At 42.5% G+C, this 133715-nt stretch overlaps 1 protein-coding gene across 1 annotated transcript; it reads right to left on the reverse strand.

Moving 5' to 3' along the window:
• Positions 1-712: 712 nt before the first annotated feature.
• sdc2 (syndecan 2) lies at positions 713-64105 on the reverse strand. The gene is given in 5 exon segments (NM_001017163.2): positions 713-1051; positions 3401-3512; positions 4719-4858; positions 7277-7373; positions 63851-64105. Coding segments are annotated over 5 exon segments (573 nt in total). The 5' UTR covers positions 63911-64105; the 3' UTR covers positions 713-887.
• Positions 64106-133715: the final 69610 nt, after the last annotated feature.

Genomic DNA, 133715 nt, shown 5'->3' on the forward strand with positions numbered 1-133715 from the left:
TCTTCCGAATACAAATACTCCCATTGGATAGAATCGTATCTTTACAGCAGGCAGCCAATGTCTGCCTCTTGGGATAATGGTCGTTAACAATTTGTATATAGCTGAATCCAAACAATGCCATTGGTTGCAGCAAATACGAGCAGCCAACAATCGTTCTTACCCACGTGGCTTTCACCTAACAGCTTTGTGGTTGGGGAAGAGAGGGGGGATATTCCAATTTTACACACTCATCGTGTTAAATTTGCCCAAAGAACACTGAGAAACAAAGAAAACAGAACAATGGTGTAAAATGAATATCGTTACAGTTTTATACAAATCCTCGCAGGTTAATGTTTACATAGGAAAGAAAAAAAAAAACATTTACACTTATATACTGTATATCTGAATTACCCTAAGACAATTGCACCATGACAACTACAAAAGGCATTGTGTTTGGAAACAGATAAATTAATGAAATAAAACTAAAATTTGAATGATCTGAGACATGCTAAAAATATTAAACAACCGTTCATTGACCCGAAGCTTGGCGCCACCATTTCCCATTGTCGTTTGTGTGTTTATGCATAAAGGTTGGCGACATTTTTTTTGTTTTTGGTGAATACCAATGGTCTTAGAAAATAATACTCTGCTGCGGTTATTCACTCAACAATGATAATGTGAAGAATTGACTTTTACATTTATTTTTCTCTTTAAAGGAATAAATGAAAAGTTGTTTTTTTTTTTTGTTTTGTTTTTAAATATAATGGGATTTTTTATCATAAAGTTACCGTGAAGGTATTTTTTATTTTTTTTTAATGAAAAAAAATCTTCATTATTCTATGCAAAAGCTTTTTACTTAAAAGAAAAGTTCAGTGATCTCGTAAAAAGAGACACTAAAGTAGCAAGTTTTATGCATAAAACTCTTTAGTTGGTGCCTTTTGGTAGACGGCGCTGGATGGTTTGCGTTCGCCGAGGTCGTAGCTGCCCTCGTCCTTCTTTCTCATGCGGTACACCAACAGGAGGATTAAGAATACGGCAAACAGGAAGCCGATGCCGCCCCCAGCAATGACAGCTGAAAAACAAGACAGGACGTGTTACACGAAGAACAGGACACGGAGCATCTCATTGTTTCTTTCACTCACGTGACTGCTCCTGGGCACAAAGCACTTTCCTTTCCCCAAACCTGTTAGCGCTTGTATAATGGGAATATTGCGGGACGGCTCAGCAGTGATATTGCTGTTGCAGGGTCTTCCTGGCCTTCTATAAAAACTGACAGTTTCCTTAATTCCCCCTACTTCACACGAATCCCTTACTGCCAGGTTGTAAGGGCATGACCTAATGGCAGTGACATCTGGAATTACCTCCTAATTATTTATATCTACAGTTTTTTAATTACTTGCCTTCCGCTTCTAAATCTTTTCAACTTTCAAATGGGGGTCACTGACCCCAGCAGCTGCAAACTATTGTTTGTGATCTTACAGTTTTATTATTACAGGTATGGGATCCCTTATCCGGAAACCCATTATCCAGAAAGCTCCGAATTACGGAAAGCCCATCTCCCATAGACTCCATTTTAATCAAATAATTCAGAATTTTAAAACTGATTCCCTTTTTCTCTGTAATAATAAAACAGTACCTGTACTTGATCCCAACTAAGATATAATTACCCCTTATTGGGGGCAGAACAGTCCTATTGGGTTTATTTAATGGTTAAATGATTCCCTTTTCTCTGTAATAATAAAACAGTACCTGTACTTGATCCCAACTAAGATATAATTACCCCTTATTGGGGGCAGAACAGCCCTATTGGGTTTAATGGTTAAATGATTCCCTTTTCTCTGTAATAATAAAACAGTACCTGTACTTGATCCCAACTAAGATATAATTACCCCTTATTGGGGGCAGAACAGCCCTATTGGGTTTATTTCATGGTTAAATGATTCCCTTTTCTCTGTAATAATAAAACAGTACCTGTACTTGATCCCAACTAAGATATAATTACCCCTTATTGGGGGCAGAACAGCCCTATTGGGTTTATTTAATGGTTAAATGATTCCCTTTTCTCTGTAATAATAAAACAGTACCTGTACTTGATCCCAACTAAGATATAATTACCCCTTATTGGGGCAGAACAGCCCTATTGGGTTTAATTAATGTTTTATTGATTTTTTAGTAGACTTAAGGTATGGAGATCCAAATTACAGAAAGACCCCTTATCCAGAATACCCTTGGTCCCGAGCATTCTGGATAACGGGTCCTATACCTGAATTTCTACTTTGTATTCCTTACCTTTCTATTCAGTCCCTCTCCTATGTATATTCCAGTTTCCCATTTAAACCACTGCCTGGTTGCTAAGCTACACAATACCCTAGCAACCAGATAGCTGCTGAAATTCCAAACTGGAGAGCTGATAAACAAAAAGTTAAATAACTGAAGAACCACAACAAACAACTGCAAATTGCCTCAAAATATTAGTGTCTACATTATACTAAAAGTTAATGTAAAGGTGAACAACCCCTTTAAGCACATTTACAACATTTTAGGACACGTCAGTTTATTTAAAAATTAGTTTTTATTGTAGATTTTTTTTTGGGCAGGGCTCTCTTCACCTCTTGTATCTGTTATTGATTGCTTTATATGTTACTCTGTATGTCCAATGTATGTAACCCACTTATTGTACAGCGCTGCGGGATATGTTGGCGCTTTATAAATAAATGTTAATAATAAACTACATTAAACAAGGCATTTCCCATTTTTCCTTCTCAGCCACCACACTAAGCAGGGGAAATCAAATAACATCAATTCAGAGAGACCAAATGCTATTTGTTGTGCCAAAGCCCGACCACCTAAAGCAGCTTTGCCGTGCATTCTCCCAAAGCCCCATCCGCTTTTCTCCATGAAGAGTGAATAGACATGGGGTGAGGGCAATATGTTGCAGTGCCAAGGAGAGGCCACAGGCCTTTATATACTTAAAATCAGATGTTCAGCCCTTAGGCTTATGGGACACTGGTCATATTCTCCCCCAGAATTCTCAGCCAGCAGATAAGCACCCAAACCTGCCTGAGGAGGCGGTCTTTAGTTTTAATGAAAATGGCCTGTCGGCATCAATGATAGGGATTTGAGCTGCAAAATGTGCAATTTCATGTTGCTTTTCATCAAAACAAATGGCAGGCTCCTGAGTGGGTGCTTTCCCACTAAGGTAAGGAGCACCAGGATGACGTTCCATGCATGTTCTGCTGGTAATGTTCTAGCAGAACCAAATCATTAGTTTATCACAATTTTAATATTCTAATTAATGGAAATATTAAGTGTGTAAATTCCCTAAATTGGCTGCCACAGAAAATGTGTAGTAGGCAAAGCAATGTAAAGGACAGAATAGAATCTGCCCAATATAGTCATTTAGTCATTGTTGTGCCCTTACCTGCAAGTACTTCTGTTCTGTGGAACAGGTTCTCTGTGTGTGTTGCAGTCTGGACGATATCCTTGTTTCCATAGACAAGAACTGTGTTGGTTGACTCTACTTCGCCAGGCTCCTGGACAGGAGGGGAAATATTTATACAATGGAAGTTCTCCTACATTCAGTATTATACAGACAAGTGCAAAAATACTTTTTTTTTTTAAACTTGCTCGTGTAATTTTTACTGCAGTTTGGTTACCCTATCGTTGCTTGAATGTCAGAATGATGTATTACAAAGTGAGCCTGAACAGAATGATAGGAATAAATCAAATGAGGCAAAAATAAAAAGTCTAATTTATTCTTTGGGAACTAGAGAACTTCATTGTATGCAGGTGGAGGGCTGAACAGTAACATTAAACATGAGAAAGGGTGACAGATAAATGGCTGAATAGGAAGAAGGTGACCAACCAACTGTACAGCATTAGCCAATTAACCCTATGAATAGTTGTACAAGCTTGGGGGAGGGTGATAGATCTAAAAAGTCAAATAATGCACCCAAAAACCACCAAATGTCCCACTATACAGTGGAAACCAACTAAATAAAACATTGCTGGATTAAATTTGCTAAACTGTGAAGCATATGTTACAGGTAATGAAAATGGCAACACCAAAATGGCGACAGACAATCAGAATATGGCCGCTACCCTGAATTATTAGCAGCCAAAATGAATCCTATCAATCAGAGCCCCAAAGCTGGTGGTAAGCTCTGCCTGCACATAGAGGGAAAGGGGAGCAGATGGAGGTCACTATAGCACAAAAGGGCTCCCCTAGTCTGTGAGACTATGGGGTGTGTTTACTAAGAATGGAGATAAATATCACCAGGGATGTTGCCTGTAGCAACCAATTAGGTCTTTGCTTTGATTTCTAACTTGTAGGTAACTGTTCAAATCTTATTGCTGATTGGTTGCTATGGGCAACATCACTGAAGATATTTATCTCCAATCTTAGTATACATGCCCCTAAGTACCGGTTCTATACGGATAAAGGAAAGTTTACATGTGCAGAGTTACAGCAATTAAAGTGCAATCCTATTCTACTGGAATGGTACCTGTTTGAACCTCCAAACCAACTAAATAAATACCTTGATCTACAGCAGCAAAAGTCAAGAACACAAAGCAGCGGTAGATGCCCACTAGCAAGTTCTACATAATGTGCTTCGTCTATACTGGGCACAACAATAAAGTACATTGGTGTGTGGGACCTGAGCCAGCTTGAGCTGTAAGGCAATAAAAGTCTATATTTGGTCCGTAACTTTATACATATGCAATGGCATCACTCCTACCTTGCTTTCAGGCGCAATTTTTGTTTGTGTTTTCAATGTTGTGGTGTCAACATATGGCATTTCACTTGATGGGCTGCTTATTAGCGTCTCGACAGTTGTTAACACCACATTGTCTTCATCATCATCGCGTGCTGGAATGCCTGTGGAATAAAGGGGACCTATAAGAAAGCTGTTTGTACATGATCCACTCACTCATACGCAGGAAGTTCATTAGGAAGGAATGAGAGGTTAATAATAAACTGATTTTGCTCTTTTATAATCTTTAATTCTTCCTGTCTATCTCTCTCTCCAAGAGTCATGTTAAACCTGGGGCCCTCACATCCCAATGGCTGGAAGACAGTACAGCACAAACAGCATAAAACCTAGCATTACAGTTATGGGCAAGTTTCCTTACTTTATAAAGTGTCTAAAAACCACAATTTTTTTTTCATTGTTCCTTACACTGAATGTAGACATTCTTTTCCACTGTAAATCTCCAATCTGTTCTGAATTTTACTTTTAATAATGGCGTCAAGTAATGCATGTAAAAGACTTGGGTTTAAATATCCAGCAATGTGAACATATAATAAAATCGATATATTGGGTGCGACAGGGGTGATAAATCCTTTTAAGAAACAACTGTATGCTAAATGGGTACAGCTGAATGGTATTGTGCTTCTGTAGGGATTACTGGCCCTTTATAAATTGGGAAATTCAAGCCAAGAAGCAATGAGTAAAAACCCTTCTCTAGTTTTTAAACTTAAGAAAAGATTTACTAAAAGATAAAAAAAAAAACACTGAATTTTATAGATCTTAAATTTCATGAAGTACAAACAGCTGTCAACTATAATGCAGGTTCTGTAAGAAAGCGTGCATCTTCCTCAGATATTTTTTTAGATACCTTAAGGCTTAGATAATAGTCACAAACGTTTTGCACAGTGAAATCCATTGTAAAAGGATTTTAATGGTAATTGTACTGCATTATGATGGACAGTTCTAAACTACAGGCCTCCACACCCTGGTTGTCAGTCAAAGCTAAATTGATTTTGGTGGGGGAACCACCGGTTCTCAGTGTCTGCCTTCTGGGAAGGAATTAATATAAAGTGAAGCTGCAGTTCCTCTGTAGGCTGTATAACCCTAGCAGGTAGAACTGCAGCTTACTCTGGAACATGCTATATGAAAGTAAAAGACAAGATACTATAACTTGGGCAGGTTTATGGCTTTGGGGTATAGTATAAAACATGTTGGGAGGTGCGTTAACATACTGGGGATAGTTATTAATTCTTGCAGGACCCCTTGAGTCTTAAAGGAACACTGCCATGGGAAAACATGTTTTTTTTTGTTTGGTTTTTTTTTTAAACCCATCAGTTAATAGAGCTTCTCCAGCAGAATCCTGCATTGTAATCTGTTTTTTAAAAATGCAAACAAATTTTTTTATATTTGATTTTGAAATTTCACATGGGGCTAGGCATAGTCTTCAGTTCCCAGGGTGCCACAGCCATGTGACCTGTGCTCTGATAAACTTCAGTCACACTTTACTGCTGCGCTGCAAGTTGGAGTGATATCCCCCCCCCTCCCAGCAGCCAATCAGCAGAACAATGGGAAGGGAGCAAGATAGCAGCTCCCAGTAGGTATCAGAATAGCACTCAATAGTAAGAAATCCAAGTCCGGCTTGGGACTCCTCCAGTTACATGGGAGTTGGAGAAACAATAGGTTAGCTGAAAGCAGTTCTAATGTGTAGCGCTGGCTCCTTCTAAAAGCTCAGACTCAGGCACAATGCACTGAGATGGCGCCTACACACCAATATTACAACTAAAAAAATACATTTGATGGTTCAAGAATAACATTTTAAATAGTACAGTGAATTATTTGCTATGTAAACAGTGTAATTTAGAAAAAAAAGTACACCATAAAATCATGACAGTATCCCTTTAAAAGCCAAGCGTTAAAGAACTGTAACTTCATTTGATCCCATTTTTATTTTGTAACCCTTGTTCCTTAAATTTTTGGAAAAGCCCTGCTTTCTAGAAATGAAAGTAAAGCACTGGGTTACTTGCTGGCGATATAGAATTATATAAAGATGATAAAGGGTGTGACCATATCTGCAAAGACCTCATCCAGTCACCCCCATCTCCAGTTATTACACAGGATTTGGACTTACTGACCAACTGAAAGCGAAATGTTTTTCTGGTCTGAATCTCTCATTGAGGACTGAATTTAACTGAATCCAAAAAGGATGTATTCTGCACATTCCTAAAGGCACTCTGGTTGGTTAGCTAGGTTTCTGATGGAATACATGGTAGAGTGTGTGCCCATGGGATAGCAGATTGATTGTGAGCTCCAATAATACAAGAACTGATGTGAAGCACTTTCTCTGTAACAGTGAGCACTAGTGAAACAGACTTCCCATTGTGTTTATTCGGAATTCTCCACAATATCCCTCAGGCTACATCAGTACAAATTACTATTTTGCTTTAGACAAAGGCTGTCTGACAGACTATACACATGGATGGAAAGATGCCAAATTAGATTTTAATTCTAAAACTGTAGAAGGAAAGTTCATGAAAAGAAAAGTTTACCTGAGCCAGATCCAGAAGAGTAATCATCGTCATCAACTGGGTAGTTTCCCGACGACTCTGTGCTGTCGATATAGAGGTCTCTGTCAGCCTGCGCCCACTGCAAACAAAGTTTAGGACATTTTAGTTACCATGCCAAGGGATTCCGTCATAGAATATTAGCGAAACAGAACCAACACAAGAACAACTCTTAAAGGGCACTGTTTAGTGCAATCCCATCAGGTCAAACGTAACTTGGCTTGAAAGTTACAAGATAAATAGCACAACAAACAGTATATTAATGGAACGGGTGCTTCCAATACAGGTGTGGATGCTGATTTCATTTTATATCCCCCATAATAAATTAAGTCTGGGATGCCCGACATTCTGAGTGATACTGGAAGCCCCCAGAGTCTTCGACACCTACTGACAGTGTATGTTTGGCAAGAACTTCAGATACCCCAGATATAAATGCTCAGGTCTGACTGTGGCCCAATGCATAATATGCTGGAAAAGTGTAACCTCTTGTGGAAGATCAGCCATGAGAAATGCCACATTGCAGTTACTCTGCCAGCTTGTGGCTACATTTCCCCCTGGTATTTCCTGTTCAGGTAGTGCTTCCTGCCTACGTATTGGGCAACAAACCCAGAAATTAGCCATAAACGCAAAAGGTGGACAATACAGAAACCAGAATGCAAAGGGTGCAACCTTTAGATGAGTAGATTGGATAGGACTGCCTATCCAACATTTCCTCATGCCGTGAGCAAAACGTATAAAGACACATCCTAAGAGAAACAACTAAAACCAACATGTTGCACAAAATCACTGCCAAGATGACACTTGCATGAAAAGGTGTTCTGCCAGCCAAGTAAATACAATATATATTCAGATATAAAACAAAGGATGCTTTCTCCGGTCGGAATGTAAGAGAATCACACCTGCGTAAGTGAATACAAATAGACAGCAAAGAAGAAAAAGACCGACTTTAAGCACAAAACAAGTTGAAACTATAACCATAAGCCTAATATAGAACAATGCAACTGTTTTGCAATCAGGAGACAAACAAAAAACCCACACAGGCTCAATGGACTGTTTTGGAGGGTCTACCTGACTGTCAGAACTCTACCAATAGCAAGAGAGAGACTCACCGTCGCTGGGACTTATTAATTTACTGATTTTATCTAAGATCTATCATCCATCTATGGGATTTGATCTCAGCTGATCTTTTGGGGGTACTGAGAAACTCCATTCCATGGAAGGCTCGGTAAATTCCTCTGCACCTCACCCACACTTTAAATTATTGTAGGTAAGGCTAAATGTACCAACAAAATATACACTTAAACATAATACTGATGGAATTTTTATTAGATTTTTATTAGCTGTAGGAGTACGTTTCCCCACATACAGCTATAGTTTAATTAGGACTGGGGAAAACAAACTGACCTGTAGGTGTCACTGTACCTGTGTGCAGCACAAGTAGCAATAAGGTTTAATGCTATTAATTTTCATGCTATTACACTGAATGGGTATGGGATCCCTTATCCGAAAACCCGTTATCCAGAAAGCTCAAAATAACGGCCATTTTAATCAATAACCAAATTTTTTAAACGGATTTCCTTTTTTCTCTGTAATAATAACACTAATTGTATCCCAACTAACATATAATTAATCATTATTTAAGGAAAAAGAGTTCTATTTCACTAATGGTTAAATTATTATTATTTTTTTTTTTTATTAGACAGGGTTTGGAGATCCAAATTACAGAAAGACTTGGAAACCCCAAGGTCCTGAGCATTCCAGATAACGGATCTATTATCTGTTTACGTCACGACTTCTATGTTTTAATAAAAATACATTTTTCAAGAATAGTCAACAATAAGCGTTTGACTCTGCTGTGCCAACTCCTGAAATCTTGTGAGAATTTGGAAACCCAAAAGCTGCCCACACGCCCGGTCTCACATCCACTGCCCCTGTAGTTTATTTTTTCCATAGTGAAAGCCGATATGGGAAGGGGGGACAAGGAGGGGGAGGACGGAGACTGCTATATCCCCTCATGCTGGGTTTTATGGCAAAGGAGTCATTGGGCTCTGGGTAATTATCCAAAATATCTCTTTCTGTGCTCTTCTGGCTCCATAGTACCAGCTGCTAGTATTCCGATCCTTACCCGGAATACTAAAAAGGGCACTATTAGGTAAATTAAATTGCTTTTCTAAAATAGACCCATATATAATGTGTACCACTGCAGGATGCATGGAAAAGTTTCTTCACCATGATCATATTTTATTCCATATTAGTAGGGGTGCATCTAATCCACTATTTTGGAATTTGGTTGAATCCTTTGCGAAAGAATCGGCCCAATACCGATCCAAATCCTAATTTGCAGATTCCGTTTGGCAAAGCACTTGGATTTGGCCGAATCTGTATCCTGCTGAAAAAGGCTGAAACTTGGCCAAATCCTGAACCAAATCCACAATTCGGTGCATCCCTCCATATAACATATTTCCTTAGAGAGATAAACACAAGACTACAACAGCACCCCAGGGGCTCTGCTCATCAAGAAGCACTTAGATACAGATATACAAGTGATCCGTGATATATAGACCAGTAAAGTATACACACTGCACAATGTACACGTGCTGCAAGAGAAGGCCGTGCATATGCCGCAGTCATTAACCAAGATGTACCGAGAGATTAATCAATCAATTATGGTCGGATTTATCTTGCAGCATGGGAACAGAATAAACTCTCAACATGCTCATTTGTGAGACAGACATTGTATGGACGGAACTAACACGTATTGGCAAAAGGCAATCAGACAGAATCAATGGCACAAGTCGCGTCAACTGGTGTGAAGCACGCACAGAGGGGGGACGCCGTTCATCACACTGACTATCAGTCTGTTGAGATTAAATAGACTGTTTTCTGCATTTCCAGAACAATCCACGGAATGATATGTTTATTCCACCAGTACATCATCACCCCCAAAAAAATCTGCATCATAACTAATGGTTATTGTATCATTTCCAGAAAAAGCCTTTGACTCAGAGCCCTACGGGGTGTGTAAGTAGTCTCTAGTCATAGTATTTCCTACATATCCATTTAAAATAATAGCTGTTATTGAATACAAAGGAAACTGTTTTATTCATAAAAAAAAAAAGACCAAGGTTCATTGTCATGAATTTTAAATATAACATAAATCTGAAAATGCTGAAACGAATCAGTCTTTTAGATAAAATTCAGGCGCTGATAGTCCCACTGGAACCCAAATGAGCAGTTAATCTCAACCCATTTGGTGCCCCTTTGTGATGTGGTTCTGTTTGTCATGGAAGTTGTTTGGCTTATAACTGGCACATATTCTGCACCTAAACACTGTGCATTTATTGGGCTAACAACATAATGGCTTAGCCTGGTTCCTCACAATGCCCTGAGCTTATAAAAGTCAAAAATGGTTCTTTAATAGGGAGGTGGCGACAGCAGTTGTTCAGATGGTTTCACGGAAAGTTAAGCCTGGCTGCCTAGTCTGTGATTTCTTACACTCTTAAATCAGTTTTTCAATCTCACTCCCTCACATTTCCAGAGATGTTTTGGACGCTTTGCAGTTTGCCTTCCTAAACCAGAAAATATGGTTTCAACGCTGATCATGTTTTTGTTCATACTCTTTTCATGCTTTTTTGTGTGAAATTGTACGACTCAAATGGACAAACAGAACACCCCACCAGAACTTGACACTAGGCTCTCATGGCTCAGGTTATTGGCATCTCTCTGCTCCCATGAGATGGTGGCTCTGTGCTTAAACCACCACAACTCAAGTGCTGCCAGAACTTTCTCTATAGGGTCAGGTGAAACCCCTAGTTTGAGAATGACCGACAGGCCATGGAGCATAGAAATGAGGACCATGAATAACCGTGCAGACTGGTGTGAGGTCAAATATGGCTGCATCAAGGGTCATGGATGGCAGAAGGGCTGGCACCAATCACGAGATAAGGTCTGAGAAGGAATTACACAAGGGAGGTCAGAAATTTCACAGGATGGCAATGAACCAACTAGTTGCCCCAAATGATTTGCCTGAAATCCATCCAATCACAGTTGTGTGCTTAATAATCAAGCTTTTTGTTAGTGTAACCCTCTAGCCTGCCAGTTTATTTCTTCACATTAGTTTTATTAAAGACAAATACAAGGAGCAAAGACCTATTCAAATGGTTTAAGTTACTGCTTTCTACAATACAAGTTTTTGGTAAAAACAAACCAGTATGGTTTAGAATTAAATTATCTGCACAGACCCATACTCCCTGGTCCTGATGACTCCATGTGGACTTGGCATGTCACTATCCATTACCCACATACACCACAGATTGACTCAAATCTTGACCTTCTACCAAACATGGACATATTCATCAATTTATTTGAATTCCTTTAGTGGCCTCTAGTCGCCATATAAGCGATCGCTATCCACAGATTTATTATCCATTATTTGGCACCAGCCCCTACACCAGACGATCAAAGGGCAAGCTAACCCAAAGGAAATCACCGTTGTCACCATAAACTTAAATAAAAACACCTCCAGATATCCAGCCTTAAAAATCCTAGCCTGCAGATTTAAGCCTTTTGGGTGTTTGTGCTACTCTGTGTTGACTGCATAAAATGATGAGGCTGAATGGCAAACAAGGTGAATTAGAACACTTCCATTTGTTGTAGCCATTCCTGCTCGGTGCAGATATAAATTATCCCTTTGCCTCCCTCAGGAGCCTCTGAATAGGGCAGTGATTTATTGCTAGCGGGATGGCTTCAGCACTGAACCGCCATTATGATTAACACCCAACTTATTCAATTACAACGCAGAAATGTTCCTTTCTTGTACCATTTTTCAGACACATTCACAATCGATCAGGCCTGAGAGTTTGGAGCAGTTAAACACAAGGAGAAGGCGCATTTACAGGTTTCATGGTCATCAGAGAGCCATGCTAGCCAACAGCAATTCTCTCACTTGAAAGATGGAGCAGAATCTAATGCCAACAAATTAACCTGTAATAAACAGGTATATCCTGGGTAAGTTTTGACTTTTATCAGACATGGTTACACTTATAAGAAGGGTCTCATTTACCATAAGAATATTTTAAACTTTAATGGTGCCTGATCAATTACCAGTTAACACAAAGGGTGTTGTATGTAGCAGATGGCTTTTGCTAAGGAAGTTCAATCTCTCAGTACAAAAGAGAGTGCAACAAGTTGGCTCAGCCAGGCCAATAAACTGATTGTAATAATGCAACACCAAGTGGAACTTTTCAAGTGGGGGGCATGTCTGCCCTTTTTCAATAGATGTTACTTCTAAATCTGTCTGTATTCTCCTTCCTACACTCTAGGCAGGGGGCATGTTAGCAAAGCTGCTGGGGTAACCTCTGAAGCATGCATGATAATAAATGCCTCACCTAGCAGCCTTTCCGTAGGCACACCACCCAGCCCTGGCTGATTATCCCAAATCCCTCCAGTGGTCAAATTTCAGGGCAATCCCATGGAAACCTATTAGAAAGTCCTGAAGCCTGCACAGAAGAATGATGTGTTTAATACGATTGTTCCTTTTAAAACCTTACAAAAGCTGCTGTAATCAATCGTACTGTGTTCTCTACAAGAGTCTTCGACTCTCAAAGCCTCATACAGATTCATTTCCACTCTGAGTTTCAAGAAAAATAACCTCAGTGGTAAAAGGGCGAAATCAATTTGGCGGATTTTGTTAAGACAGGTGAGGGATCTGAACAGCACCCGATTTCTAATCTGCTCAGAAAAATAGACAACTTGTCTGCTTCTTACGTCTGGAAAATGAAGCCCATTGAATGATTACAAAAGGGGAGAAAAAAATGGAATTCGTCTGGAGATTTGGAGAGTGAACCAACTATGGTTTCTAAACTTCAGGCACTATATCTGTGAAAAAATCCAGTCCCATCTGCAATAAATAATGTGCTTTAAGTGCTCACTGCTGGAGAGGAATCAATCTGCTGAGCACAATCACCAAATGTGCTTCCCTTGTTAACATTATAGGTAGACCCGGCTACAATGGATTAGACGCCACTGTTTCTCTTCTGTAGTTGTGAATAGATCTTGAATTACGATGTTCTAGCTACATAACATATGTTCTATCTAGAATAGCTCAGCCCTAGGAGCTAAAGCAACATATAAGCCCTGTACTATGGACAGGCAATGCAGGGAGGGTTAGAGGTCTTTCTCTGGTTATGGAAATAAAATGTCAAAAATACTAAGGGGCTGATTTACTAAGACACGAATTCGAATCCGAATTGGAAAAATTCCGATTGGAAAACGAACATTTTGCAACTTTTTCGTATTTTTTGCGATTTTTTCGGCGCCTTTACGACTTTTCGGAAATTGTCGCGACTTTTTCGTTACCAATACGATTTTCGCGAAAAAACGCTAGTTTTTCGTAGCCATTATAATTCGCTCGTATCTTGGCGCGACTTTTTCGTATTGAGCGCTCATAAGGGGCGGGCGAAACTTTCAGACTTAGCATGATTTTGGAAGCCTCCCATAGGGCTCAATGGCACCCTGCAGCTCCAACCTGGCCCAAGAAAAATCTCCCATAGGGCTCAATGGCACTCTGCAGCTCCAACCCGGCCCAAGGAAAGTCTCCCATAGGGCTCAATGGCACTCTGCAGCTCCAACCCGGCCCAAGGAAAGTCTCCCATAGGGCTCAATGGCACTCTGCAGCTCCAACCCGGCCCAAGGAAAGTCTCCCATAGGGCTCAATGGCACTCTGCAGCTCCAACCCGGCCCAAGGAAAGTCTCCCATAGGGCTCAATGGCACTCTGCAGCTCCAACCCGGCCCAAGGAAAGTCTCCCATAGGGCTCAATGGCACTCTGCAGCTCCAACCTGGCCCAAGGAAAGTCTCCCATAGGGCTCAATGGCACTCTGCAGCTCCAACCCGGTCCAAGGAAAGTCTCCTATAGGGCTCAATGGCACTCTGCAGCTCCAACCTGGCCCAAGAAAAGTCTCCCATAGGGCTCAATGGCACTCTGCAGCTCCAACCTGGCCCAAGAAAAGTCACCATACTGAAGCTTGAATGAATCCGAACGCTACGAAAAAATCGCAACATTTTGCGCAACTTTCGGAATGGCTACGAAAAAGGCACGACTTTTCGCGCAAGTTTTAACGCTACGAAAAAATCGCCAGATTTTGCGCAACATTTGGAATGGCAACGAAAAAGTCGCGATAATTTTCCGAAAAAATCGCCAAATACCGATCATTACGAAAAAACCGCAATTGGACGCATTCGGCCGGTTCGTGAGTAAGTAAATGGGCCCCTTAGTGTGCCATAAGCTTAAAAGTCAATGACAAGGGACAGAATTTGGCGGCAAAATGCAGCATGATGATACCATCATTGTGAGACAACAGAATTCTATAAAACTGTTAATGGATTTGGCCACATATGTCCATAAATCTCCTCTATGACACTACTTCCTAGTCTTGGGTCCCCAGACGTGGTTGGACTGCAGCTCCCAGCATGCTTTAAACCTTGTATGTATGTTTAAGGATGATGGATTTTGTAAAACAGCAACATCTGGGAACGCAAGCTTAAGAATTGGGGGACCTCAGAGCTCCATCTAGACGTTGGCATAACTGTAAGCTTTGCCTGAATAACATCGTATGGCAGCTCTCATTTATAAAAGTCAACAAATTATGCAGAGATAAGGCTCCCAGGGTTGAATAAGGTATGCGGTTACATTTCTTACAATTTATAGAAAGCTGATGCTATAAAGTTGTATATTTTCCCTTTTTGTCCTGTCATTAAAGGGGCAGTCATTGACCCAATCCTCCTTTCCATATACCTAACAAGTTCCAAACCCAATGTAATTATATGAAAGATTATTATTAATCCATATTACTTATATGAAGGAGTGGTTTTAAGGTCGAAGACTTTTCCTGGTGGCAAGCATGGTTGGCTCTATGAGGGAGGACTTCATACAAATATTGCCAGGGCAATGCAACAGGAAGTAAAAAAAGATCTTCTTCCTCCTGACGCATTTCAAGTACACAGCACAATTGTAGGCACCAAACATGCCAGACTTTGGCACTAACAAATTAGAGAAGGCATTTTCAACCAACCGTGTTACAACCTCTCAGAGCTAGAACATTCTTCTTGAACTTTTTTTTTTTTTTATCTTTAATTTTGAAAGACTAGAAATGAGAAAAACGTACAGAGACAAAAAAAAACAAAAAACAGAGACTACAAAAAATAACAGTTCACTTTCAGTGACCAAAGACCTAAGAGGCAGCAGGTTTCCCAAATATGATAACACACGGACATATTATGTAAGTTTCATTAGCCCATGCAATCCATGTTAATATTTATTTTGGATGTTTGTTTTGGATGTCATCAATGTACATATAAGATGTACTCATGTACTTTTAATTCAAAGTCTTTTTATTGAGGAGAAACTTAGCCAAGTGATGAAGCCTTGAACTTGCAACCTTCGCTTTAAGAGCACCAAGGCTCATATGGCGCAACAGAGCCCAGCAATGACGCTCACTGTCCAGGAGACAAGAGATCATATCTCCCAGCCTGTACAGAGAGCCTATACCAGCATTAAGTAATCTCCCTGTATCAAATATGTCACCCTGCTTGCTATTTCTGGGAGGTTTTTGATCACACCAAGGCCATGCCCTGAATATATCCGGGTGGGTTAACAGCTTTGTTATACAATCCTTCTGGAAACTTGGAGGGCATAGTGTCCTTTTCAGGTCAAATTAATTCCACGGTCTATGACTTTTGTGTTAGTATATCAGAAAAAAAAAAATAAATGTCCCCTGTTCCTTTCTCATCTGAAGTATAGTTTAGCACTAAGATCTTGCGAGCTTTCAAGCCTATGGCAAAGAAATGGTATACAAAGCTACTGCTATTATATAACGCTAATGGCTGCTTCCCTCCCTATCCATAAACACAAATATTTAGATACCATCTGCAGAAAAGAGTCCATGTAAAGCATACTATCAAATATGGTATATATTCAGCGTTGTGCGTGGCGTTTATGTCTCCAGAGTCAGAAAGTATTTTTATTTAATGGCCTTTCCCCACAGGACACAATGATTTAATGTCACCATTAACCACCATTATCAAGAAAAAACAGAAGAATCCGTCTTTGCTCTATACGCTCAACCAACCCAGCACACTCATTCTATCTGGAATAAACAGCATGTGTCTGCTAGAGTTCTGTGTGTGGTCTTTGCAATCGCCTGGGAATGAACGCCTTTGTAAACCTCCATTGCATTCGTTTTGCTTATGTGATCTAATGTGCAATTTAAAAAAAATGACTGTAGAACTACCTTTTTTATTCCTCCCACCCGCTGAGGTACGTTCCATGGAGAGTTGTGCGACCTTGACATCAGTTTATTTATGAAATGCCAAGATATTCCACAGCACAAAGCCATGAGTAAACATCTAACATGTCTACTTGGGAGATGGCAACACGAGACAAAATCATTCATTAACTTAAAGGCAATTATTCACACATTTTTCATCAACCTCTTAAAAAAGGTTTGAATTATTTTTCTTCTTTAATTGCTGTGCCCTTTCTAGCAAGGCATTCAATTATTTTTCATCTCTCCTACAGCGTCATTTAACTCTTATGAGACCCTTATGCCTAGGACATGGGTCTAATGGAATGCTTCACTTCTCCAGATCGGAATCAGTTTCACTGGATTGATGGGCAAAGCACACACCACACCATTTGTGGGCAGAGCAATCAGACTGCCTAAAAGACAGGGGGGAAACTCTTTTAGATCCAGTCTAGTGATGAACATCCATGCCACTGTGATGTATCTATGAAGATGTTCATTTTGGAGGGCTTGTTGTAATGACACAACATGGTAGGACAGGCACAATAGGACCACCATGTGTGAGGATTGAGAAATGAACAACAGATATTGTGCAGTGTAGCCAAATTCTATTGTTCTATTCAGTCAGACAAATCTGGGCATGTATAGCTAGATTAAGATTTTACTAATCATTAATTGGGTCTCCACCGACACTAGCCTTATCACCACCTAAGAACCACTTTAGTAGAACCTTAACTCTGAAATCTATCAGCAAGACTTAAGCTGGCCATACATGCACCGATAAAATCGTACGAAACCTTGTTTCGTACAATATTCGGTGTGTGTATGGCAAGTCGGCGAGTCGACCGGTATCGCAGAAGGCTGCTGCTATCGGTCGACTCGCCGATTGGCCAGGTCAAAAGATTTTGATCGGGCGTCATCGAAGGCGCCTGAGCAAAATCTGCCGTCAGGGCTGAATCGGCAGAAGGAGGTAGAAATCCTATTGTTTCTACCTTCTTATCTGCCGTTTCAGCCCTGAAGGTTAGTGGCGGGACTGATGGTCGCACGAAAGATCGCAGATTGCCACGTGTGTGGCCACCTTTAAATGGTCTATGCCTTGGTAAATGCGATACAGGGTAGAACTGAATATATATCCACTGTAAAGTTGGCCAAACATGTTTCAATTACGATCTTTCCTGCAACCACTGGCCGCAGGAAAGATCGTTCATACCCCCATTTATGTTTAGGGCTAAAACGTCAGATATGGAGGTAGAAACAATAGGAATTCTACCCCTATCTGACGGTTCAGCCCTAAAAGGAATGCCTTTTCCGGGGCCTTCAACGCCCCCGATCAAAATCTTTTGTCCCGTCCGATTGACGAGACGACCGATATCCAAGGCTTTTGTGATATTGGTCACCTTGTCAATCAACCATACACGCAACGAATATTGTACGAAACCTCATTTCATACGATAATATCAGTGAGTGTATGGCCAGCTTAAGAATACCATATTCAGGCATATATGGCTTTTTCTATAGGCTTATGTCTTAAACAGTCAAAATAAAGCCAAGGGATCATACCAATGCAGTATCATGGAGAGCTGGGCACGTGTACTAAAGTATCCATGTATGTACAGATTATTTACTAAAAGGATGGATTATATTGGTAGCATGAAGGAAAGCAGATGTTAGCCTTAAAGCATAATTGATGAAAAGAAGTATAAGAAGTATTTAAGGTAGGGATAGTATGCTGTATGCATCCATCTAACAGATGTGTAAAGAAAATCTCAATTCCACAGGTTGAGTGTAGCGAGTTCGAAATAACAAAAATAATCTATAAAATAACATCACTATCATAGATAACCATTGTGGAAAAAAATCATATAAAGACAACTTTTTCTCCCCTGGAGGTGACTTTACTGACTAAGGAAATAGCTAGAGGCAGAGAAGGGAACGTTGTGGTAGCGGTGGCACAGAGGTACAATGTAAGGTTCCCAGAATCACAAAGTAGACATTTTTGCAGAGACTCTGTCTCCCTCACAATCCACAAGGTCATCTTCATCAACATTATCTAAATATATTATATGCTCTGCAGCCGAGCAAGAATATTCCCTTGTGCTTCTCTGTTTGGGCAGAATCATAGATTGCTCAGAAGAGCACTCCAAGGGGAAGTGGTTTACCCATTTGAAAAATAAATATTACAGGAATGTTTAGATCACATGGACAGTTGTAAATTTCCCTTCGGCAGATTGAGAAAAGAAACATATCCTCCACAGTCTAACTAAAATGATTTTATTTTATCTCCTGTAGTTACCCAATTGTGAAACAGCCTATTTATAGGAATATGAATAGATCTTTCGCTTGAGTGTTCATGAGTCGCAATGCATATGAGATCCATTTTTGAACAGTGTCCACTACATGCAGCACAAATATGGCACGTAGGTAAAGTTAAGGCCCGAAAAGAGACTAATTCACATTTTCCTGTATGATATAACTGTGGCAAGTCTAGCTGGATACATTGGGAATTAATTATCTACAATTGTAAATAGTAAGGAAAGAAATATGCTGGAAAATAATGAAGCTGCTTCAAGCTGGAATAGATAGCTTCGTAATGTAAACTATAAAACCTAGATTATGTATTTTTTAAAGAGAGCTCAGCAGAACGAGCTGCTATATTGAGCCATCAAAGCTCATTTAGATGCTCAGCTTAAATAGATTGCATCAGATAGATTTTAGCTTTGCTAAATACATCTATCATAACAGATCTGCGCTCTGTAATTGATGGTTGCCCACAGATTAATCCTTGGCATCCACAGGAATAATTGTAATGTAGCTGCAGAAGCGCCAGTGACTCATGCCACAAACCATTGCTTCTGTCTGATATCTGGGAGAGCTGGGAATCATTAAGACTTTAATTGCTCGGTCCAGCTTTCCTTTTGCCTTGTTTCACAGGATGACAAATTTGCATTCACAAGATTACCGTCAGCTGACCCAAAGTGAGGCATGAAGAATTTTGACTTGAGAAAGGACACAGTTTGTCTCCGATATCCCTGATCATCTTTACTAATTTTGTAAAGGTCCATTAGGTAATTCTTCATGCCCAAGTCAAATTAAGGGCCAAATCAGGGTGATCTGAAAATGAAATCACTTGGGCCAATGAAAACATTACTAGGGCCACACTGACCCTTACACCATAGACTATATCTATGGACCTCAAGCATGACTGTGTCCATCCAGTTTGATGATTCCGTTTGATCCACTATGCTCAGACACCAGGAGATAAAGTAACTTGTCCAGAGTCACAAGGAAATCGAACCAGGGTCTCTAGCAAGTCTGATCACTTAGCCAACTTCTCCTCATGTTCTGGTCCAATAGTTGGGCCAATAATTACCCAGTTCTTACAAAGAGTAGTCATGTTGGCTGTTTGGGCACCTAAAGACTTTCCAGCCTATGGTCCTTGAGTTTTGGACAAACTGTAAACATTTTCAACAAAAACTTTGCCACAGGTTACACATCAACTACTGGATTTCTGTTCATTACATGTTTGGCTTCTCTCTGACTAAATGTTATGCACATGTTATCTATAAACTGCATCTTGATCTCAGGGACAAAGAGTGACTTATTTTTTCTGTAGACATTTTTTTTGCAAACTTGTTTACCAAGGCCACAAAAGACATTTATGGTACATTGAAAACAGCCGTCTAAAGACTTTGGCTAGGAAATGTTTTCTTGTCATTTACTGACTGACATAATAATCTAGAATAAAGCTTCTCAGTCAAATGATTATTTGTTGGCTGGTAGAGAAAAACTAGTACACAGAAAAGTGTAAAAAAGCTCAAATAAATCATGCCTCCATGTGCATTATATCAGTTTACATTCTTAAATAAGGTCAAAACTTTTCAATATCTCTCAACACAATATATGAAACCAGAGCAACTTCCTGGGCAATAACCCATACACATTTACATTGGCTTACAATTTTCTCAGAGACAGTTTCAATAACTGTACAGACAATGTTTTAGTGGGAAAAGTCTTGGACATAACTCCCAGTGTCCCACTGCATTGACAGTAATGGGTTGTGGCGGACAGGAGAAAGTCATTTTGTCATTTTTTTCCTGTTGACATATATAGGTGAAGAAGCATGGGAACATTTTTGCTTGAAACAGTAACACAAAGCATTTTCTAGATTATTATCACGATTTATGGCCTTTGTCCTAAAGCAGATGCAACACTGGTTATAGCTAAGCACCCGGCACTTAATCTAGCCCTACAATTTGCCCGTTGTTCTATCCAGGCTAAAAAGTCTCCCAAACTCCTCATTTCGACATAGAGGCATTGGAAGATCCACAGAAGGGAACCTCACCTCCATTTCATCCACATTTTAATGAACACATGGTTCTTTGCCTATATTTGTGTATAACCATATTGGACAATACTGGTCAAAAAACAGCTAAGTCAGCCTGTGAAGTTCAGCCTGAAGGCAATGACCCTAGCAAGTGTCAAGCGTGTTACTTGCTACCCCTTTGATGTTGTTCCCAACAGCCTTGAGGCCTTTGCTTATCTTTGAAGTCCTGGCTATTATGGCTGGATTCATGGGCTGAAAGAATGGAGAAAAAAATTAAATTTTCAAAGTACCCCACCTAGTATACCATATATCTGTATCTATTTGTCTCCCTGTCTTTTCTTGAGGCTCCTTAGACAAACTCCCACCCACTTGACTTCAGGATCACAATGGGAGGAGAAGGGAGGGATGATTAAGTCTGAAGTCTAGCTGTTATAGAATGAATTAAGGATGACAAGTCTGTCTATTCACAAGCACATTATTTCTATAGTCAGCCCCGGGATGCTGAGATTATAATAAGGCATAAATATTAATAAATGTGATCATTCCATGGCTGCCAGATTTTAAGTCCGCACAGCAGACAAAAGGATTGGATACGATCCCCAAAGCTTTGAGTTCAGCATTCAACAAGTGGAATTACTTCCCGAAAGGAAAAGCTGTTGAGATAAAGCCTGCTATAGAGCACGCAGCCCAGGCAGAGTTTCTTTTCCTGAATTCCCTTAATAACCTGCACAAATCCTCTAGCAATAAAACAGAGAATACTCAGCTAATTCTACTCCATATGGTGATATAAAAACAGTGCAAAGCCATAGAAAGTTCACCTCAGGGTGAAAACATCTAGAACTGAAGGAAACAATATTCATTTGGCTATAAAAGGAGGACATGAATCTGAACAAAAGGGGTGGAAATGTGTATTTCAGGCTGACCTGAGAGGTGCTGAGCAACTGCGCACCCTTAGGCTAATCACTGGAAAAGGAACAATTCTGAATATTTTTATCCTGTTGCTGCCAGAGGGGGCTGCAATTCACTGGCCTCTTAGGATGAAAATAAAGCTTGCCTTGGTATTAGGATATCAGAAATGACCAGAATTAGACCGACAAACATAGAAATGTTATATAATGAGAGATATTTACACAGTTAAGTTTCCATACAAGGTCGCCCACAAATGAAACTTAGTTATAATGTAGGTCAGGGATCCCCAACCTTTTCTTATCAGTGAGCTACATTAGAATATAAAAAAGTTGGGGAGCAAAATAAGCATGAAAAAATGTTCCTAGGGGGTGACTGGTTATTTGGAAGTCCAGTGTGGTCTGGCAGACTACAGGAGGCGCTGTTTGCCAGTACACGTGGTCTGTATGCCTTCAGGCCACTCGGAGCAACATTAAAGGGGTTAGTGAGCAACATGTTGCCCCCGAGCCACAATCACTGATGAAGATCATGGCTGGCCCTACAAAGTGAGTAGATGGAAACTTTCTTTCAAAAATATGTACTGAAGGAATAGAAAGCTGCTGCCCCACAGAACCATCCAATTGCTTTAGCATCAGTTGGCTAATGCTTCCACAAACTTCCAAAATGTGCCACAACTCCCCCTCATACCTGGGCCCAAAAGTTGGTGGCCACAGCACATCCTATCAGTTTCCCTTGCTGCCATTGTCAACTTCCAGAATGCACATGTAAAGCTGCCGCCCTGGTTCCGGGCTTTCTGTGTATTGCCCTTGGTTGGTGCTTGCATTACTGGAAGGCCGGATAGGATGTGAGGCATCCAAACATGGTGACCACCAACCTCACTGTGCTACTGAAAATTGATTTCATTAACGGATATTGGAAGGTTGCTTCGAATTACATTCTGTCTCACTATGCAAAAACATTTTTGGGTAGAGTTCCCCTTTAAATAAAAAGTGTTGGAAATCTCCAAATAGCAATATGCCCCTTACCGGCTGCACAGGTCTTGCAGAAAACCGGTTCGGTGCCAGCAAAGCAGCAGCGAGAGTACAGGCAGGCTGGCAAGGGCAGATGTTCTGGAATCCTAAGACACAGGCTCGCAGCTGTTCCTTCCTTTATAGATTTATCAATTTCATTAAAGGCATCTGCTAACAGACTAGGAGGTACTAGGGCCAAATATGAAAAGCTAGCACATCTCATTGTACGAAAGAGCCCAGCCATAAGGAAACATTCACAAGGCCAGCGAGAAGAACTATGAATATGGGGCACAAGCAGTCAAATATTAACCATTTATTGCCTTTCTATCATCGATTTCACCAAAAGTAAAATGTATGGACATGGCACCAAACAGGTTGCCCAAAACAGCACTTAATCTTCTCATACAGCATGGCTTCCTAGTCTGTCAGCGCCCATTACAGGCACATGGAGGTTTCAGCAGGACACTGACCCCTTTACACAGTGGTCTCCAAACCTTAGGAGGCAATCAAGGGCGGCCTGCACCAAAGGCCAATTAGGGTCAAAGCTAAATGATCTAATGTTGTGGTTATTTCTGGAATGATAGTATAATGGCAGGCCACGGGGCTTGAACTAAGTCTGACTCTAACTGAGCTTTGGGCTGGGCTTTCAGGTGTTTCTAGGAGAGGAAATTGCCATTCTCCCTTATTCTCGCCTTCAGCTGACCACTCCTGTCACTCCTGCCCCCTAGCGTTCAACCCCAAAGCTTGGGAACCGCTGGTATATGGTAACATATGGGACAAGTCAACACAACTTAATAACATGAAGGTATCTGTACAGCATGACATTGTCAGGTCATAAAATACAATCCACAGTATTCTCTTCTTATTTATTTCATGGACTTATCAAACTTTAAAATTAAACACATTTATTTGCATAAAACCAACAGCTGGGGACTAAAATGGTCTTTTTATCCCTCTACTTTGTTATTCCAGTGCAATTTTCTGTTCCTTCTTCTTAATATAAAAATGATGGAAATGTCAGCCGTAATTAGGTACAGTTATGTTTCCTTGCACACGCCGACTCCCTCTCAGCATTGTTTTCGTACAAGTAATATCTATTCAAGTACAGGTAACAGATGGCGATGGAAAGGACACTTTGCAATTTATAATTATTCAGTTCTGTGGGAAAAGATTTTCAAACAAACTAACGCTATTTAGGCAAACTTTATATTTTGTGTGTAAATCCGAGGACATTAACGGCCTATAAATTTACTTTAGAACCATTGATTTGGGCCAATGTATAAGCACCACAAAGCAATCGTTTCCTTCCACTTCTTCATTCTTCAACTGCCCCAGACGTGCAATAGAGTATAAAAAGCTGGATTTTGCTTTAAGTGCCACCTTTCACTCTAATACACATGGGCAACCAGTGAGAAGATCACTCTGTGGTGCTCTACAGGGCTGGGGGCTGCTAATAGGAGCACTAGCCTGGTATTTCAGCCTGGGGTATCAGGTAAGCGATTACAAATAACTGGGGGTGCCTAGGAGTCTATTGCGTAAAAATAATAATTTTGAAACTGGTATGTGCGTGTTTTTTAACTTGTTGTCCTGTCTGGTAAACATCTAGTTGTTAGTGACACCGAATGTAAGAAGATCTGTGTATAGAGTCGCTGCTTGCATTCTAGTTAACGTTAGCCCTGGGACAGGTAGCGCCTGCATATTTTTGTCTCCCCTGAACCAGCTGTCTCTGATTTCTGTCATCTGCTGAGGGGTGATAAGATCTGTGCCGGTTCACATATGGGGGAAATTTTTGGACCCGTCTCAGTTCCCTGTGCGGCTATCAGAGTACTGAAGCAAAGGTTTAGGCTTTCCGCAGTCTGCAGTGTGCATTCCTGAACGCGCTACACCCAAGGGAAAGGTAGGTGGGAATACAGAGCCCCTTCTGTTCTCTTGGGTCAGATTCTGATGTTTAGGAAAAAAAACTATTCAATATCAGGAATGTTCAGCCTAAGCCCATTCTGCCACAGCTGAACAACACCATCCAACATACTCCAAACGGCAACAAAGAAGTACTTATGGAAGAACGCCGGCTCTATAAACATGATAATTCTAATAATTACAGATGCGCTCAGCATTATGTTGACATTTTATTTGGATTTACCTCTGAATTAGGGACACAGGTTCTAGTTACACAGCTACTAACTGTATAAAACTAATCAAGAGGATGAATTATGCTTGCAAAGCTCAGCAAGTTGACTTGTGCAGAAAATATATCGGACATATAAGGTCAAAAAAAAAAAAAAAAAAAAAAAGATCTATAACCCCTAGGACAGGTTGTGCGGCAAGAAGGCATCTACTGAGGCTGCAGAAAGGAAGCTTCACCAATTGTAGGAGCTACTTTCCTTGGCCAGGATTGAACAGCTCCACATGACAACCCTCCCAGTTGCTGCCTACTATCATTTTCCACCAGGGAAGTGCTTGAAAAAATACCCAAACAAAACTTAACACCTGCTTTTCCCCTGAACTCTAACACTTTATTGCTACTTCCAACAAAGCGTTTCAGCAGCTGCAGTCTGGTATTTTCCATGTTTCCTATTAGGTGAATGACAAAAGGCTCAGCCACCTGTACCTTTATGTGGAACCAAAGCATGCAGAAATGAAAACACAACGGAAAGAAATATTGCCAGTTCTCTTTCCTACTGTATATGTAAACAGACATTGTATTCTTGTGTAAGATATTACCTTTCAAAAGAAAAAAGAAACACTTAAAAGGTGATGGCTATAATGCCATTGTACAGAATTCTAATTCTGAAAGTGGAGCCAATTCATGGGCAGTTCCACTTCTGCTGAACAAGAATTCCCTCCATCCCTCACCAGCTGGAAGATGATAGATAATGGTTTTGATCTGGTATGGTAGAACATTTTCTATTTCCCAGTGGAATGCACCTTCTGGGTTAGACTCGGGCACTCGCAAAAAATCCTCTGCACTCACCCATTATCAATATGTAGAAATAGGACATTAGGACATTTCTGTGCATTCAGCTACTAAGAAATGCCTTCCCTCCCCACCCCAAAAAGAGGGATTGTTTGTCCGTGCATTGCAATATACTGCAATATACTTCAAGACTCGGGCACTGCCTGGGGTTTAGCTTCTGTCCTTCTATGCAATATCCTTGGCCAAAGGTTCCCAGTACTCATAAGGATTTGGCAAGTCAGGGAAAATTTGAGCAGCCTGGAAGTATAGTTAGGAGAGATTGGCGAAGGGGGGCATTTTAGTATTCTCAGGGCTCCTGCACCTACAATTTGTATAGTACCTCTGTTCATTATTAATACAGGTTTCAGGACAAACGTAAAAAGTTCTATTTGTCTTTTAAATCAGGATTCACATAAATACAGGTAAAGGATCCATCACCCGGAAACTGCAAATATTTCACATTTTTAAAAACGATTTCCTTTTCCTCTGTAATAATAAAACAGTAACTTGCACTTGACCTAAACTTAAGATATAATGAAACCTCATTGGAGCCAAAACAATTCTATTGACTTCATTAATGGTTAAATCTATTAAGTTGACTTAAAAAACCCCAGGTCCCATACCCTCAACATGAAATAGATTTTTACATTACAATAGTTATCATAAGAAGGCGCATATGTGGTTCTAAGCCAATTTTGGGTTGCCTTGCAGAGTAGTGTACTGGGCACCCCTTACATTTTGAAAAGCATTTTATAAATAGTACAGCAGTCCCCTGGTCTACACCCTTTCATAGCTTGCAATAATTTAGGGTGAGTAGGGTGACAGTAATCAGTTTTACTGTAATTTGTTTCAAGCACTTATACAGTATGATAATTAGCAGTCTGGCACCCCGCTCTCCATATGGTGCCTTCTGTGGCGCACAAGCAGCATACCCTAAAGGTTTGTCCTTGCCAAAAACCAAGCATGCAGTCTTTACAAATGAGGGGGTAAAGATAATACCAAGAAGGGGTCCTATAGACACTGTTTATGATCCCCCCCCCAACCTGACACGGAGTTGGTACACTCAGTCTGCACACTCAGGGCTGGCATGAAGTTGGTGCAGTCTGCACACTTAGGGCTGGCATGGAGTTGGTACAGTCTGCACACTTAGGGCTGGCATGGAGTTGGTGCAGTCTGCACACTTAGGGCTGGCATGAAGTTGGTGCAGTCTGCACACTCAGGGCTGGCATGGAGTTGGTGCAGTCTGCACACTCAGGGCTGGCATGGAGTTGGTGCAGTCTGCACACTCAGGGCTGGCATGAAGTTGGTGCAGTCTGCACACTCAGGGCTGGCATGGAGTTGGTGCAGTCTGCACACTCAGGGCTGGCATGGAGTTGGTGCAGTCTGCACACCCAGGGCTGGCATGGAGTTGGTACACTCAATCTGTACACTCAGGGCTGGCATGAAGTTGGTACAGTCTGCACACTCAGGGCTGGCATGAAGTTGGTACGGTCTGCACACTCAGGGCTGGCATGAAGTTGGTACAGTCTGCACACTCAGGGCTGGCATGAAGTTGGTACAGTCTGCACACTCAGGGCTGGCATGAAGTTGGTACAGTCTGCACACTCAGGGCTGGCATGAAGTTGGTACAGTCTGCACACTCAGGGCTGGCATGAAGTTGGTACAGTCTGCACACTCAGGGCTGGCATGAAGTTGGTACAGTCTGCACACTCAGGGCTGGCATGAAGTTGGTACAGTCTGCACACTCAGGGCTGGCATGAAATTGGTACAGTCTGCACAGCCAGGGCTGGCATGAAGTTGGTACAGTCTGCACACTTAGGGCTGGCATGAAGTTGGTACAGTCTACACACTCAGGGCTGGCATGGAGTTGGTACAGTCTGTACACTCAGGGCTGGCATGAAGTTGGTACAGTCTGCACACTCAGGGCTGGCATGGAGTTGGTACAGTCTGTACACTCAGGGCTGGCATGAAGTTGGTACAGTCTGTACACTCAGGGCTGGCATGGAGTTGGTACAGTCTGTACACTCAGGGCTGGCATGAAGTTGGTACAGTCTGTACACTCAGGGCTGGCATGGAGTTGGTACAGTCTGTACACTTAGGGCTGGCATGAAGTTGGTACAGTCTGTACACTCAGGGCTGGCATGAAGTTGGTACAGTCTGTACACTTAGGGCTGGCATGAAGTTGGTACAGTCTGTACACTCAGGGCTGGCATGAAGTTGGTACAGTCTGCACACTCAGGGCTGGCATGAAGTTGGTACAGTCTGTACACTTAGGGCTGGCATGGAGGTGGTACAGTCTGCACACTTGGGGCTGTTCTAAGACGACATTTTGAGAGACAGACATTTACATATACTGACAAAAGCACGCATTTCTTTATGGCTTCCCAGCAGAACTGACTTCAGAATAAGCACATAATCACCGCCGCTGAAAAAACTCCCAGTGTTTAACGGATTAATCCGATATCCTCTAAAGGCAGATGAAGCATCAACGGCTTTGCTTTTATGAAAGTAAAACTCAATTTCGAGGCCTCTCCTTCCTAGAAACAAACTTGCAGCACAGGCTAAACAAGTATTGCCCAGCTCGCTGTGAGCAAGGCGGGATGTTATTGGGGGGGGGGGGGGGGGCAGAAAGAACAGGTTGCTTTGAGGAAGAAAACTACTTCCTGATTGGGCTTTTATGTCGAAAATTGCTATTCATAGATTCCTGAGATGCCTGCTATTCTTCCTAGGCACTACCAAGGAACTGTGCGACTTAATGAACTGAAGAAACACTATATCTTCACAAAGCCAAGATGCTTCAGGACACATGAGGAATTTTCATTTGGTTTAGCCAGGCTTAAGAGTTCACCATGGATGAAACAATAAGGGAACACAACCTGGATTTTTTTTCTTTTGCCGCCATATGAGGGGATTGCAGTAGACAAGGAGAGACTGAAATGGCACCAGGTTTTGTTTTCATGGTCTTAGTGTTAAATTTGAGCACCGCAGGGGAGAATTCTAGTGAATGAGAACCAAGGAAATCCTGGGTCCGAAACAGAATAAAAGCCAAAGTAGGATAAACAAAAAGCAGTGCACACTGGATATTCAGTAATCAGGCTATGGGGTGAAGTATGAGCTGCAGGTTGTCTTTTTAGCTGCACATAAAACACAGATTCCAACTTTGATTCATCATTGGAGCTATAGGGCTTACTAGCTGTAGCTTATTTGAAAATGGAAACCTCTAAAGGAGACATGTGAAATCCAGTGGACATATGGGCAATGCATTCTACACTCAGGAGATTTCAGTATACTTTCTGATTGACCAATATAACCGTTCTTTCAGATATAAAAGGACAACCAAACCCATTAAAAATATGTTTTTGCACTACAATCGAGTTTAGTCTTTTACCTACATATTTTTGTCTTCATATCAGGTCTCAGTGGTGCTACCGGCCCTTAGGCATGCATTGCAGGACATTCCAACCAAAACAGGTGTAGCTCCCTGCTGAATCACTTTTATGAGCTGTTTACCATCTCCCATATCTATCTATCTATCTATCTATCTATCCATCTATCTATCTATCCATCATCTATTTATAATGTAGATTCCTTTACAAATGACATACTTCTTCATATCTATACTATTGCTTTTTACTAACCATCTAGCACGAGTAACCAAAGTGAGGAAGGCTGAGCAGGGAGCACATCCAGCATAATAATTGGTTAATATTATGTACGGGTCTATTATAAAATAAATACATAAGGAAAGACTTTGAGTGCTCTTCTGCAGTGAAGGGTTAACTTCAGCTTCCCTATGAATTCCAAAGCTGCATTTGCAACAATGATAAAAGTCCTCCCTGTTTGAGAGATTGTGGGCCCCAGGCTCTAACTGACAGAACAGTGGAGGTTCTGTTGTGCAAGACAATGCATTTTTCCAGATGCCAGAAGAGGTAGCCTTACGGGAAAGGTTCCAATGTCAAGGAAATTAGAATCTGGGCACTCACAGACGTGAGATAAAAGACACAGAAAAACTAGGGCATGCTAATTCCATATAAAACAGAGATTTCTGCAGGTCCGACATCTGCAAAGCCTTAGATGAAGTGCACATTTATCACTAAACATCTGGAAAGCTCTTTAAAGCTTAAGCTTCTATACCGAGGTGGCCTCCATATTAAAAAACAAGCAATAAATACAACAAACCACAGCATGCAAGGGGTTAATGGCGACATCCATCCCATGCATCAACACTGTACACAAAATAATGAACATTATGTAACACAAATTGCATATCGCTGCAATTTCTTTGTCAAACATGAGGGAAATCTGCTTTGTATACAACAGATGGTCCCACCAGCTGTGAGCGGTGATTTTGGTGAATAGGAGATATACACATGGAACATTACATAGACAGTGATAATAAGCAGAGCAGGACAGGATTAACCCACGCACGTGTGCCTAAAGGGTGGGGGGGAGTCGCCGTATGAGAGGGGCGGAGGAAATAGTTTTGCTTGCAAGAACAATGGCAAGGTCAGAAAGAGCTTGGCGGCCTATTTCAAATTAGAGGTGTTTAAGGCTGATGCCACACAGGGCAGATCCTCACCTTGCGGATAAATGCAGGTGGAGAATCCGCCCCTATGATCAGAAAAACTTTTGCCTGTACCTGGAGCCATTGCATCGGCCCAGGTACTGACGCAATGGGAATCCACCCTGTGTGGACTGCCGATGGACCTGTTATTTAAGGGGGCCCTGAACACCACTATTCATTACTGAACAATATGTAACAGAGGAGCCCAAAGGTTGCACTCATGCTAGGTAGGGTTGCCACTTGACCAGCATTTTCCCGGCCTGGCCGGTAAAAATCATGCTTAATGCCAATGTTATTAATGGGGAAAAAGGCAAATATATAGGTAGGCAACCCTAATGCTAGGTGGGATGGTGGCACTGCTTCCATGTTGAACATCCACATTGCACCAAGAAACTGCTCTGTTTTCTAGGTCAATAATATGAACCTGCTACAAGTTCTAAAATAGAACAGAATAGGTCTATATTCATTATTTCCAAAACAATAAAAATCAGAAATATCAATGGGAGGCTACCGCAATTATCAGGCTTCTGTTTCATGACTTAAAACTGACCTGAGATACCAGGAGAAGGCTCCTGTCCTGCTGTCCAATTTCTATGCCGCTCATTTCTTCCTGATTCATTCTGACAAGCTCTATTATTCGGTGAAATTGGTTTGCGCTCATAACGCTGCATCACTTTTTAGTTATTTATATGATTTCCGTTGGGCCCACAGGCAGCAAATGATCAATAATATAGCAGCCTTCTTTCCCTCTCACTTTTGAGACATATGGCTTTATCCATCAAGCATAAGGCCTGTTATTATTTATTGAGCACAGACACTTTACAAAGGAATGGAAGAAAAGAATAAAAAGGAAAAAAAATTCTCACACACACAAACAAAGTAGTAAAATAGATGAATGGCAAGCACATTTGTATGCCTCCTTTTTCTGACTGTTTCCAGATTTTTAATGGGGGTCACTGACCCATGGCAGCCAAAAAACTACTGCTCTGCGAGGCTATAATTTTATTTTATTACTTATCTATTTAGTCACTCTCCTGTTTATCTTTCAGTCTCTCAATCACACCACTGCCTGGTTCTAGGGTAATTGTGAACCTAGCAACCATATTATTGCTGAAATTCCAGTCTGGAGAGCTGATAAAGAAAAGGCTAAAGTAAATCATAAACCAGAAATAATAAAGAAAAAACATCAACTGCAAACTGTACAAGTATAGAACCCTCTACACATCATAGTAAAAGTAAATTTTAAGGTGAACGACCCCTTTAATATTGGTGGGAGCTTCTGTACTTTTACTCTGATAAAACACAACTAAATATCCCTAGACTGGAATGAAACACTGCCCCATGTGGCCAAGGCAGTAATCACACAGAAGACAACGTATGTTTTGCCTGAGCCCTAGCAAATCACAACAGACAATGTTGGTTTTCCTTCACCAATTCCCCCACCCCAGAACGTGACAGGGTATGGCCAATGCCGTTAAGTGGTTAAGGCAGGAAGTAATTAAGATAGTGAAACTCATATAAGGGAACTTACAGACTGGTGTCAGCACTAAAGGAGCAGCACTGTCGCTTTTTACAGCACATTTACATCACAGTGGATTAGAAACAGGTCAACCACATTAATACACATATAAGCCTTACTGCATGTTAACTTAGGTGTAAGCTCTTGAGACCAACTGCCTGATACCGATTATTCCGTTCTGTCACTGTTTGCATTTTCCAAAGTTATGGAAATTAATGACTGAGTTATATAGTAAAATGACCACCCGAGGCCCAAGGTCAGTCAAATCTAAGTGGTTGCTATGGGTTACCGGCCTGGGATACAGCAGTACTATGTTACAGTATATGTTCACAGCGTGTGAGGATAGGGGGGCAGGAACAGGTGTTCAAACCTTCAATTAACTCATTCCTAGTTGTACAAGTTGATCCAGAGAAAGGAAATACAACTAACAGTCAAGCAGCCAATCTTCCTTGCAGAGGGTTGGCTGAAAAACCTCTTATCTGAACCCCAAAAATGGCATCCTCTTGCTCAGCGGTTAGCACTAGAGTTCCATTCTGACTTGGGCTCTATCTGCAAGGCGTTTGTCCCCCCATTAAAGCTAAGCCTGCAGTGCTCAGGTACGGCCTGAAACCACTATCTGCTGCTTATCCGGAGGCACTGTGCCAAAATGGCTGAGTTCTGGGATATTAAAAATAACTGTCTGGCTATTTCTGGACCACGCTCTTTAAGTATCCTTGGATGCAGGCCAGCTCCGCCAGGCGCTCACTTTATTTTAGCCTTAGTACATTTGTATTTCATTTCTTTCCCCACTGCACAATACAGTTCAGCGGCAGTGAATAAGAACCTGCCTGGCTATATGAGGTACGGGTCACTAACAAGGAGCAGTGGCCAACACAGCTACAAAATGCTTTGTTACATGACTGCTTACGTATCCCTGACCCCCCCCCCCCCAATACCAACAAGTGCACAAACACCACAGGGAGAAGATGTCACTTCCTGGTTTCTACAACAATAGTGGTGGCTAAAGTGACCAACAGTCCTTTCATAGGTGTCATTTATCTAATGTTTTGTTTCTATTAAAGTGATACTGACATCTCAGGTACCAGGGGAACAGGGGTTGCAACTGCAAGGGTCCAACCGCCTTGTAAGGCCTGCCGTGATGCAGCCAAACATTCCACCAAGGGCCCCATGATCCAGAAGCAATACAGGGCATGTGCAAGGTGTGGGATCAGGGGGGCCCAGTGCTAAGGGGGGGAGATCAAAAGTACAGCCTTCATTCTTACATGGAGCACCAGAAGTCAGGTTGTTCCCATTGAGAATATCAGTAGGGATGTGCAGGTTGGAAATTTCTGGCCACAGGCCCAACCCAGTGTAAAGTTGAGAATGGGCTTTAAAACGCTTTACGCTGTGCTTCTGATGACATCAGTAATGACACCATTAGACAAGTAACAGCTCATCCCAAACATACAGTATGGAAAAATACACATAAGGACGACTGTTCTATGTTTAACACAGTAACCTTCTTTTCATTCTTTAATGAACGGAACAAAAATACAACTGGGCAGATTTGAGCACATAAAAAATGTTATTTTTTATTAAAATTTATTTTTATTAACTGCTATTAATATTTAAAAAAAAAATTACAAAAAGACATCATTAAAACTACAAAATATATTTATATTGTTACAATGATTATATGGGGTTAGATAAAGCAGCTGAAAAGTTGGGTAATATCTTTACTTCCCCTTTAAACCTGCTGCCTAGCTTTGTTGGAAGTTTTGGCATCTACAGAACAGTAACACCTCACGTCTTGCCTGCCTTTGCCCAGCCTCAGGTGAAGCAGGAGAGAACAATAGGAGTGGGGAGGAATCTGGGTCATAAAAACACACAGTACAAACAGCCGCCGAGCTAATAACTGTTGGGAATCCGTGGGAAAGAGACGGGTTCAGCCATGAGCCCTGGATATTAGCAGCACTTCAGGAATCTGCAGATCTTTCTCTGCTTTCCCACCATACTTTTCCCATTTCTCTCAGGCACAATTTACGATTGCACATTTATTTCAGTTGAGTTCATTAAGCGATCTCCCCCCCACACCCCCGCATTCTGTATTTCAGGGCCAGTTTTATGGTGGGGCAGGGAGGGCATGTGCCCTGCATGCCAAGGGGCTCTTGGGGGAAACAGGGAACAAAGGCCATATTATATTAACAGCCTAAGTACAGACATTAAGTATGTCCAGTCAGCAGAACTCTAATTGTTGTTGGACTACAACTCCCAGAACCCATCTGACTATTGGATATTGATAGGTGCAATTCAAAAAAGCTAGAGGGCTGCATGTTGGAAACACACAAATGTAATACATTTTTGGGACACAAGCACTCTTGCAGTGCCTGAAAATAGCTTAGGTTATGCTTATGACATGGTTCACATGTGGAAAGCCTTTGATCAAGGATGCATTCAAGATGGTAGCCATCTACACTGCAAGACACACTAGGGATTGGAAGCCCGTGGAGAGTGGGGGAACATATTGCCACGGGAAGGTGCTGTGGAGTTTACTTCCTGTCCCAGCATCCTTGTTTAGAAGGGAAAGTTGGACACTATGGACAACCCTAGTTATCCTGAAGCAGAGAGGCAAAGATTGCTAGATTGCTTCCATCACACTGCTGGGAATAGCCAGTCAGATGACTTGAGTTTATCCTCGGCCAGCTTATGCTTCAATCTCGCCCGACGTAGGATAAACTGTTTACCTTGAGATCCCCTATCATTAGAAGCAAAGCTGAGGTCCACATAAGGATCCCTTCAGTTCCAATTAGTGATTTCATTTCCCAGCAAAGCTATGCACAGCAGCGCAGCAAAATGTAGGGCATTTACAAATCTATAGAGGCACGCTAGCAGCAGCTGTCTAACTGTATATTTTATCTGAATTTATAGAATAAAACTTTGCCAGCTGACTGTGTCTAGCTCCGATGGGGCAACTGCAATATTTATACTGCACTGTGATTCACCCCAAAGGTGCTGCATCTTTGGTCTGGGTATGGGAGTCACACTGTGAGTATTCCAAGTCAAGTCTATAGATACCAGTGCCCAGTACCCCTGCAATTGTTCGCATCACATTTTATTTGCAAGCAGTTGGAGGGAAGTGTGTAGGAGGCCTACCTTTTGCCTGGCCGATACCTGGTTGCTGCTGCAGCTCTTGGATGCACTCATGGATCCACCATGGTAAAAAAGAGATTATCCCAGCAAGTCACCATTTTCTAGAAAGAGTACCAATGTCCACCCCAAAGAATTGTCCCACAAGTTGGTAAAATGTAGAAGGCAACCAATGGCCAAACAACGGAATTGGCCAGATTTGCCCACCAAACATCCGCTTGCATGGAAACCTAGCCAAACAGGCAGGCCATCCCATGTATAGTTTAATGGAATACCTCATACTGTTCAATCCCAATAAGAAAATGAATGGAGATATATCATCCACTGCAAAATGTAAGCTCTCAGCATATGGATCTAGCTCTATAGCAGACATGTGGCAGGGAAAAGGTTACCTAAGGGCCTTGACTCAGATTTCTATTAGAGGAGGCCTAAAGCTGCTAAAAGACCTTTAATTAACCTGTTGTCTGCCATGGACCTACTTAAGACTAAAAATGACAAGTATAGTTAGATCTAGTTGGAACATGAGCCTATTGCATTTAATCCCATAGAAAACCATTGAGGTTAAGTGAAAACAAGCTGTCTGCTACATAGAGCGCTAGTGAATTCTCTTCCCTGACTTCTTGTGAGCTGACAATCCCCAAAGAAGTACACTATGCCATACATAATGCCAACCTTTGTAAAATTACTTGGTAAATACCTGAGTGGACATATAGGTTATCCTTAAACATCACATAACACCTGTGACATCATATGCCCTAATATTAATGAAGTCCCATTACATCTACAACATTAAATGTAATTAACACCAATACACCTAAATCTGACCACAAAGAGTTGTAGGAGCCACAGTACACGAGCAGGCCCAACCAATGAGAACAGAAGATAGAAAGCTGCATATAAAGATAATGAAAAGGAATCAGAGAGTCCCCTGCCCCTTTCCAGCAGAGAAGCAAAATGTCATAATCTACCACAATTTATGACGAACAACAGTTCTGTGAGGAATACACTATAAATTATTAAGGGATTCATTGACTTGGTGGATAACTTGACTTCAGTGACTTCAATGACAACATTATCTAAAATAAAAGCTGATGAACTTACCCATTTGGGTTTCGGTCTAAATCTATAACTAAGCCTACGTCATTGTTGCTTTTTGTTTTATTTTATTTATTAAAGAAACTACATACATTCCTTAAACCTAAAGTTAAAACAAAAGATAAAATCTATATACATTGAATATAACAGGCCATCAGTTGGACCTGATTTTGTCTTTTTATTATTGACACTAGCGCACTCTCCCACCATCAGATATTAAATTATTAAATTTTCCATTACATTGTGCACTCAATAACCACAAACACTGAAAGGATATCTTTGGCAACACCAATTAAAATGGAAACAATGAAATGCTAAATAAAGCATTATATTAATACATTGTCCCACTTTACATAAAAATGAGCAAGACTGACCTAGATTAAAGATAAATAGACAACTGAATTGAGTCCTGTCCACAGAAAGAGGCTTTAATTGATATAAAGTTCATTAGCACCTGGGTGGACCACAGTTGGCTCAAGTTTATAGGCAGGGTTGGATTATAAAATCTCATCCCTCTGGAAAGAATTTAATAGTTGGCTGGTCCAGCTGGGTATCTTCCATCTCTTACGAGCACGGCTTCCACTGGCGCTACTGTGCAGTCACTCAGCCAAAGGTTTCTAGCAGTGGGGTGGCATATTGCAAACACTAGCACAGGTAAAAGATTCCTTATCCGAAAAAGCCATTATTCAGAAATTATCAAGCTTGTACCCCACGAAGATATAATTAATCCTTTTTGGGGGCAGAACAATCCTTTTGGGTTTATTTATGTTGTTAGTAGACTTTAGGTATGAAGATCCAACTTATAGAAAGACCCCTATTGTGGAAAATCATAAGTCCCGAACACTGTAGAAAACAGGTCCCATACCTGTATAAGTCTCAATTAAATCACAGTGGTCAGAGGAAGTTGGGTGGGCAGCAGGGAGTAGAAGGTATATAAAGCTACTGTCATTTAACCTAATCCCTATACAAGTGGTGAACAAAATAGAAGCAACTTGGAATGTGTGTGTTTTCCTTTATTTATAAATAAAGGGGAAATTTTCAAGATACATTTAAAATACATTTATTAAATATCCATGGTCCTTTATAAAAGAATAAAGTAATTTTTGATACACAAGGATGGAGAAAATGAGATACAAATGTCAGCTCATGTCCCCCACCCGCAGAAACAACTGCTTGAATTTACAGCAGCAATAAAAATCTGAAATATAAAACATGCAAAGGATAGGATATTAGAATCTGGCAAAATAACTTGGCGTGCACGAACGGCCCCCTCCACAAATCCCACAGGAGGTATCAAGTGTTACAAACAGAGAGGAATGTTGGGGGGGGGCTAATACAGGCAAAATTATATGGAGGGTGTCGTTTCAGGAAAGTGCGTCATCGCACGCATAGGAGAAATCAGCAGGAACGACCCCACTTTATGGCTTCCCCCTTATATGTATTCTTTGTTCATCAGACCATGACACAAGGAGGAAACAACCACAACATTTGGTGACATGGGCAATTCACCAATCTAAGGCTGAGACTCCCAAACTGAACAAGCAATGGGGCACCCGAGAAGCTTTGCACGCTGCGAAGTGGGTGGCGCACAGGCCCACGTTAATAGGATAACAAGCACGAGTTACTCTTTACTTTTCTATCACTAATGAGCTCACAAGGACACCATCAGCTGGGTCCTGTCAATCTGACTTTAGGATGAATCCCCAGCCAATTTGGTTGCTAAGAATAGCATTCTATGGGGTGCTTGATAAGCTCTGATGAGAAAGCATGTGATATGTATTATTCCGTTGCACGGCTGAATTCCACTTTTTAATTGGTTTCAAGGCAACCGATACAGGACTGTCAGAAGTTTAAAACCTTTCAGAGCTCAACTGGGATTTTCAGAAAGGGCTCAAGGGTCTTCGGATGGAGGACAAACCTGTGGTTGTCTGTAGTTATACATTAGTTATTTAAAAGAGAACTTAGATTTAGCCAACCAAGGGGCTAAAGTGCACATATAATTTATAAAGGGCAACATGTAACTTAACATAGTCACGGTAATCTAATTAGAACAAGGGTTATAGGGTTTCGAAAGAGGCTAATTGCGTGGTATGACGTCAATAAGGTGACTTAAATTTATTTAAAAAGGGGGGCAGCCACAGGCACATGCATATAGTGCAATAAATGTATTACCTTAGGCTATGTATTAAAGAGTTACTATAAACTACATTCTTCAGTATTTAGGTTTCAGCAAATGCGGCCCAAAGTCTTCTAGTTGGACTAGTTTAATAAAAAGAGATGATACCCACCATGTTTCTCTGGTGCTAAAACACAGCTTCACAATACCACAAACTATCTTCACTTCACATGAGACGTGTAAAAATGTCAGGGTAGGTATAGTCAGGGCCAGGACAAACATTTGGGCCTACACTAATTACATAAACTAAGGCCGTCCAAGCTATGCCTTCTCAGGTAAATGTGATATATAATGTGGTATACTGTGGACTGGTCCGGCACTGCGATTACTATAATACTGTAATACAGTTTTGGACTGGGGATCCTAGGTCCACCAGAGAACATGACACCAAGACCAAGCCCACTCTCAAATCAGTCAGATCCAGATGGTGCTAAATGTCTTGTAATATTGTCAAGTGGTGGAAATAAAGGTCTGATGGGAATTGTCCTTGGCTGGGGCAGACTGGGAGATCCCCTGGTGCTCTGGTTAGACAGTCTACTCTACTGTAATGGGCTATTTCAGGCAACTTGCAAAATGTTGATACTATATTTTGACCACTTGTGTCATACAGCTATTCTGAAGGAGAATGGGGCTCCCCCTATGCATCCACAGACATCATAATCGCAGGGTGCCTCACACCTAGCCATAAAGATGGTCTTGGTTTAGGACAATGACAGAAGGGGCATTTTACAGCCCACGTGACAAAATGTCCAAAGTCCTTTGTCATTGCAGCGATGTGAATTGGCATGGGGAAATTACTCAATCCGCATGAAAATACTTTCCCAAGAAATTTTGAACGATTAAGTGATTTGAGTAATTCATTCATGGCGATTTAAATTGTGGCGAATGACACAGCATTTTGGACACTGTGTCACCTGTGATTTAACACGAGTGGTAAAATGCAGCATGTGTTATTGCCATTAACTCCCGGTCACGGAGAGGGACTTTGCTTTCAAATAAATGGTGCCCAGTAAGTGGCCTGGTGTCTTTAAATAGCCGGGTTATTTTAAGAATATGAAATGCACTGTGAGCGTATGAAAGTGACCGGAGGGCTTCTGAAAGTCGGGCACGAACGGTACCATCTGAGCACACTGTGAATTAATGAAGGATATTAAAGTGTACAAAAACAAACATGAAAGCTGCCTTAAACAGGGACCCAAGGACCCACAGAGCAACCTCATAGAAAGAAAAAGTAGGGTATGATAAGCAACATAAAGCAAGAAGCCAACAGTAACACTATATCGGTGCTGACCAATGGGCAGCTGATTGGACAATCCTACTCTATACAAATGATGGTGTCTGTTTTAGCCCTGGTCTCACTACTACTAAAGACAAAATCCGATCACTTCTGGGTTGCTTTAATGAGCAGTTTCCGTGCGGTGGCTACACTGCTGGCATATACAGTTTGCATTTCCATATACAAAGGGGTTGCGCGGAGGAGCACAGCTTGACTCTGTTACAAGGGGCACTAGGCTGTGTTCTGCTCTCTTGAAGCTCAAAGTGGTAGCAAAACCTAGAGCAAGCTCGGCAGGGGGGGCCCGCTGCTCACTGGAGCTATAAAATCCTTGATTGGGCACCAGTAGCCTGAAGATATTTCTTCACCAACCATGACTTTCCACATACACTGTTCTCCAGTATCACTCTTATGTTTAAAATAAACTCTATAATCATAGAGAAAAAGAAATAAGTTAACTATATATTGCGATGTCCAGGTTAGATGCCAATATTTTAACAGTTGCTTTTAGGAACTCTTTGGCTGCCTAAAATAAGCCACAGAAAATAAACTCCATATGCCATACCCCTAAGTGGACCTTTTAATTTATTCTCAATTTGTATATGTCTAATGGCAATACTGGGAGATTTTTTTAAACATATTACTATTGTTTAATTTTACTCTTTTATGAGCTTCCATTGACTGTCAAGTTGGCTGCCCACAAGCTTCCCATAGCCCTCCTTCTATTTTGTTGTAACGCCCTCTCATTAAACTAGAAGGGTGTATGGCCCAAGGTGCCAACCAGAGAAAGCTCAGGCAGGGCCATTAGTTTATCTATAGCCTTATGAAATCATAGCAAAGAAGAAACAAGGTGGCCTCACTATTGCCCATTTAATTTTTTGATTTCATGTCCCTTATATAACTGTACCTGATGTTGAGGCACAAAGAGGTTAGATAATGTACAGCGCTGCGGAATATGTTGGCGCTTTATAAATAAATGTTAATAATAATAATAATGTATCCATGTGCATCAGGCACAGGACAAGCATTTCCAATGAATCTCACACTCCTCCAGAATCAAGGAACCAGACTCCCATTTGGGCCACGTTCAAAGGGGTATGTGACTAAACCATATGTTAAAGGACATGTAAAGCCCTACATCTTTGAAATCAGTATATCTGCAACTCCAGCTGTTCAGAGGTTAATAGTAAGGCTGCAGCATTAGGATTCCTTCTCCTCCTGTAACCCACTTGCCCCCTCCCTGGGGATTTTACTTTGGCTGGTGGCTACCGGGCATGCTCACTTTCAAGCTAAGGCGGTGAATTCGCTCAGCTCAGATTGTTAAACACTCCCCCTTCAGCCTAGCCACCAATAAAGGGATGGCATAACTTGTTTCCATAGAAACTGTACTCTAGCTCTGCCCAGACTCTATTTATGCCCAGACTGCACCACCCCTATTTCTAGACCACCAGGGTATAAATACTGAACTGCTGAGATCTCACCATTTGACACCACAACTGTGCGCCATTATTATTTCCTGTGCCACTCGCAGGCTTTTTTGAATGTAAACTGAATTAATGTGAAGCTTGAAAGAGAATTCCTCCGGAGGACACGTTCTCTATATGCATACAGCCATACTTACAAAACATATATATATTCTGTAACATTGTGACTTTGTAAAAAAAAAAAAAACTAAAATAAATATATAAAACAACAATAAAATAAAACTGCCTATTTGTAGATAAAGGGATTTCCTTGTGACTCAATGAGAAACACAGCACTTCTTGGGGGGGGAGAGGAGAAATTAAGGTTAATTAAAGCTCAGCAGCTACTGATTAATCCATTTGTTAATGACAGGTTTTTAATGCTGCTGCTCATTATTAAACACCAGCCTATTCCTGCTTAGATATATTTTCTATTATTTCTGTAAAGGCCATTGATTTCTCCGTCTAACCTTGCAGGTGACTGAGGGCAAATGAGTGTGATATTTGGGACGGAGAGTGGACATTTAGACACAGGTATAACAGAGGCACGGATACAGTCTGCCTTTGTGTTCCTGGAATAAACGCATATTCTCCGGGAAACTGGCTAAATAAATGTGTGACCCACAAACATTACAAACTGGATCAGATTTTGCCTAAACCATATAAAATTCTCATTCTAAAACATTGGCAAGTAATACCAGTAAGTGAAAGAGGCTGCTCCTTAGGGTGCACTATTTATTATTATCACCCAAGGGCCATTTTACACGGACAATGGCAAAGCAAGAAAGCCAAATCCAGGGCAGGAACTAGGGGCAGGCAGAAGTGGTCATGTCTCTAGGGTGCAATAGTGGGGCGCACTAGGCACATACCCCTTTTGCCTGGCTAGGCCTAGTTCCAGCCTTTCTGTAACTCTGGCCATCAGTGCAACGAGGCAACAGTGCAAACGTGAGCAGGTGTATTTGCAAACTGGTGGTGAGTAGGTGGGTGGTTTGCCCTGGGCACCCTCACCTTTATGTCCAACACTGGTAAAAACATATAAGGATACACACAAGAGCAGATTTGGAAACACTGACATCATAAATTGAATAAAGTCAATAGCCCCTGTACAAAACAATCCCACCCAAATGGAGCCAGACTCAAGGGGAAGTTAGATGAAAGGACAGAGTATTTTTCAAGAGACACTAAAATGAAATGCAGATCTTGAATGAAAGGGCATATTGAAATACCCATATAAAAGGCTCCACATATTGATAGGAATTCAGACACGGAGCGGTGCTTGTTTCGCTTATATTTTAGAAAGAATTTCAATTGCCCTTATCTGATGTGTCCTCATGCAGTAAATGGAAGCCTGGAACAACAAGCAGCTGCCGTTTTCTAATGCAAAAACAACATTGGGCGCGGGTTTAGAGAGACATCCTCTACATACAGGCTCTCTGTTTAATCTACAGAAATATTTTCCCAAGATGTTTCTGTCTCCTCGGAGCAATATGAGCATCTTGGCAAACACCCTGACTGGCTTTGCTTTACTCAGAGTTAACCTTTGCTCTCCCAGCACCCGCAACTGCCTCATATAAGGCACTTCTATTGCCATCTTGTCCTGCTGTCTCCATTTTGCTCTTCTATAACTCTCTCCTTCATTCACACCACCCATAACCATTGCTCTGTGGGCCCCACACTGCGCAGAGGGCAAATTTTCAGCTAGGGGAGGCTAATAAAAGTATTTTCAACACAGATTTCTTCATTGTCACGGATAATACCACAGAACACATGAAAAGAGAAATGCAGTGGCAATACATCCCTGAACACCTTGCAACATAAACACAGGGCCAATTCCATATATAACGAGAAGACACAGGAGAATGGGGAATAAGGCAGGCCAGGAGCATTTTCCTGTATTACCATTTACTTACATCAGTTCTGTAACTAAAGGGAAAATACTAGCCAACTGTCCACACTAGGTTTAGTTGCCCTTTAAAAGCTCTTTGTGTGTTGTTAATACAAATACTATAATTTCTTTTACTGCCAGAAAGATCAGTGAGGTTGCCATAGTTCTTACATGACTCATGTTATGATATAAACTCCTCTGTACTCTTAGTCTTGACAGGACTGCTGCATTTATTAAAAAGGGAAAAGTACAGTAAAAATCACCTAACTACATAATATGATTCATAGTAAAACTTTGCAAATTATGAAACAATTATTTTTACAGGGATTCTTCCTCCAAAATTCCTTTACAGTTGCAGGATTCTACCCCCTATCCAACAGCCCCAGTCCCTTCCCAGAGGCTATTATCCCCCCACTGCTACTATAGGCACCATCTCTCCCTACTATACCTGCTATCCCACAGCCCCAGTCCCTTCCCAGAGGCTATTATCCCCCCACTGCTACTATAGGCACCATCTCTCCCTACTATACCTGCTATCCCACAGCCACAGTCCCTTCCCAGAGGCTATTATCCCCCCACTGTTACTATAGGCACCATCTCTCCCTACTATACCTGCTATCCCACAGCCCCAGTCCCTTCCCAGAGGCTATTATCCCCCCACTGCTACAATAGGCACCATCTCTCCCTACTATACCTGCTATCCCACAGCCACAGTCCCTTCCCAGAGGCTATTATCCCCCCACTGCTACTATAGGCACCATCTCTCCCTACTATACCTGCTATCCCACAGCCACAGTCCCTTCCCAGAGGCTATTATCCCACTGCTACTATAGGCACCATCTCTCTCTACTATACCTGCTATCCCACAGCCACAGTCCCTTCCCAGAGGCTATTATCCCACTGCTACTATAGGCACCATCTCTCTCTACTATACCTGCTATCCCACAGCCACAGTTCCTTTCCTCATGCTGCTATATCTGCTGTTATAACATGAGCTGCTCCACAGCTTGAACATGTGTTTTGCTACAGCTAGTTCTATGTGCTTAATTCCCTAAAAAACAGCTTATGGATACAATATAATGTTTCATATCTTTCCCATAAAGGCACTAAATAGTCTAATTCCCAACATACAGTCATTCTGACAGCAGAACAGCCATTATGTGCAGATATATATCATATTTTGCACTTCACACCACCAGGAAGCAGTAACATGATCCAGGCTTTACACGGAAATCCACAGTTCATTATTTATCCATGAGTTACCTTGTCAATTTTCAAGCAGCAAGAGATGAAATAAGCCACAAGCATGTTGTGATCCAGCACTGGTGAATGGGGAAAAAAATAAGATATTGCCTGGTGTGACAGCTAATACATAATTTATGGGAATTTATGAGCTGCATCCTCCAACTCTCGCCTTTTTGTGTCAGGTGTTTATAGTACCTTTCTTTTCCTATTACTCATTTACAGTCTGGAGGGCTCTCAGACCGACTTTCAGTTGTCTCACTTCTGCTCAGTACAAATATCTCTCAGGCTTTATAAAGCTGGCCATACACACACCGATAATAGTTTCGTACGATATTCAGTGCGTATATGGCAAGTCGGAGAGGCGACCAATATCACAGAAGGCTGCAGATATTGGTCGACTCGCCGATGGGCGGGCTAGAAGATTTTGATCGGCCGCCATTGAAGGCGCCCAAGCAAAATCTATGTTCAGGGCTGAATCGGCAGAAGGAGGTAGAAATCCTATTGTTTCTAACTCTATATCTGACAATTCAGCCCTGAACGTCAGTGGAGGGTTGGAACGATCTTTCGAGATCGAAAATCAGTGGTCAGCTTCACTCTCTCTCTCTGGTTGACCCTATTAAGCTCTGTCCAATACTGATTAGGGTTTGGAGACAGCACCACTGGTGACAAAAAACAAGGTTTCTCACGAACCTAAAGTAGAATTATTGCTTCTTTGTCATAAGAAAAACACATTAGATATGGGCCAATCCAACCTGCATCTCAATACCGGTATTGCTAGGGAAAACAGTTCAAGAACAGCAAATCAACAAAAGACCCCCTCCTCTGTTCTAAGGACAAATCTCCATCACGGTAGGAAATAGTTAGTGCTCTATTGCTACTGACTGTGTTTATTACTTCCTACGCTGGCGAAGACAGACACAATCACTTTATCAGTCTGTTCACCTTAAATGTTCTCCAGAGCATCTCATAAACTGGTGTCGGCACGGCAAATAACACATTATATTACAGGCTGTAATGCGTATAGTGCTCCAGACATGGCTGCGGGAAGCCTTCCGTGTTGTTGTTGTCTCATGTGAGGGAAGGAACAACAAGTGGTGAGCATATGGTGAGGTTTCTCAGACGGCTTTATCATGAATAGGGCTTGCCAGCTTGTCCATCATCCAATAGTCTTCTTTTATTATCTATTATTATTTATATCAAAGCAGTCCTTTTCATTGACTGGGCAGGTTATAAAATTCTGCTGATGGACCGTATTGGCCAAAGCAAGGTACATCGGCAGATGGATCCACAGTTCCTCTTCATTTCCTGCTGTTCAGACTGAATGGAACAAATGAAGGGTGGCTATGCAATGTATAGTCCCCTTTTACCATATACATTTGGGCCATACGCCAATATATAGCCAAATATATTCTAACCAGGAGAATAAAAATCTGAACCAATCAAAGGGGCATTATTTGTGCACAGGTTTACAAGGTAGCGCAGTACCTCAATACTGATATGTACACACCTTAGGTGCTTCCATCTATATATATAAGCATCTATAAATCCAGCACCTACAACCTGTCCGTTGCCCTGAGTTTAGCTTTCTTTGTGAATGAGACAGTCATGTTATATGTGCCACTAAAACAGCACCCCACAGAACTTTACTCCAGTGCAACTGACACAATGTTATTATGCTTCCCCTTCGAAACCCATCTTGGCTCCCATTGATTGCAGCAATCAGTGCATAGGGTGCTATGGGGATTTCACAATGAATTATGAGATTGGAATCAGTAAATAACACAAAAATAAATGCCCCATATAAAGCAAAATCTCAACTATAAATGTTATTTCTAGCCTCACCCCCACCCATTAAATCCCCAGCAGGGAGTTGCTTTTGGCCATGCCTTATGCATAACATTACTGTTCAGGGGTTATTAGTATGGCCATGATTAAAGAGCCGGCTCTGAATCACGTAAACACTCCTGGGCGCCACGACTTTGAGCAGTTTACAAAAACCCCTCTCTGACTAGAACTGAATACGTAACCATTCAACAGGGAATTTCTCCACAGTCGGAGCTGCCCTGTAGTGCCTGGGAGCAAACACCAGAAGGGGCCAATCACCCAGTAGCCATTGCAGCTACAATAATTTGTACAGGCTTTACAGGTGCCTGGTATCTAGCATTATGTGGTTACGGCACACCCAAAAAAATGCCTGCTTGTTCCGACTGCGAGCGAGCACCCTGTTCCACGCGTGACTGCTACTTTGTTTTGTATACATTATTCCAATATGCAGTTCTTAAAAGGTGCCGCTCCCCCCTAACTACGTAGGCATTTGTGAAACATGAAATATTTTGTTTGAATAGGTGTCCTCCACTGAGCAAGGCAGTTTAGTCCAGGACATGTATCTCTCTCTGTATCTGCCTAGGCTGCTTTATTCATACAGTGGCCTTGTATCCCTATGAAGCTTGCTATTTAAATAGGAAACACGTTGGTGCTTTATTTATACCCATTAATAAAAATAATATTGAATATAGGCATCCTATGGGAAGGACATTCTTTGTATTTATGCACAATGCTGCAGCACAAAAGAGATGCCACCACTATGGCCCAACTGCCTATAAAAGGAGATGTACATATACATATATATTATATATATATATATATATATATATGCAGCCAGGTGTAAAATTCAGGGACACATTCCCATTATATATATATATAATGGGAATTTTACACCTGGCTGCGTAAATGTGTTAATGCAATTATTCTGGGTTATTCTGTGCTGTTTATCAGCTTTTTTTTTTTTGTTTATACAACAGTGGAAGCAGCCATGATTGTTCTCATTGAGCAACCTTATCTAGACACCGTAATAAAAGAGTGACCCCTGCTGGCCTAAGTTTCAGGAGTAATGGTGGGATGCCAGCTGGTTTATAATAAGGAGAAAAATTGGCCATCCATAGGTCTATAAAAGACTCTGCAGCGTATTGGTATATGTGTGGGGCCTTCCTGATTGATATTAGACAGGTTAGGAAATCCAAAAATGATCTGGCACCCTGTGTGCCATTACCATTAAAGGTGAAGTGCTAGAAATAACCAGTGGCACAGCAGTGCAGCATTAGAAGGTTCCTGTAGCACATTGCCCTCTATACACATGTCCCCCGTTGCTTCTTCTATAGATGGAATATTGTATTACACAGAGACTGACCAGTTATTTGTGTTCATCAGTGCAACTGCTTGAGACTAAAGCTGCCGGCTGATTGGAAGCCAGCTTTCTAACATGGACACTTTGGAAACTCTCTTTTCTCCAATCTGCCGAGACACTGCCTGGATCAGTTCCAGCACCTCCCCCTATTCTCTCCAAGTTCCCATCTTTTCATCACAGAATTCAGGACTGTCCTGGGAACAACAAAACCGCTAACTGGGACGGTTGCTATAGGTTACAGGACTGATGCAGATTAAATCTAGAAGACGATGGCTGCTCAGCATTCTCATGCTTATGAGATACACTTGTACAAGTGTCCCTTGCCTGGCTCCAAATTCCTTCTTTTAAGGATGACTTAAAATGACTTATGGCAATTGCAACATCACTGTCATTGCTCCACATACTCCTCTTTTATACGGAAGAGCATACAAAAGGATTTGCCTAAGAAAACCAAATGGACTCGAGCAAAGCAAATGATAGCAAGGGGGGGCAAGAGGGAATCTCTAACACAAAGCAGCTTGCAGGCAACTTTCTTTCTTTGTCATCTGCTTAGGGGCAAAGTAATTTGCTAAGTTTCCCCTTGGCACGATGCACACACGCGTGTGATGATGGCACTGACGAAATCCTCCGTGTGTTTAAGTAAATCATTTTTATGCAACACATTCATTCCATATAGCCTGCAGCGCAGGAAAATAACCTGAGTCTTCTATAACAAATTCATCGTATTTTTTATTAAACAGGTCAGAAAGTAGCACATAGCTTAGTATGGTCACACAGAGCATCATTTGTAAATACAAGTTGTAGCCGCCATACAACTCAAACATTCACTTAACCATCAAACTTCTACAAGAAAACCCAAACCATAGGTCCTGGCAACATTTAGTTTAGTAAGGACTAGCTGCCCATGATAGTCAGCCAAGGACCCTATAAATAAGCTGCCTAATTTCGGCCCATTTGCCCAACAGGAGGTCCACTTTCAAGTATATCAATAAAAGTCACTTGAATTGGCCAAGTGTGATATGATTTCTACCCTATGAGCACTGCTGCTCCCAAACCAAACAATTGGCTTAACTAAGGAGCAATGGGTCTGGCGTGGTGTCTGTATGTATGCACAAACAGGTTCTTCTCTCCTGGCAGTCAGTCAGTCTGAAAGTCTGGCACAATGTAAGTGCAAGAAATAAGGCTGAAACAAAACCCCACTCCTAGATGTATAGAAAAAGATTCCATATATAAACTATTTGTTTGTTCTGCTTTCTAGCACTGAGCAAACACCTTTGTGGTCAATAGGAGGCACAGGTGTGTGTAGTGGGGCCGATTGTATTTGCTTAACTCAACCATAACAGGGTGACTGTTACAAGGCTGGTTGCTAGGTTACTCACTCAACAGAGCAGTTCTCAGCCATTCACCATACGTCAATATAGGACTGTCCCTTCATCAGGACACCTGGATACCAGCGATTCTTATTAGGAACACAATGGAACTAGCTCTGACATGTCCATGGTAACAGAAAGTCTTATGTCTCGTCATGGCCAAAGCGCCCAGGTTTTAGTGGGCCTCAGCCTAGAAAAAAAACCTATACCATCTGGCACTATCTATATAATTGCTGGCAGAGTGGCCCAAGTTCTCTGGTTCTCTGGTGGGTCCAAGCAGACCCAGTCCAACACCAGTCCATATACTATAGGAGTTCCTAAAGTGAGCAGCTATGGTGGAGCTTGGGGTGGGGGTTGTTTAGCCTGACTGTCGGATTACCAGGGACATGACAAAAAAAAAAGTCAGATGAGGGGTTGCACTTATAGCAATTTAATGTAAATGCCATTAATACAGCCCTGCAACAAGCAGTTATTAAACGTGCCACTGAATTTTTAACCCTATCCTAGATACACCTGAAGGCCCAGATTCAGGGTTGGGCTGGCCCACAGGACTACTAGAAAAAATCTTGGTGGTCCCCGACTCCGGACAGTTTTAATTTTTGATAGTGAAATAAGTGGTAAAGTGGAGCAGAAGCAGCAGTGGATGGCGTTGGAGCAGGAGTAACGGTGGTTGGCGGCGGAGCGGGAGCAGCACTGGCTGGGGGCTTGGCCCTTGAGTCAGGTACCCTGTGGGTACATTTGCCATGATTTGCCCTCATATTGTTTCAGAACTATAAATCCCATCATCCTCAGTGCAGTACTTTAAATTCAACAGCAATATGCTAAAGCATGTCACAAGAAGGAATGAATAACCTGGCCTTGTGCCTGAGAGCATTCTGCCTTAACAGGCTCGTCTCTTCAATAATCCATCTGTAAGTTATAATCATCCCAGCCCTAGAAAGGCCACAAGGCTCTTGCATCAGCCCAGAAAATCAGCGTCACGCCCAATCGCTGCTAATGTCACGCATGTGACTAGTGAGATTTGGGCAAAAAGACGTAAAAACAACAGACTGGCCAAAAGAGACCAATCTACTCATCGAGGGCCATAATAGAAGTCACGTCCCACTGCCACACTAAAGGGCCTGGGCACAGAGCTAGAACAATGCAGATAAGTCTGAGATGGATTTCATGTTTCTTCTAGAAATTTATACCCATATTCCTATCCTTCTTCCCTGTTATACATTGCCATCGAGGCCAGGCACCCACCCTAGTCTGTGCTACCACAGAGGTAGCAAGGTAATACCACAATCCATTACTCCCCTCTTGGTGGTGCTGTTGTATTGTTGTCTATGGAGAATGTCTTCCAGCAATCTTCCCGCTATTATTCATCAGTATTAATAGGCACACAATAACCACTGTCCTGAAAACACAAGTGAAGTTGTAGCTTTTAATTTCAGCAAAGTTTGGTTACACTGTAGCTTTAACCTGCTGAGGTTTAGTTTCAGGCTTTCCTTCCCCTTTATGCAGTCATTAGCAGCCAAAGTCTGTATAAAATCTCAGCAACTAATTGGCCATTCAGCCCCCATTCTCTGTTTCTATCCCGGCGCCTGCTGCCAAACCAGTTCCAGCTCACGGATTCCAAAACATGCCGTCAAACCCAGGGAGCATTGGCCCCAAAAGCCTTAACTGGAAAAGGGCCTTATTGAAATCAAGTCTTGCACCGATCAACAATGTATGTGCCTGCGGGCTGGGAAAGGGATGCGCAGGGGGCGGAGAGGGGTTAACCTCTAATGAGAACAGTACTCTGGTTGGAATCAAACCAATGCAATAGCTATAAGTTACTGGGACCCACGCAAAAATCCTAAACTTTTTTTTTACATATAATGAGCCTAATTATTAGTCAGTGCCCCCATCAGGGCCCCCTGGAGCTCGCAGGGTGTGCCTTCCCTCCAATCAATTCATACCTCAGCCATATATCAACGCTTGCCCCATCCCATATTCCATGCCAGTGCCCAGGTAAGCAATACTCCCGGTGCCAAATCCATTCTTGTCTCTGCAGTAATTGCGTTTACATGCAGTAAAACTTTTATGACAAGGGCTGTGTTTTCTGTGGAAATAAACATTTATTTTTTTTATATTTACTCCGTGCCAACCCCCACAATGGAGATTTCATTTCAAAGTCCATAAAACATTTATAGATGCAAAGCGCATATTGTGCTCCCCTGAGAATCCCCAGACAGCGCTATCATTCCTGGGGATTGATGATCCCCCGGCACTGACAAATAATATGCTTTGGATTTTCATTAGCGGCTCTACCTGCCAGGGTTCCCCGGCTATGGAAGGAGCTTACGGTGAATGAGAAGTTGTACCTGGTTATTAACCTGAAAGAATAAGCTGCATTCACAGCAAAAGTGGCTTTTATAGCACAGTAAGGGGTCTGCATAGTAATAGTCTCAATTCCCCAGGGACCCCTCTCTACTGGGAGCTCAGTAGCTGCTACTTGTAACCTAACACAATCTGCCATTGGACCTTATATTCCACACCCTTTGTACTTTCTAAATTAGTTTTTGTTGTTTAAGGGATGTTTATCTTAATATTAACTTCTAGTATAATGGAGATATTCTCAGACAGTTTGCAATTGGTCTTCATTTTAATGTGTTTTTTATTTTAATTATTTAGCTTCTTGTTCAACTCTAGCAACCAGGCAGTCGTTTGCTTGAGAGACCGGCATATAAATAATAGAGGGTCTGATAAGAAAGATAAGTAATAAAAAGTAACAATTTTTAGATGCCGGAGTCAGTGACCCCCATTTGAGAGCTGGAAGGAATCAGAGGAAGAAGGCACATAGTTCACAAACTATGAAAAATAAAAAATGAAGACAAACTGAAAAAGTTGCTTAGAAATGGCCATGCTATAACATACTAAAAGTTAGCCCACGGGTGAATTACCCTTTTAAATGTTTGTCTGGTTGTTATGGAGCTGCTTCCCATAGCAACCAGGTAGCTTTTTCAGTGGCAGACTGCAATATTAATAGGGGAGGGGGTAAATAGATATTAAGGGTGAACTAAAGGTTAAAGCACTGGTGGAGGGGGGTCCCCATTGTGAGCATCCCCTAGTGACGCAAATCCCTAACATTTAGCCTGGGACACTGTATGTCTTCCATAAACATTGCTCTGGAATGGGATACTTTCTTGCAAAATGCTATGCTGCCATATTTCCCAAGTATCCCCTGGGCAGGCACAATGTAGAACCTGAGGTACAGGGGAGTTATTGGGATCAGTAGAGGCAGTATTTGGGGTTCAGGCGATACTTCAGGGGCAGTGTGACTTATGGGTGACACAAACAGACCCAAAGTACAATATTGGCACCTCCCCAGAGTTTTACCCTGTAGTACATAACTGTGACCCCAACAACCACACAGCTTTTTTTTTTTTTTATTTCAGGCTAAAGAGGAGCAGAATTATTAGACAAAAACACCCATATTGGCATCTCTGACCATCACTGCCTACATCAGATCATTTTCTGGTGACCGGGATTGACTTTTTTCTGTTTAGCAAACGCAAGCTCCGCGTTACACATATACAGCACTTCAGTCTCCATTCTCATCAATATGCAAATAAAAGTGCAAGTGAATGAGTTGGTGAAAGCCGATTAAGCCTCCCGGCTCCACACCCTTATCCCGAGCAGCGAGGCCGGCTGCCGAATGAAAGCCCTGGTATAAACCACTGACACACAGACGCACAATAAAAGACAGGCTTAGCCAGAAAATGACAGTGTTGATCCCATAATTTAGGTGTGGATGGAATATTATGTGAGGACACGAGAGACACACAGTACAACATATTTGGCAGGGAAACACAGCACCACTTGGCTCATTGTGCCATTTTTATTTAAAGGGATACAACAAAATTGTGCATTATCATTATTTTTACTACAAATGTTTGTGGGGGGGGGGGTGTAAAAAAATGCAGTTTTGTCTCATGACAGAAATTCTAACTATCCAGTAAAGGAGATACAGAAGCAGAGGGCTGATATTGTATGTATGTATATCTTTATTATTTATTTAACACTTAAAGCTGGCCATACACGTGCCAATACAAGTTACCTACTTGCCCCCTCCACACCAAGTTACTGGCCCTTTTATGGGCCTTCCTTATGGAGATCTGGCGAAAATCAGACAAGTAAGAGAATGGGGTCCTTTTTAAGCTGGCATGCATAAGGCTTCCATTATGATCCAATAGTTGGCCAGCTGAATCTGACCAATTTGAGCCAGCACGTGGGTGGCCAAGTCGGACAAAGATCCATTTGTTTGTTGATATTGTTAAATGAGTGGATATTTGAGTGTATGCCCAGCTTAAGGCAGTGTGGCCCACTAGTTTCACTCATAACTAGGAGAAGGTGAGGCAATGTAGCCTAAAGGCCTTAAGTTAGATAACCCTGGCTTAAGGCACATGGCAACCGTTGTGTTTTACATCCAAAATGTATTCTATTCTAAATGTATTCTACTTGCCTCAAGTCAAGAGACATAGACAAAACCTATTGCGTGCCATAAGCCACACCATATGCACTAAAAATGTTTTTTTGTGGGCCTAGTTATATAAAACCCCACCCCAAAATGATGGCCAATCAGACAGCAGCACGCTAAAATGGAGCAACTAATAACCTAATAAAGCAGCTTGGCAATGCCCTAACAAGCATTTACTGGGCACCTCATCAACATCTTTATAGGGAGTCCCACTCCCAAAACAATGTTTTAATTATTATCTCTTTCCCACACAAACAATGGGCCCCTCTACTCTTGAGACTCCCAGAATTCACTGGGGCTGTTTCCTTCATCATTACTCCCTGTGCGGGGGAATTCCTAGCTCCATAACTTGAGCACCACAGAATCTGCTGGATCTCTAAACCCCTGAGTTCCTCCCCTTTCCTGGCTGTCCCAGTTCAGTAATGTCAGCTGTTACAGTTCTATGGCCACTCTAACCTGTAGCCGCCCAATACAATAATGCCAATTGCTTCCTGCCCAGAAGACTCAACATTACAAAAAAAACACAGGCCAAAAATATTATTCCAGACAGCACTGTTGGGGGAAAAAGTAGGAATCCGGCAACATCTGTCCATACGGGGCTCGTCGTGCTGCTCCTCTAATAGAGGGGCCCTTGTGCGGGCAAGAATGTGTTTACAGAGCCAGGTTTGCAGGGAATGTTTATCAGAGCCGAGGCCTCATTCCTCATGGCACAAGTCTCCTTTGAAAAGCTCGTCGGGATGTGGCAGAATAATAAACTGCACATCTTCGCTCCTAATGGGCTAGAAAGCCCCGGTGCAGGGGAAACAAGAGCAGGGTGAGGGCCCCTTACAGCAAGAAACTTTAAACGTCAAAAACTTTCTGTGCTTTTCTACGTGATAGTCTGTGGGATTTACTAAAGTCTCGGGAGCAAGACGCAGCAAATCTTGTGCAAAGCCACTGACCCGAGGTTCTCTCTAAAGCAGCAAATCCCAGAAGAGTCTATGGGATTTATATCGTTTGATAAATAGGCTGTGACTTGGCCTTTCCCGAAGGACTAAAGAGAACACAAAGAGTAAACAGATATTTCAAAAATAAACTTTGTTGGCGCACCTTCAGCTAACCACTGCAACCAATTATATTGTCCCAAAAACACTGATTATTATGTTTGGCACCCTATCAGCAGTCTTGGCTTTAACTCTTTCATTGCCACAAATGCACGATGTAGGTCACCCGCATAAACAGAACATAGTGCCAGTGCCATACAGTCAACATGTGGCAAAGAGCAAAATGGCAAGTAAAGGGTATAAAGGGCTACTGTATTTATTGAATGGAAATATTAAGAGCTGAATATATTGTTAATTTCACATGATTTGCCCAAGCGACTATGAAGGATAGATCTGTGAGCACCCCAGTAAAGGAGAGGTTGAACACTAGACCAGTGGTTCCCAAACTAAGGGACTCTTTGGAATCCCGGGGCCGGCACTTGCGCAGCAGAGTGAAACAGTCGGCTTTTTTGTTAAAGTTCAGCTTTTCGCGCTACTGCGCGTGCACAAGTGGCACAGAGACAGAAGAAGAGGATCGCTCTCTTACAGTTACCCCAGACAGGTGTGGTTTTCCCCTAACAGGAGCCCCAGCCTGGGGTATAAGGTAAGCGATTACAATCACTGGGGGAGCCTAATATTTTGGCTCCCCCCCCCCAGCGATTCCCCCTTTTCTTCTCCTTTAAAGTGTGAGTAACCCAAATATAAAATTTTGAATAATAAAAATGTAATTCAAACTTCCCAATACACATTCATTGTAAATGTTAACATTTTATTTTTCCGGCTGCAATCCACGCACTCATGCTGCAAGTCAATGACACATTTCCCACGCTCGGGCCGGCTGATTCTAATATGCCCCAGTAATGTGCATTGCTGACACACAGCATGGGTGAGTGGGTTGCAGCGGGAGAACGACAGGCTGAGCAAGCACATTCACAAACCATTTATATCTCGATATAAATCTTCCCATTAAGATGGGCTGACACAGAGACAGGCGGCAAACAAGTATCCGTGTAACCCACATACCAAAAATATTTTATTTTTATGCAGAGATGAAATATGTATGGGGTGACACAGGCATGACAATAGCTTATAAGCTACACTGCACAACTCCCCACACCTCCTCTGGCAAAACAAATACAACAGGCAGTCCTATAGGGATAACAAGCAGCCCATTTCCAGTAAGAGCAACTCTATTCAACCCTTGCATCACACTAATACCCACGCGGCCGCCGGTGCTCTGTTTGCTTTGCTGGCAACGTGGTGCCTTTCCCACAGCACCAAACCACTGAGAAGCAAAAGGATTTGGGAATGAATAGGATATACACATAAGCAACTGATGGAGGAACTCAGGGACAAGACTATTGAGGCCAGGGGGGCACAAGCACAGACTCCCCCCATAATACTGGAAATACCCCCCCTTCTGCCCCAAGCCCACTTGTATTCAAGGTCACAGCACCTCGATCACAGAGCAAGCATTACATACATATAATTGTATAGCACAAAACCCTATTTCATGCAACACACCCATATATGCTTTTATAATAGGTGACCTACAAACCAATGCATGTGAGGGGGTAGCAGTGGGGACAATGTGGCCTGCTGGGTTGCCTATGCACTGGCACTAGTTTGTACACAGTTGGTCCATTCTTGCCCACTTTCTTCCAGGTGGCACATAGGGCACCTTGGCATCCATAGGAATTTGCCTCTCCCATGATGACAAAGGGGCAGAAAATACCTTGCCACTGGGAATCATGAGGGCACCACCCACCAATCCCAGTAGTGTACAGTGGTGCAAACAGCTCAGCTCAACCAATGAGATGAACACAGTTGCGTATACTTAGCCCTTCGACACTTTAATGTAGCTGACGCCTCAGAACTCACACTGTGGGGCACGCGGGGGCAACCTCAAAGCCCAGGGGCTTGCAATCTACCCACCACTGCTGCACAGAGAGCTCAGCCTTCTTCAGATCTCTAAGCTCCCCATGTTATTCTAATGGGCAAGCTTTCATCAGGTGTGAATGGATATTTTTAACTTGTTAGCAGGAGAACAAATGACCCATTCACTAGTGACCTAATGTACTGAAAGGCAAGACTGCCTGGCTATATATAAACTTGCTGCTAGGAACACTAGCCCGGGCGTGCGGTCTGTAGCCAATCACAACTCTAATATTTACAGCATTCAACAAAACTGCAGCCAACCACGTGCCTTCTGTTGTCATTCAAAGATGAGTTTAGGGGCCAGACTTTCCATAACATGTGCCTTCAAAGGGGCTAGCACTTTGGATTACTTGCACATCTATACAATGTAATATGGTACTGAATTGATTACCAGCAACCTTCCCTGGTCTTAAAGGGGTTGTTCACCTTTGAGTTAACTTTTAATATTGTATAGAGTGATATTCTGATACAATTTGCAATTGGTCTTATTCATTTTTTTTTTTTTATTCATTTCACTACTAGTTCAGCTCTCCAGTTTGGAGTTTCAGTAGCTACCTGGTTGCAGGGGTCTTAATTACAACAACAATACATTTGTAGCATCATAAAACAACAGTTTTTTGGCTGCTGGGGTCAGTGACCACCAATTGAATGCTATGAATGTAGACCAATTGAAAAATTGCCATTCTATAACATACTAAAAGTTAACTTTTAGTGAACAACCCCTTTAAGGTGCCCAGATAATGGGACCAAAACAATCTCCTTTTCAATCAATAAAGGAGCTGAGCTCATCTTGTCCATGGCCAACAGCATCTAAATCTGCCCATACATGGGCAGATTTAAGCTGCCAATTTGAGTCCTTCAGACCAATTCAGCAGCTTATCTGCCCATCCCATTTATGGGGACCCCCCATGAGCCCCCAAACAATATCTGCCTGAAAATTGGCCAGGTATCAGTCAGGCAGGTTTGATTTTTCCATCGGATTGGGGAAATGATGCAGCCCTAACTCCAACAGCTCCTATACTCGCCATTGTAGTTCAATTGTTTGGCCCAAGTACCAAACAATCATATTAGCCCAATGTCTACAAAGAGTCTTCTTGGAAACGTTTCACCACTCATCCGAGTGGCTTCTTCAGCTCAGTTCAGACTCCGTTTAAGGTAATAAGGAATTCCCGGCATTTAAACCCTTAAGGGTAGTACAGTCACAGACATCCATCCGCAATGGTTCCATTGAACTTATTCAGTTAGGTGTTGGATGTCTGCGACTGTACTACCCTTAAGGGTTTAAATGCCGGGGAATTCCCTGAAGAAACATTTTCAAGAAAACTCAGAAAGTTTAGTTGCTTTAGACTTAATTCTACTAGATATTGTAAATTAACCCAATATCGCCCACCTTAGGTGGCCTCGTTTTGGACCTTGCCAAACGAGCCGATCTTAACGTGTATGCCTCCCTTAAGGCCCACCAAAAGGGACCTGGCCTGGGGCCACTTGATCAGATCAACCAACTTAGTCCATCATAAGGGTGTCAAGATCTTGACATTTGTAGCGGTCTTTATTTTTAAGACATGTCTAACCAGCAGCCCTTTTTAGACTACAAATCCCATCATCCTCTTAGCCTGAGGCAGATTAGTAGTTCCCCAACTGCCACATGGTCTAGAAATTAAAACATTTTCCCTACCAGAGAGAAGCCTGGAGACCCAAAGGGAAGAGAGAAACACTATCTATATGGTTACTGAGAGTAAAATCCAAATTGATGGTGCAAAATAATAAAAGCATATGACTTAGGAAACCAGGGTTGTATCCATTTGTCATCTCCTTGGGGCCCTCAAAAGGGAAACATCCCCATGGGCCTCAGACGCCAAACACAGGCAGCAGGGGCTCGGTATGTTTAAAGAGCTGCATATGATTAGTAGAAGTACATTAAAAATAAACATAATCATTTCTTCTGGGCAGACAGGCAGGCTGCACTGCTGGTTATCACTCACAAGAAGAGGCCCCTACATCTGCCCTTTGGATTTAATAACACGCATGTGTCATTCAAAACAAATGCACTTGAAAGAATGAAGTGGAGACTTGTTTGGACAGCTAGGCAGGGAATCATGTGTGGGGCTAGCAAGCGGCTGCCGGGGATGAAACCCAACATCTGGAAAGAAGATTCCGATGTGATGATGGTTCCACACAGTGGGGGCCTCGTTATTTAACACCCCGACGCTACAAATAAAACCTTAATGCCTAATACAGATCACTGTGCTAGACAGGCACACACGGACGCCTTTAGTTCTGCCAGGACCCATTACTTATGTAAAGCACCTTGGCCATAGCGGAACTAAAACTCTGTGACTGCGGCCATCTTGCTCTACTATACAACCAATTCAGGTATGGGATCTGTTATATGGAAGCCCATTACCCAGAAAGTTCCAAATTACGTGATGACCATCTCCCACACACCAAGTTTGTATACGAATCGCACAGCTGCACAGATCCTTGGGTACGCGTTCCGTATCGCGCCCGCCGAAACACTGAGTTTGTGTGATTCACTGGCAGGATAAATGGCCAATTTTTGGGGGAGCTTACCCCAGCCCCCCCCCCCCACTATGTGCTCTCTCCATTTCCTACTTTACATCTGCCATAGACTCCATTTAAATCAGATAATCCAAAATGTTTAAATATATTTCCTTTTTCTCTGTAATAATAAAACAGTACCATATACTGGATCCCAACTAAGATATACTTAATCCTTACTGGAGGCAAAATGATCCTGTTGGGTTTTATTTCATGTTTAGATGATTTTTAGTAGACTTAAAGTAGAGATTCAAATTACGGAAAGACCCCTTATCCGGAACACCCCAGGCCCCATTGCATTCTGGATAACAGATCCCATACCTGCACCTCCCTACAGACAGCTGCTCACACACACATTTCCATTTCTAAAGGAGACACATGGGGCAAGTATTTAGCCAACGCAGCTATTAATTGCTTTGTGGGTGGGGACAAAACCTTTAAAATTGCCCTCCTATTCACTTGCGGTATCATTCACAAGTAACAAGTGAGGGCACCCGATATTGCTTGTGTAAGTCAAGGAAAGGGGAGGTTGAAAGCACCTGGGCAAAAATAAATGGTTACAATTGCCAGTGTGCCATTGGCTGTAAAGGGGATACAAACCCAAAAAGTTTTGGCTAATAAAAGGTTATAATTCTAAGAAACTGTCTGTCCCTTTCTAATCTCTGCCCTGGTGTGGGCAAGGGCTAGCAATCTGTGGGTTCTGGCAAATGCCAGAGGGGCTGCTGTAAGAAGCCATAGTCACGCACTATTTATTGGGCTGGTGGGGGCTGTTTGGGTCTGTGGGTAACTGAAGTGCCAGGGCCTATTTTGACTCTAAAGGTGCCCATACACCTTCAGATCCACCTACGATATCGGGGCGATATCGGGAGAATCCAGGCTGGGGCCTGGGGCCAAACGATCTAATTATTACGACGGGTATAGGCAAAGTCGGTCCGGGGACCGCATCAACGACCCGATGCGGTCCTCGATCCGACTAGATTTTTTAACCTGCCCAATCGAGATATGGACGATTTCAGGCCAGATATCGGTCGGGCAGGCCCGTCGGAAGTGCCCATACACGGGCCGATTAGCTGCCGAATTGGTCTAAGGGGCCGATATCGGCAGCTAGAATTGGCCTGCTGGAAGCAGGCTTCTGCTACATTGTTGCAAGAGACAAGCACAAAAATGATAGATAAACAGAAAGGACAAAATTACATTTACAAATAAATTTAAAACCAGTTATATTTTTTTAAGAAATGTATATAGGAAAGTTGCTCAGAATTACATTTTCTTTCTTTAGGTAAAATTATATTGGGTTTGCATCCCCTTTAAAGAGGAGGGGAAAAACAAAAAGATCGGAGTGTAGATTGAAACAACATGTTAAACAGACTCCAAACAAGTTGGGAATGGGCTCTGCTGGCTCTCTCTGTCAACAAAAGGGAATGTGGAGCGCTGAGCTTTGGCAAGAGGAGCAGGAAGTGGGGGAGGGCAGCTTGGAATATTATAAACACAGCTGAAGACAAGAGAAGGGGGGGCTCATTTTTTTTTTTCAAGCCACCAATTAATAGGTTACTGGGAACCTTTGGCAGCTCCTAAAAAGGCATTTGTCCTAATACAGGTTTAGAGCGTCCTTCATCGCTGCTGCTCTGGAATCCAGCTGCATTCTTTGCACATTAATGTTTCTTGGGGTCTGAAAGGGAAAGGGGTGGACTCTGCATTCCGGGGGCACATTGGGGGCAATCACCCTCCAATTCGCCGATTCGCTGTCTTCATTTCCTCTGTATAAGAAAGGGGAGTTGGAAAAGGGGGTGGAAATAGTGAAGACCCTGCATATCAAAGTTGGAGGGGTCTGAAAGAATGGGAACAAATGGAAAAAGTTTTTAAAAAAGTAAATTGCAACATTCGCTGTGTGAGAAATGGAAGGGGATCTATAATCCAAAATGCTTGGGGTTGTCTGGATGAGGGGTCTTCTTCTGTAATTCAGAACACTGTACCTTAAGGCTACTAAAAAAATTTAATTGTTTGCTTAAACAGGGCACGATGTGAAAAGGCATTCCAGTACATTTCTGGATGATGGGTTTCTGCATAAGAGATAGCTACAATTACTACAGGATCAGCTCCAAGTGCATATTCTGCAGAACCCCCCTTACATAGACCGTATAAAAATAATAAAGCAACGGGATGAGCCCTTCAGACTGAGCCCCACTGCAGCACAGAAACCCATCCCAGGGACCCACTCTCAGCCATCGCCTGATAGGATCACTGCTCACTGGGATTTTGCGGTTTATGAAGCAGTGATCACTCAATGAGAGCGCAGCAGTGGCCACTCAATGAGAGCGCAGCAGTGGCCACTCAATGAGAGCGCAGCAGTGGCCACTCAATGAGAGCGCAGCAGTGGCCACTCAATGAGAGCGCAGCAGTGGCCACTCAATGAGAGCGCAGCAGTGGTCACTCAATGAGAGCGCAGCAGTGGTCACTCAATGAGAGCGCAGCAGTGGTCACTCAATGAGAGCGCAGCAGTGGCCACTCAATGAGAGCGCAGCAGTGGTCAGTCAATGAGAGCGCAGCAGTGACCTTACACAGATACAGAGGGAACAAACATTTTAGGCAAGGACTGCAATAAAACCATTCCCTTCCATGGCAACACCATACAGAGACCATTGGTTATTTATAACTGACATCCATGCGCATCTCACATCTTTTCTACTGATACTGGCAGCACATGGGTTAATGCAGCTGAAACAGCATTGCTGTTATTATTGTTGTAAAACAGCTCATCCTTAGCTGCAATAAAAGTGTGGCTAATATGTTATATCTAAACTATTTCACAGTGGAATGGCACTGCCACCGAGCTCTGTATACCCGGGGGCACTATCGTCCAACTCTATAAATACCCCACCGACACTACTGCTCATTTATACCACTCTCAGGCACTACCACCAAACTCTGTAAGTCACTGGACACTCAGATAAAACTTTCGCCATCCTCTAGTTCATACCCAAAAATTCTGTATAAAAAGAACATGATTCCTAACCCTGCCCTCCCCAAAGCAAGCTGCATAGCCCAGGGCCACTAGCCAATGACTCTGCCCACCCCTAGGACAATAGTGAATCTTTATAGCCCAGGGGCACAGAACTCCACATAGCATAGGGACAAGCCAGGCTGGCCCACCATTCAGAAATGCTCTGTAACCCCGGACACACACAGTATCCTCAGGCACCCACTGTATTTCCAGTAGTGCTGGATAAAGGCAGCAGCACCCACAGCATTCCCATCAGTATTGGATACAGTCAGAAGCACCCACAGTATTTCCATGAGTAGTGGATACAGTCAGAAGCACCCACAGTATCCCCATTAGTATTTGGATACAGTCAGAAGCACCCACAGTATTTCCATGAGTAGTGGATACAGTCAGAAGCACCCACAGTATCCCCATTACTATTTGGATACAGTCAGAAGCACCCACAGTATTCCCAGCAGTACTGAGTACAGCAAGAAGCACCCACAATATTTACATCAGTACTGGATACAGCCAACAGTGTTCCCATTAGTACTGGGTACAACCAAAAGCACCCACATTTTCCCAGCAGCCCCCGCTCTCTTTTCAACAGAACTTGGTACAGACAAAATCACCCACATTCTTCACAGCAGCATCCATTGTGTTCCCAACAGTACTGTCAAAAAAACCCACAGTACTCCCAGCAGAACCCAATGTAATCCTAGCAGTACCCACAGTATTACCAGCAGTACCCACAGTATTACCAGCAGTACCCACAGTATTACCAGCAGTACCCACAGTATTACCAGCAGTACCCACAGTATTACCAGCAGTACCCACAGTATTACCAGCAGTACCCACAGTATTACCAGCAGTACCCACAGTACTCCCAGCAGTACCCACAGTATTACCAGCAGTACCCACAGTATTACCAGCAGTACCCACAGTATTACCAGCAGTACCCACAGTATTACCAGCAGTACCCACAGTATTACCAGCAGTACCCACAGTATTACCAGCAGTACTGGCTAGTGTCACTCAGCAGCACCCACTGTCTCTAATGGATTAAGCCAGCAGCACCCTCAATATCCCCTGCAATACTGGGTAATCCATTAGCAGCACCCAGAGAAATCCCACAGGTATTGGATCCTGCCAGCAGCAGTACCCACAGCATGCCCTAGCCCTGGGGTTACAGTACCCACAGCATGCCCTAGCCCTGGGGTTACAGTGCCCACAGCATGCCCTAGCCCTGGGGTTACAGTACCCACAGCATGCCCTAGCCCTGGGGTTACAGTACCCACAGCATGCCCTAGCCCTGGGGTTACAGTACCCACAGCATGCCCTAGCCCTGGGGTTACAGTACCCACAGCATGCCCTAGCCCTGGGGTTACAGTACCCACAGCATGCCCTAGCCCTGGGGTTACAGTACCCACAGCATGCCCTAGCCCTGGGGTTACAGTACCCACAGCATGCCCTAGCCCTGGGGTTACAGTACCCACAGCATGCCCTAGCCCTGGGGTTACAGTACCCACAGCATGTCCTAGCCCTCGGGTTACAGTACCCACAGCATGCCCTAGCCTTGGGGTTTCAGTACCCACAGCCTGCCCTTGCCCTGGGGTTTCAGTACCCACAGCCTGCCCTAGCCCTGGGGTTACAGTACCCACAGCATGCCCTAGCCCTGGGGTTACAGTACCCACAGCATGCCCTAGCCCTGGGGTTACAGTACCCACAGCCTGCCCTAGCCCTGGGGTTACAGTACCCACAGCCTGCCCTAGCCCTGGGGTTACAGTACCCACAGCCTGCCCTAGCCCTGGGGTTACAGTACCCACAGCCTGCCCTAGCCCTGGGGTTACAGTACCCACAGCCTGCCCTAGCCCTGGGGTTACAGTACCCACAGCATGCCCTAGCCCTGGGGTTACAGTACCCACAGCCTGCCCTAGCCCTGGGGTTACAGTACCCACAGCATGCCCTAGCCCTGGGGTTACAGTACCCACAGCCTGCCCTAGCCCTGGGGTTACAGTACCCACAGCCTGCCCTAGCCCTGGGGTTACAGTACCCACAGCATGCCCTAGCCCTGGGGTTACAGTACCCACAGCCTGCCCTAGCCCTGGGGTTACAGTACCCACAGTCGCTCACACAGGGCACAGACTATACATGGAACTCACCGTTTCCCCGGAGAAGGTAGCGAGCAGGGCAAAGGGAAGGATTAGCCACACGTTCCTCATTATTCCCGCAGGAGAGAGAGAGCCGATCCCGGTCGGTGCGATGAAGTTGCTGGGTCGCACAGTACTGCCCCGCTGCGAACTCACTTGTTGCTGGAGAGATTCCCGCAGGATTCCGCGCTGTGAGTCGGCCTCCCCCGCTCGCTTATCCCCCAGTAAATCCCCCCGGCTCCGGTCCCACTCCCCAACTTCCCGCGGCCCGCAGCTCGGACACGTGTTTCTCCTGTGGCGGCGAGTGGAGCCCGGGCTGAGCGCTCTGTGCGACTGTCTGTGCGACTGTGCCGCTCTGCTCTCCCCTTCAGGCTGCCTGTGAGAGCGCGTCTGTTCCTCCCTCAGCCTCGCAGCGTTAGGCGCGGACAAGTGCGACTCCTACAGAAAGGGCAGCAGCGCCGCACTGGCATCTCTCAGTCTGTGCGGGAAGTGCGGCCCCCGCTTCCCCCTCTCCCTGCGACCCTCCCACAGATTCATTGGGCAACAAAGGCTTCCCCTGAGAGCGCTGGGGGCCACACTTCTACTGAGTATTCATTACTCTTCTACTGCTTGTCATGGGATCTGTTATCCACAATGCTTTCCGGATAAAGAGTCTGTCTGTAATTTGAAGCACCATTCCTTAATGGCAGTAAAACATGTAAAAAGCCCAATAGGATTGCTTTATCCCCTAGTGTGGATTTATGCAGCTATGTTCCCATCATGTACAGAATGGGAGACAGCATTCCCTGATTTCTGAGTTTTCTGCATAATGGGTTTCCAAATAATAGATCCCAATCCCTGTACAGACAGAATTCATCTCAGCACCTTTGCAATTCATTGGTTTCCATGTCAGCAGCTTTGCTATTGGTCCCTTTTCTTACGTTCTCCTCCAGTGGTTTGTTACTGCTATGTAGTTGTCAGAATCTGTGACCCTAGCAACCAAGAAATGGATTGGATGTGAGGGAAGGGGTCACTTTTATTGGTTATTTCTTGTCTGTTTATACCAGGCTGTAGATATGGGGGTCTCCCACTTGGTATACAAGGGGAAAAAAAACCATATAACTTAATAACTTTCATAGTAACCTTCCATCCTCAGGCTGTTGCCTTCCTATAGCAGATATTGTACTGCGCCTATTGTAGGGAGTTGGAGTTGAACAGGAGCAGGAGGCCCACAGCTTTGACAGTGTGGCTGTATGGGTCTGTGCAGGTAGAGTAGTATTGCTATTAACTGCATATCAAAGTAGAATGGGGCTCTTTGTATGCCTGGGCTCCATTGCTATGCATAGTGACCTTAGCAACCATAGCAGTATAAATGACATTCCTGTCGCCACTAAACCCAGTGGAATGGCCTAATATTAGGGATAACAGACAGCGCTACTGCTGGGGAGGCCAAAGCTGTCAGTCCCCCAGCGCCAGTGACTGCAGTGCCCAGCTGATGGGCCCAGTGTCGCTAGTCCATTGCCCAGATGCTCAGATTATCCCCATTATTTTGCTGCAGGCCAATTAAAGGACCAGCAACACAAAAAGAAAGGCTTTTATATGCATATAAATATAATCTCTTACCATGTAAAGTTAAATGTTACATTACTGATTCTTTTAAGGTGTAATGTCTCTATCCTGAAATGTAAAATGATATCTGGTTGGTAGGGTAAGCAATGCATAGCAACCAGACAGCAGCTAAATCCTCGGGCTGGATTTGTATTGTTATTATTCAGTAGTATTTATCTTTTTATTTAAAAGATGGCCGTACACAAGCAGATTTAAGCTGCAGACTGGGGTCCTTTAGACCAATTCAGCAGCTTATCTGCCCTCCACCTTAAGGTGGGTGATTGATCCTATCATTTGGCCCAAGGGCCACATCAACGAGCCAATGCGCTCCTTGCCCTGATGGGAAATTTATTCTTTCATTATGCAAAAAAAACTTTTTGGGATGAGTTCCCCTTTGAGGGAAAGTATGGAAAAGTTCTTTATTAAATCTTTACCTGGGCCGTAACCAATAGCGACTGGATTTTTGCTTTTATAGTTTTACTTGCCACTGATGGGACGCTGGTTGCTCTCCAGTGCCAGTTTGCCCAGTCCAAGTAAATGAGCCCCATTCAACTTTATGGTAGAAGTTTGGATTGACTTGCTGTCAGTACATTTTGACCTTGAGGCAGTGCCTGTGTGACTCTCTGTACAGCCCTGTGTGGCACGAGCAGTTTAGTGAAATGAACAGAGTCTAAGAGATATTAATATCAGTAAGTGATGTGCTTTCCTGCACCGCTGCACCTCCATGTTTCCAAGGAGACGAGTTAAATACTGACCTCATGCCGCATCACCAACTCATTCGCTCCTCGCATATTTATTAATGGCGGCTGAAGAAGAGCTGAAGCTTTCAGCATTTGAATAGTGAGCTATCCGGGAAACAAATTGTGATTTGGATTTAAAGGGGATGTAAACCCAACGTTTAGATATACGTTCATTTAAATTTCCAGTGGTTTTCAAGGAGAAGGAAATGTATTAGTAGGGTGGGGGTGCTAATTTGCAACTGCATTTTCTTTCATTATGCATGTGATGAGGTGAAGGACTGAGTGTCAATTGTAATTAAAAAAAAACCCACGAATGAATAATGAATGTTGGGCTACTATACTGGAGAGCCTGGGGGGCTCAATGGGGGTATTTTATTTGAGGGGACTAAGGGAAGAATCACTTGCCAAGGTGCAGCGCAGTCTTCTCTTTATTGTTATGTGGGACTGCCACGCTCAGACGTGTCCTGGGCCCACCCCGGGAGATCCGATTGGTAATCAGACTGCCCACCCTAAGCTTATCTGAGTGCTAATGACTTGCCCAGACTGCTTTCCCAACGTGGCCCAAATCCTGTGCTGCTGGCCCCGAGCTCTGGGCTACCTTGTTGGCTTTCTTACTTTATAATAATAAAGAGAGAAAGAGTGGTAGGTAAATGATAGAGAGGAAGATAGACAGATAGATAGATAGATAGATACATACATACATAGATGATAGATAGATAGATAGATAGATAGATAGATAGACAGATGATAGCCAGATAGATAGATAGATAGATAGACAGACAGATGATAGCCAGATAGAGAGATAGATAGATGATGTTTAGCTAAATGATAGCCAGACAGACAGATGATTGATAGATAGATAATTGATAGATAGATGATAGCCAAATAGATAGATATAAATATAGATAGATGATAGCCAGACAGATACATGATTGATAGATATATATACATAGATAGATAAATGATAGATAGATAGATAGATGATAGCAAGATAGAAAGATAGATAGACAGACAGACAGGTGATAGCCAGATAGAGAGAGATAGATAGATAGATAGATGACAGATAGATAGACAGACAGCTGATAGCCAGATAGAGAGATAGATAGATGATAGATAGATAGATTGATAGATGATATTTAGCTAAATGATAGCCAGACAGACAGATGATAGCCAAATAGATAGATATAAATATAGATGATAGCCAGATAGATACATGATTGATAGATAGATAGATGATAGCCAGATAGATACATGATCAATAGATAGATAGATACATAGATGATTGATAGATAGATAATAGATTGATAGATGATAGCCAGATAGATACATAGATGATTGATAGATAGCTAGATAGATAGATAATAGACTGATAGATGATAGCCAGATAGATAGGTAGATAGATAGATAATAGATTGATAGATGATAGCCAGATAGATAAATGATAGCCATATAGATAGAAAGTGGACAGTGTTCTTGCTCTTGACCCCCCGTATTGGTTCTGACCCACTTGAGCCCCTGCAGGTGAACCTGAACCCAATACTCGGTCTCAGCCCTTATTCAGAATAACTTGACCCCAGCACTGCTAGACGGGGCCTATAAACACTGTGTGAGACTGGTCACTGTAAATTTCTTAGCATGGTTTCCACCCTATGTCGTTTGGCTGAAGCACACAGGCACTGAGCCCGGGAGTCCCACAGCCATGCGGAGAGCTCAGAGCGGCCCAGTGAGCACCAGTCTGTAACTGGGAGTATAGGGAAGCCATGTGGCAATGCAGGCCGTTAGCACTGACATCACGGATTCCTTTCTACTGTTTAACCACAGGCACATGAAACAGGCAGGATCATAGAATCAGCTTTTTCCCATATTCTTATTAAAGAAGTGTGACTGTTTATTCATACTCTCTCTTCCGCATGATTTGTGATTGCTATTAAGAAGTTTCTTTTATCTATTTTTACTTGCAGAAACAGTTACTCCAGTTCCGCCGAAGCTTAAAAAAGAGCCAAACTTGGCCTGACATAAAAAGAAATAAGAGATCTGAGATTTTTCCAGAATCTGTCTGTGAGAAGATGTGTAATGTCCATAAGCAGTATGGCAGCGCTATGAGAGCCTCCCTAGCAGAACAGCCACTGACACTCACACATCATATCTCATTGGGACTCTCCACCTCGCAATGTGTTTGGGACTGGGGCCCATTCTCACAAGGATCCACAACACCTGCATTTTTTTGTGGTTCTGTACCGCTTTCTCCAATGGTACAGGAATCCAGTAATGAGGAATTTAGGAATGATGGTACTGGGGGTGGCTGTGCTAAACAATGGGGTTTTATATATATATATATATGTATGCAATGTGCAATGTGCTAGACATAGTTGTAGAACATTTTTGGGCATGTTTGAATTTACATTAGAGTGGGAGCTGCCATACTGCTCTGGATTTTGTCTCTTTATTTGCTAGATAAACAGTGATAAGATAAATCAGTGGTAAGACTTTTTCATCCAGCTGCTGGTTAAGCAGTAAAATCAAATACCTGATTGATTGCCATGGGTTACTGCCCAGATTCAAATTTGCCTGGTTTAATAAATGACCCCTACTTTGATCAGTTAACCTAAAAGTGGCCATACACAGCCAGATTTAAGCTGCCGATTCAGGCCCTTCAAACAGAGTTGGTAACTTATCTGCCCACATATGGGGCCCTCTGATGGGCCTGCCCGACCAATACCTGGGAAAAAATTGGGAGAGTTAAGTAGGTAGTCCTCGTCCCAACAGCCTGTTTTCCCGTCATTGTGACCAGCATTATATCACCCACCTCAAGGTGGGCATACTGGGAAAAGATCTGCTCATTTAGCTTTGTGTACTCCAAGTCACTTTATTTGATCACCCAGGATTCTTTGATGCTTGGCATGATGCAGGGATACATTGCAAATCACAGTAGTTTCCGCTAGCATGGTTTTATTCAAAATAGATCTTGACAGACTAATCTAATTGCCTTCTATGAGAAGCTGAGCAGGAACTTAGGCTCTGGGGTGGCAGTGGATGTCATCTACCTAGACTTTTCTAAAGGCATTAAATGCAGTTCCATAGCCAAGGATTACTGAATAGAGGAATATTGGCCTGAAAAATAATATTTGTACTTTTATAGAGAACTGAAGGATAGAGTACAAAGAGTAATGATAAACGAAGCATTTTTTAATTGTAGTGGAGTACAATAAGGGGTATGTCTTTTGCTCTTTGCTTTTTAACTTGTTTATTAATGACCGGAAATGGGGCACTGTAAGTACTGTCCCTATTTTTGCAGATGATACTAAATTGTGCAAAACTCTAGATTCCATGCAGGATTCTGCCACTTTGCAGAGGGATTGATTACATTGGAAACCTGGGCAGCAAACTGGAAAATGATATTTAATGTGAATAACATAAATGTGAGCTATACACTAAATAGTAGTGTGTTTGGTGTATCTTTAATTGCGAAGGGGGATTTATGTGGATAACAAGCTGTGTAACTCTAGGCAGTGTCATTCTGTGGCTACAAAAGCAAATAAAGTGCTGTTCTGTATAAAAAAGGGCATTAAAGGAGAAGGAAAGGCTAATAAAGAGTTAATCTCAAGCTGCAGGCTTACCTTCAGTTCTCTCAATAGTGCCCTTAAGTCTCTCCATATTTCACCTGTTCAGATGATCAGAAGCCTCATAGGAAGAAAAACACTGAGCTGTGTAAAGAAAGTTCCCATAATGCCTCACTCCTGCACAGACACCCAGACCAAGTGAACATGCTCAGTTAGTAAGACTCAGCTTCCTGCTGAGGGGGGAGGGAGTTCTTAGCATTCTTGAGGGAGGGGGGAGCAGGAGAGAGCAGGAAGCTGAAAGCTGCATGTCTCTGGCAGAGGAATTACAGACACAACTAATCTTTTTTCAGAGAAGTTAGTGCAGCGTTTCTGTGAGTGCTTATGGCTGTATTTACATAGACCTTTCTGATAAAGCTTACTTAGTCTTTACCTTTCCTTCTCCTTTAAAGGGGACCTGTCACACAGACATAAAAAACTAAATAATAAAAGTCCTTTTCAAATAAAACCCCAAATTATCTGTTATAAATGTATTTAAAAACCCCACCTGTCAATAATATGTTGCCTTTACTGCCTCTATGCCTGAGACCAGGGCCAGAACTAGTGGTAGGCAGATGAGGCACCTGCCTGGGGTGCAGTGGGGGGGGGGGGGGGGCGCTAGGCAGGTACCTCTGCTGCCTTAACTTAGTCCTGGCTGTGTTGCCCCTGTTGCTGATACTTCTTTCCCAGCCCCCGTGTGGTGTCACTGTATGTGTGTGCGTTCGCTCGTGTGCGTGCATGTGGTTGTGGCATGTTCATTTACGTGTATGGGGGGGCGGCAAGTTGGCCACTTAAGTTGGCTGGCCTGGCCTGGCCCACCCCTGCCTGAGCCATAGAGGTGGGGCAGGTAATAACCTGTTAATGCCTATAAGAGGGGCCTGGATGAGTTCTTGAACAAGCATAGTATCCAAGGCTATTGTGATACTAATATCTACAGTTAGTATTGATGCTAGTCTAGTGTATAGACAGGTCGGTATGAGTGTGTGTACAGTATATATGTGCACTGGGGTTTGTTTAGAGGGGTTGAACTTGATGGACTTCTGTCTTATTAAAGGGACAAGTTTGCATCTTTCACCTTGTTTTCCAACTAAGTTAATTATGCCCTAGAAATCCGATAGCTGCCCAAGCTTGAATGCAAAACGCTCATTTGCAGCATCTCTGCTGATTGCTAATTAGCCGTCATTGTATGTGTTTCTCCATATGTGCTGCAAATCTGCAGATACTAAATGGTGAGGCAGAAATCATGCACATGTATTCAAGCAACACCACCACCCAATCATGCCACTTAAATGTTTTAAAAGTATTTGATTCAAATAGAGTCAATGGGAGATGACCCTCATGTAATTTCAAGCAATTTCTAGATAATGGGTTTCCAGATAACAAATCCCATGCCTGTATTTAGTAAGCAATATGCCCCTTACTGTTAAATCTAAGGATAGAGAAAGTGACTGTGGAGTTCTATAGCCAGTATAATCAGCCTGCATTCCCTTACCATCAGTAAATATGTTATTAACGCTATACAAGGTCCTCCAATGCATTAAGTGGCGAGTGTTTGCAGCTCCCTTTTAACTTTCCCTCTATTCTATCTCCAGAAAAAAATATGTGTAGCAAGCTATAGGAAAGTGCACAACAAATAAAAAATATACAGTGCAAAATGTTTGTGTGATAACATCTTTTGAAGTGTGTCTTAATCTCATAGACACAAGTATTTAAAGTGACAACACCAATATAATTAATGCCCAGTGAAACCAATGGGAAAGCTCCTCCACCAGTCACACAGTCAGCCTACTCAACCAGACTAAAACTAAAATCAAGGCCAGGGCCGGTAATGTGGCAATGTAGTAGTGGGTAAATTTGTAATACCTTAAAGTTCAACTCCTGGCCCCCCAATCCTTCCCAGTAAACCCCAGATCAGAATCTGGGCGAAAATCACCCTTTCTCCTTCCCTTTTGCCTTCCCTTTCTTCTTCCCGAATCTCTGCCCCTTCCATTATTTCCTCACCCATATTACGCCACGGACCTCCCCTTTTGTCTCCGGCTGGCCAATAAATGATTTCTTAAAGGATTGCAACTCAATTTACAACCCCAGCGGGGCACTAAGGGGCTGAGTGCAAAACAAAACTTGTGTCTTGAGGCCTAAGGTTGAGCTCCTGTGCCTTCTGCTCCCTGAACGACGCACAAGTTAGGGGCAGATAGGGGATGGGAGGGGAGGATGCCTATGTGCCCCTTCTAATTTGAGCTCCGCCTAATGCAGACTGCTCTTGATTCTTGGTCTCTGCACTCTAAAACAGAGCTCTTTGCGGCTATTTACACAATGCCCCGCGCGTTTGGCACACCGCACACATTTCGCACACTGTGCACTTTGCCGCAGAGTTCTGTAACCATTATAGAACTCCTCATAAACTTCTAATGTCCTTGTACTTTATAAAGGGTGCATTATTCCCTACGCAAGCCTATATTAACTGTACTTTCCCCCTGAAAGCTCTGCAATTATTTTCTTGAAAGGAATGAACCCATATTAATTGACAGAGTCCAAAATCAATATTTTAATTTAGATTTCAATGGCACCTATCCAGCGGGCAGAGGAAGCTGTCACACACGTTTGTCACTGCAACCTTAAATGCCGCAGGGCCAATTTCTGATATATTTAGTAGTTTATAATGTCGGCCTTACCGTGACTAAACCAACATGCATGGCAAAGCATACATTTGTATTAATCTATATAAATCCTAAACATGTTGGTTATTTTGCAGGATATTGAGCAGAGAGGCCAGGATGGCTTTTTCTGCTGAGCCCTATCAGCTGGAAAGCTCCGAGGGGTTAAGATGTTGCTTCTTCCGACATTTGCATTATTCTTTATTGATTCCGTCTTTTCATTTCAACTGTGAGCAGCCTTTTCTAGACAAAAACAATCTTCATAAAATATATTACACCCAATACAAGATTTAGCAGGCAGCTTGACCTTTTTAAAAACTTTCTCTATCATTTACTTTTCTCTTTCTTTTGGTGTGGGTAAGAATGGCGCCTGATAGACTAAATGGGGGTAACTGAAAACAGAACCAAATAGTTGCTATGAATAATATCCCTTCAGTGACATCGCACTTCCAGCCAGGCTACAGTCATTGATCCCTTGGCCGGAGGTGGAATCCTGGGATATGGTTTTCAGATTGTACTGCAGAGAAAGTGAGCCTGCTTAAACGATGAAGTTTAAGCTACAAATAAAATAAAACCAATAAAAACTAGTAAATATTTAACCTGGGTATCTATGAGATGGTGGTAAAAAGTAATACAAGTTATGTAGTTATGTACACTATAATACACTGAAATCAACAGAAAAGTGAGCCTGGTCAAACCTGTGTGCACTGAACTAACTGTCGCACCAACTTCTCTCCATCGGATATAAATTGCAATATTATCTATAGAGTTGTATATTCCTGCCAATCAGTGAGCAAGCCCAACATTGTTCAAGGAGGGGTTGTTCAACTGTTCCTCCCCTGACGCGTTAAATGAATGCGCGCTTGGGGAGGACGTTGGGTGGGGGACCCTGCGGGGAGGTTAGGGGGGCCCCTATGGGGGGATTAGGGGACACGACTGGCGGGGGCACCTGCAGGGCATTCCTGCAATCAGAACTGATACCCCAAGTGAGCAGCTGGACTGCTGGATATTAAATGGCAATCAGATTCTATGGATTAAAAGCCCCTGGTAGGATTTGTCTCGGCACCCTTGGGCCCCCCCCCCCATGCTCCTGAAGGAATCCTGCCATACCAGACATTGTTGCTTGCAGATAAAGGGCACAATGGTTCCTGTGTGTAGAGAGATAAATGTATTTAACCCCTCAGAGCACCTCATACAAGCGGATTGCAGGTTTATTATGGCTACGAGCTAACAAACCTCACACTGTGCCTCTAGCAAAGCCCCAGCGTTATGTGCCGCATTATGGGATGTCACAGAGCCTGCAGCTTGAATCTGAAAAATCCTATTTGCTGTACTGTAAAGTGGAAAAGTGGAAAGTGGAAAAATGAGGATTGGGTCCAGGCAATGGAAACTGGTGTTCACTTTGCGTATTTATGTGCTTCAAGGCACAAACATGAGTTAGAGGCCAATGTAACCCCTCCTTCTCTGTAAACTCACCCGCTGTGCGTAAGAATGAACAGTAATCACAATCATTTTGCTGCCCTCCTCATTTGAGCACAAAGTCTCTGTTAATGCACATGGAAAAAGGTGTGGGCCCACATAAAGTGACTTTACCGATGGCAATGCTGAAAGATATGCATTGCCTTAATGAATGGCTGCTCGAGCGTACCTAACACGCACGGTACCAGAACAGAAACTTTCCAACATCCATTCATTTCAAATGTTCAATTGTCCGGAAGTTATTTGTCAACGTAATTGAAAGCAGCATCTGTCTGCAGGGTCGGAACTAGGGGTAGGCAGAAGAGGCAGCTGCCTAGGGCGCAACGATTGAGGGGCGCCAGCCAGGAGCCTCTCCTGCCTACCCCTAGTGCTACTTTGTCATTGCCTCCGCCGCTTGTCATTAGCGGCGGAGGCAATGAGCGATCTAATCGCTCCGCCCCCCTGCACCTCCTCCTGTGCTTTGGCGCACATGCGCCGTTCGGGGGGGCGGGGAGGTGGGCGGAGTTTGGCGCCCGGCCGGCTTGGCCCGCCCCTGTCTGTCTGTCCCTTTCTGCACTGCTGGTTCTGACTTGTGAAACAGTATCAAAGAAGTCAGCTCTCTTCCAGCCAAGACTCCATTTCCAGGCCCGGATTTGTGGAGAGGCCACAAAGGCCCGGGCCTAGGGCGGCAGAAATGTAGGGGCGGCATGCCGCCCCGCCGCAATGGGATTTTTAAAGTTTTTTTCAATACGGAGTAGTGGGAACTTCTCCCCACTGCTCCGTATGGGGCTTTAAATGTGTGCGCATGCGCATTCACGGGCGCGCAGGGGGGGCGGGGTAGGGAGGCGAGCGGTTGTTCGCTCATTCGCGCATGCACATTGGGGGGGGGGCCTAGGGGCGCGCCGAAAACAAATCCGGCCCTGTCCATTTCCCCAGTGCTTTGCTTGTCATACATTTGCTGTGTTATTAGAACAGAATGAGCAGTGCAGGATTTAGCTAAGGGCAGACAGACAGACAGACACTGCTTTCAGTAGCAAATAGAAATAACTTCAGTATTAGAATGCATATTGGAAAACTACTTACATTTTCTGCTGTTACAGATTTTATTTTTAGGTTTACAAATAGAAACCCTAGAATATATGAATGTTATCAAATACAGGTATGAGATCTGTTATCCAGAATGCTCGGGACCTGGGGTTTTCCAGATAAGGTATCTTTACGTAATTTGGATCTCCATAGCTTAAGTCTGCTAAAAATCATTTAAATATTGAATAAACCCAATAGGGCTGTTCTGCCCCCAATAAGGGGTAATTATATCTTAGTTGGGATCAAGTACAGGTACTGTTTTATTATTACAGAGAAAAGGGAATCATTTAACCATTAAATAAACCCAATAGGGCTGTTCTGCCCCCAATAAGGGGTAATTATAACTTAGTTGGGATCAAGTACAGGTACTGTTTTATTATTACAGAGAAAAGGGAATCATTTAACCATTAAATAAACCCAATAGGGCTGTTCTGCCCCCAATAAGGGGTAATTATATCTTAGTTGGGATCAAGTACAAGGTTCTGTCTATTATTGTAGAAAAAATTAAATCATTTTTTAAAATTAGAATTATTTGCTTATAATGGAGTCTATGGGAGATGGCCTTTCTGGATAACGGGTTTCCGGATAAGGGATCCCATACATATATATGTATCACTGGCAGGTTTTATTTAAGGAGTGAATTTCCAACAATGGACTGGGTTATTGCTAATCAACTGGTGCCTAATTGTTTTAAAGGAGAAGGAAAGGCTAATAAAGAGTTAATCTGAAGCTGCAGGCATACCTTCAGTTCCCTCAATAGTGCCCTTAAGTCTCCCCATATTTCTCCTGTTCAGATGATCAGAAGCCAAACAGGAAGAATAAACGCTGAGCTGTGTAAAGAAAGTTCCCATAATGCCTCACTCCTGCACAGACACCCAGACCAAGTGAACATGCTCAGTTAGTAAGACTATGAGGAAGCTTCCTGCTGATTGGCTCAGATCCACATTCCTAAGGGGGGGGGAGTGAGTTCTTAGCATTCTTGAGGGAGGGGGGAGCAGGAGAGGGGAGAGAGCTGTGTGTCTCTGGCAGAGGAATTACAGACACAACAAATCTTTTGACAGAGAAGTCAGTGCAGCGTTTCTGTGAGTGCTTATGGCTGTATTTACATAGACCTTTCTGATAAAGCTTACTTAGTTTTTACCTTTCCTTCTCCTTTAAAGAAAATGCTGCCTTCTTTTCTGAAGCACTGCTGCACCTATTGACGCAGGGAACCCTGGTACTACTGTCACCTTGTGTATTCTGCCCAGTAGCTCTAAGGGTCCCTCAGCGCCCTGCATCAGTAGGCACAGCACACTGGCGAATAGGGAGCACACGTCAGTCGCACATGGAACAACAGAAATGATACCGCAATTATTGCAGCAAGGCACACAAAGTTGCATCTATTATGGTGAAACAGACGGGCGCAATCTGTGTCAAGAGAATCACACTTTGCTTCTGCAAACGCAATGCATTGTGGGGAAAAAAAACATGGGGATTGTGTTTTAAACTGCACTTTATACACTGCGTCTAGGTAAGCGAATGGGCCCTCACATCAATATGCCCTACAGATGCTTCTTTCCTATGTAGCAAGGTAATAAAATACATCCTTATTCTTTTGAGAAACAGTTTTTCCATTTATTTTTGATCATGCATTTTCCCAAAAAGCTGGCAAATATCAGAGAAAGGAAATATCATTTTTTTTTTCTCTCCACAGCCCAAGGCGTCTCATACGTTTTCTCATTCCTTCATATTGACTTTATTATATTGTTTTTGACTCCTGCACTCCCCAATAAAGTGCTTTAGTACCAGCCCAGAGCTGAAGGATAGTTCTATTGCAATCGAAGAGCCAGTGACGCGGGAAGGTTGTGCCTGAGAGTAATTGAGTATAATTGAGTATAATTGGGGAAAGTAATATTTAGGAGCCCGTCCCAGCGTAGCGCATATAGAGTTCCTAGTCGTGACTTGCTCCCTGTCAGAAATCAGCAACTTTGTCACGCTTTGGCTCAGATATTCGCTCCCTTTATAATAGGGGATGAGTCACGGAGTAATAAGGATCCTCTGCAATATTCTAGGGTTTCCCTCTGCGCATTTCCACCTTGTAGTATGGGGACTGAGGTGGGAGTGTGGGAGAAATAGGGACACATTAGAAATATTTAAATATATGGAAACTGGGACTGTTACTATAAAATGGTATTAATAAAAATAAAAAGGCACAGTAAACCCAATAAGCTCAATAAGCAGGGCTTGTACTGAAAATACTTCTGTTGTTTTATTATTTGTTAAGCTAAACAGGGTGTACAGGGAAATGAAGCTGCTCCATGTTTGTTTCTGAGGAAAGATCGTAATTGTAAAGTGTATGGCCACCATTACAGAGATTAAGTTTAAAGGGATTCTGTCGTGATTTTTATGGTATAGTTTTTATTACTATATTAAACTGTTCTGTATGGACCCATAGGAACTAAGCTCCCTATGGCTTTAGTCCTACATTGTGTTATCTGCTGTTACTGAGCAGAATGTAATGTTGCCACTTTAGTTATGTGTCACTATGCACTTATTGGACCTTAGTTATGATGACTACTTCCTGCACACTGTAATATAGTGATTTGCAGGGTGTGGGCACTTCCTCTTTGGCATTCCTATCCTTCAGAACAGGTTGCACATTGAGCCTGGGTTCTCAACTGGGCCCAGAAGTCTGTGCCCTAGAGGAAGCCAATCCATCTAGTGATTCTAAGTCGGGGATCAGGGACCCCGTGAATGAGGTGTAGTCATTTGCAGGTTAGACTCTATTATAGCACGCTTTAGGAGTGTGACTTAGTTCAGGGCTATTTAGTATGAGCAGCTGTACGCTCCCACATAGGAGACTATAGAGGGTTTAGTACACCCAAGGCTCTGCTGCCTTACTGTAGGGACCGCAGTGTCAGATATAGGATTTAGGCTGTTATTAACCCCTGAACCACCTTCGCTGTAGGGATCCGGTCCAGATAAGGCGGACACCCTTGGGACTACTGGCTATCCCCTATACCTATCTCTGCAGTGGTGCCATACTATTCCTGCTATCTGCAACTGCATTTGACATTTATGTGCTATTCTACCTCAAAGCTGTGAGTATTAACCCTGCATATGCTGTGTACCATCAATAAACCAAGTTCTAGTTCAATGCAAAAGAACCTCTGGCGTCCATAATTACATATATACACGTTGTGGCAGTGGAGAGTTGTAGTTCCACAACACCTCTCAAGTGTAATTCTTCCGTTTTGCGAAGGCCCAGCCTGTGTGTTGGAGTCACGTGTGCCCGTGCTCATACCTACTAGCCGGTACTGGCAAAAACTAGCCAGAATAGGATTACAGTTCACATCGCAAATAATTCACTCTACCATTTAAAATGTTATTCTTGAACCAATAAATGTGTTTTTTTAGCTGTAATATTGGTGTGTAGGCGCCATCTCAGTGCATTGTGCCTGAGTCTGAGCTTTCAGATAGAGCCAGCGCTACACATTAGAACTGCTTCAGCGTAAGTGCAGGAGTCATGACTTGGCTGAGATGGACTTGGATTTTTACTATTGAGTGCTATTCTAATATCTACCACTAGGTGGGAGCATGGGAGCGTTTTTAGCAATTCTGCTGTCATTTATCTTCCCATTGTTGAACTGATTGGCTGCTGGGGGGAAAGGGGGGGGGTTGATAGTTGATATCACTTGCAGCACAGCAGTAAAGTGTGACTGGAGCAGAAGTCACATGGCTGAGGGCACCTGGGAAACTAAAAATATGTGTCAAATTTTAAAATCAAATGTAAAAAAAAATAAAAAATCAGTTTGCTCTTTTGAAAAAAAGATTACAATGCAGGATTCTGCTGGAGAAGCTCTATTAACTGATGGGTTTTGTAAAAAAAAACATGTTTCCCTGTGACAGAATCCCCTAAACTTGCTTTTCCCAAGGTTAATCCTCCCAAATGTTGCCCATTTTATTGCACATTACAGAGATCACCTTGATGAAACGGGAATAATGGGAGCTACAACAAGGAGCTAGACACTGCCCTGGATAGACTGAATAGAGAAAAACTGTATAGAGACAGACTGTATAGAGACACACTGTATAGAGACAGACTGTATAGAGACAGACTGTATAGAGACAGACTGTATAGAGACAGACTGTAAAGAGAAAAACTGTATAGAGACAGACTGTGTATAGAAAGACTGTATAAAGACTGTATAGAGAAAGACTGTATAGAGACAGACTGTATAGAGAAAGACTGTATAGAAAAAGACTGTATAGAGAAAGACTGTATAGAGAAAGACTGTATAGAGACAGACTATATAGAGACAGACTGTGTAGAGAAAGACTGAATAGAGACAGACTGTAAAGAGAAAGACTGTATAGAGACAGACTGTAAAGAGAAAAACTGTATAGAGACAGACTGTGTATAGAAAGACTGTATAAAGACTGTATAGAGAAAGACTGTATAGAGACAGACTGTATAGAGAAAGACTATATAGAAAAAGACTGTATAGAGACAGACTGTGTATAGAAAGACTGTATAAAGATTGTATAGAGACAGACAGTATAGAGATTGTATAGAGACAGACAGTATAGAGAGAGACTGTATAGAGACAGACTGTATAGAGACAGACTATATAGAGACAGACTGTGTATAGAAAGACTGTATAAAGATTGTATAGAGACAGACAGTATAGAGAGAGACTGTATAGAGACAGACTGTATAGAGACAGACTGTATAGAGACAGACTGTATAGAGAAAGACTGTATAGAGACAGACTGTATAGAGACAGACTGTATAGAGACAGACTGTATAGAGAAAGACTGTATAGAGACAGACTATATAGAGACAGACTGTGTATAGAAAGACTGTATAAAGATTGTATAGAGACAGACAGTATAGAGAGAGACTGTATAGAGACAGACTGTATAGAGACAGACTGTATAGAGACAGACTGTATAGAGACAGACTGTATAGAGAAAGACTGTATAGAGACAGACTGTATAGAGACAGACTGTATAGAGACAGACTGTATAGAGAAAGACTGTATAGAGACAGACTGCGTATAGAAAGACTGTATAAAGATTGTATGGAGAAAGACTGTATAGAGACAGACTGTATAGAGAAAGACTGTATAGAGACAGACTGTATAGAGAAAGACTGTATAGAGACAGACTGTGTATAGAAAGACTGTATAAAGATTGTATAGAGACAGACTGTATAGAGAGAGACTGTATAGAGACAGACTGTATAGAGAAAGACTGTATAGAGACAGACTGTAGAGAGAAAGACTGTATAGAGACAGACTGTATAGAGAGAGACTGTATAGAGACTTACTGTATAGAGAAAGACTGTATAGAGACAGACTGTATAGAGACAGACTGTATAGAGAGAGACTGTATAGAGACAGACTGTATAGAGACAGACTGTATAGAGAGAGACTGTATAGAGACAGACTGTATAGAGACAGACTGTATAGAGAGAGACTGTATAGAGACAGACTGTATAGAGAAAGACTGTATAGAGAGAGACTGTATAGAGACAGACTGTATAGAGACAGACTGTATAGAGAGAGACTGTATAGAGACAGACTGTATAGAGAGAGACTGTATAGAGACAGACTGTATAGAGAAAGACTGTATAGAGAGAGACTGTATAGAGACAGACTGTATAGAGAGAGACTGTATAGAGACAGACTGTATAGAGAAAGACTGTATAGAGACAGACTGTATAGAGAGAGACTGTATAGAGACAGACTGTATAGAGACAGACTGTATAGAGAGAGACTGTATAGAGACAGACTGTATAGAGAAAGACTGTATAGAGAAAGACTGTATAGAGACAGACTGTATAGAGAAAGACTGTATAGAGACAGGCTGTATAGAGAAAGACTGTATAGAGACAGACTGTATAGAGACAGACTGTATAGAGACAGACTGTATAGAGAAAGACTGTATAGAGACAGACTGTATAGAGACAGACTGTATAGAGAAAGACTGTATAGAGAAAAACTGTATAGAGACAGACTGTATAGAGACAGACTGTATAGAGACAGACTGTATAGAGACAGACTGTATAGAGACAGACTGTGTAGACTATAACTGTTCTTATCTAAAAATTTGTGCTGTTTAATGATACTGACACTACAAATCTACTTATGTATAATGTAAGAGCACTGAGCAAATATATAAATAGCATGCAAAGATATTATGTTATGATAGATGTAAAAAAAGGGCATCATTTTTGGTGTCAGTAACGCTGCCCTTACTATTGAAATATTAGGCACAGACAGGTAGAACTGGGGCTTGGAAAGAGTAGTAGAGGAACACTTGCCGTTATGTAAAACATATGCCTATGTACTGTACTATGTAATGTACTATGTGAGGGGTGTGGTCAAAAAAAATTCACACTCCATTTCTTTTTGCCCCTCTTTGCATTTTTCAAATGTTGGGAGGTATATATTGGAAATGTTTTATGGGGTGAATCAGGTATTTAGGCTGATATTCCCCTTTAAATAGAAAATATTCCAGCCTTAAAGGTATATAGACTGGGCCTCCAGGTTCTTTAAGAGGCCAGGCCCCCTTGAGGATGTTGTCGCCTATCCTTCATATCTATAAACCTTAAGGAGAAATGCAGCAGCCGAGTGTGGAACAGTGACAGCTAAACATGCCCGCTGGTAATCTTTCCCTTGTCTGCAAATGATACCCTGCCCTCTGCTCGGGCCTTGTACCACCGCCATATGGGCTTTCTTGTCACTGTAGGCATATATCCCATTGCCTAAGGCATAAACAGACAGTAAGGCATGGGCATATATATATAAATAACGTGTCTATGTAAGAATTAATACAGCACTCAAAAACCTTTCAGCGCCAGGCTGGCTTTCAGCGCATTCTTGTGCGGATGGTGTATAATTATAAAGAATGCACAAAGCTTCATTCTCTGCCAGCTGACAGCTTTCTGTGCCTGGTTTGTGGATAAGGCGGAGTAAATTCCAGCTGAATGATAGAATGTTTGTCCCACATTATAGCTGTCATTTACAAAGCCTTGGGAAGCTATAAAGTGCAAAATAATGGGGTGCAAAGCACCTTCCTCGTTGCACCCAGAATACACCCTAAGGCGCAGCTCTTAGCACCGCTAGAATGGAGCCGAGTCCCACTCTGACTGCAGTGCTGCCTATGTTTAGTGATGTGGCATCCAGAATACCTGTAGCGCAACAAGGTGCAATTTTGGATGCAATGTTTTTACCCACAACACTGCATTTTTTTGGCCGCATCTGCTCTGTGCTTATGGAAGCAGGCCACTGTCAGAACCCTGGAGCTAGTGCCTGGTTTGGAGGTGGTGGTAGCTCCATGGTTCCCATGGTGGCCTGGGTCAATAGGCACAGCGGCACTTGACTCGGAACAGGAGACAAGAGGAGAGGAACTATACAGAAGTGCTAAGAGTGAATGTAGACACACATACCTTTAATAATCAGATTTTTTTTACGCAACTGACTGGAAAAATTTGTGGGAGTGCAACTGTAGTGCAGCGGTAAGTAAATGACCCCTAAAAGACTATACTTGATGGTAACTAAAGGTGGCCATACAGGGGCACCCCCGAAGGGCCTACCCGACTGAGATGTGGCCTAAAATTGTCCAAATCTTGATTGGGCAGGTTTGACTTTCCATTGGATGGGAGGCCGCATTGATGTGGTCCTTGGTCTGACCAAGGGCCAAACAATCCAATTATCCCAATATTGCCCACCTTAGATGGGCATATGCCAAACAAACATCTTACCGTGTATGGCCACCTTAAGATGCACTATTCCATGTTGGTGGCAAAACAATCCTATTGGGTATATTTAATGTTACATTTTATTTGTGGCCTAGCACCCAAATCACTAAAAGATCCAGTACCTCGAAATTCCCAGGTCTCAAGCATTCTGGGTAATAGATCCCATACCTGTATAGTTTAGTTATATAGAGTAATCTGTTTTGTGTAGCTTTGTGCATAAACAATGGCAAAAAATGCATCACAATAGCTTATAATGTAGTGGGTTTAAGGGAGCCGATAGAACAATAGAAAACAGCAGTGGTTGTTCGAAACAATAATATTTACCTGGTAGTTGTGCAATTGCATTATAAACATTATGCCATTACAATTATAGTGCAATTATACAATTATTGTGTAAGTCTGAAAAGCAGAATGACTCACAATGACTAAATTGTATGCATGTAAATTCCACTTTTCACCAACAGCAGAAACTGCTAAGCCCTGATCCTTGCAGCCGCCTTGCCAAGTGTCAGTACCCATGGAACACTGCAGTGCCCTGCTTACTGGATTGTCCTGCTATGCAGCCGTGGCAGCACCCATCCCAATCTAACCCTTGCACCCCACTCAGTGCTCTGCTCATTTACCAGTTACTCTGGGAAGTACTGTATGCTGGGTAAAAAACATGGGACATTGGGTAAAAATGCAGCACTTTGCATGTTGCATTTGCTTTGTTAATGAGCCCTACTGAGTACAAAATCCAGTGGCCAGGATATCCAGAGTCTGGGTCAAAAGGTGGCCAATGGGCACAGCAGCCAAAGGGCAATCACAAAATAATGTCTGCATTTGGGTAGGGTCTATCTCTCTCTGTGCACTGTGATCAACAAACAAAAATGTTGAATTTCTGTCGAGTTCTTAGTGATTTGGTTTTCAGGAAAATGTGAAATGATTGACTAATGTATAAATATATTGCCCAACTCTTGGAATAAAGCTCAGTGTCAGTATTTTATATGGCACTGTATTGATTGCTACACGGGAAACCTCCAAGGGGACATGATTAAGCCCCGCTGCAGGCTAATTCGCAGACAGACAGTAGCAAGACAGATTGTATGTATGCAACTCCCTGCATCTAATGATGTATGGAGCACTCTCCTGGCCAACGCAGCCCTTAGCCTATTATAGGAACATTAACAGGTTCTGTAATTCTTTATCCTGTGCCGTAGATGTGATGCAGTCATTTTATTTTACTGAAAGTTCCACTATGCCCTCAAGGTTCCCTCTAGTATTCTGCCCAGTACAGGGCAATACTTATACTGTAATCATTTTATGAAAACAGGAGAGTTGTTCCTATTAGAGTCTTGCACCAAGTTGGACACCCAAGGGTACCCATGGCATGTCTGCAATATGGGTGGGGTCGGTCAGCTGTATGGGCAGTTCATGGGCACACTGCCTGTGGAGTTGGTTGCAAGTCTGGGTTAAAAAGATGCCACTTCATGGTGAGGAAGTTGTAGCAGTTTCAATGCAGAGAAACCCCCAGCAGGTTGGGGAGTGCATCAGAAGGGTTGAGCTTAGGTATCTAGTCCCTACTAGATTAATACTGGATTATTCCATTTACACCCCTGCCCACATGCAAGTGAAATCACATCAGACTCCTTGCCTGCTCCTGGCTTTCTATAAGGAGGTTATAATATAGTAGGAGGACTATAGGAGTAGCATAGGCAAGGTTAAAACTCTAAAATGGGAAAGAATAGAAAAGTGATAAAAAAATTATAATATATTAACTAGTTAATATTTTATTAGACAAATAAAGAGAGAATACAAAATGCATGTAGTGTATTATGTGCCATATCATTTTCCATGAGTTATTCCACCATGAATTATTGTTTTGGACCAACAAGTACTTTAGAATGTATCAATCACTAATGTATGGAAACAAGGACAAAGTACAAACCAATGTGTTTTATGCTTACTGAAAAAAAGGCATTTAATTATTGTATTATTGTTGGACTATAGTCCCTTTTGCCACATGGGATGATACAGGGTTGAAGTGACCCATCGGGAAAAAGGGGAGAAATCCAGTAGGTCCCAGTACTGCTGGGCTCAGGCTATCCCTGTCACCTGTCCCTGACAGCAGTCACCCTCTGGCACAACTGGAACTAGTGAACTTGGCACTTGGCACCTGCCTTAACGTTTGCGTTAACTAGGGGTGGTATTGGCAGCGTCAGGATGGAGGGTCCCCAGACCTAGACCCTAGAGGTCAGCTTCCCCACCCAGGATGGTATAATCCTGATGGTGCTCTAATTACCAACCCAATTCTAAGGGACAGGTGGGGTGCATCAGGGTCCTGCTCCCCAAATTAATTAACCTACTCCTGAATAGAACGACTTGTTCTTATATGCTGATCCCATGGAAAAAAGGCAGCTAGAAACAATAGTAATCTGCAATTTATCTTCGATGGTCTGCCTTTGGAGAAGTAAAGGGACACAATGACCCTGGGACAGAGATGCAGCCCACAGGTATCCAATGTCTTCTTTCCATAATAATGTAAGGAATGGAGTCACAGATAAATACACACCGATAAATTGACACTAAACCTTCCTCAGTGTTTCCTAACTAGATGCTCTTTAGCTTATATATATAAAACTATATATTGTAAATAAATTACTTCACTCACAGGTCTTTCAGAGCAGACGAATTTAGATATAAATATACTTTTCAAGCCATTATGTGTTTTGCAAGTAGTGAAACAGCACATTTATGTTTATTTATAGTTAACAAGCGGGTGAGGACAATGTACTCATTTCCTATCAGTAGGGGTAGAGTTCGATTCCCGGCTGTTCCCTTTTACCCACCTTGGTAGTTTGAGTTTCTTTAAATAGTTGCATTGCCTGGACATATTTGTTTATACAGATCAGTTCGCATTATTCCCCAGTGCCACAGAACGGCCAGATCCAGTTAAACATTGCAACATTACGAGATGTCGAAACTCTGCTCTTGACCCCAAATCTGCGGTTGTTATGTATCAAGTCAGCACCACTAGAAAACATAACAAAAGGCTTGGAGCCGTGAATCATCTCCCCATGAGCTACTTACCTTATATACTGGGAAGAAAATAAACCCGGGCTATTTATATAGAAAGATAATAAATTTAAGTTGTTATTGTAGAGTAATATGATAGTGGCAACGTGTATGGTTGTAATTCTGCAATAGCCCAGCCCAATGTTCAGCAAGATAAACAATCAGTAATTAATACTCAGCACATGTAAACCATTTAATTGGGATCATTAGGATCACTAACAAAATATTTTATATTAGTCTAAAGGGCAGATAAACATAGTTGCCTTTTTGGTGATAGGTTACACCAAGTAGTACCAAGACGTTCAGGAACATTTTAACCAATTGCACTATAAAATGCTCTAACCAAAGCAGTAGCTTTACTAATGTAACATTGCCTGAGCTTGGGGCCGAATAAGAATAAAATACTTTTCAAACTAAAATTAGTACTGTAACCCTGTATTGGCACACTGCTTTAGAACAGGATCACACTCACACCTGGGGAGTTACCTGCAGCAATCCAGCAGACCTGGCCTCTTGGTGTGGGGAAGATACCTGGAAACTGGCATTTCACAGCTCAGTACCTCCACCTAGTGGGCACTGAGCAGCTTCAGGCTTTTTTTACTCGGAAAAAAAAAAGCCGAACTCAAACACAGGATGTTCTTTGGGGCCTATTTATTATGCTATGTAAAACGAAATCTGGCAAAAAAAAACAGTGCAAAAGCTGTGTAAAATAAATGGCAGATTTTACACCATCATTTTACATAAGTTCCGGCGGAAGCAAAACTCTTAAATAAATGACCCAGGTTTTAACATGCCCCCACTGCTAATGACAATCGGCGGGGCAGTGGCAAAGGAGGAGGACTAGGGGTAGGCAGGAGGAGCTCGTATCTGGCACCCCCTAATCGTTGCGCCCTAGGCAGCTGCCTCTTCTGCCCACCCCTAGTTCTGGCCCTGCCTGCCTGTAACTGGGCTGGATGATGTTACAGGCAGATCAGAAGGAGTTCTCTGATCCCCTACAAAATCCTCTTGCCCCTGAATTGTCTCAGTACCAACAGTTTTAGTACATTTTTACTATCCCCCTAGTCCATATGTGTAATGTCCAGTCCTGGAAAAACAGTCCAGTTTGCAGATACAGGATACTCCTACAAAATCTATTTGGACTGACGCTTTGTATGTGTTTGTAATCAAATTGCCACCTCTTATTTTTATAACTAGCCACCAAATTAAGCCACATTACAGTACATTTAGAAGCATGCTGAGCTGGATTTTTCAGTGCCATGTGCAAAATGGATCTAACCTGTTGAGGGGCTGAGAGCTGTGGTTTGGTAATGTTCTATGCACAAAGAACACCGTTTTTGTTTTTTTGCTCTTATTAGCAATTGCCGGCAATTTCAGTTACACGCCTAAATTCAGGAATCTGCACACACTCACACACCCACGCACAGAAGCACAATTTTCTTTCTTAAATCCGTGCCCTCCGGAGCTCAATAAAATATGATGTAAAACCACAAAGGCGTAATTGTAGGAAAAAAATATCCCTCCAGCGCCCCCGGCCTATCATTATGGCTCAGGCATGAACGGTGATGTGAATCCCAAATGTTGGTGGTCGAACAGGTGCGCTGCCCTGGGGTGGGAAATAGTGCCCCCAGGTAGGGTTTGCACAATGGCCTCTGTGTTCTGTGCTTCATTCCTTGTGCCAATCGCTGCGATCCCTCCCTGTACTGGTACAGTTCTACAGTGCTGGCTCCTTGCACTTCACTTTAACTTATTTCTTACAAACAATAAAGTTGGAGACATTAAACATTCAGCAAACTGCCCAAAATGCTGCCATTTGCCTAATCCTTTCATTGCATATCTGGTGCCACTAACAACATAACAACAGTTTCCTTATGGGATGACGCAGAATGAGGCGCTTGCGGCGGTCTGGCTACCTGTCCAGTCTCAGTGGGATCTGCAGGATCATGACGCAAAGCCGTCCTCGGCCTGCAAAGCAGATTTTTTTAACAACTGCAGGGTAAACATTAACCTTTACATTCCCCTGCTGTACTTGGAATAACCTGATGCTGCCTGATGTATGCTCTGAAGGTTCAAATTGAAAACATGGGTTTGCTACATAACTCCTGAAGGCAGCCATTATGTTACACAACTCAGTTGTAAATGAAAATATTTCCTGCTGATAAGTAGTGTTACACACCATTCACTTCCATGAAATACGCTAGAGGACGTGAAAGACATCAGGGTCAGACTGGGCCGCCGGCACGCCGGGAAAAATCCCGGTGGGCCCCGGCGGCCCAGACCCGACCCTTACCAGCACTCCCCCTCCCGAACGCTCTCTCCTGACGCGTCAAATTTGCGCACTCGGGGGAGGACGTCGGGTGGGGGGCCCTGCGAGGGGGGGTAAGGGGGGCCCTGGGGGAGGGTTAGAGGATGCGCTTGGCTGTGGGCACCTGTAGGGCCCCTGGGACAGGAGCCCCGGTGAGCCCTTCACCCCCCAGTCCAACCCTGCATAACTTCCCCCTACTGTATAAAGAATTACCTATGGTATAGATGTGTTCCCATTGGCCAAGGGATGTTATCGGTCAGGGACCCAAACTTTTATACACATGAGCCACATTCAAATGGAAAAAGTGTTGGGGAGCAACACAAGCATGGACAAAGTTCCTGGGGGTGCAAATAAGGGCTATAATTGGCTATTTGGTAGCCCCTATGTGGACTGACAGCCTATAGAAGGCTCTGTTTGGCAATTACACTGGGTTTTATGCAATCAACACTTGCCTCCAAGCCAGAAATTCAAAAATAAGCATATGGTTTAAGGCCCCTGGGAGCTATATCCAAGGGGTTGGAGAGCAACATGTTGCTCACGAACCACTGGTTCAGTAATACCTTGCCTCTAAAAGTGTTAGACATCATCCTATGGAGGGGTGGTTTCTGCTGGGGAGCCCGAATCAGGAGGCCTCAGGCACCTAAGATTTCCATGTGTGTGAGAGGTCTAAGTTCAGCTTGTAGACCCTTTACCTTCTGCAAGTGCCCAGCTGAGTGCTACAACAGTCAAGCTGCAGTCAATGGACATTTTCCCCCAAACCTCACCCATATAAAGAGCCACCGCTGAAACAATACCAAGTAGCGCTGGGGAATGGCTTGTCACAGGGGTGATTTCAGTCTAGAGGTGCCATAACATATTATCCTTGGCAGTGGCAACATAACAGGCCTATTTATTTTTTTATTATTTGGTAAATGCCCTAAATGTTTGCTTTCTGAATAAATCATGTTGATTATATAATATCATTGGTGGCACTCATTTATTTCTGTTAGATAATCATTTGGCACTGAGGGATAAGGCAGAGGAGGGAATGGCTTGATGGTTTCAAACTGTATATACTGAAAATACAGAACAATTGTTGCACAATATAATATATCCTTTGTACTCCTATCTGTTTCCCCCAAGAGGCCTCTGTGAGTCCAGCTGTATAACCGGCTCTGCCATGTGGGATCAGTAACCATGGAAAGGAAAGTGATAGGAGAGATTGTGAAGGTTGTGCATCCAATGTACAAGACTAATAAAATGGCAGATGGGCCACAAATGGAACAAGAAAAGTTCAAGGTCCATCAGGCGCTTCACAAAAGTACTGTGTATATAAACAGACTGCATCTCATAAGGTTTCATGATCCCTATTTTCATCTCTATTCTGGCTGCTTTCATCCTCTAAATGCTGGGAAATGCACCACCAAAGGCATCAGTACCACAGTATTTCCCATTACACCCCAGGACATGTCCCAAGTTGGGCGGCAAGCTGCCTGTACCTTAGGTAAATCTAGGGAAGGCTTATAGGCTCTTCAGGGGTAGGCTTAATGCTCACTTGTGCAAATTTTAGAAAGTGGAAGACCTGAAGGAAGGGGCCAAAACTGCATGTCTCCTGCAAAAATCAGGAAAGTTGACATGTCTGAACACCCCCCAGGGGCATATTGTGCTTGTGGAATGGCTGTAATACTGTATAAACTGTAATAAAAAATGTGCTGCTAATTTGTTGGCATACCTCCCAATATTTGAAATGGGACAAAAAGAAATGCTGTGCGTAACGCGCTGACATTTCTGACCACGCCCATTGTTGTGACACCCCCCCTCCCCAAATGCCACTCCCATTTTACAAAATATGGCAGGTTATGTAATGTTTGATTTCTGGGGGTTTTGTTTTATGTGTTATTACAGTTTTGCTAATGAAGGTGAAATATCTTATTAGTTACAATTGTATCTGAGTGCAGGGGTTGAGTATTCTGGGCTCAGCCAAAAACTACTTATCTAATTAAGTTTGAGAAACTTTGTATCTTTTTTGGTGTTCAGTGCAGGAGATGAAAGGAAAATAAGGGAATTTCCAGTAAGAATCTGAGACTGCGGACCGAGCTGTTAAAATCTGGACTGTCCCATGAAAATTGAATCACCTGAAGGAAAGAATTGGGTAACACACCTCCCCGAAACATTGTAATTGGGGTGACTTGTGTCATTCTAAAACTCATGGAATAAATACTCACTTTTTGCTCACAAGTGGATTCAATAGTATTCTGTTGTTCACTGGATACTGGGAGGAAGGTAACAGACCATCCACTTTTAAGGTATTTGTTGGCACTATATAAATCTATGATGATGATGTATAGGAACCCTTTAGAGTTTTTGAATTAGTTTTAGGGGGTTTCGGTGTATCTATCATAATCATACCCTGCAGATAGTCTTCCTCATTCACAGGCTTTGAGTCTTTTTGTATGGCAAAGGCCCTTTGTAAAAATATGGCAAGGAGTCACAACTGCAGTTTTGTGTTACTGTATGATTACTGCTTAGTAACAAGTGTATTGTGTCAGCGGCACCATTATCGACCGAATGTTTATACCTTGAATGGAGGAAAAAGCTAGAAAATAACAGCAATATAGTGGGGAGAGGTAAGGAGAAATAGAAATTGGATATATTTGATACATTATGTTTGGCAGAAAGCTGATCTCTCCATTTAGGCTGATTAGTACAACTATAATAGCAAAATAAAAATGTCAAGGCTTGTTCTGTAGCCTCAGTGTGTATTTTCTGTAAGCAGGAAAAGTCTCAAACCCAAAGGAAAAATGCAATGTATATTGAACATCGAAAAACGGACAGAAAATGAATAAATACACTTAGATTATAATGAAAATACCTTTATTTTGTTCCTGGTGAGAAAAGAGTTTGAAACGTTGCCTTGGAAGCACCAGAAAGTCCAGTCAGTGTCTTCCTATGTCCTATCAACTGGCACGTGATTGGTGCCAATAAGGTGATGTAAAGCTAACAACACCTGTCACAAGGAGGTTCATAGTAACTGCCTGCATTATGCTGGGTTGTGCCACTGCCCATCTGTATGCAGCCACCCAATGCACTGCCTAGTGCCATTACAGAAGATGATGCCCCATAGGTTTTACCCTGAACCATTTACAGATAATATAGTGTAGTAGAACTATACATGCATATGGGTTAGGTACAAATAAGCTCCTTCTATAAACAGCACAGGGCGTAGCCCGAGGGACTATAACATTGCATACAGTACCAAAAGAGCATCATAAATATTTGTTCCAGCTTTATCTTTTTATGCCTCATGAAGGAGCATGAAAGGGCAAGAGGGTTGGCTTAGAAAGTTTTAAATAAAGTGAGAAAATGTATTCACACTGACCTCATTACTCACAATTTCTATAGATATAGACATATGAATAATGTATGCTACATAATCTGTTCAGCATGGGGTCAGAGACTTGATGGAAAGAAATTGTTTAGAGCACTGATTATAAACTCCAGGCCTCCATCTACAGCATCAGTGTGAAGGGTCAGTCTTCTGGTCCAATCACACAACTTAATGGCATTTAATGCACACAGCACTGGATATTATACATGGAACCTGATATATCTCTCCATATTATACTGTACATAGGGCTAGATAAAGCTCTGAATATTATACATGGAACCGGATATATCTCTCCATATTATATTGTACTTAGGGCTAGATAAAGCTCTGGATATTATACATGGAACCAGATATATCTCTCCATATTATACTGTACATAGGGCTAGATAAAGCTCTGAATATTTTACATGGGACCAGATATATCTCTCCATATTATACTGTACATAGGGCTAGATAAAGCTCTGGATATTATACATGGAACCAGATATATCTCTCCATATTATACTGTACATAGGGCTAGATAAAGCTCTGGATATTATACATGGAACCAGATATATCTCTCCATATTATACTGTACATAGGGCTAGATAAAGCTCTGGATATTATACATGGAACCAGATATATCTCTCCATATTATACTGTACATAGGGCTAGATAAAGCTCTGAATATTTTACATGGGACCAGATATATCTCTCCATATTATACTGTACATAGGGCTAGATAAAGCTCTGAATATTATACATGGAACCTGATATATCTCTCCATATTATACTGTACATAGGGCTAGATAAAGCTCTGGATATTTTACATGGAACCAGATTAAGCTAAATGTTCTTTTGTTTTTTTTTTAAGTGAACTGGTTCTTTAAAAGGTTTCGTGATTGGGTGAAAGAGAAATGACCCCTTATATTTCCACTATATATACATATATTGTTAATACCATTTTTTTTAGTTATTTAGCTTTCTGTTTAGCAGTTCTCCTGTATTTCAGCAACTTTCCGGTTGCTAGGATCTTATTCACCTTGGCAACCGGGTAGTGCTTTAAATGACAGACTGCAATATGCGTAGGTGAGTAACTGAGGGACTTAAAAGTAAGAATAACAATAAAATTGTGGCCTCACAGAGCAATAGTTTTTGGCTTAAATGGTAAGTGACCCTCCATTTGAAAGCTGGAAAGAGGCAGGAGGAAAGGCATATAATTCAAAATCTATAAAAAAGAAAGACTAATTGCAAAGTTACTAGGAATAGCACAATTTATAACAAACTAAAAGGTAATTTAAAGATGAACCACCCCTCTAAGCAGGGTCCTTTTGTATTGGGTATGGGTTGTATTTTTGTATGCCATCTGTAAGTTGAATGTATACATCCAATTATTGTACAGTGCTGTGAAATATATATAAATCCATGTTAATAATAATGTTGTTATGTGTTGGATCAGCCTGTGTATGGGAATCTGTAGGAGAAGAGCAGCTATGGGCACGGCTCTGACTCCCCTATTCTTAGTGACCCTCATACCCTGTCTGTGCATTTTACACGATTCACTGAATAGATTATCTCCTGGTAATGTCTTTTTCCCTAATACCGTCAGCATTTTGCATTTTTTTGCTTAAGAAGGGAAAAGAACTTGCGAATTTAGCTGCGTGAGTCACGTACTCAGAGCGAGTCCATGTAATGAGCCAGGGGATTACACGCTATTGCTGCAATGGGTGAGTCACTGGGCGTCTATTACAATGGCTTTACTCTTTCCCTGCTCTCACACACATCCCTACGTTCTGTTTGATTCTTTTTTTTTGTATATCACTTTATCATGCACTCAGCAACTAAAAAAGGAAATATCATGAATTTGCTTTTCCAGAGGGAGACCTATATTTAGCAATTTACCCAGCACATAAACCATTCACATAATGACTTTGCTATGGGAAATGAAAGAGAGATCTTAACAGATTTCCAGTTACTCATTCTCTGGGCGCAGTCATATTCTCTATACTCTGTAGCTTTGCCTAGAGGTTATGGTTATGGTTATTTACAGACCTAGACTGGGATTTAAGATAGGCCCTAGCATTTCAAGTACAGAGACCCAAACAGCCCCCCCCCCACCCAATAAATAGTGACTGTCCATGGCAGGGCTCCCCAACCTTTCTTACTCATGAGCCACAGTCAAATGTAAAAAGACTTGGGGAGCAACACAAGCACCATAAAAGTTCATGGAGGTGCCAAGTAAGGGCTAAGATTGGCTATTAGGCAGCCTCTATGCACACTATCAGCTTACAGGGGGCTTTATTTGGTAGGAAATCTTGTTTTTATTCAACCAAAACTTGCCCCCAAGTCAGGAATTCAAAAATACCTACCTGGTTTGGGGGCACTGAGAGCAACATCCAAGGGGTTGGGGAGCAATATGTTGCCCCTGAGCCACTGGTTGGGGATCACTGGTCTATGGCACCCTACAGCAGCCCCTCTGGCATTTGCCAGAATCCGCAGATTGCCAGTCCAGGCCTGCTTATTTATAATCTTTTGGCAAAATGCAAAAATCAGTAGAAAATGCCACAATTTTGTAAATTTTACACTAATTTCATTCATGTAAATATTCCTCATCAGTAAAGCATTGGATGCTGAGCTCTGACTATAATAGTGAATCAAATTCATAGTGTCAGACTAGGGTGTCCGGGGCCCACTGAGGCTGCCTCCTGGGGGCCCCCCACCCCAGTTGGGAACTGCAACACTTTTGAGGACCCAACACTTTTGCCGCACTTGAAGCTGCAATGGGAGGGGGAGCTGGATGGGGGTGCGCCTGGGTTGCCGGGGTTGCTGGGCCCACTTTTTTTTTTACCGCTGCCTGACACTGGAAATTCCTTGAAATTCATACTTCATACATTTCAATGTGAATCCTTACTTTTACAGTTGATGTAAGTGAATGCCCTTGGTACCCCTTGTCAAGCTGGTTTTAGGATGCTAAAACCTAATACTTGGATTTTGAGACTTTCCAATACCCCAGTATTAACATATGGGCTCTAGGGTCACCTTTCTCTAATTCCCTTATCTTTGATATGTTAGAATTGTTATAATGTGATCATTAGTAAATACATGGGACCCGTAGGTCTGACACTGTTTCAAGGAATTACTTTAGGTGAAGTACCTTGGTGCCAAAGGTGGAATTGGCATAAAACAATCAAGAAGAACCTTTACTGCTTCCCATCCAGGGTACTGACTACAGAATGCTGAATATATGATATTAGTTCCAGGAGAAGTCACAAAGCACACTGAGTTTACTAAATCCAGGGATTTTATATCCAAACATTGACAACTTCAAGGGAATTAATAGTTCAAGAGATTTAGGATTTCTCACTAGGCGACTTTACAATGTCTACAATGTTTGGTATTCCCTTTGGTGTTCCCTATGTCTCAGATCTAATCCCAAAATACACTCCTTCACACAACCTACGTTCTGCCTCTGACCTTCGCCTCTATTCTCCTCTCATCACGTCTTCCCATTCCCGTCTGCAAGACTCCTCCCGGGCTTCTGCCTGTCTCTGGAACTCTCTGCCTCGGCCCATCAGACTCTCCCCTGCCTTCCAAACTTTCAAACGTTCCCTAAAGACCCATCTGTTTAGGGAAGCATACCCAATGTATCTAAACTGATCAGACATTTATATATGTATCATAAATCATCAGTATCCACATTCCTTTTGTTTCAATGCACCCTCAGCCCCTGTAGATTGTAAGCTCTTGTGAGCAGGGCCCTCTGATCCTATTGTTACACTATATACCCTTGTTTGTCAAACTTGTTAAGATCCCTGTTTGTTAACATTTATTGTGAAGGGCTGTGTAATTTGCTGGCGCTATATAAATAAATGACGATGATGATGGTGCCATATCTTAGGGTACCACTATGCTGTGAAGGAGATTTCCTGTGAGACACCAAAATGTTGCATTAAATGGCATTATAACACCTCATGCCAAGTCAATGGCTCAAGTCTTGGCTCAAGAAACCATGTAAATGGCATAAAAAAGTTCAATAGTGAAATATTTACCCCCAGCATTTGTCAGTCAACCACAGCACCACAGACTTTTATACTGGGATGTGCGTATGCTTAAAATATGCTTTATAATAATATGAGTTTACTTGGCCATGCCTGACCATAGGTTTTTTTTCCAAGGTGAATTTAAATTCTTGATTAATTTTACTTCTTGATATTTTGTGCTGAATAAAGGCTTGAGGTCAGGAACTTGGCTGACAAAGATAGGTGTAGATTCAGTAGTTATATAATACAGTTTTAGGACTTTCCTAGGGCAAAAAGGTGTTGGCAGGCAGGTAACCCAGTCGGCCACCTCGCCCCTGCACCTGCATCGCGCACACACCCCCGTCCCCCCCCGTGTTGTTTGATGCACATGTGCAGTACGAGCGGGGGGGGGTTCGGCGATGATGTGCGACGCAAAGCTTATTGCAGACTAGGGGTAGGCAGGAGAGGCTCCTGCCTGGTGTCCCCCAATCGTTGTGCCCTAGGCAGCTGCCTCTTCTGCCTACCCCTAGTTCCGGCCCTGAAGTGGTTACCTAGTTCCCAGGCTATTAAATCCCAATCCCATCTGTAAGGAGTTTGCATGACCCTGTTGGTGCCCATCCCTCTCTATTGGAGTTAGTGGTAGAAGGGTCTGAGGGAGCCCCTTTATGTCCTCACACAGCATTAAATCATGGGCAAGAGTTTAAAATAAGCACTATATTTCTTGAAATAATTTTTCCAAATGTCTAGAAATGTAACTTGTCTGACCTTCCCGGAATGAAAAACAAAAATGTACAGCCTCGGGCATTGCAGTGGTTTATATGACAGGTTTCATGTATTCAAATCGTCTGTTTCTTAAACATTCCGAATTAGTAAGGACGCTCGCGTCACCCCTGCAGTATATTAGAGATGGTTATCAAACTGCCAGCTTTATACAACTTTCCCAAGCTTTCAGCAGCAGCAGCTCTGTGTGGGATGTGACACAGATATTCTCTGGCTAGAGCAATTTAATGAGACTATTTATTTGTACTGTATTTGCAGGGCTGGATATTGTTATTAGTCAGAGCAGAGGAGCAACACATTTCTTTGAGCCTGAGGAGCAAACCAGATGTTCCACCTCCTGCATAAAGGACCAGTTTGGGGTGGGGCAGAGAGGACATTATTCCTGGCGTCTCAGAATCGAAGGAGTACCTTTTTATGAGATTGATAAAAGCACTATATATTACATTGTGTTTACATCAGTCTCTGCCCCAGTGGGTCTTACAATCTACAATCTCATATTCACACACAATATGTTCAATGTATTTCAGGAGCCAACTAAAGGTTAACTATACCCCCAGAATGAATACTTAACCAACAGTTTATATTAAGTTAAGTGACCTATTAAAGAATCTCGCCAAACTGGAATATATATATCAGTAAATATTGCCCTTTTACATCCTTTCCCTTGAGCCGCCATTTAGTGATGGGCTGTGTGCTCCCTCAGAGATCAGCTGACAGGAAATAATGCAGCTCTAACTGTAACAGGAAGTAGTGTGGGAGAACTCTGTCCATTCATTGGCTGATGGGGCCTAGCATGTATGTGTGCCTTGGCTTGTTTGTGTGCACTGTGAATCCTATGATCCCAGGGGGCAGCCCTTAATTCTTAAAATGGCAGTTTTCTATTTAGGATTACCCAATAGCACATACTACTAAAGTATATTTTTATGAAAATGGTTTATTTAGATGAAACAGGGTTTAACATATGAGCTGGTTTATGCAGTATATTTTATAAATGCTTTGTTTAGATTGTTCAGGTTGTAATAAAGTTTTTTTTTTTAAAGGGGCTAACCTCAGGAAGAAGCAGAGGGGGTGTGGCCATTCTGGCAGTAAAAGAGAAAGAGACAGAAGCAGTTTTGCAGGGCAAGTTAGGACAGCAGAGACTAGGGCGACACAATAGCCAGAGGCATACCCATCCCAGACTGAGTCACTACCTTGTGAATGAAGTGTGAAACAATAAAGCCCGTCTTTTGCTTCCATAGGTTAATGTTGGGCTATGGGGTGGCTAATGGCTCGTTGTAAATCAAATAACAGAGCAGGTCAATTTTCAAGAGAGTTTATGTTAAGTTGATGTCAATGGGGACACAATAACAGGGTCCAACTGGGCCACCGGGGCACTGGGAAGCCCACACCCAATATTTTCACCACTCCCCCCCGGCCGCCCGTGTCCCTCCCCTAAGTAAGTTTCGCGGGTCTGTGGGGCCCCTGGTGCAGTAGCCCTGGTGTGCCCTGCACCCCCCCAGTCCGACCCTGCACAAGAACTCAAGTTCAAGAAGCCCACAGTTACAAATCATGTTTATCTGTAAATAGAAAACAATTAACAAGCTGATTGGTTGATACAGTTTACTAAACCTGATTCAAATCTGCACCAAGCATAGCTCCAATGCTGCAATGGGGCAATTCTGATATTTAGTCATTACCTTCTTCATGATCACAATGGATGCTGATACATATGGAGAAATCGCTTTAGCCCCAATTTGCCCCCAACTTCCACCTCATACGTCCTGCCCTTTGTGTTCATTAGGAGATAAATACTTCATGTTTATGCTGTGTGAGTAGCACTTTGCCAATTTATTTGTATTATTAGCAGCCCAAAGACATGAAGCAACGGTACTTAGGGGGGAAAAAGCCAAAGGATTGCGTTAGACACGTCCATTATGCAAATTACCTATTGTGCGTGTAAAGAAGTGGCGGGCTCATCGCTTCGGCTAATGTCGCCATTTAATGGCCCTGCATTTTATTTTGTTATCCGAATGACAGGCTGTATTAAAATTTCAAATTAAATCTGTAAAGTTGTGCGAGGGGAGGGAAAAATTGCATGTGAATTGCTTCATTATTTTGGATTTCAAACCTCAGAAGAAATTATAGTTATTGTGCCATGCTTGGAGGCTTTTTTGGCTGATCTCTGCTGTGTTTGGGCTTAGGTGCTGTAAATGCTGGGGATGCTGTGGGCACAAATTGGAATTCTGGAGAGATGCTGCTGTAGGACTAAAAGTGGTATTTAAAAAAAAAATGATCTAGGGCAGTGCTGTCCAACTGGCATCCAACCCGCAGCCCCCCACTGTGTGGCCCCCCCACCTGTCTGGCTGCTGTGACTGCTTACCTTTGTGTAAGCTATAAATGGCATCAGTACTGCCCCCCCCCCCCCGCATTGTTCACACCTCAGATTCGGGCTGTAAGCCTCTGTATTGTTTAAACATGTAATCCCCTGTACTGTTCACACCTTTTAGTCTTTGCATTGTTCACCCACCCCCCTGTTGTTCACACCTCAGGCTCAAACTGTAAGCCCCCACATTGATCACCTGTTCACACCTCAGGCCAGTGATCCCCAACCAGTGGCTCTGGAGCAACATGTTGCTCACTAACCCCTTGGATATTGCTCCAAGTGGCCTCAAAGAAGGTGCTTATTTTTGAATTTTTGTTTTATTGTTAAGTTTTGGAGGTATAAAGACCATGTGTACTGCCCAACAGAGCCTCCTGTAGGCTACCAGTCCACATAGGGGATACAAATAACCAATCACAGCCCTTATTTGGTACCCCCGGGTACATTTTTCATTCTTGTGTTGCTCCCCAACTCTTTTTATGTTTGATTGTTGCTCAGGGGTTCAAAAGGTTGGGGATCCCTGCCTCAGACTGTAGGAGCAGTGCCAGCATTGTGTCACTGTATGATGTACTACCTGCCCCATGCTGCCTGTGTATATGGCACACAAAGGCAGGGTAGGCTAGGCATAGTATGGCACACACAGGCAGTAATCTGTCTGCCATTAACTGCCTGTGTATGCCATACCCTGCCTGCCCCACCCTGCCTGTGTGTGCCATACTCTGCCTGCCCTATGCTGCCTGTGTGTGCCATACTCTGCCTGCCCTATGCTGCCTGTGTGTGCCATACTCTGCCTGCCCTATGCTGCCTGTGTGTGCCATACTCTGCCTGCCCTATGCTGCCTGTGTGTGCCATACTCTGCCTGCCCTACCCTGCCTGTGTGTGCCGTACTATGCCTGCCCTACCCTGCCTGTGTGTGCCATATACACAGGAAGCATGGGGCAGGCAGTACATACAGTGACACAATGCTGGCACTGCTCCAACAGTCTGCACTACTACCATTAAAGTGGGTATGGTGTTAGAAGCTCTTGTGGTAACATGGGTGCGGTTTGATGTAGATGTGGTTTAAAGGGAGTGGTCAAAACTCGCCCTCCACCATGATTCTAGGGCAATAGGTGTAGATGACTGCCCAGTTACCCAACTCTATCTGTCCTGCTTCTTAGACCTGTGCAGGGGAGAGCTCTAATTCAGTGGGGACAGTTGCATTCATGCTATAATAGTTACAGCTTTAGTGTCTTTTAAAGTTACCTGGAGGAAGCTATGTCTATGATTGGTCTTTTAATGGATGTTGGCTAAGGTTGGTCTTAGGGTTGTTAAGAAAAGAATTTGCCCAGTTGGTAGATATTTTTGTATATACCTGCATTCCTTGAGGTTTCAGATCAGCTTTTCTTGTGGTCCCTCCTTGGGCACCTACTTACAGGTTTCACAATAAGTTCCTCTAGTCTGGTTTGGGATTTCAGAGCTCATTGGCTGGCTGAGTGCTGAAGAAATATCTTTCTACCTACTTAACTGAATGATCTCCACACAAAGATAGCTAACGGTGGTCTTTATAAAGGGGACACATTTCCTCCTCTTTATATGGGCACCAGTTCCTCCTATGTCCTAACTTTCTGCCAGGAATCAGCTGTGGCATCCGGCATCCCAGTGACTCTGCAGCCAATCAAGTTGCTCCCCCTTGCCACTGATGATCTCTGATGATTGCTTGCCACAGGCAACTGGAGAATTCTCTATAGCTTACCCTTTTCTATGGATTCTACTTTTAACTTTGGGTATATATAAATTGTTGCCTCCTGTATGTCTCTGCATCTCAATAGCATCTGTACTGAAGTGCTGTTGTACGCAGGGGATAGGTTCCATTTCCACTACCCTCAGAATGGACCTTTGTGCAATGAGCCCCTGAAGGCTGTAAAGACAAGCACAAAAGATGAGATTGCGCCACAAGTTCTATGAAACACAAAAGAGGTTTATTAATGATTTCCTTTTCCAGTTAATATCTATTCCTGAGTGCTGGGTCATGCAGATATCAATTTTGGCCTAGAATCTGACCCGCATAGCCTGGGATCTGAGTAATATTCAGTACTCTTCCCAGACTCGTCTTCTGGCCCAGTCATATGGTGAGTAATTTCCATCAGTCAGTTTGGCCCAACATGTGGGAAGCAAAATAGAATGGGTAGAAGGACAAATGAGCTAATCTTTCTGTAAATGGTCAGCCTGGGTAGTGGAAAAGCATAGCAGCTCTGGCAGTGAGGCGGCCATTGTAGCAATGATAACAAATGATTTGATGATGTGAAAAAATTTATTGATACATTTTTGACAGTGGCCAACAGAACACATGTTTTGTACTCTGAGAGCTCTTTTGTTAACATCCTATACATTCTGTGCATGTAGGCACGCTGGAGTGTTCATCATGTTAGCATGCAACTGTATTTACTCATCACTATAACTGAACATTAATTCATTGTTGTCATTCACACCATTTATAATGAAGAAGACAAAAGAAAACAATGAGAAGCTGGTGAGTTGCATGCATGGGGGTTATAAACGACGTCACAGAAACCATGGATACCTGCAGAATGTGAGCAGTAAATTATCCCAAATCTCTTCTTCAGTTTTATTGATTTATCAGCGGATATATTTTGCCAGCTTATCTTTGTGGACACAGCAGAGATTTAGTCGCACTGATTCCTGTGACATTTGCCTGATTGGAGGGCCTGGAGACTTAATGAGACAACAACACTTTTCCCTTTCAGTAGTTAGTCTTTTTTTGTTTTTTCTTCTATTTAGAGTTACTTTAATATCTTTTACCCTAACTAATAGCTTATATATGTTTCTTGAAAGTACATCATTGTGCATGTAGTGCTATTGCCACCCGCTGTTCTAGATAAACTATACCACGGAGAGGATTGCACCCACAATCAGATGGAAAAATCAGACAGGGTACTAGCCGAGATGAACCTGTTCTTGAAGCAATAAAATACAAATCTTAAATTAAAAGTGCCATGCCCATGTTTAGGTGGCTATACATGCAAAGGCCAATAAGCTGCCGACTCAGCACAAGTATTGCTGCCTTTACCTGGGGTGATTATTATGGGATACTGAAGGTACAGCTGTAGGGGACACACCCACAATGTTTAGAGAACTCTCTATTTGCTGCTCCTAAGTTAGTGCTGCTCCTTTCTCTCTAGTTGTGACTGCTTGTTATCAATATACAACTTGTTTTAGTCTACTTGCCCAGCTCCATGCTAGTAGCCATGCTGCATTATTCCTGTCATTGAGAGATGCATTAGCCTTGCTGGTGCCTGGCAGTGCCCAAATCTTTCTCCAAACCACACGTCCCACTACCCAACTCCCCCCCCCCCCCGCCCCAGATCCTGGCTTCCCACCTCCAAATTAGACGAAGGCCCAGGTAAATTTTCCCTGCAGGTAGCATTTTGTTACCCATCATTATCCCATCATTAACCTCTGACACTCAGACACAGACCTCTAACTGCCTCCTAGCAATTTCCTCCTGGATGAACCAACGCCACTTCAAACTGAACCAGATCAAACATAGCTCAAGGCCTTCTTACCCAAACCTGGCCCTTCCTCTTCTTTTACCATTAAAATTGATGGCATGATCATTAATCCTGTTAATTTGGCACACTGCCTGGGGGTTACCAGAGACCAGTTCCTTTTCTAACCATATTAATGCCACTGCCAAAACCTGCTGCTTTTTCCTACATAATATTGGCAAAATACACCCCTTTCTTTCCAAGTAGCAGCTAAAACACATATCCATGCCCTTATCCTATCCTGCTTCGACTACTGCAATCTCCTACTAACAGGTCTCCCACCTCTCTCCCCTGAAATCAGTCTTAAATTCATCAGCTAGAATCCTGCTTCTAAGAGAGAACATGTTCATCCACTGGTAAACTCCCTGCCATGGCTGCCTGGTAAGCAAAGGATCCAACTTTCAAAATCCTTCACTCCTCTGCTCACCCAGGGCTGGATTTGTAATTCTGCCGCCCCAAGGCCGCCCCTGTCCTTCGCCCTCTGCGCATGCGCAAACATGCAATCGGCACCCCACCCCCCCTCCCAACGTGCATGCGCGGGGTGTAAACATTCACATACAGAGCAGTGGGGGAGAGATCCCCCAAATTTGTGCCACCCTAGGCCCGGGCCTTTGTGGCCTCTCTGCAAATCTGGGCCTGCCTGTACCCTGTGCAGTCCGACCGTCTCAATTTCTCTCTGAGTCACCATCTTTTTAAACCATATACACCCACTGCCGCCTCTTGTCTTGAACCTTTCTTCCTTGACCTCCTTACCTCTGCAATTCTATCCCTGAATTCCTCTGCAGGGACCATTCACTCAAAAACAAAGAGAGATTCAACCTTTTGGGGCACTAGAACATATCTTGTCTGGTCCATTTCTGGCACTTAAGGGCTAATACCCACACCTCTGGGCACTTTTTACCTTTGTTTTGTGTCTACAGGGGAGGAACCTCCTTCCCAGGGGCAATTCTGCACCCCTGCCCACCCTGGGCAGGCCTTTTGATGCCACCCCCTACTCATTCCCTGTGCCTGCCAATAGGAGCTTCAGCGCGGGTTGAGCGGAGGTCGCATTGCTAGTGCAGACAGTGCAGTTGCCGTGTTGGGACAGCACTAAAGCCACAGGTGGCACCTACAGGCAAAAGAGCCTCCCCCAAAGACTGATACTGCTGAGAGGAAAATCTTTAAAGGGGAATTTCAAGCAACTTTGCAATAAACATCAATTAAAAACATGCAGCCTTTTCCTCCCAATCACACAATTCCCTGTGATGTCAATAAGGAAAGGAACATCACAGGGCAATGCATTGTGGGCTATGTAGTTCCTGCATACTTTTTGTAAGCTGTGGAGAAGTAGTTACAATTTGTAACATCAGTGTTTTAGTCCCTCCTTCCCTGCCAGCTGGATTTCAGCATATAAATACGGTATTTATTCATACATTTTTAGAGAACAGATTACAGTGAGAGGTATATTAGGGGGCTCTTCAAAAAAATTTGCTCCAGAAGCCGGCGTTCCCCTTTAAGTCCACAATGTCATCATTGTAAATAACTTTGCTTGGGAAATTTCCGTCGAACGCAGCTAAGATCACATCTTTATTTTTCAACTCACGTCATGTTTTTGTATGTAATTTCCAGGTTTCTAAATTGCAGCTTTACAGCAGCGGCTGACAAGCACTGAATAAATGATGACGACGGTATAAGGGTGGCTTCCATAGATAGAGGGCTATTGAGATATCAATGTCAAGCCTACAGAAAGCAACAATCCATCTGCTCGCTGCCTAGAGAACCTGCATTGTGTTCCATAACCAAGTAAAAAGTTTAAGAAATGAGAATAAACAGAATTAACCTGCGTCGCCTTCCCCACATCATTGATTCTCTTACCACTATCAAAATCTTTTGCCTTTTGATGTTCTTTCACCATGTCCTCAGCAAACATTTCTCTTCCTGCAGATCAGAGCCAGGGCAAGCCTTGAGAAATAGCTATAAAAACATGTTACCCTGCTCCAAGGCTCATTACTCATACTGATAATTCAGTGATATATATCTGCTGTTTCCATAGCTTCAGGCTCCTTCTCTCCCGACTTACAATGTGTAAATTCAAGCATTAGAGTAAAGGTTGACGGTACGCATGTCATAGATCAATTACAGTAATTATTCCAACTGACAAACGGCAGCGCTGAAAAAGTTAAATTGCATCCATGAATATTATGAACTTGGCAATGTCGCCTACGTGGGAAATGATTAATGGCAGGATTCAAAGAAGAAAGCAAAGCTTTGTTAGGCCTGCCTCTCAAACACTCCAAGATTTAAACAACTACAAAAAAAAAATCATTTTGCATTCATTGCATATATTTCATGCCTCTAACTGCTCAACATCAAGGGCTATGTGCGACAATTGGATGCATAATTTTACAGCCTAAAAGAAAAAAAAAAAAGAGATGTTAAATACAGATTTACACAGGAAAGAGACACATTGCATTTATTTTGGGATATAGATTGCTTTCTGTAGATGTTCATGACAGGCAGCAGGTATGGGATCTAAACCAGGTCCGGACTGGGAGTCAAAATAGGCCCGGGCATTCCAAGTACTCAGAGGCCCAAACAGCCCCCCCAGCCCAATAAATAGTGACTGTCTATGGGATCTTACAGCAGCCCCCCTGGTATTTGCCAGAGCCCACAGATTGCCAGTCCGGGCCACAATGCTCTAAAGCCTCAATGCCATGCTATTGTTTCACTAATCCAGGGATCCCCAATCTTTTATACCTTTGAGCCACATTCAAATGGAAAAAGTGTTGGGGAGCAACACAAGCATGGAAAAAGGTCCTGGGATGCCAATAAGAGCTATAATTGGCTATTTGGTAGCCCCTATGTGGACTGCCAGCCTATAGAAGGCTCTGTTTGGCTTTACACTTGTTTTTTATGGCGCCAAAACTTGACTCCTATCCAGAAATTTAAAAATTAGCACCTGCTTTGAGGCCTCTGGGAGCAACATCCAAGGGGTTGGGGAGCAACATGTTACTCACGAGCTACTGGTTGGGGATCCCTGCATTAAACAGTTCTTCAGTTTGTCAGTTCTTCTTTGTAGGTTCACTGTAATAATAGGAGCATTACTAGTAACTGACATGAACTATAATAATCAATATAGTATTTTACAATATATTAACAGTATAGATAGGGGAGTAAAGTGCAAAAAATCACTTATATGTCATATGTGATTAAATACCACAAAAGACAATAGGAGGAAGGAGGTTTCTGCACTACAGAGCTTACAAGCTTAGCAGGTGAGTCATTTATAGAAACAAAAGTAGGGTTATAAGTGCAGCCATTTACAATGGTTAATGGTTAAGGCATTGGTCCTTAATTGCCTTGACAAATGATATATGAATGCCTCTTTGGATCCCCAGCATTGAGTAACAACTGACAGTTCTTCTGATTCAGCTTCCCCCTCTAGATAGTGGCCCTGTATGGTAGTATAATTGTCCCCAGCTATTTACTAGCAACATACCCTCACAGCTGTACAACATAAAAGGGCAACTAGTATACATATAAACTACAGATTGCAGGGACTACATACAAGCTCGGGACCTGGGGTTTTCCGGATAAGGGATCTTTCTATAATTTGGATATCCATAACTTAAGTCTGCTAAAAATCATTTAAATATTAAATAAACCCAATAGGGCTGTTCTGCCCCCAATAAGGGGTAATTATATCTTAGTTGGGATCAAGTACAGGTACTGTTTTATTATTACAGAGAAAAGGGAATCATTTAACCATGAAATAAACCCAATAGGGCTGTTCTGCCCCCAATAAGGGGTAATTATATCTTAGTTGGGATCAAGTACAGGTACTGTTTTATTATTACAGAGAAAAAGGAAATCATTTTAAAAAAATAGAATTATTTGCTTATAATGGAGCCTATGGGAGATGACCTTAATGGCTGTAATTCAGAACTTTCTGGATAACAGTTTCCGGATAAGGGATCCCATACCTGTAATAGAAAAGTTCAGTGTATCTATTGATAGTAAACTAGACACTTATGTTGTATAATCTGACTTGTAGCATTTGTTTCAGCTAAGTTCTACTGAAAGCGTATTAAAGCCGGCTCCTATTAGAAATAAATACTGTTCCCTATTTTGTTTTGTTTTTTGAGGTTCCAGAGTGATCTGCTTTGATGATGCTCTTTTATAGACCGGCATGTCAACGTTTTCCCAATATTCACAATAAAGCACATTTTGTATTTGTGATTTAATATCTCTTGTGATTTAATATCCCATAGCTTGGAATAAATGCACACAATGCAGAAAAGAATATGTCGCAGCCCTCTGTGTTAGGCCCCTACCTTTCCATAGAGATAACAAATAGTCAATGAGAAATATAAAATTCAGTAAGAAATGCGCTTTGTGAGGAGCCCAATACCTACAGAGCAACTGCCTGTACGTGTATTGTATATTGAGAATGACACATATACCCCAAAGCACCCTACAGAAGTCTGACATCTGAGTATTCCTCCTTTATGGCTTTTCTGCCTTTTAATGTTAAAGTTCAAAGTTTCCTTTCATCAACTGTATCTATTGTACCTCTCTGCAGGGAGCCTTGGAAAAAAGGCTTTTTCCCAAATTGCGCTATTTGTCCAAGGGGTTTAGAGAGATGGATTTATTGTAACCATTACAAATCTGTTGATAGATAGTGAACTGAGGTAATGCGATGCCCCTGTCCCCGAAAAATCCTGTTGGAGATACTTTTGTAGTTGCTCAACCTCAGTGTTAAAGGGGAACTCAACCCAAATACAACTTAAGCTTTTTGAAAATTTGAAGCAATTTTGCAATATACATCAATTAAAAAAATATGCAGCCTTTTCATGATTTCTAATGTAATAATATGGTTTGGAACTGTTCCCTAAGCCCCGCCCCCTGTTCCCCTGCTGATCTGGCTGACTACTTTGAGACTCAAATAAAATGTAACAGTAGTCGCCAGTCCTCAGCCTCCCTTCAGCCTGCCTCCCCCCAATCCCACAATTCCCTGCACACGTGATGTCAATAAGGAAAGGAACATCATAGTGCAGTGCATTGTGGGTTATGTAGTTCCTGCATGCTGTCTGTAAGCTGTGGAGAAGTTGTTACAATTTGTAACATCAGTGTTTTAGTCCCTCCTCCCCTGCCAGGATTTCAAATGATGCAGAAAGACAGGAACTGCTTTGTAGCTGGATGTCAGCATATAAAATGATATTTATTCCTAATTTTTGAAGGAACAGATTACAGTGATGGGTATATTAGGGGTTTCTGTGTTGTGTTGGGCTCTTTAACAAATTTTGGTTTGGACATCGGAGTTCCCCTTTAAGAAAAGCTGTGGTAATTCTGCAACCATTGGAAAGCAAGAGGAAAAAAAAACAAATGAAGACACTAAAATGAGCAATAATTCTCTGATTTCACTCATGTGACTCAGTTTTATTACTTATTACTTTATTACTGATCATACATATTCATGCAACAATTCAGAAGAAGAGTTTTATGGGCACTATCTTTAATAATATTATTTGCAACAAGGGATCCAGTCATAATCCTTATAGGGTTATCACAGCCAATGAAATATCTAATTACACATTATAATGGTATGCCAAGAGTGTGCTCCAACACGTTGCTTTACCGCCAGTAGCCTCATCCTGCTGAATGGCTGGTGGGTGTTTTATGTGGATAGGAGTTACGTATACACAGGTAGGGCATAGACTATTGAGTAGAATATCTATAGAATATAAAGCATGGGGTGGCACGGTAAATATTAGAGTCCTGTGTGTGACTGGTGTCAGAGACTTGCCTGTATGAAGGGCTCTGTTATCCCCTCCAGTAGCCCAAAAACATATCAACGTGTTCAATGGCTTTCTAGAAAATTGTCCAAAATGTGTGCATGAGTGGTGCCATGGCTGTGGTACAGATATGACTAATTGTTTCCACTGAAACCGATGTGGATATTCTCTATAAGGGACTGCATAATATAAATCAACCATCCCTTTCTCAGCCCAGCCCTGGCTGGTGTATGACAATATAATAAATCTACTTTTCAGGTCCTTACCAAATCCCCACCAGCTACAGGGCCTGCACATCCCAGCTTGATGGAATAGGAGGATTTGTAACACCATATGCAATTGTATTTTGTAAAGATGTAAATTGGTTTGATATTTCAGAAAACAGATTCATATAATAAGGGAATATGGTGGACTAAATCTGCACTGTAAAGTAAAAACTAATGTTCTTAGTAATTAGAACATACCTTAAATATACATTAAACAATATAAAAAGCCAATCTGATCTGAAGGCATGGCAAGGGGATATTGCCCCAAATACCTTCCCTTCTCTATCACATGGTGTGCCCAATAACTTTATGCACAGAAGCAGAGTTTGCAGTTTATAGGGACATCTAAAGGTTTCTGTACCACTCAACAACATGTCTTAGCTTCCCTCCAAAACCCTTGATATACTGAGTATGTATTGAAATTCTGCCTCAGTCAGGTCCTTTGTTTGGTTTTGCAAAAATGATCCACACGAAAGCTTTGGATCTACCACAGGTCTTTACTATTGACTTATTATGTTTGTCCTTCGGTTCACGGCTATTTAACTCAAGGCAAACACAAAAGATGTTCTGCCCTCACCCATACTGTGAGGCATGAATGACATTAAGACATTTTGTACATTAAGCTACTAAAAAAATGTCCAAAAATTGGGCAAATATTGCAATATATGTACATAAAATCATAGTTTTATTCAATGGGCCTTCCTTTTGAATAATGTCTTTTTAGTAGCTTAATGCACACAGTGCTTCAATATCCTTAATATATTAATAATGGATACAGAGGACCTCTTGTCTCCATATGGATTTTGTGGTCACACCCTCATTACACCCCGCTGAATGGTTTTAAATTTAGTGGTGAGCACAACTTTCCCTTTCATGCTATATTTAACTGGAGGCCCATGGGCCCTTCAAATTATAGAAATTTAATTTCTTTTGAAGGGGTCAATGGAAATATTTGGATGGTGTGTTTTTTTAAATAAAATCCATCCCACATATGGATCAAAATTAGCCCCAACATAGACAAACACCTTTCCATCCCACAGCACATCCATGGTGGCCGCAGTCAGATCAGGTCCCCAGGCCAGTGCTCCCTACAGGTACAAGAACTGCTAATGGTGGTTGTGTTTAGGCCTAAGGATCTACAGTAAGAGGTTCAAAGCCCCCGTATTAGGGAGTAATGATTTGCAAGAAGCATTAGTGGTTTGTGGGACATGAGGCAATGGGGGCTTTCAAGGCCTAGTTGGATGGTTATTGCTGTTGACATAATGACACTGTTATCAAAGAAAACACAGATGTCCCCAGATGTCCCAATGGAGCTTGTATAAGCAGCCAACTGACCACTAGTCATCTATTTTATATGGTGCAAACTTAGCTTGGCCTTAAAGCACATTACAGCACCATTAGGCAAGCATCCTTTGAGAACTTAAGCTAATGCGTTTTGGGCAATGCTTATTTAACAGCACTGTGCCATGAGACTGCACATTTCCAAGGCAGCAGAAAAGGATAAAGGATTGTGTTTTGATCATTGCAGTTTTTCTTGAGAAGGCTGTAGTAAGCAAAATACCTGATGTGCTATTATTCTAAGGGTAACAAATGTTACATCCACCTATGGCTGGTCATCTGTAATCCAACTAGTAATATCAGTTGCTAGACAAGTAATTTCAGAAGAGTCTTGAGAGGTGGCACATGGTATATGTTAAATGTCTCCCCATTCTATATCACATACTGGGTGTCATTGTAAATGAGAAGGAAAGGTAAAAACTAAATAAGCCTATGTAAATACAGCCATAAACACTCACTGTAATGATGCTTAGAGTCCTCTGTGAAAAAACACCACATTTCTTTCCTTCTATTCTGTACACATGATCTTCTGTGTCAGACTTCCTTCTCTCAGCGAAAGAGCAAGAGCTTCCTCCTCTCTCCTTTCTTCCTCCTTTCTCCCTTCTCCTTCTCCCTCCTCTCCACTCAGCAGCAAGAGGTACAGGCAGCAGGAGAGATCCAAGCAGCGAAGTAACATCAGATCAAGCTAAAATGGCAGCTGCTATCTTAAACAAACAGAGGGAACTACTAGGGCTATTACTTAAATATGGTAAAACATTCTACAGAATAAACATAGTGTTCTATTGCCAATAACATGCCCCAGTAGCTTTCCTTCTCCTTTAAAAACACTGGCAACCAGTCAGAAGTTTGTTTTCTTTGTTCTACCTTCAGTTGACTGGAAAAATCTAATTACAGACTGGTTGCTATGGGTTGCTGCCCAGGGGCAAATTTGCCCTGGGTTTATCCCCACTGCCTTACTACTGTCTCACTATGCTAAGCAATTCTGGCACAGTTTCAATTAAGGCTATGTGGCATTGCTTTAGGCAGACACGCATGCAAGAAGTGAGTATTTCCTAGCTATGGAATGAGCAGAAATACCTACTGAAATTGCAACTACCAGGATGGGCACTTAAAAAGGAAACCACCAAATGAACTTATTATCTGGGTAGGTGCCTGGGAGTCATGGGAGGAAATGAGTGAATTCATTAACCAACCATCATGCCATTTAAACAGAAAATGTGAAGTAAAGGGGAGATCATACGTTGCATTACCTGGTACATTAGACAAAAATAAGCAAGAGATCCCACATGTACAGCTGCCATTACAATACTCTGTACCAAAGCCTGGAAGCAATTAGCACTCAGGCACCACTCACTATCGGTCGGTTTATATACCACCCCCCGCCATACTTTGGTCTCTCCCTTCCCCTGTACATCACTCTTCCACCTGTCTCTTCTGTCAACCCCTAATTCTGGCCCTGGTGGGAAAAGACCACAAATAACATCAAGCAATACCCTATCTAAAATCTAATAATGTGTAAAGCTTTAAGTGTACAGTCACTTCTACTTCTCTTGATATTTTCCAGTCTTCTTATTTTTAACCAAAACACTGGTGCCCACAGGGAATCTAAGGCAACCAATCAAATTCCACTCTTTATATCATTAACTTTTTATAGCTTTGAGAGTCTTTTAATCACCATATGAAGTTACGTCTGATGAATGTTAGAAATATGGATTCATTGGGCTTCTAAACATTACACTGTAACAGTGCTATAAAATATAAATCTAACAGTCATTACATTTGTCATTTTTTAAAAAATAATTTCACAAAATCTTTAATTATAAGATGTAGGGTGGCATAAATCGCTGCACCAGCTCCGAGAGGCGCAAGGCGGAAGATTCATCATGAAATAAACACATTAGGCTGACGTGGGGCCTTTTTCAGAATTATTCCATTTAGAGAAGTTTAGTTCAGATTTTTAAAATGTGGAAAAACCAATAAATCAGTGACTTTTCTGCCATGTAAAGATTTCTCTATAAATACTGCTGGATGAAAACAAAAATGAACTCGGAATTAAGAACTGACATCCATCTAGAACTTTCATGTTGGTGAGGAGTCAGTGCTGATTTAACTTGTTGGAGCCAGAACGAGAATGAAAGAAAATAAAGGAAAGCAAGTGCGGAACCCAGGATGTCTGGGCTGTCCAGTTCTCATTAGGTATCAGGTAGGTAGGTATCTACAGTATTGAATAAATGGGCATGTTCTCCGACTACTGACAGCTGAGCTGGAGGGAACTTTATTAAGCATTGGTTGAGTCTACTGGGATCAGTGAAGGGAGAACACATAGTAGTCCAACAGTAAGGGCTGGACTAGGCCCCAGAGTAGGGATCCCCAACCTTTATTTACTTGTGAGCCACACAAAGATGTAATAAGTGTTGGTGCACAAGCATGAAAAAGTTCTTTGGAAGATGCCAAATAAGAGCTGTGATTGGCTATTTGGTAGCCCCATGGGGACTGCTGGCCTGCAGTAGGCTCTGCTTTGAGTAAAACTGAGTCTCTGTGCTCCCAAAACTTGCCTTCAAGTCAGAAATTAAAAAATGGGCACCAGGGGCGTTTGGGCCCCTCTTGCCGCCTGAGGCGGCTCCTGGATGCCGCCCCCCCCCCCCCCCCCGCTCCCCAGCGCTTACCTCTCCAGCGCAGGAGCGGGTCCGGGGGCGGTCTGATCGCTAGTGCAGAGAGCCGAATTTCCGGTTTAAAAACCGGAAATTCGGCTCTTAAAGTTACCAGGAGCGGCTTTTTGCCGCCCCTTGTAACTGGGGCGCTTCTGCCGCCTGAGGCGAGTTTCTCAACTCGCCTCATGGCAGAAGCGCCCCTGATGGGCACCTACATTGAGGCCACTGGGAGCAACATCAAAGGGTTGTGCATATCAACAAAGACAAAGAGTGTTACCTAAATGATAAATAGTGCCGTACATAACCACAGGTACAGTCATGGCCAGTTTGTCTGAAGAAGGCCTCTCCTTCATATATACGCTTCCATTCTGTTGCAGCTGTAAATACTGGGGATGAGTAAAGAAATAATAATGGACAGGCTTGTATTTTCCCTTGTAGTATCCAACAAAACACAATGGCCACAGGGGTTACAGCAGCAGATAAAGGTTTGATGCTGCTACAGTGAGCAGAGCACCGTACATAGCGCTGAAAGGATGACAGAATATTGTAGCATGGATGTGATTATACTAAAGTGCAGGGAAGAAAATGAATCATTTTAATGCTAAACTGTCAGATCATTAAACTGCTATCGCCAACTCTACTGCTGCTATTGGTAAAGCAAACAATACAAGAGGAGTATAATATAAGGGCGAGGGCAGGCAGTGTGTTTATCTGCTTGTTTGGCCAGCCTGAGAGAAGCGGATCTGCTTGCCTTGCTCCTCTGTGTGCCTGCAATAAAAAGAAGCAGACCTTTTCCAGACTGACCTCCTCTCTGCTCTGTGTGCCCACACTCGGGCGGCTGCTGTAGTTATTAATGCAGGCACATGGAGGAGCGCGGGCAAGCGGATCTGCTTCTCTTACCCTGGCTGAACAATGCAGGGATCAGAGAAGCAGATATATGCACCATGTGCCCTCGCCCTAAGCCATTAAATGTTTGTGTGCCATGACAGTCTATCAGTATTACTGGGAAGGATTACTAGAATAGTGAGTTACGTAATATTACCCTGGTTATAGTAAGCCATATAGCTGGGAGATGAGATTATAGACTAGAAAGGGGAATAGCTGGATATACACTGTAGTACTTGATATGTTATATGGCACTAATGAAAATGATTCATCATTAACATCAGTTAGTGCCCTGGTAGAGCTTACAATCTAATGACCCTATCACATACAGACTTCATGCAGGCAGTCCCCAAGCTGGAATCAAGCTCAGTCCTTGTGACACATAAATATTACTTTACTTAGATGATATATCCAGCAACCAAATAAGTTGTTAGTTGTGGAAACTATGTATTATGTACTTTAATTTTGGTTCGGAATTTGGAGTTCCCCTGATCCTTGAGATCTGTGCAGTCGGTCCAGTTGTCATTACAGCCATTTGTATCTGACTGCATGGATTGGTACAGTAAGTAACAATGAATCCAAAATGAGTCCAAAATGTGCAGTACAGCATAATTGGCCAATAAAAAATAAAAATTTCCAGACTGTTCTGGATCACCAACTGGGGACATGTACCCAGCTTTTGTAGGATAAGACATGAGCACCGCCTATCTCTGCAGTCACATCTGGCAATGATAACAGTAATTGGTCCAACACAAATTGTGCCATAACATCAGTAGGACTGAGCCATGAACAAAACAAGCCTAGAAGCTGCAGGAACCTATCATGGCTATAATAATGAAGATAGACTGGCCACTAAATCTACCAATCACCATTAATTTTTATTGATACCTACTGTATACATGCGCCTTTCCTATCATTGACCCTAAAAGCTACTTCCAATCTCGAGGCAACGAGAAGTGAAATTCAAGCTGCTTATATCTGTGTCTTTTCCTGTTGTCATGCAGATACAATTCAAACTCTGAGAGAACTATAGATATCTTTATTACAGGACCTGCAGTGCTGTTATTAATTTGTCTCCCAGACGAGAATTTCCATATTAAGAAATTAAATTAATTTGTATTAAATTGACAGCAGTCTGACCTGTGGGGGCTTTAAAGCACATGTAGGTACTATTCCGATACTGGTTATAGCACAAGAACATGGTGTGACCAATAGCTGCCTGTGTGTAGCTAATAGAGACAAAAATAGGGCACACATCATAGCCTTACCCTTACTGGCAGAGAATACAATGGACTGTAGCATTGTGAGTCTGCCACCTGCTGGTTATGTATAAAAGTGCATTGAATACCTAGTACCATCCACCTGAGCAATACAGGTCCTTTGTGTATTAAGGGACAGGTCAGGGCTTCCTTATTACTGAGTTATACTGAAACTGCTTATCAGTAAGTGTCCCACTTGGCCCCAACACCTCCTGTCTGGGTTGCAATGGGGCCCTATACTAATAAGTTAGCATTATTATCCCACTGGTCACCTGGATCCCCTGGGTGGTGGGCCCTGCCAAAAACGTAAAATGTATCTAGGAGAGAATAGTGCCCCAAGCCCCATAAGGTGGGACAGCCCCATATTTTGGGCCTACAGATTGGCCCCTGAGTAGTACAGCCAATTTAAATGCTTCTCCTTTCGGCAAACCTACATTAATTTTGCTGCTGCTGCTTGCCTTATGCTGAAGGGTTATACTGGTCACACATGCACCAGTATTACTATATAACATGATTAATATCTGGGCTATGAAATCTTCAGCGTGGGGCCTCTCTAAGAGCAATTTAGCAGCCAAACAGTGGTTGCCACAAAGATGAATGGACAAAACAGAAAGCTGGGCCAACCAATAATAGTGGCTACACTGGTGGCCAGGTTATTACTAGTCCAATTGTCCAAACCTACAACGGCCATACATTGATAGACTGAGTGCTGCCTCTTACTTCAGATATTTAGACACTGCAAAAAGTGGCTGTGCTGGAAATCCAGCTGAGACATTGACCTCTGAAAGCTGTAGAGTTCCACCAGTGATCCCGTCATACAAGCACTGAAACCAGCTAAACTGATCAGTAAACAGTATCAAACCAAGCCTAACAGGGACAGGCCAGTATGCTCCTCCAATGGTGAGTCTGATCTTTGCACTTACAATCTAACCTTTACATGTGTTGTTCCAGGTAACAAAGTGGCTTCACGTGTCATTGTCCCACCCCAGTACCATATCTCCCTGAGACAGATTTGTGTTTCTAAGGGTTTTATACATAATCATTGGTTTTATACAAAGCCAGTTGTGGCTAGCACATGAAGTTATTTGGGTAAAGCAGAGCCTCTTATAAATGATCAGACATGGGTTCTTTGTTGCCTGTGTGGGCTAACTCTCTAAATGGGCTATGTAGTCAATGTGGCCCTATTACTGAGAGGTCTTAATCTCATATCTTATATAAGCTACTGGCCCATTTCTGCTCAACCTGTTTCATTCATGGGTTGGTTTGCCTCAAGCAGAGCATTCACTGGTGTATGTGATTCTGGTATCAGGGACACAGAGCCATGTACTTACTGCTAGGGCCTGGCAAATTGGCACGAGGCACTAATATGGATTGGCACAAGAAGGCACGTTGTGTACGCCGCTATACTGGGAGCAATTGTTTTGTGTCTAATGATTGCAAATGAGCCTTAATACCTACCTATATTATACATTTCCAAATGAAAATGTAGGTCATTTCTGAGATTCTTTTAAACTTAACAAACCTTTGCCAGTTCTGATCCAGCCGCACCCCCATCTATCCATAAATCCACCCACTTCCCAATGAGCAAGTCCAACAATTTCTGTTCTGGGAAGCAGAGAATAGTCATTAGACTTAATAACGTAGGGGTAATTAGGAAATAATTGATTAGATGAATATAAGTGGGATCTGATTCTGTAAAAACCAGTGCAACGTTTCCTATATTCTCTCTTCTGATCATGTAGGTAATGTGCTTTGTACATATCGCAGGGTATTGCACACAGACTAAGGAAATCTCTTTGCTTTAGGAGTGGCTGGTAGTGATCATGTAAATAAGCTCAGTATATACAATGCAGGCAAGGTGTGAGCAGGCATGAATGCATTCTGGTTCTCTGTGACAGGTGACAGTGACCTTGCTTTGTACAGAGCAGGTTGCCCCGTTTTTCATCTGAATGTAACACTTTGTTAATGTGAGCTGCTTAAATGCCCTATAGAATAGGAAGCATTGCCATTTCAAACAGCACCATACTGAAAACAATAAATGCTCAAAAATCTAAGCTGTATTTGAAACATTGTTTGTGTTGCTTCAGATCATTTAGAGATAGAGTGATGGTTGGTGAGTGGCGCTGTAGGGCCAACTGGAGACCCCTTCCAATGACATTGCTGCACTGCTGATATACAGGGGTTGGTAGAAACAAATATGTGATAAAATGTCATCCCCCAGGTAACCACATGGGCTTTCAGCCTTTTCTCTAAGACAGGGATCTCCAACCTTTCATACCCATGAGCCACACTGAAATGTAAAAAGTGTTGGGGAGCAACACAAGCATGAAAAATGTTCATGAGGTGCCAAACAAGGGCTATGATTGGCTATTTGGTAGCCCCTATATGACCTGGCAGCCTATAGGAGGTTCTGTTTGGCAGTACATCTGGTTTTTATGCAACCAAAACTTGCCCCCAAGTCAGGAATTCAAAAATAAGCACCTGCTTTGAGGCCACTGGGAGCAACACCCAAGGGGTTGGGGAGCAACATGTTGTACACGAGCCTCTGGTTGGTAAACACGGCTCTAAGAGAAACCTGCAAGGGGTCTAGAGGAAGGTGTAAGTGCTAAGCCCCCATCTGAAGTCATCTGTTTGCCTAAAGGCCCCCATACACGGGCCGATTTTTTACTGTCAAATGACCGATTCCCGAACGATCCGATACTATCGTTAAGTTATCGTATAGTTGATGGTGTGCAAACGATCGTTGGCCCACTAATCGACCCAACATTATCGTCCCCAAAATCGATCGGTTTAAAAATTTTAGTCGTTTAACGATAAAATCTGCCAGTTGGTGTGAGTGTCAGACATTTGTCTTCAAACGATTGTTCTCTGCGCATGTCATGATTGCCAGCAGCGGAAGTCAACGAACATTATAACGAATATATCAACATATCAACGAATAAATAAATACCGCTTCCGCCACGACATTGGATCGTACGTAGATGTACGGTCGTACGTATTTTACGATAATGATATGATGAAATCTTTTGCAAATTATCGTTGCCCGTGGATGGCATATCGTATGGAAACCCGATCGCCATACGATCGTTTGTCGATATAATCGTTCGTCGCACAACGAGTGAAATCGCCTCGTGTATGGGGACCTTTAGCGCAGAGGTTTTCAAATGTAGGTCTGGCCCCAGTCCCGTTGGAAGTCTGGAGCTGGGGAGGAGCAGGGCTTAGCTGAAAGGTTTCTCTATGAGATCTGGGGAGAAGGCCTATTTGCTCTCATAGACACACCTGTTAGCTCAGTTGGAGGTCACTTAGGGTGAGATTTGGGTAGAACATTTATTTGCTGTAAGAGATATTCTTAGAATGAATTGAATGACTGGACACACCAGTGTTTCTCTATACCTATAACCTTGTAATGGACTAAGGATACTATGAGAAAAGGTTGGACCTCCAAGTGAGCTTCAACCAAAACCAGCCAACAATCACTGCCTGGAGGATGAAAAGTTTGCTCTAAAAGGGAAACAGGATAAGTCCCTTTGTATAAAGAGTTAATATGTGTAACCTTGTATTTGTCTCTTGCTAAAGAGGCGCTTCCTTCTGTCTATTGTATGTACTGGTACGGCCGTGCCCACGACACAAGCGGCACTCCAAGCTGGAACTTCATGTTTTCCAATCTAGAGATGCAGCAGTCATGTTCTCTGCAACGATTTGGGCTGCCAACCCCTGTAACAAATAACTTTTAACTGAACATTTTTAATGAATGTAAAGTGTAAAATGACATTATTATTATTATCAGCTCAGTGCCGGGGTTGGTTGCCTGCAGGAAAATCCACTTTTCTAGAAAGAAAGAATAATACACTGCAAGTGATAACCCAATAGCAGCCAATCAGTTTCAAACTAATAACTAATGTTATGTGATAAAAGATACGTCCTCCAAAAGAGTGATGACCCCCTTTGTGAGTTTCTTAAAGGTGAAATCCGGCTTTCAAACCAAAATTTGTTAAAGAGCCCCATACAGCACAGAAACCCCTAATATACCTCTCACTGCAATCTGTTCCTTCAAAAAGTATGAATAAATACCATTTGATATGCTGAAATCCTGCTGCAAAACAGGTCTTCTCTTTCTGCATCATTTGAAATCTTGCCAGGGGAGGAGGGACTAAAACACTGATGTTACAAATTGTAACAACTTCTCCACAGCTTACAGACAGCATGCAGGGACTACATAACCCACAATGCATTGCCCTGTAATGTTCCTTTCCTTATTGACATCACGTGGGCAGGGAATTGTGGGATTGGGAGGATGCAGGCTGAAGGCAGGCTGAGGACAGGCGACTATTGTTACATTTTATTTGAGTCTCAAAGTAGTCAGCCAGATCAGCAGGGGAACAGGGGGCGGGGCTTAGGGAACTGTCCCAAACCATATTATTACAGTTATTATAGTTGCTAGAAATTATGTTTACTTTTTAAAAAGCTCAAGTTGTGTTTGGGTGGAGTTTCCCTTTATTAGCAGATCCATTGATGTTTTTAGAAATAAGAATACATAAGAAATAAGGTGCAGAAATTAGACCATACCTGAGATACCTGCACTGTCTCTCGTTACCATTAGCAGTGAAATAAAACCCATTCTGCTCTCTGCATTTGGGCAGAACAAGTACGGAATGTCTTCCTATTGCCGGTACTGTGTCAGTTCTAATGAGCGGAACATTAGGCTTCGGGTCTGTGTTTCCATGAGGCCCCCACCCGCCAGACTCTATATGGGAATCGGAGCCAAATGGCGGACTGCACTCATTACTCTGCATGAAGCCTGGGCAGCCGGCCCAGTCCCTGTACTCGCTGTACAGCAATGTAACATTGTCATTATCCTGCTCTTTCCTTTCTGAATAGGTAATTTAGCTAACAGGTAATTTACTGTCTCTCTTTGTTAAAGGAAAACTGCAGAAATAAGTATTAATGACCCGTCCTGACCTGCCCGGCTGGAAGTGAGATGCCAAGTGCTTTAATAGAGGGCACGGAACTTTGGGGCGACTTTTCAACACCTAATTATGTATAAATGACAAAAAAAGAGCTGAATTTGAATGAGTTTTCATGATTTTTAGAAATAGGGATTGATAATGGGCAGAGGCAAGCTTGATACTTTCCTGTTATTCATATGTATTGTGTAGAGCCAGCGCTGGATGTTTAATTGGAAATAAGTACAGGTATGGGAGCCGTTATCCAGAATGCTCGGGACCAAGGGTATTCCGGATAAGGGGTCTTTCCATAATTTGGATCTCCATACCTTAAGTGTAATAAAAAATAAATTAAATATTAATTAAACCCAATAGGATTGTTCTGCCCCCAATAAGGATTATTATATCTTAGTTGGGATCAAGTACAGGTACTGTTTTATTATTACAGAGAAAAGGGAATCATTTAACCATTAAATAAACCCAATAGGGCTGTTCTGCCCCAATAAGGATTAATTATATCTTAGCTGGGATCAAGTACAGGTACTGTTTTATTATTACAGAGGAAAAGGAAATACATTTTAAAAATATGAATTATTTTATTAAAATGGAGTCTATGGGAGACAGGCTTTCCGTAATTTGGAGCTTTCTGGATAACAGGTTTCTGGATAACAGATCCCATACCTGTACATAGCATGCAGTGCAGCCTGCAGCAGGCATCTAGACTTAGGATTGAATAGGCACAGTTTTAATGGAGCAAAAATAAAAGTAAAATTCGCAATGCAATTACAGTCTATCGTAAAATATTACACTGCGAAATGTGAATTTTTATTTTTGTGCAATTTTTCTGTTTATAAATTTTATTACATTCCCCATAGACCTTCTTTATGAAGTTCAGGGGAGGCAGTGAATTGCTAAAAAAAAAAAGCATTTTTATTGCTATTATCGTTGTACTTTGCACCCTGTCATTCATACATAATGGAACGACCAGGGGCGCATAGAATTTCTACCTCCAAATTGCAGAGGCAAGGCCACTTTCCACAGAGTAAAGAGAAAACTCATATAGCTACACATGGGAATTAGATATAAACAGAAAGTAAACTCCAAAAAAGAGGGAGAAGGTAATGGGGCTCATTTACTACCGGCAGGGGGTGCAAAATAACAAAAAAAAACAAAAAACAAAACTTGGGCCCAAGACAAACAGCTAAACATTCACAGGCATAAGGGGTTCCAGCACTCATTGCCTTCCTTGAGTTGATGTACCATGGGATATATATTTTCCCACATACTGCCCTTATTGCTTGCAGCTCCTACAGGCACTGCCAGTGCTGCTTATACAGATGGGCACAACACTTTGCTCTCTAATTAAGGAGCATTGAATCCATGAACAGCAGATGTTGGTGGCAAGGTACATTGATGACAAAAACATGGTGCTTCATGTCTATTTTGGGCACTTTGCACTTTTGCACCAGTTTGTAGCTAGAGATGTAATATGTGTGTGGGAAGAGCCCTTACACCGTGTTACTTCACACTGTATCAGCCACATGAGTTGGTGGAGAGGCCGACACACTGAACGATGATCACTCAACAAGATTTGACCTACTCAGATGGTACAAGAAATCCATATATGTTAGAAGGCGCTGCACCCCTTTGAGCATCCAATATATCATAATGCAATGTACATATATAATTCTATACTTAATCAACATCGCTATTGACATTTAGGACAATTTTCACTCCGAGCAAGCAACATTCACTGCGTATTTATTTGCATCATCTAAATCAGTTTTATGGTTTCGCTGAAATGCAATCAATTGCGAGCGTCTCACTATTTCATTTTATTCCCCATCCCTGGGTCAGGAATCTGGCCGTAATATGCTTTAATTCAATTAAGATCTTTGCTCTGCAAAATAATTATATAAAAATAAATACAAGTGTGGCTTAGCAAAGCCAAGCGTGAAGCTAATTTATTAAAGGCTTAATGTAAGCAGTAAATAAGTCTATCAGAAACACTGCATGCTTGTTTCTGTAATGGAAACACATATCATTGTACCATTGCCTTGACTAATGCCACTGTTCCATTCATTTCTCCACCCAAAAACTATAGACATAAGTCAGGCAAACAAGCCAACAAAGTCATGGTTTTTGGGAGTGTTACTTCTGGGGGCAGTTCATCGGGTCATTATTATAAACTCAGCAAGTACATGACATGATCATAAGTATATTGACACCTGCCTGTCCAAATCCCATTTTAAGCTAAGGGTATTAAAATATAAAGTTGGTCCTCCCTTTGGTGCTGTCACCTCCAAATTGCAGAGGCCTTCTGGGAAGGCCTTCCACTAGATCAGGGATCCCCAACTTTTTTTAACCATGAGCAACATTTCAATGAAAAACCAGCTGGGGAGCAAAACAAGCACAAAACCTTTCCTAGTAGATGACCAATAAGGACTTATATTGGTTAATTAGTAGCCCAATGTGGACTGCAGACTACTAGAGGCTGTGTTTAGCAGTACACATGGTCTTTATGCCCCCAAAACTTGCCTCCAATTCAAAAATGGCACCATGGTGAGCAACATGTTACTCATGAGCCACTGGTTGGGGATCACTGCACTAGATGTTACAACACTGTTGGCGAGATTCAATTCAACCACAAGAGCTTGGTGTCCTTCTTCTTGCACAGGGCAATCCTTACTGTCTCAAAAGGGAATCTGGATACATAGTTGGCCACAAGACATCATTGTCCATGATCCCTTAATTCTTGGTTACGCCCTCTCACTTCTTGAGGAAATGCTATGCCTGTAGTATGGGGCATGTGAATAGCTTCTGTTTAATTAATGCACCATGGAGGGCTTTTTAGCTCCTCCTAGCCCACCTCGGCCAACTCTTTAAGACTTTAACTGTAAGCAATGATCTGAGACAATGCATGGATGCTGTTTCATACAGTAGTTCAAGGGCAATGGCACATAAAGATATTTCAGGTATTTTGTATTAGAAGATGGTGTAAAAACCCACAGATGCTTTCAGCCAACCATCACTGTGAGCAGCGGAGGGTGATTTGGGGCTCCTTGACCCTGCTTGTTTGAATTTACAGATACATTTGTCCAAAACTTACCAAAGTCAGGAAAACGCCCAAAGCCTTCAGCTAGAGGAGCGGAAACAAGCGTATGTGTAGGAGCAAGCACTCAATGAGCAGACACTCAATGAACAGACACTCAATGAGCAAACACTCAATGAGCAGACACTCAATGAACAGACACTCAATGAGCAGGCACTCAATAAACAGACACTCAATGAGCAGGCACTCAATGAGCAAGTACTTATGACACTGAAGTAAAAGTCAAGTATATTTATTGTCGTACCAACAACAGAGGCAGCCTGCTTGTTTGGCCCAAAATATTCATCTAGGAGATTTGTGAAATAACTAGAATTTTCATTTAAAAATGTACTGGATACAAATAAACTGACGTGGGAATTGAAATAACTGAATTTTTCATATTTTTTAGGCAACACACCCTCAGCCAAGGAAAGGATAACAAACACATTCTACTGAAACAAAGCTTCGGCAGAACTTTCTATGATGTCACTGATAAAACTTTAATAAACGTGATTGGCATCTCTAACTCACTAATATAAGGAATGTATAAACCCATGTCCCAGCGGAAAGTAGAACATACATATTATATCTGCTTTTTACACAGTTTGGGATAATCCTGCATTAAATCACCATCATTTTATTTACTAAAGTCCATTTCTCTGGTTTTTATTGGGCTGTCTGATTAAAAACTGCCTCGCAGGATTCACAACTCTCCCCTTCTCTCCTTCTACCCCCCGCCGCTCCCGCTATGCACTACTCTCTCCCTCCAACCCTCCCTCAACACTAGCCCTGGACTGGCAATCTGTGGGTTCAGGCAAATGCCAGAGGGGCTGCTGTAAGATGCCACAGACAGTCACTATTTATTGGCCTAGTGGGGGCTGTTTGCGCCTCTGGGTACTTGCAATGCCAGGGCCTATTTTGAATCCCAGTCTGGTCCCGTACAACACTTGTTGCTTCTGGAGGAAGCAGAATATGTTATGTGCCAGGGTCCGTGTTCCCCCCAACATGCCTTTTCTGCCTTCCCCCAGTTCTGGCCCCAGACAAAGCTGTGTCAATGTACTTGCTGGTAAATTTGTAATGCCCTATACATCCCTCCTTTCCCTGACCCTCTCTGTTACTGATCACCCTTTATAACCACGGGCGACCCTCTGCTCCGCCTATAACCCCGCCCAATTCCTGGCCCCATGCACCCTCCCCCCCGTTATGTTATAGTCACACCCCTGAATGAAGTCACAACCTGCCTCCAACCCAAAGGCTGGTATTACTGACAGAAAAAGGTGCCAACCCTGGAAAACATAGTGGTTAGAGCAGCCCATGGGAAGGGACAAGGATCTGGTCCAATAATGAGCCAATCAGATAGATAAAGGCAACTACTACATTAGGAATTGGGATATTCTCACTATGCTCCTGTCCTTTTACAGCTTAAGGTGGCCACACACGTGGCGATCTGACGATCCGCATGGTCGCACGAAACATCGTCAGATCCGCCACACACTGTTCAGGGCTGAAACAGCAGATAAGGAGGTAGAAACAATAGGATTTCTACCTCCTTCTGCCGATTCAGCCCTGAGGGCAGATTTTGGTCAGGCGCCTTCTATGGCGCCCGATCAAAATTTTCTAACCTCGCCCAATATCAGCAGCTTCCTGCATTATCGGTCGACCCGCCGACATACCATACACGCACCGAATATCATATGAAACGAGGTTTTGTACGATATTATCGGTGCGTGTATGGCCAGCTTTAGTCTGCACCGGAAATCCTGCAAGCACGGCAACATGACAGAAGAATAAAATGGAGGTATATCAAGTTCTTGCAATATATTGGCAGCGATCCACCCCCACAGTGTCTCTTTTATAGTTTTCTACTTCATCCTTATTTTAATGAAACCAGGATCCTCTAATGGCCCGGTCTCTGGCTGAACATGATTATAGCTCCAATTTGATATGCTTCATTTACTCCTGCCTTTATTCGGAAAGGCCCTTATCCTATAACACAAAATAAGCTTGTTTCCTCTGCACAATATTGCATTACATTTATTATTTCTCTTGCTGTTCCACCGTGCAGCCCTGAGAAGTTAATTGCGCAACTTTTTGCCTTTGATCTGCAGATATATTAAACATGGCTTTGTTCTCTCACATATGTACACACACATAAATATATAGATTTTAATATATTTTTTTCCGTTCTGTTCCATTTTTCCAACAGTTCATCATCTCCCCTAGGTCTATAGATTACACTTCATTATAATATGTTCGGAGCATTTAAAGATTAAAGCTTAATCCGCAGTTGTTTACTAAAATCTGTAAGTACTTACTGTCTTTCCGGGTTTCACCATCGCCTGGTGCTGCTTTGAAGGCTGTTATTATATTTGTCATTATTGTTCATTTAAACATTTATTTCACTTTCGCTCAACACATGGTGCTACATTAATGTAAGGGTCTCAGACTTTCCCATGTAATACTTGCCTGCTGTTAATATGTAAGTATGAACCCCCAGCTACAGGTCTTAAATGTAATACACACAGTAAAAAGTCTAATTTGTATTGTCCTTTTTGTAGGTTTGGTCATGGGCAAAGTGTGGGTTCCACAGCCTTTAGACCACCGTGGCAGGAGAAATACACTCATCCTCTAGGGCTGAGTAGGGGGAATAGGGCTAAAGGTCCCCATACACGGGCAGATTGTAGCTGGCGATATCGGTCCCTTGGACCGATTCGGCAGCTTATCTGCCCGTGTAGGGGCAGAAACAATCGTGCTGGCCGACCGATATCTGGCCTGAAATTGCCCAGCTATCGGTTGGCCAGGTTAGAAAATCCATCAACGAGCCGATGTGGTCCCCGAACCGACTGCCCCATTGCTGCCTACATAATCCGATTGTTTGGCCCCAGGGCCAAATGATTGGATTATTTTTTTTTTTAACTTCAAGCTCCCTGATATCGCCCACCCGTAGGTGGGGATATCGGGGGAAGATCCGCTCACTTGGCGATCTCGCCAAGCGAGCGGATCTTACCGTGTATGGGGACCTTTAGTGACGGCACGCAGACAACCATGGTACCAGTACAGCTCAACAATGGTACAGCACCAAGAAAGCTTAAAGCAAAATCTCCAGAGGTACTCATGGTAGGACAGTTGGCTTCTTGGGAATCAACTAGAACAGTTATGGGACTTCTCTGTACTCATTGGTTTGGGTATCTTTACCTCTCTAATAAATAACCACCTAGGAATTCAGATCACTTAACTGCTTTCTAAGCCGCAAGGGTTCCCGCTAGAGCATCCCTACTTGCTCTCTCCTCAAACTCACTATTCCTCACTGACAGGTCCACTTCCCAGCTGGATATTCTTCTGGGCCCTGTAACACCACAGGTTCTTCATACACCTTGTGCCACTCACTAATAGAATGACTGGAGTGTACCATCTGCATAACCCTAAATTCCATTGGTGGTCACCCAATATGCTGGTAGCAACTCAACTCCAAGTCCACAAATCAAGCCTCTGGTGGGTTAAACCCTCATCTGCCCAGGTCCCACACAGATCTTTAGCCATTCCAGTTAAACATGAGCCCAAACACACTTCAGGGGACACTACACTACTGAGGAGAGGATTATATTTGTTACTACCTCTCTACACCCTGGCTGGAGTTTAATAATTTATTTCAGATTAATATATTTATGTAAGACATTGCCATTGAGTTTACAGCCTTTGTGGAAAGGGTTAACAACTTCCTTGAGGAGCAGGATCTTCAGGAATAGTTCTGGCAAGCATGGCAGACCCAGAATGCCATATAGATATAGCCATTTGTCATATCTCAAGATTAAAAACAGATATGGCTGTATGTGACAAGATTGCCACAAATAGGGGATGGCACCAGAGCAGGCTTGAGATGCCCGAAACTTTTAGAAAATAGAAATAAATGTATATGCTTTGTGGTTGTTGTTGCCATGATGACCCCTAGCTTTCCCCTTCCTACCCCGGCCTGACCCTCCCACACACACTTACATTCTTTTATAGGCTCTATAAAGGAAAGCACTTAGAACATTTTCTTTTCTTTTTTCTTTCATCTTGAATGATTTGCTTAAAGGTTGTGTCTCATAGGTGCAGGCTGCTTTCATTAAAGCATTTCAGTAGTATATAAGGATTTAATGGAAGCCATCTGCTCCTTGTAAGGTATGGCATGAAAATGGTATAAAGGCCTCACATAGTTTGAAAAAAAAAATAATAATAATTGAGTGTCTCTGAGCGGATGGCAAATAAATGTAGTATTTATGTTAGCCAGGATTAGCACCTCAGCAGATCTGTGTGGCCTATTATTCTTGAAGCTGTATTTATGGAAGTGATTCTTGTCGTGAAATGAATGGGAATCTCTACTTGTTGGCAGGGGTTATCTGCCAAGGGCACAGCTTATTGCATTCCCTTAACTTTGAAGTTAGCCAATTGGAGATTTATATTATATATATAGCGAACCCAGGGTGGCACTCTGCTTCAGCTCTTACCTTATCCAAAAAAAGACCAGAAACACAGAGTTATATTCCAAAAAGATCAATCGTGTATTAAAAACACATGAACAGCCAACGTTTTCTCGAGGCAAGAATATAACTCAGTGTTGCTGGTATTTTTTTGGATATATATATATTATTCTTTCATGGTCTGCCGTGGTCTGTGTAGTTTGAACATTATAAACTCTATTGGCATCTGGGTGCTAGTATGATGGGCGTTCTACTATAAGGGCAGGTTTCCTATGCATGAATGCAGAATATAACAAACATGCTGGGAAGAACTGAACAGTTCCACTGCTCTATGAGTTTGCACTGACTGACTGACTTGCCTCCGTCACAGCCATGGCCCTAACCTGTGCCAGTAGTTACCCCTTTTCTATCTTCTCTACAGGTTTAGTGGCACAGGTTTAGGTTTATAGTTGTGCCATGAGTCACAGATAAATAAATAGACCAAATTTGGGAGTTAATCAATAATAGATAATAAGTACTTCATGTCTTGTTACCCATAGCAACCAATCAACAGGTTGCATTTGTAGTCTAACTGTAGATAGCTTTGCACTTCTTCTATAATAAACAAGAAGCAAGAATATGTAGGGGATGGGAAGGAATTAATGATCCCTACTGTTAGGGAGTACTTCTATGTCCTGCAGGAGGGATGTGTTCCCATAGGCCCAGGGATAGTGACTGCAGTTCCTGTTCCCTAGTCTAATTAAGAGGAGAGAGCACATGGCTCCGCCTCTTTGGACTCCAATCAATGAAGGGTAGGGTAGCTACTTTTGCCGGGTTTTAAACCCAACATCATCATGTAAGGTTTTCTGGTCACATGATGATGTCAGGGGCAGTGATATTGAGATTTTTCCTGGTATGCCAGTGGGCCAGCCTGATACTGTCTGCTGCTGAGACCAGTGGGATAAAAATACCCCAAGTATCTAAATCGCAACAAATATATCCTTAGAAATGGTAATTGGGGATATCATCATACTAGTGCAATATATATCCTTATAATCAGTGCCTAATAATGTAATGTGTGTCACATGACTCACTGAAACTTCTCTATTAATGTACCCCTGCTGTAAAATATGAGTGGAAGGTACTTGGTCTGTACTTCATACCTTTATATGGTCATGGAACACCTCACAGACTTCTACTACCCTTATATTTTACAATTGGGGGTACATTATTCTATCTATCTAGCATCTATTTATCTATCTATCTATCTATCTATCTATCTAGCATCTATCTATCTATCTATCTATCTAGCATCTATCTATCTATCTATCTATCTATCTATCTATCTATCTATCTAGCATCTATCTATCTATCTATCTATCTAGCATCTATCTATCTATCTATCAATCATCTATCTATTTATTTATCTATTCATAATAGATAATAAGTACTTATTAAGCCATAGTAGATAATAAGTACTTCATGTCTTGTTACCCATAGCAACCAATCAACAGGTTGCATTTGTAGTCTAATTGTAGATAGCTTTGTAGTTCTTCTATAATAAACAAGAAGCAAGAATATGTAGGGATGGGAAGGAGTTAACGATCCCTACTGTTAGGGAACACTTCTATGTCCTGCAGGAGGGATGTGTTCCTATAGGCCCAGGGATAGTGTCATCCAGGCCCGGATTTGTGGAAAGGCCACAAAGGCCCGGGCCTAGGGCGGCACAAGTTTAGTGGCAGCATGCCGCCCCGCCGCAACAGAATTTTTAAATTTGTCTCCCATACGGAGCAGTCGGGACCTCTCCCCACTGCTCCGTATGGAGTTTAAATGCGCGAATGTGCATGCGCACTCAGGGGGAGAGGGCGTCGCGCGATTGCGCATGCGCACTCGTGGGGGTGGCCTCGGGGAGCCGCCAAGTGAAATCCGGCCCTGGTGACATCTATCTATCTATCATCTATTTATCTATCTATCTATCTATCTATCTATCTATCTATCTGTCTGTCTATCTATTTATTACCAATCAGTCTATTATGACCACCTGTCTCTTTAATGAATAACACTGAAATTTAGTGTTAGGATATTTTTAATTCATTTAATGTCACTTTTTTGTGCAAAGTAAATAGCTTTAGTAAATGTTTAAATATATTTATATCAAAGAGAAGCACATTTCAGTGCAGGGTTTGTTATTCAGCCACAGGAGGGAACCGGTAAAGGGTACAAATATTTTTCCGGATTTCCTTCTCTAGTCCGACACCAACGCTCAAGTGAAATATTATTGGGATGTAAGTGTATCATACCTTGGGGTTAGTGAAGCAAACACACATGTTACAGAAACAAACATTTCCCTTGGAAATTAGATTCCTTTTCCTCCATGAAAAAAACTGACATTCTTTAAAAAGAATCTGGATGTGATGTTGGTGAGGGAGGGAGCGCAGGGTCTGGAGCGTATGGAAAACAGCTCAGGGCTGAAAGGATCCCTCTCTCTGGCTGCACAAGCTCCTGTTTCTCCTGGGTGAGCGGCAGAATGGGCTTGTAATGGGGCTTTGCTTATTCACAGAGCTCCATCTGCTGGAAAATCACCCTTTGAAAGGAGATATTCATTGTGGGCCAAAAGCAACCGATGCGCTTATTAAATTCCTGACCAAAGAAATGTGCTGTGTGATTGGTAGCGCTGGGTAGGTGCCTTTATACACATCCACACACGTATCTACTCACGTCTAAGCCTTTCCATATAGTGATCCCTTTGTGGGCTCATTTCTATCAAGCTCTCTCTTATACATCACATACAAAACTGGTAAACAAATAACATTTTAGGCAAAAAAGAGCCTGTTAATGGGCGGTTCACCTTCAAGTTAACTCTTAATATGTTATAGCTGGGGTTCCCAACCTTTCTTACTCGTGAGCCACAGTCAAATGTAAAAAGACTTGGGGAGCAACACAAGCACCATAAAAGTTCATGGAGGAGCCAAATAAGGGCTAAGATTGGCTATTAGGGTCCTCTATGCACACTATCAGCTTACAGGGGCTTTATTTGGTAGGAAATCTTGTTTTTATTCAACCAAAACTTGCCCCCAAGTCAGGAATTCAAAAATAACTCCCTGGTTTGGGGGCACTGAGAGCAACATCCAAGGGGTTGGGGAGCAACATGTTGCCCCGGAGCCACTGGTTGGGGATCACTGTGTTATAGGATGGACAGTTCCTAGCAACTTTTCAACTAGTTTTACTTATTATTTGTTATATAATTATACGCCTTCTTCTGAAACTTCCAGCTTTCAAATAGGGGTTACTGATCCCAGTATCCCATAAGGGATTGCTCTGTGAGGCTACAATTTTACTTTATTTTTATTTTTTATGACTTATTTTTCTATTCATGCCCTCTCCTATTCATATTCCAGTCTCTCTTTTAAACCACTGCCTGGTTGCTATGGTAATTTGGACCATAGCAACCAGAAAGCTGCTGAAATTCTATTTATAGAGTAGGTGGAGCAAGAGGCATGAGGGGGTAACTGGGTGTGGTTGGGGTATATCAGGAGTGTGACAATAAATTACCTGGCTCCACTTGATTGGAGGTTAGTGTCTCTGCCCATAATCCAGGGGGGCAACAGGGAACCTGTGAAGGCCAAGGAACAAGGGTGACTCTGCTGTACGGACTGAAGAAGGGGGGAGGGGGGGCAAGTAGGGTACGAATGACAATTTGCATTTGGTCCCAGGTCCCAAGCTTTCCTGATAATTGATCCCATACCCGGATCTCTAGTCCAGCACTTCTACAACTGATATATTCTGCTTAGTGTACATCTGAAAAATGTCTCAAAACTTTATTTAAAAAGCAGCACCACCCAAAATCTGTGCTTAGCATCATTTAAGAAAAATCCTAAGCATCTTTCCAGTATACATTTATTACACATATTTAATGTTATTGTGATTGAATATTTAAAGCAGCATCAGCTATTTGTATTCTCTGCACTTCTTGAACAGTGTAGCACAAGGCAGCTCATTGGCTGGGGGAGCGCTGATTCCGGTGACATTGGCACAAGGCAGCTCATTGGCTGGGGGAGCGCTGATTCCGGTGACATTGGCACAAGGCAGCTCATTGGCTGGGGGAGCGCTGATTCTGGTGACATTGGCACAAGGCAGCTCATTGGCTGGGGGAGCTCTGACTCCGGTGACATTGGCACAAGGCAGCTCATTGGCTGAGGGAGCGCTGACTCCTGTGACATTGGCACAAGGCAGCTCATTGGCTGGGGGAGCGCTGACTCCTGTGACATTGACACAAGGCAGCTCATTGGCTGGGGGAGCGCTGATTCCGGTGACATTGGCACAAGGCAGCTCATTGGCTGGGGGAGCACTGATTCCGGTGACATTGGCACAAGGCAGCTCATTGGCTGGGGGAGCGGTGATTCTGGTGACATTGGTATAAGGCAGTTCATTGGCTGGGGGAGCACTGACTCCTGTGACATTGGCACAAGACAGCTCATTGGCTGAGGGAGCGCTGACTCCTGTGACATTGGCACAAGGCAGCTCATTGGCTGAGGGAGCACTGACTCCTGTGACATTGGCACAAGGCAGCTCATTGGCTGAGGGAGCGCTGACTCCTGTGACATTGGCACAAGGCAGCTCATTGGCTGAGGGAGCGCTGACTCCTGTGACATTGACACAAGGCAGCTCATTGGCTGAGGGAGCTCTGACTCCTGTGACTTTGTTGCAAGAATTAAGCCAGAAGTGAATGCAGAGATCAGAAATGGACACACAGACACAGCTTTCAGTTGCAATTCTATTTACAAATAACTTTAAAAGCACTAACAATGTGTAATGACTGTATATCGAAAAGTTGCTTAGAATGACATTTTCTTTCACTGTGCCAAGAACAGGTTCTGGGTGGAGTTCCCCTTTAACAAAAGGTAATCAGCGCCAGTACCAACATGTCAATCAGTCGTTTCATGTGAGCTAAGGTGGAACCCGTGCATCTGGGCTGTGTGTCTATAAGGAATACAGCTAAATGGCATTCAAATAAATGACCCCTATATGGATACATGGAGTTTCTCAGCCTTGGTAAATTACAGAACAAATGACTTTAGTCTCTCTGTATAGTTGTACAGTGCCCAATCTGCATGAAGAAAACACATCTCCTCCATCTTTACAGCAATACCCTCATTCAGAGCATCCCCCCCCGCGCCCTTGCCGTGTCAGCGACAGCCGCAGCCCATGGAGCGATCACATCCACCTTCATTCCTGGGATCTACAGGCCCAATCTCTTCATCAGACTCCCGGCTGCCTTTCAGCCAAGAGAGATAGGAGTCTATCTATATGTCTTGTGTCTCCTTATCTGTCTCTTCTGGACGTGGGAAGCTGATAGCGGCACGGGCGGAAAAATCTGATTTGGAGATTTTTATCCGTTGGAACAGATTGAGTCCCCAGTTACTGAAAATGTGCGGCGGTTTGCAGCGTACTGTATGCCATTAGCGCGCAGAAGCGAAATTATTTAATATATACTGTACAGTTTAAAAGGAGGCTTTCAACTTCAAACTTAAATTTAATATAAGCTTCAACTCAATGAAATGAGAAACTTTACTCTTCATATTGCCCGTCTCAGCAATCTTTCTCTCTCTACGCAGTAGGTGGAGTCAGGTTTTGATAGACAGGTCCAATGCATCCTTTGGGGGGGGTTGCACCTTTAGCCTAGAACATGTATTAGGGCTCACTCTTTCAAAATAACCGGCTCTGATGGAAACCCTGTTTCTCTGCATATAGGGTGTGTAATAGAGGCAGTCACTTTGTTAGCTTTTGTCCCTGCTGGAGTTGGTTATTAAAGTTATCTCTAAAACACCTGCTAGGAAAACGAGCCCCCCCTAAACGATCCATTAGACCGCCCTGTCAATCAATATCTGACCCAGACATCAGCATGAAGACTGTCAGGTTGCTGAGAGTGAGATACTGAAAAATAACTCATTTCATAAACAGAATATTTATTTTATTATATTTAGAAAGTGTCTCATTTCAGTGAGATGAAGCTTATACAGGTATGGGATCCGTTATCCGGAAACTTGTTATCCAGAAAGCTCTGAATTACAGAATGCCCATCTCCAATAGACTCCATTATAAGCAAATAATTCACATTTTTGAAAATGATTTCCTTTTTCTCTGTAATAATAAAACAGTACCTGTACTTGATCCCAACTAAGATATAATTACCCCTTATTGGGGCAGAACAGCCCTATTGGGTTTATTTCATGGTTAAATGATTCCCTTTTCTCTGTAATAATAAAACAGTATCTGTACTTGATCCCAACTAAGATATAATTACCCCTTATTGGGGGCAGAACAGCCCTATTGGGTTTATTTAATGGTTAAATGATTCCCTTTTCCCTGTAATAATAAAACAGTACCTGTACTTGATCCCAACTAAGATATAATTACCCCTTATTGGGGGCAGAACAGCCCTATGGGGTTTATTTAATGGTTAAATGATTCCCTTTTCTCTGTAATAATAAAACAGTACTGTGTGCTTGATCTCAACTAAGATATAATTACCCCTTATTGGGGGCAGAACAGCCCTATTGGGTTTATTTCATGGTTAAATGATTCCATTTTCTCTGTAATAATAAAACAGTACCTGTACTTGATCCCAACTAAGATATAATTACCCCTTATTGGGGGCAGAACAGCCCTATTGGGTTTATTTCATGGTTAAATGATTCCATTTTCTCTGTAATAATAAAACAGTACCTGTACTTGATCCCAACTAAGATATAATTACCCCTTATTGGGGGCAGAACAGCCCTATTGGGTTTATTTAATGGTTAAATGATTCCCTTTTCTCTGTAATAATAAAACAGTACCTGTACTTGATCCCAACTAAGAAAGAATCAATTCTTATTGGAGGCAAAACAAGCCTATTGGGTTTATTCATTGTTTAAATTATTTTTTAGCAGACTTAAGTTATGGAGATCTAAAT

The sequence above is a fragment of the Xenopus tropicalis genome, chromosome 6, assembly GCF_000004195.4.
Source record: "Xenopus tropicalis strain Nigerian chromosome 6, UCB_Xtro_10.0, whole genome shotgun sequence".
NCBI classification, from domain to species: Eukaryota; Metazoa; Chordata; class Amphibia; order Anura; family Pipidae; genus Xenopus; species Xenopus tropicalis.